This window comes from Nuphar pumila, chromosome 10 (genome assembly GCF_984573655.1).
Source record: "Nuphar pumila chromosome 10, dmNupPumi1.hap1.1, whole genome shotgun sequence".
NCBI classification, from domain to species: domain Eukaryota; kingdom Viridiplantae; phylum Streptophyta; class Magnoliopsida; order Nymphaeales; family Nymphaeaceae; genus Nuphar; species Nuphar pumila.
This window is the reverse complement of record NC_143258.1, coordinates 114,744,821-114,888,999: the sequence shown is the minus strand read 5'-3', so window position 1 is coordinate 114,888,999 and position 144,179 is coordinate 114,744,821. Positions and strand designations below refer to the sequence as shown.

General features: G+C 38.1%; 2 protein-coding genes across 5 annotated transcripts; both read right to left on the bottom strand.

Annotated features, from left to right (window-relative positions):
• Nucleotides 1-777: 777 nt before the first annotated feature.
• On the bottom strand, nt 778-1,385 carry LOC149827994 (zinc finger protein ZAT11-like). Its single transcript, XM_090018312.1, has one exon. The coding sequence runs from the start codon at nt 1,350-1,352 to the stop codon at nt 912-914; it is 441 nt and encodes a 146-aa protein (XP_089874438.1). The 5' UTR covers nt 1,353-1,385; the 3' UTR covers nt 778-911.
• A 57,805-nt stretch (nt 1,386-59,190) lies between these two features.
• Nucleotides 59,191-136,686, bottom strand: EMB2738 (GTP-binding family protein). 4 transcript variants are annotated; one of them, XM_090019785.1, is made up of 12 exons: nt 136,304-136,686; nt 135,947-136,014; nt 134,038-134,121; nt 133,577-133,870; nt 121,780-121,919; nt 121,487-121,574; nt 99,604-99,786; nt 99,148-99,309; nt 92,404-92,597; nt 90,262-90,412; nt 87,293-87,458; nt 59,191-59,557 (listed from the first exon to the last, which is right to left on the bottom strand). In XM_090019785.1, exons 1-12 carry the CDS (start codon nt 136,674-136,676, stop codon nt 59,487-59,489), a joined length of 1,974 nt encoding a protein of 657 aa, XP_089875911.1. In that variant the 5' UTR covers nt 136,677-136,686; the 3' UTR covers nt 59,191-59,486. The 4 variants fall into 4 exon arrangements, 3 of the variants coding, with proteins under 3 accessions (XP_089875911.1, XP_089875912.1, XP_089875913.1); XR_016435007.1 differs by having other exon boundaries at nt 59,289-59,557; nt 87,293-87,489; nt 136,304-136,685; XM_090019786.1 differs by lacking the exon at nt 59,191-59,557 and adding an exon at nt 87,580-87,745 and having other exon boundaries at nt 87,308-87,489; nt 136,304-136,685.
• Nucleotides 136,687-144,179: the final 7,493 nt, after the last annotated feature.

Sequence of the window (144,179 nt, the reverse complement as noted above, 5' to 3'; positions counted from 1 at the left end):
AAATGGAATGGTTTGATAGTTTGAGGCTTGTGCTTGCAAACTTGTTAAGTGCTTAATTATTAAGGCTTGGGATTGCAAACCTGTTAAGTGCTTAATTGTTAAGAATCAACTTAATAATCGGTGTAAGTTACTTGGATGAACTGTCTCATTCAGAATATCACCACGGTAATAAACGGGTTGGAGATTTTTCTTTTTTTTCTTACCATAAATTATCTAAGAACAAAAGGAAACTTGTGTTGCCCCATATACAGTTGCAGGGATTGGAAATTTTCTTCTTACTATAAATTATCTAAGAACAAAAGGAAACTTGTGTTCCACCACATGCAATTGCAGTGGTTGTAAATTTTTCTTCCTTTTCTTACTATGAGTTATCCAGGAACAAAAGAAAACTTTGTGTTGCCCCCATGGGGGTGCATGGTAGGAAAAAATCTCCTCTCTTTCTTACTATAAATTGTCCAAGAATAAAAAAGAACGTGTGTTGCCCAACAAGCAGTTGCACCAGTAGTAATCACCCTGTGTTTGGGGCTAATGACACAAAACTTTGGAAAAATCAACAACTTTTACACCACTCATCCATAACCATGTGAAAAAGAACTAGAAAGAACAACACAATCAAATTTTTTCCATGTTTACAGCCCAATCCAACAAATTGCTACAAAACAGATGCTCACTAGGCAGATTACACTTTTGGAAGACACACGCCTAATAAAATTTGCATCTCGTCCCACAACAATTAATTTCTCTCTCTATAAAGCACCAGAAAAAGAAACAAAGAAGTTTCCAAAATTTTTAATTACACATCCAAAGTCCAAACAACTCGGTTGCTACAAAAGTATATATGAAAAAAAAATGAATATCGAATCCAAGTAGTGTTTCCATTGTGCTAAACAAGGAAAAAGTCCCATATATCTTTAACCACAAGCGCAGGCTGAGTAATCCTCCATAGGTGGCAAGTTAAGGTCCAAGGAGAGGAGCTTCTTATCATGATGTTCTGGTTTCTTAGATGTGGGTGAGTGGTGAACGAGCTCATGGCCGTTCCTGTGGCGCCTCATGTGGCCACCGAGGGCTTGGCCGATGGAGAACTCTAGGCCGCAGACGGCGCACTCGTGGCCTCTGGGCTTGTGAGTCTGCTCGTCCTCTTCGTCCGTGAACCTCAGCCTCTTGTGGCTGGCTCGGTGGCCTCCGAGCGCCTGGAAGGACGGGAAGCGACGGTTGCACGTCTTGCACTCGTAGTCGCGCAGCGTGCTGCTGCTGGTGGTGGCCCTGATGGCGTATGAGAATAAGAGCAAACACTTGGCGGTCTCCTCTACTTGCTCCATCTCTTCCTCTAACTCGTCGGCTGTGCGCTTCATGAGGTTGGTTGGGGAATTCAAAGGAATTGAGAGAATGTGAGGGTGGGGGAGGGCGGTTGTATTTATACAGAAAGGTCAGCTCAGGTATCGTAGAAGTGTCGACACAATACTCCGTGTTTCTCTCTCTCTTTCTTGTCTCTCTTTCTGACAAAAGAGTTTGTTGCCTTTGAGAGAGAGAAGCTGTTTTGGATATTTATTGGATTTAGAAGGAACTTTGACACTAAACAATAACAGTTTAGCATGTAAAACCCGAAAATTTTAGTTACAAAATATTTTAAGATATGCAAATTGGGCCTAGATCCAAATTGCATATCCAGGACCCATAAAGGGGTTTTTCGCATAAATTTACCTCGTAAATTTGGTATGTACATATATGTACAATAATTTTTAATTAATTAAATGATTCGGGGAATAATTATTTAAAAGGGAGTGCGTAGATGGGTTCGGGATCCACATTTCGGATCCATATACCCGTATATATATATATAATCATAATAAAATAAAGAAAACAATAAATAGTGGAGACGGATCCACTCTTTATCCAGCCTGGATCCAAATTGAGATTTGGATCCCGAGTCGTAGAGTTCGGACCCATTACCCGAATCCGTAAATAAACCATAAATGGGGGTTAAATTATATGTATAATGTTAAATTCAAATTAAATAAATAATCAATATTAATTATAAGAAAATAAAATAAAAATAAATAAACAATTGTTGGACCCGCAGTTGGACCCGCAAGGATCCAACTGAGGATCCACTAGCGTTAGGTGATCCGGATCCAGTTGTAAACTGGATTCGGTATCGCGGGTCACGGGTTTGGACCCGGACCAGGGCATGCCTTATAAACCTGTAAAAGAGAATCGTGCCTAGGGCATGATTCTTTCTATTAAGGAAAGGGGCAAGGGGGGGGGGGGGGGTTACGCAGGGCATAACCGATCCCCACCCATCTCGGCATGGAGGGGGGGGACTCAGCCGATAAAAGGGAGTGGAGAGGGGGCCTCTTCCCTTGTTTCTCTCTTCCCTCGTCTCTCTCTCTCTCTCTCTCTCTCTCTCTCTCTCTCTCTCTCTCTCTCTCTCTCTCTCTCTCTCTCTCTCTCTCGTGTGGGCGTGCTTTTGGGGAGGTGGAGGTCGTCGGAAAGCCGCAGCCACGGTAGGTACCCCCGTCACAGCAGTCGCAAGGGGCGATTTCAGCCGGCCCTACCCACGCGACTGCAGCCTTCGATCGCCCGAGAGATCGCCGGAAATTTCTTCAAGAGGTACGGGTTTTCCTCTTGATTTCGAGTGCGAAAGAGGGTTCAAATTTGTTTTCCATGGAATAGTTTAGGGAAATCATTAGAGAGAGGTAGATTTTGGGTTTTGAAGCGCCGGAAACCCCAAATCGAGAGATTTGTGAGATTGAATGTTGTAATAGCCATGTGTATGCTTGGTTTTAACGTTGACATGGAAGGCAAATCTTTAAGTTGTATTTATCCATCCAAAAAGATCTCTTTGGACCGCATTTCTTGCATTTTCATACCATGTTCATTTTAGTTTTGACGATCACATCACTTGGGAGAGTCCTTTTTATTCTAACGTTGTGTGTTAATGAATCTGCCACCTGTTTGTCTTATAAAAATTCAGTATAAGTGGACATCAAAGTATAGTCATATTTGACTTTCGTGGATGGTGTCATATTTCATAAATTTGAGTTTGTCCACTGCTGTAGATATTTGGAAGTTTTTACTCTTTCATTGGCAGCTGATGGTTGAAAATTAAAATGCATACTCTCAATGGTTACAAAGGTGTAAGGGCAATAGTCAATCCATGCATGTCTTTTATTTGATCAGCTGACAGTGGTTCGTGAGACATTGAATGACAGAGAGGGCTCTTTATGAATAATTTAGAAAGATCAGAACCGTTGTTCATTTAATATGCATGAAATCTCCTTTCCCCCATTTATTGAATTTCATCTATTGTTACAAATTGGGGCAACATTGGAGATAAAACAACTCGTTCAAGAAAACTACACGCATGAGATCTGACATGTTCACAAAGATTCTTTGTGAAAGCCATTTGAATTGGGTGTTGTTGGCTTCATGGTTCAGTTTTGTTTGTTGTGGGCCCAGTTTAGCATGAGTGTACTGATTTCTTTTGGTATGGATATATATATATATATATATATATATATATATATATATATATATATATATATATATATATATATATATATATATATATATATATTCATGTGTTAAGAGTCCAGTTGATGGTTCAACAACATGTTTGACTTGTCGATCAACATCATGTTTGGTTTATGTCATACATACCGGGTGATTTCCTTTATGCACAAGGCTATGCAAAGAATGAGATGATCACATGCTTATACTTAGAAGACCATGCTTAGTTCACATGTTATGGCACAACTGCTCCACATACATGTGCATACGTGGAATTTTATACCTGGTAATTTAAATGATTCATTAATGAAAACATGCATTGGACATGAATGTGAGCATTTAATGGAAGCATGCATTTTTAACTTGGATATGTGCGAACTCATGCATATGCTTATAAATTTATTGTTGTATGCACAAAAATTTGCATACACGAATGTGCACTGAAAAGCATGTGAAAAATAATGCATGGAGGCATGCGATTGATGATTTTGCTTATGAATGCATTGATGGTCAATTGGATCATCAGGGGCTGGGTGAGCCTCTAGAACCAGTTGTTCTCTGATTTAGTTATTTTGATGCATTACAACAAATCAAATGTGATATTAATGTTTTACCGCACTGTTTTATGTTGTCATGAGCTGTGGTCCCGTGAAAAGCTTAGCAGGCTGATGTGCAAGCTTATGTTATTAATTCTGCATGTAAATTTGCAAATGTAAAAGAGATGAATTAATAACCAGATAAAAGAAAGTAAAGAACAGTGTAATTCACTTTCTCCTTGATGTCCCTGCTTTAGCGTGGGAATCTTGGATGCTGCGGTTTGGGGAAAACCGTGAGGATACAAAAACTCCGTGCGCGTTGTTGCCCCTGAACCCGATATTGAGGTTCTTCTCCTGGCCACGGTTTTAGGGAGAGTCCGCCACTTTTCCTGGGGGTGGTGTGTTTTGACACAGCTGTTGTTATTTGGTATACCAATAAAGTGGCGTCAGTGGATGTTGTTTTCCATAGTGTCCCCGACTTTGGATGTTGTTTTCCAAGGTTCTGATAGATGGTGTTGTTTCCTGATATCGGTCGAGGGCTAAGTGTGGAACCCGGTAATAAATTACAAATTGTGTGTAAAGCTACCCCGGGAACCCTACTTGACCTCGAAGATTGTACCTGTTTGGTATATCCGCTAGCAATGGTAAATAAAAAAGAGGAATTTAAAGATTGCGTGCATTTAATAGGACATGCATATGGAAAGAGGGGAGCTTAAATGAAAGATAATAAGGGTTCATGCATTGCACATAAATCATGCATATTCTTGCTATGCATTAGTTCATGCATGTTTACCTGTTCACTTGGTTGTTATATATTGATCATTGCATGATATTGATCCCTTTTGCATTTAATTGCTTTATTGATTAAATTATAATCACTGTTACTTACTTAGTGTTCCCTCATGCTTAATGTTTATTTTATTGTTGCATGAATGGTTAATTGCCTTATAATTTGGTTATAATTGTATTCTTCTAAAATATTACATGGATCTTATTTATGTTCTTTTTCTTATTTGATTCATTAGGGAAACCTGTACGCAGAATTCTTCAGATTTCTGACCCTCTTATTTTATTGGTTTTTTCCAGACACAGATGATCAATGAATTCGACTCGCTTCTGAGGGGATACGAGGGTCACGTTTACTTCAGACAGCTTCACTTACGGACAGAGTGGCTCTACTTTTGTTTTCTTTTAGTTTTTCTTATTTCCTGCAAATTGCTATTTTACTTTTGACATTAAATATGACTTTTATTGATTCATTAATAAAAGTGTTCAGTTGGTTGGTTATGAATGATAAATGTAAGTTGGTTTGTGGTGTGTGCTTATCCAACTGAAATTGGAACTGTAGGGACCCCAGGTCTCTGAGAAGTTTTCCGCAACTCTTAGAAAAAAAAAATCATCGCATTTTTCAAAGGTATGAGTTGGGGTCGTTACAGGTTTGGTATCAGAGCGACCACAAAGACTTACACTTTTATCATCTTTCTTGTGTTAAATTTTTAAATTTTGGTATATGAGCCCTGTCCTAAAGCGTCGACAAGTGTGACTCGTCCTCCAGAGCAGTCTTCTTCACTGGTATGGCTATTTAATACTTTTACTTTAAGTATGTGAATTTTGTGTGATTGATTGAAATTATAGTTTAATATTCCTTGTTGTGAATTTAAAAGTCTTGGTGTGATTTCATGAACAATTATTGTTCGTGATCAACCCTAAGAGAGTAGGATCAGTAGGAGTCTAATTTGTAGAAAGGATTTATGTTGTAGATGTCGCATTATACCCGCAGAGGTGCTTCGTCCGCTACTGCTGCTCCCGCGAACTAGCAGGAGCAAAGAAATTTCATGATGGAAGTCATTCATACCTTGACGGAGACCATGACGGCTCAAGCGACACAAACAGCGCAGGCGCTGCAAGCGGCTCAGAACCTCCAGGCGGCACAGGCTGCACAAACGGCCCAAGCGGCACAGGCTGCACAGGCAGCGACTCGTGACCCTCTTGTCAATATTGTTCCAAATGCGGGTAGAGTTTCTTTCGAAAGGTTTCTGAAGTTGGACCCGCCTTCTTTTTCAGGAGAGGCAAACTCAGAGGCAGCGGAGAACTGGGTTGAGGAGTTGGAATGGGTGTTCGACGTCTTGTCTGTTTCTGAGGACAGAAAGACATCTTTTGGCATGTACCGTCTGAAGGGTGATGCCAAGAAATGGTGGGACACCCTGCGAATGATGAAGTTCGCCGATTGGGACAAGATCCCCTGGGAGACGTTCAGGGAAGAGTTTCTGGACACGTATTTCCCCGCATACGCTGAGGAACAGATGCAACGAGAGTTCCTTGATTTGACTCAGGGAACCATGAGTCTGGTAGATTACACTACCAAGTTTCGGAACCTCGAGAGGTACTGTCTGAACCTCTTCAAGAATGAGAAGGCAAGGGCGTCGAAGTTCGTTCATGGACTAAAGAATGGATTATGATCTCACGTACTGTCAGGTCAGCCTCCTACCTTGGCCGATGCGATCGAGTCAGCCACGGTTTTGACCATGGACTGGGAGAGATCTATGAATGTATCACAAAAGGGAGGCATGAATGGAGGGAATGCTTCGAGCGGAAAGAGGAAGGACCTGCCGATAGGCGAAAAGACTCAGATTGGCAAGAGGCAGCGAACCCAGGAAGGACGTCAGCAGGGTGCGCATCAGGAACAACCTCAACAGAGGCAGCAACAGGGAAAAGCCCAATCAATGTGTCGCAGATGTAATGAAAGTCATCCTCGGGGTTTTTGTCCGATGTTCAAGGGAGTTTGCTACCGATGCCAGCAACCTGGGCACATCGCTATCTACTGTCCAAACCCGCCAGCAGCTCAAGGGGGGCAACATCAGCAGCAACAACAACAACAGAGACCTCAGCAACAACAAGGCCAAAGAAAGACCAACGGGAGAGTTTATGCTGTTACGACCTCTACGCAGAAGGATGGGACTGTTTTGATCGAAGGTATCCTCTTGGTTATCGACCATTAGGCCTATGATATATTTAATTTTGGTACTACTCACATTTAGTATATTCTAATTTCGCGGACGAAATTCTTTTAAGGGGGGAGGGATGTAAAACCCGAAAATTTTAGTTATAAAATATTTTAAGATATGCAAATTGGGCCTAGATCCAAATTGCAGATCCAGGACCCATAAAGGGGTTTTCCGCATAAATTTACCTCGTAAATTTGGTATGTACGTATAAGTACAATAATTTTTAATTAATTAAATGATTCGGGGAATAATTATTTAAAAGGGGTGCGTAGATGGGTCCGGGATCCACATTTCGGATCCATATACCCGTATAGATATTTTAATATATATATATATATATATATATATATATATATAATCATAATAAAATAAACAAAACAATAAATAGTGGAGACGGATCCACTCTTTATCCAGCCCGGATCCAAATTGGGATTTGGATCCCGAGTCGTAGAGTTCGGACCCATTACCCGAATCTGTAAATAAACCACAAATGGGGGTTAAATTATATGTATAATATTAAATTCAAATTAAATAAATAATCAATATTAATTATAAGAAAATAAAATAAAAATAAATAAACAACTGTTGGACCCGCAGTTGGACCCGCAAGGATCCACTAGCGTTAGGTGATCCGGATCCAGTTGTAAACTGGATTCGGTATCGCGGGTCACGGGTTTGGACCCGGACCCAAGGCATGCCTTATAAACCTGTAAAAGAGAATCGTGCCTAGGGCACGATTCTTTCTATTAAGGAAAGGGGCAAGGGGGGGGGGGGACTCAGCCGATAAAAGGGAGTGGAGAGGGGGCCTCTTCCCTCATCTCCCTCGTCTCTCTCTCTCTCTCTCTCTCTCTCTCTCTCTCTCTCTCTCTCTCTCTCTCTCTCTCTCTCTCTCTCTCTCTCGTGTGGGCGTGCTTTGGGGAGGTGGAGGTCGTCGGAAAGCCGCAGCCACCGCAGCCACAGTAGGTACCCCTATCACAGCAGCCGCAAGGGGCGATTTCAGCCGGCCCTACCCACGCGACTGTAGCCTTCGATCGCCCGAGAGATCGCCGGAAATTTCTTCAAGAGGTACGGGTTTTCCTCTTGATTTCGAGTGAGAAAGAGGGTGCAAATTTGTTTTTCATGGAATAGTTTAGAGAAATCATTAGAGAGAGGCAGATTTGGGGGTTTGAGGCGCCGGAAACCCCAAATCGACAAATTTGTGAGATTGAATGCTGTAATAGCCATGTGTATGCTTGGTTTTAACGTTGACATGGAAGGCAAATCTTTAAGTTGTATTTATCCATCCAAAAAGATCTCTCTGGACCACATTTCTTGCATTTTCCTACCATGTTCATTTTAGTTCTGACGATCACATCACTTGGGAGAGTCCTTTTTATTCTAACGTTGTGTGTTAATGAATCTGCCACTTGTTTGTCTTATAAAAATTCAGTATCAGTGGACATCAAAGTATAGTCATATTTGACTTTCGTGGATGGTGTCATATTTCATAAATTTGAGTTTGTCCACTGCTGTAGATATTTGGAAGTTTTTACTCTTTCATTGGCAGCTGATCGTTGAAAATTAAAATGCATACTCTCAGTGATTACAAAGGTGTAAGGGCAATAGTCAATCCATGCCTGTCTTTTATTTGATCAGCTGACAGTGGTTCGTGAGACATTGAATGACAGAGAGGGCTCTTTATGAATAATTTAGAAAGATCAAAACCTTTGTTCATTTAATATGCATGAAATCTCTTTTCCCACATTTATTGAATTTCATCTATTGTTACAAATTGGGGCAACATTGGAGATAAAACAACTCGTTCAAGAAAACTACACGCATGAGATCTGACATGTTCACAAAGATTCTTTGTGAAAGCCATTTGAATTGGGTGTTGTTGGCTTCATGGTTCAGTTTTGTTTGTTGTGGGCCCAGCTTAGCATGAGTATACTGATTTCTTTTGGTATGGATATATATATATTCATGTGTTAAGAGTCCAGTTGATGGTTCAACAGCATGTTTGACTTGTCGATCAACATCATGTTTGGTTTATGTCATACATACCGAGTGATTTCCTTTATGCACAAGGCTATGCAAAGAATGAGATGATCACATGCTTATACTTAGAAGACCATGCTTAGTTCACATGTTATGGCACAACTGCTCCACATACATGTGCATACGTGGAATTTTATACCTGGTAATTTAAATGATTCATTAATGAAAACATGCATTGGACATGAATGTGAGCATTTAATGGAAGCATGCATTTTTAACTTGGATATGTGTGAACTCATGCATATGCTTATAAATGTATTGTTGTATGCACAAAAAATTGCATACAGGAATGTGCACTGAAAAGCATGTGAAAAATGATGCATGGAAGCATGCGATTGATGATTTTTGCTTATGAATGCATTGATGGTCAATTGGATCATCAGGGGATGGGTGAGCCTCTAGAACCAGTTGTTCTCCGATTTAGTTATTTTGATGCATTACAACAAATCAAATGTGATATTAATGTTTTACCGCACTGTTCTATGTTGTCATGAGCTGTGGTCCCGTGAAAAGCTTAGCAGGCTGATGTGCAAGTTTATGTTATTAATTCTGCATGTAAATTTGCAAATGTAAAAGAGATGAATTAATAACCAGATAAAAGAAAGTAAAGAACAGTGTAATTCACTTTCTCCTTGATGTCCCTCCTTTAGCGTGGGAATCTTGGATGTTGCGGTTTGGGGAAAATCGTGAGGATACAAAAACTCCATGTGCATTGTTGCCCCTGAACCCGATATTGAGGTTCTTCTCCTGGCCACGGTTTTAGGGAGAGTCCGCCACTTTTCCTAGGGGTGGTGTGTTTTGACACAGGTGTTGTTATTTGGTATACCAATAAAGTGGCGTCAGTGGATGCTGTTTTTGATAGTGTCCCCGACTTAGAATGTTGTTTTCCAAGGTTCCGATAGATGGTATTGTTTCCTGATATCGGTCGAGGGCTAAGTGTGGAACCCGGTAATAAAATACAAATTATGTGTTAAGCTACCCCGGGAACCCTACTTGACCTCGGGGACTGTACCCGTTTGGTGTATCCGCGAGCAATGGTAAATAAAAAAGAGGAATTTAAAGATTGTGCATTTAATAGGACATGCGTATGGAAAGAGGGGAGCTTAAATGAAAGATAATAAGGGTTCATGAATTGCACATAAATCATGCATATTCTTGCTATGCATTAGTTCATGCATGTTTACATGTTCACTTGGTTGTTATATATTGATCATTGCATGATATTGATCTCTTTTGCATTTAATTGCTTTATTGATTAAATTATAATTATTGTTACTTACTTAGTGTTCCCTCATGCTTAATGTTTATTTTATCGTTGCATGAATGGTTAATTGCCTTATAATTTGGTTATAATTATATCCTTCTAAAATATTACATGGATCTTATTTATGTTCTTTTTCTTATTTGATTCATTAGGGAAACCTGTACGCAGAATTCTTCAGATTTCTGACCCTATCATTTTATTGGTTTTTCCCAGACATAGATGATCAGTGAAATCGTCTCGCTTCTGAGGGGATACGAGGGTCACGTTTACTTCAGACGGCTTCACTTATGGACAGAGTGGCTCTATTTTTGTTTTCTTTTAGTTTTTCTTATTTCCTGCAAATTGTTATTTCACTTTTGACATTAAATATGACTTTTATTGATTCATTAATAAAAGTGTTATGTTGGTTGGTTATGAATGATAAATGTAAGTTGGTTTGTGGTGTGTGGTTATCCAACTGAAATTGGAACTGTAGGGACCCCAGGTCTTTGGGGAGTTTTCCGCAACTCTTAGAAAAAAAAATTCACCGCATTTTTCAAAGGTATGAGTTGGGGTTGTTACATAGCAGCAGCTTCCTTATCTCTCTCACTCAGAAGATATGTTAATGTTAAAGTTTGTTTTTTTTTTTATAACCTGAAACTGAACCCAGCACCATGACCGGGTGAGAGGGTGGTGTATGTTCCCCCCGGATGATTCACTGAATCCCATGTCTATGTTCGGGGCTTTGAAAAAGCACCACGTATACAAGCACATGGGGCTCGTATTCCCATGTATATTGACATCACTAAGCATTGGAATCTGTTGTGGTTGCAAAGACTTCAGCACCCTTTCTTACTATTCTTCTCATAAAGTGATGGTTTGAGAAAATGACAAAAATGCCCTTCATTCAAAAAAGAAAAAACAAACAGTTCAAAAAAAGGACAAACATGTCCTCCATCCAGAAATTCGAGGATGATGTTGACTCTTCAAAGTCTTCTTCTTCTTTCTCCGTAAAACACTGTAAAACCCTCTCTCTCTCTAGAGAAGAAATCAAGGGAGGCAAAGAGTTCTCCCTGGAGAAGGCCATGAATATCAACCCTCTCACTCTCTCTCCCTTCTTTCTCTACTTCTGTGCACATCCAACAGATGATCCTATATTGTTCCATCAAACACTGACTAACCTGCACACTGACTGTAGCATCGTTCAACTTGATGAGTTGTGGAGCTTGATTCATAGTTTTTGCCCTTATAGGAGGAGGGTTTGGGGGCTCCTCCCAACGTGGATAGCATCGTTCAACTTGATTCGTTGTAGAGCCTGATTTAGAGTTTTTGCCTGATAACACTACAATTTTTTTTTTAGCCTTCCAACAGCGATTTGTAGTGTTATCGGGCTTTCCTACAATGATTTGTAGTGTTTTGGGGTCTCCAACGAGCACGCAAATCGCTATAGTGATTTATAGTATTTTTGGATCTCACTATAGTGATTTATAGTGTTTTCTGCAAATCGCTATAGCGATTTATTGTGTTTTTGAATATCACTATAGCGATTTATAGTGTCTTCCGCAAATCACTATAGTGATTTGTAGCGTTACTCAGTAAGCAAATCGCTGTAAATAGCTACCCGAATTAGAACCAACTTGTCAGGGTCATATCTCCCTAACCGGAGGTCATATTCCAAATCCGTAAAACGTGGTGTGTTTGTTACTGAGTCTAATTTATTTTTGTAAATTTTCAGCGATTTCTATTGTCATTTCATTCTCCATTTTAACTAAAAATCAGACCCCTATTATTTTGTGTTATTTGAGTTGCACAACATCATTCTCACATCCACATCTTGATTCTGGCATGCTCCTTGCTGAATTTTCCATTGATTTCTTCCAACCTTGCTTAGAACAAAAATATGTCTTTCTCACCATGATACCTTGTGCATTTTTTAACCATTACACCCGGGACCCATGTCGGGGGAGCCCCCGGACCCCCCTCCTGTAAGGGCAAAAACTCTAAATCAGGTTCCACAACGAATCAAGTTGAGTGATGCTACCCGCGCTAGAAGGAGCCCCCAAACCCTCCTCCTATAAGGGCAAAAACTCTAAATCAAGCTCAACAACGAATCAAGTTGAACAATGTTATCCACGCTGGGAGGAGCCCTCAAACCCTTCTTCTATAAGGGCAAAAACTCTGAATCAGACTCCACAACTCATCAAGTTGAATGATGCTACCCACGCTGGGAGGAGCCCTCAGACCCCCTTCTGTAAGGGTAAAAACTCTGAATCAGACTCCACAACTCTTCAAGTTAAATGATGCTACCCACGCTGGGAGGAGCCCTCAGACCCCCCTTTCTGTAAGGGTAAAAACTCTGAATCAGACTCCACAACTCTTCAAGTTGAATGATGCTACCCACGTTGGGAGGAGCTCACAGACCCCTCTTCTGTAAGGGTAAAAACTCTGAATTAGGATCTACAACTCATTTAGTTGAATGATGCTACCCACGCTAGGAGGCGCCCCCAAACCCTCCTCCTGTAAGGGTAAAAACTCTGAATCAGGCTCCACAACAGTCAATGTGCAGGTCAGTCGGTGCTTGATGGAGCAATGTATGATCTTCTGCTGGATGTGCACAGAAGCAGAAAGAGAAGGGAGAGAGAGAGAGAGTGAGAGGGTTGATGTTCATGGCCTCCTCCAGGGGAGATTTCTTTCTCGGATAATCTTGCAGTGCAGAGACTGGGTCTTAAATAATCATCTTCGGGGCACTTAAGTCTTTACAACCACTCCTTTTCAAGAATCGTCATTTTTTTTGCACCAATGGAGGAAAGGGTACTTAAGTCTTTGCAATCGCATCAAACTCCAACGCTAATTAATGCTGACAAACATGGGGATACGAGACGCACATGCTTACATACGTGGTGCTCTTTGGGACCCCCGAACATGAGATGTAGCTAACTCCCCTGTTCGGGGGGGAACATATAACCTGCTTCGTGATCGGGTCGTGCCCGTTCAGCCTGCCATACCTACGATCGTTGTGTTGACAGTATAAAACTCTCTGAGGCTAACTAGGACCCCTGCCCTAGACGAAGCAGGTTATGCCCCCCCCCCCCAAGACAGTTGTTAGCCACAGTACGTGTTCAGGGTCCCAATGAGCACCACATATATAAGCACATGGAGCTCGTATCCCCATGTTTGTCAGCATCAGTTAGTGTCGGAGTCTGGTGTGGTTGCAAAGACTTAAGTACCCTTTTCGCACCTGCACTGCAGGATTATCCGAGAAAGGAATCCCCCTGAATAAGGTCATGAACATCAACCCTCTCTCTCCCTTCTCTTTCTACCTATGTGCACATCCAATTGACGATCCTACACTGCTCCATCAAGCACCGACTGACCTGCACACTGATTGTAGCATGGTTCAACTTGATGAGTTGTAGAGCCTGATTCAAAGTTTTTGCCCTTACAGGAGGGGGAGTCCAGGGGCTCCACTCAGTGCGAGTCTTGCTGGGAGGGGGGCGGAGCCCCTGGTGGGGGGCAGCTCCCCTCGAAAGATTTTTTTTGTGCCTTGTATAAATTCTTTCTTTTCTTTCCTTCTTATAACTGTCGAAAAATAGCACTAGAGTGTTTTGTTTGATCATTCTTATTTATTGTTTCCTTTGGTTGTTTCTTGCTCGCAGTTTTTGTAACACCCTTTCTCGTGATTTTCTGTTTTTTTTTTTTCGCTACGCGATTTTCGTAAATTGCTACTCGATTTAGAGATTTGCCATTTTTTTCGCTACGCGATTTTCGTAAATTGCTACTCATTATAGCTATTTATGAAAATCGCATAGCGATTAGCCATTTATTTTTTTCTCACTACGCGATTTTCATAAATCGCTACTCGATTTAGAGATTTGCCATTTTTTTTCTGCTACGTGATTTTCATAAATCACTATTATGTGTAAATTATAAATCATGATGTCGAACTCTGCCCCCTTGAGCATGATTTTCACCGTGATCAGGCTATAGTTGTCAGTCGTCCCGATGGCAGTCTTGAGGTCCGTGATGGGGAAGCTGGAGAGGAACGTATCATTCTCGACGTTGGTGGGGAGGTGGGTCCTGCCGAAGAGCACGACACCGGAGTTCGAGATGAGGACCTCGCGGTGCCAAAACCCGATGAATGTCTGCCAAGACTTGAGGGTGCGAACACCCGTGTTGAGCAGCGTCAGGGTGGCCTGGAAGGCATAGCCCTGGTCGAAAGTATTGCCGACGTAGGGGTAGACGGATTGTACTTTGAAAGACTTCATTGTAGGTGTACTGGAGGAAGATTCCATTGTAGGTATCCCTCGAAGGCGGTGGAGGGGCCCCAGCAGTCGGTTGCCCATTGGACGAGGGCAGCATTTCAGCCACTATTAGCAGAAAGAGGACGACGATCACCATTGGATCGCTGGCTCTTCGCCTCTCTTAATTTCTTGTTTAGAGAGAGAGGGTTTTACTGTGTTTCACGGAGAAGGAAGAAGGAGAAAATGATGACGAAAAGTTCAAACGGAAAAGAAAGAGAGAGTGTTTCGTTGTTTGAACTTTGAAGAGTTAACATCATCCTTGACTTTTTGGATGGAGGATATTTTTGTCCTTTTTTTTGAACCGTCATTTCTCTTTTTTTAAATGGAAGACATTTTTGTTATTTTCTCGAACCGTCGTTTCATGACAAGAATAGCAAGAAAAGGTACTTAAGTTTTTGCAACTGCACCGGACTTCGATGCTAAGTGATGCCGACACACACAGAAATACGAGCCCCATGTGCTTATATACATGACGCTCATTCGGACCCCCGAACATGCACCGTAGCAAACATTGCATCTTCGGGGGAGAACACACAAACAGCCTCCCTGCCCTAGAGGCTTATGTCACTGATTAGTTTGTTGAAAGGGGACCTTGACTGCCCGTCTAGCATTTAAGGCCCCCACCCCACTACGCCAACTCCCATTGAGGCTGCAAGTTTATGTCTTAACATATTATTTTGAGAAATTTTTCTCTCTCTCAAAAGATATGTTAGGGTACTTTTAGTTGTGTTTTTCGGAAAATGAAAATACTGTTCAAATGAGATTCACTTTCTAAATCTCACTGTACCTTCACTTTTATTAAGCTTGTGTTAAGGATTATGTGCCAAAAAAAAAATATATTTAATTGTGTTTGAGTACATGAGATGCAACCAAGCGTAATGTGGAAAGTTTGTGTCTTGCTTATTGTTTTGTTAAATTGTGGTTGACGTCATGACTGGGTTAGTATGGAGAATTGACAAATACATACCAACTTAAGAATATGGGAAAAGCTACTAAAACTACCATTTTATACTATAATACTATAACTACCATTGTATACTATAGCTATGCCTGCTTTGATTAAAATAAAAATAAATTGGTATTTTTTTTTCCTGCTTTCTTTTATGGATGAGTATTTCCTACATATTTTTTTTTATAAGTATTCTTGCTTTCTTGGTCAAAAAGTAAGTATAGAACTATAGAGGTCTATAAACGCGTAGAAGAGAAGAGGGGGAGGCTTGCTTCCGGGCAGGTGGAAACGCGCCGACCCCCATTGTGAGCTTTGGCCATCTTGGTGTCGTGTACGGCTGCTGTTTTCTGCCTAAGCGCGGTTTGGTGGAGAAAGGATTCTATCCTACGAGATGTGATGTCATAAGATCCTATGATGATCCTATCCATTGATGCGTTTGGATGGTCACGATTAGTCTACATAAAAGCAGAATATAAACTAATGCAGCTAAAATTATTTGGCATGCATACGAGAATATGTAGACCAATCCTAACCGGTGATTGGACAGCTAGATCAACATAAGATGGATCCTATCACATGACACCTTCCCGTGGGGCTTTGGATAGTCTTTAATCTGTTGAGTTTCTCCTTTTTTTTTATGATAAATTGTTTAATGCAATAACCATTGTTGTCGAGGACCAACTGCAGGCTACGTGGACACGAGGACCCGTGACACGGATTTGGGGTGTAAGTTAAAACAAAAAATTGAAAAACAGGATACGAGGACACATAGTTTTTTAATTTTTTAATCAATAAAAACTAATTTTTAATACTTAAATAGAAAAAATGGCATTTTTAAAATAATACTTAAAATCATTAAAAATATTAACAGTATGTGTCACTGTTAGTGTCTACGTGTCAGATCGTGTCCACTTGTGTTATGGGGACACACCGCCAAAATGGTGTGTCCCTGTGACATAGATTGCAAGGGTCGCACTCTTATCCTTCTTCAGTGGGGAAGTTTATATGGGTCTCGGTTAGATCCTAGCTAATTGGGGCATGTGGGTTAATCGATATACTCTTTTGGACTGGATATGCCCGGATAGTAGGGTTTCAAATGGATCGAGTTAGATTGACCCAGTGCTGGATCTAACTTTCATTGAGCATGTCCAGATCCGGATCCAGATTCAACTTGAAACACATGTTAGCATTTTGAATCCAAAGATTTGACCCCCTTTGATACTGGATCCATATAGAAAATAGGTCAAGTATATTAGTAATTTTTATGTGATTTAAATAAAAATGGATGGATATATCAGGCCCGGTTTCAACCTATTTATTTATTCTATTCCAATCCAGATCAGGCTTAAACCAGACATTAATTGTTATGAATTCAACCCTCAATCAGATATGGTGAAACGGATCTGGCAATATGGGTCAGATGAAGTTCAGAACCAGGTCAGAGCTGCAACCGGTCGTTTGCGCCCCTACTTGATAAGATGGTGCCATGTAGATATGAGCACATTAGATTCGGTATGCATGTAAGGATTACGGACTCCAGCCTAATTGGACATTGCCTAACCAGATTCAGACTCAGATTGAAAATCCCATACTGAAACCAGATCCAAACGAGCTTAAATAACTAACAGGATGAGTAATCAGATTGGGATAGCCATCACATTCAGATTTTGTTATGGATTCAGATGTAATGCTCTATACCAAATCCAAATCCAAATCCAGTTACTATTCTGATGTTGCTTACGCTACCGAATCGAACTAAATGGAATCCTATTCGGTCAAATATCCAACTCTAACCCGGACCGTTGACATCCCTAGTGCTATGTCGGCAGAAATAGACGCGGTAAACAAGTTAGAATTGGATATATATACATCAGGTTCTTGTTACTTAAAATAAAAGCAACGCCACTGAGGTAAGCTCTGTTCCGGACCCAGTTCACTTACGCCAGAACCAGAAGAGCTTATCTATTATGGTCCCATATCACTAAATTGTCTAACCAAACGGGTCCCATATTGTGGCCCAAACCCAAAAATATGCTTTCCAGATTGGGCTAAAGTTTGTGTCTGATCTCCAATCCATGGACAGTCGGAGATCTTAGCTTACCAACAAAGCAAGTCCGAAAGATCAGCTCTTCCTTATAGTGACCCCACACTTCACCTATTAACAGTCAGGCTTGCGCTATTTGTGAATTTATATGGTTCCGGCGATTTTAACCGGAAAATAATGGCCTTTCAAGATACCGCGATTGATCTTAAAACAATTTCAAAATGTCGGCTATATTTTTTAGTATGATCCTACAAATTATATACAGATCAAATGTGGTAAATACCGTCTTTTATTCCTGTTGATGCACCCTAGAATATGAAACTACGCTTGGTATGATATATTTTAAATTATTATGCCTTAAAATTTAAAGTAATCGCAGTAATTTGGCGCATCGTTTGATGGGCAAAGAGAACTTAGGGTTTTTACACCAATAAGCTCCCGGGTGAGCAAAGTGGTTTTCTGAAATTGTCCAAAGAAAAAAAGAATATTTTTTTCCCTAACGCCTTAGAAATCGTCCTTCAATTAAGGGTGGCAAAACCTGACACGACCCGCCAACCCGCCTCTTAGGCAGGTTCGGGTTTGGCTTAAACTAACCCGTTTATTAAACGGGTCGGGTTCGTGTTAGGGGTATGCCAACCCGGCTGACCCGTTTAATAAACGGGTTGGGGTCGGGTTCACCTTTTTACCCTAATTCAAGTCCTTCACTTCGCTCTTCTTTTTGCCCTAATTCACACCCTAATCCTCTACCCCTCTCTCTTTCTTCTCTGTGTGCAGGACTTGCCTCTCTTCGTAGGCCATGGCCAGTGGCCACCATCCCGTTCGCCTCCTCTTCCGCCGCTTTGGCGCCGTTCGAAGGCCTGAGGCCCTCGCGGATTAGGGTTTCGTCCCTCAGCCACGGTGGTCTAGCACTAGAAAAGCCGACCTCCGAGAGACTCTCCGTGAGGGCAGCAACCGCCTCTCTTCGTAGGCCATAGCCACCGTCCTGTTTGCCTCCTCTTTCGTTGCTCTGGCGCCATTCAAAGGCCTGAGGCCCTCGTGGGTTAGGGTTTCGTCCCTCAGCCACGGCGGTCTAGCGCTGGAGAAGCTGACATCCGGGAGACTCCTCGTGAGGGCAGGAACCGTCATCGCGCCCAAGGTATTTGGAGTGCTCTCCCCAACCTGTTTACCCGACCCGACCCGTTTATTAAACGGGTTAGGCGGGTCGTGTTGGGTTAACCGTTTAATAAACGGGTCGGGTTCGTGTTGAGGTATGCTGACCCGCCAGCCACCCCTACCTTCAATCTCATTTTGCTTCTCTCATGCAAATATCACCAAAGCAAGTGGCTTTTATATATAGCATTAAAATATATTAGATAGATTCAACCTTACTAAAAATAACTAAGATACCCTTTAAAAAAATGACATTTTTTTAAAACTCATGGGTGTCGCCCCTTTTGTGCAAGCCAATGCACATTATAAGCCCCGAGGGCATGGGTCCTAGCCTCAGAGTTTTATGTTGTTGGCACGATGACCATATATATGGCAGGCTGAAACCATGGCATGGTGCTGGGTGCAGTTTCTTTGGGTTATAAATTTAAAAAAAAAAAAGTAACTTTGATAGTTTCATAAAATTACTTTTTTGATAAAGGTGTTCAACTTTTCATTTTCCTCCAAGTTGCTTACAAAAGTAATAATGCATTTTCAAAAATTCCATTATTTTAAGGGTATTTTAATTATTTTAATATAATTGAATATAGCTAATGTTAAACACAACTAGTTTAATGTTAGATAAACCCTTATGTAAATGATAGATTTTTTATTTGCGGGACTCAAACTAGTCCTCCAACCCAATGATTTTTAAATTAGCAGATGGCATATGCAATGCTGTAATCGCAAATTGACACTGAGGCTATAATCATGTAAGTTAATTGCAATTAAATTAGTCTAATTGAAGCATATATAATCTAGATATTCTAAGTAAACCAGTTGTTAATTACACCATTGACTCTTAAGGAAGCCGGTTTTTTATGTGGAGATTAGAACAAACACCTCTGACTATAAAGCAACTAAGAATTTTCAGCTTATAACAAGAGGCATATAAAAAACTAATTTCAAAATGGCCACCACAATTGCATAGTGAATGCTTGGTGCAAACTTGTTCAAAAAATTAGAAGTTAGCCTTTTGCTTTACACAAGAGATTTGTGAATCTATATTATATATCATAATCAAAAAGTTCTAAGTCAACCATATGAGTGTGAATGATAAAGAAAGATTGCATAGAAGAATCATAAAAACAGCAAGGAGATAGTGATAAACCTTCCTCTATAGGAAATGCTTATTGTCCAATTCAATACTACTAATCTTTCATTCTTTAAAGAGAGTAGCTTCAAACAAGGTTTTTTTTTTCAAGTCAATGAGACAACCAACCTATGAATGAGTAGTTCAATGCGTAATCACTTAGCTCACAACTTCTAGAGGTCAATTGATCATTGAGCCTCTCAAGAGAGCAAAACTTACCATGCCTAGTGGAACTATTCATGCATTCAACAACATAGTCACAAATCTCATTATCGGGATTTTCTCGGCAACGGAAATTATCATGATAAAATTTGAAAATTAATTTTGTTTTTTTTTTTAAAGCAAGTGCCTAATCAATATACCAAAAGGCCCTAATGTGATTAAAGTGCATAAAGTCAAAACAATCCATCATGCTCCGCAGCTGATGCCCTCAGCAGCCCATTCTATGATAGCTCTCGCTTTGGCTTAACTTTAAGTAGCCCTTATTTTTAAAGTAGGCGATGTTTTGAATACTTGTTTTTTCAGATTATGTCAGTTGTTTGTTCAAAAAATGGCTGTTATTTGTGACTATGCTCTGAAGCTTGAGACAAAAAAATGCAAGGCCTAGACTTCTTGGACCTTTTTTTCATTTTTTACTCTCCAAAGTAGGGATGGCAGTGGGACGGGACGGGGGACAAGGTCTCCACCCCCGCCCCGCCTCAGAATTAGAACCTCCATCCCCGCCGGGGATGGATTTTAACCTCCACCCCCACCTTCATCCCCGTTTCATGTCCTCCATCCCTAGTTCAAACGGGGATGAGGCAGGAAAAAGTGGCAGGGACGGGACGGGGTGGGGCGGGGAAAAGGGTACGTCCATCCCCGCCTCCATCCTCATTTCATACCCTTCGTCCCCGGTCCAAACGGGGTGAGGCGGGGCGGGGCCCCGCCGGTCCACTGCCATCCCTACTCCAAAGGAGTCGCCAAGCTTTAGCTTATTGCAGGGGGTGTCACCCATGAGAATTGAACCTAGACCTCATCCCACTACACCAAACCCCTTGGGTTTAACTTGGTAGACCTGATTGAATGTAGATATGGTACCAGTTGATCCATGTTTCTAATCAACTCTTGATTAAGATGCAACCAACACTGCCCCCACATGTAAATTTTGGAAAGTCTTTTGGTTCTTTCCCTCAGCAAAACTCCGTAATACTTTTGGTCATACTCTTCACATTAAACATAAGTAGGGGAGCATTTGTTAGTTGCTTACCTTTTGTACCTTTCAGAAGCTGATGGGTTATGTCCTGAGGTGTTAACGGGTCCCTTTTGGTTAGGACTTAGGTGAAACCACTTGAATCAGATTTTTGGGTATGGTATCGGGTCTATTATAAGAAAAAACATACCTGAACCTGATAAGAACTACATGAATCAAACCCCAAACATACCCAGTAAAACCATGTGTTTTTTTATCATTTTTATATTGAAAATTTGTGGGTCTTAATCGGAACTCAGATCAGGTTCGGATCTGGTATAAAATTTCACAAACTACACCTGGGTCCATGTATTAATCAGGCCTTCACGTTCGGACCTGGGTCTTAATCGGGTCTTCTTATTTATCACCATACCAGGACCCTATAGGGTTTGGGTCAGTTTAGGTCTGGGTCCGGGTAAACCAGGGCCATTGACAACCCTAGCTATGTCACAAGACATTTGCTTGAGGCATTTCCTCTTTTCTTTTTAATTTTTTACTAACAAAATATTTTTAGATTTTAATATACAAAAATATATTTTTATTAAAAGTTACTAAAAATATTTAAATTACGGATGTACATGTTTGGTCATCTTAATGTGGCATAGCGTGTCCAACCTGGTCACCAAGGACAAGCGACGTGTCCATGTGACCCAGCTGTTGGGTCACACGGGGTGCACTGGCTCAGCTTGCCGTACTTGGGGTTGTTGCCCTGTCGTGTAAAACTCCTAGGGATTATCGCTCGATCCCAGGGGTCACCAAGCTTTGGCTTACGCAGAGAGTGATGCATGGGATTGGAACCTAGGTACCGCGTATCAGTGTGACAAATATGGCAAGATTTACGAAAATCTTGCAATAATATCGCGAGAAATTGCCTGAAAGTTTAAAACGCCAATTTCTCGCAAGATTTTCAAAATATCAAGAGATTTATGAAAAAAACATAAATACTGTGATTTAAACGCGATATTTATGTTTTAAATGGCTATTTATTGCAAAAAAATCATGTATTTTTATTTTTAAATGTTTTTATTAATATTTTCTTATAAAAAATAATTTTTATATTTTTTAATTTAATTTTTTTATTGCCGAGATTTTGCCAAAAAAAAATGTGAGATTTATGGAATTTTTTCAATTTCTCACGAGTTTTTGAAAAACTAGAAATTGCTCATAAAAACGTTTGTCACTATGCCGCATATTCCATTATGTTGATATAGTCCAAACAAAGAGGGGTCTAAAAGGATTGGTAGTGACGAGACAGAGAAAATGGGACATGATGTTCTTTGACAAGGAAACGCATTTTCCATTATGTTAATTAAAATAATTGGTTAGTTGAGAAGCTCAAGTGGATTGAGAATGGACTTGGCTAAGTCAGCCATAAAAAGGCATGCATTCTCATTCTCTAGATCATGGACTCAGTTGAGTCAACATAAATACAACCATAGTGCTATATGGCCTTTGCTTGGTTCAACCAAGTCCAGCTCCCCCCCAACCTAGTCTTTGGAAGTCCATTGACTTGTCAGGTCAAGCCAGGGACAGCTGGGGTTTAAGCTAACAAAATCCTTGTCCGATAGAAAAGTTCACTACTCAATGAGGGCTGTAGTGACTAATAGAAAATTTCTGCTAGAAGTAATGTAGAATAAATTTAATTAGAAAAAAAACTGACTTTTATGCTATCTTTATCTCTATCACAGAATTCTGCCGTTAACATCACCATTTCATCATAGTAAACGTCATATCATCATCATATAGCATCACTATTGTCCCCACTTCAGGGCATGGCTGTAAAGTTAAAAACCAATTCATTTTCTTATAAAAAAATGAACATTTTCTCATGTAACAACGAATTCAAACCAAAACACGGGATATATTGTCCGAAGCCAATGGGAAAATACATCTGGTGAAGAGGATTTTCATATCCAACCTTCTCTCTCTCTCTCTCTCTCTCTCTCTCTCTCTCTCTCTCTCTCTCTCTCTCTCTCTCTCTCTCTGGTTTGTTTCATTTTCATGGAAGTGAAAGGCCTTTCATGGGAAGGGACACGGATTTTTAAAAAATCTTACCAGCTCAGCCTGCCTATGAGAATGCTTTCATACTTCATATAAGGGGAGGTAAGAAAGGTTTTACACATGGAAAGCTGTAGGTGGTGGGAAAATTGGGGCCTACTTGCACCAACATGGCATTTTTCTGCCAATGATGATTTGATAATTGTTTCATTCAATGTGGGAAAGGAAAAGAAAAGAATTGCCAGCTCAACAGTTTTTCATGAAAGTTGCATGAAACAAATGGGCCCATAGGCAAGGGCTCTTCATGGGAAAGGACAAGATTTTTTTTAAAAATCCTCTTTTCTCAGCCTTTCCATTAGAATACGTTCATATGGGAGGAGGTATGGAAGGATTTATACATGACAAATTGTAAGTGGTGGGAAAAAACTGAGGCACTATTGTTCTAGCATGGCACTTTCCCACCATAATGATTTGATGTTGGTTTCCCTTTTTGACCTTGTTTGTTTCATGCAACTTACATGGGAAAGGAATGAGCTGAAAACCCTGATGTAATCTTTTCCCACCATGAATGAAACAAACATCAAGCCATCATGGTCAGAAAGTGGCACAAGTGGGGCCCTAGTTTTTTCCACCACCATTCATTTTTTTATACCTTAATCCATTCCTACATTTCTTATGAAAGCTTTCACATGGACTGAGCTGGGAGCACTTTTTAGAAATATGTGTCCATGCTCATGTAAAGCCTTTCCTTTACATGGGAACTAAACAAACGAGGCCTTTGTCAAAAAGCTCTACAATTTCCACGGAAATTGCAAGATGTTAAAGAGGTTGGATATGAAAATGATCAAATTCAAATTTCAACTTAATTGGTTTTAAGTTGGAATTGGGATTTGGATTTGGATTCAACACTTGATCTAATAGTTACCATTCAGAAACATTTAAATTCAGATTTTATCTTAAATTATAACTAATGATAGCTGATCCAACATATTGGATCTAAAAACAAATCTGATTTTAAAAGGTATACGATTGATAAAAATCCAACTTATAGTATAAAAGTAAATATGAGAAACTAAATCTTGTCACATTTCATATAGCGCAAAGCAAACATATTCGGGGTTCGGATGACAAGGGTCCAGACTTGGTTTTTGGCAAGCCAGGCTTTACCCAAAACTCAAGTTTTTGGCAAACTTGGCTTGCCAAAAACCAGCCTTAAAGGCTGTTTGGGTGACAAAAACTTGGTTTTTAGGTTTTTGGTCACTCAAAATAAAAATAAATTACAAAAATTAAGGCCGATCATTTTCATGCTATCCAAATGGTATTAAAGTTAATTCATATGATTGTAATAATATGATTCATTTTCACTTGTGACGCTTTCATGTGTGAAGATCAACATGACCCCGAGCTTGTTTTACCTGTAGAGGACCCTGAATCCATCATTAGGAGAGCCCGCAGATCTGGCCGCATGCTTGAAGATCATCAAATCACCCATCATTTAAGGGAGTATTTCATCTCAAATTAAGATATTCCTTCCTCCTGCATCACAAGACCTGATGTAAGAGTAGACCAGTTCGAGATTAAAACCAGCGTTATACAAATACTTTCATCCTTTTATGGCCTTAGTAACGAGGATCCTTATCGTCATCTCAGTGAATTTTTAGAGATATGCGCCACAGTGCGGATCAATAACTTTAGAGATGACGCTTTAAGGCTAACCCTCTTTCTGTTCTCCCTAAAGGACAAAAGTGAAACGTTGGCTTAAGTCTTTAGATATAGTATGGATTGCCAACGGAGAACAAATGCAAAAAGAATTTCTAAAAAATTATTTTCCATTGGCAAGACGAACCAATATCGAAAGACAATAACCAGTTTCCTTCAGATTGAGGGAGAACAGTTTCACGAGACCTGGGATAGGTTGAAAGACCTATTCAAGAAGTGCCCCCACAACCAAATGCCCAAATGGTAGTTGGTGTAGTATTTTTACGATGGCCTGACTGAGAAAGATATGCAAATGATTGATTTGTCATGTAGGGGCATATTCATGCTCAAAAGTGAAGACGAGGTATGGACCTTATTCGAAACCTTGAGTGAAAACTCGATGCATCATGCCTTGTCTTCGAGATTCGATAGGACCACATCTGCTCCTAGTGGTCCTAAAAAAGAAAGAATTTTTGAAGTTAGGACCAATCAAGAACTACAAATCAAAGTGGATCAGTTGGCTAAAAAATGGACCAACTGTTAGCCAACCTAACTTCAATAAATCAAGTGAGTAAAGTGTGCAAGCTATGCGCTAGCTCTGCACACTATGTTTCTGATTGTCCGATAGCACCACTCTATCCTAAGTTCGTTCAGGAGGAGATGAATGTTGCCCAAGGTTTGGCCAGACCGGTGCATGATCCTTATGCACCTACCTATAATCCGGGTTGGTAAAACCACCTCAATTTTGTGTGAATAAATCTACACGACCTACCTCCTATGCCTTCCCAGACACAAGCCAAACCGGGTAACTTCCAACAAAGTTACCCAAGGACCACATTCCTACATGCTCCTCCCTGGTATAACCAGTCTTCTCCTCAAAAACCCACATCGAGCCAGTCCTTTAAGGAGAAGCTCCTTGAAGTCTTCTCTGATATAAAGGCCAACATCAACTCTCATACACGGTCAATAGCGAAGTTAGAGAATCATATGTGATAGTTGGTTGAGGCCTTGAGCAGATACAATGAGGAAAGCCTGCCTAGTAAATTTGTTCACAACCCGAGGGGTAAGGAACACATGCATCATGACCTGCACATTACAGAGTCTCATCAAGAGCAACCCTTTGGAATAGGAAGGAGTTTCACTCTGTGCAGGAGAAGACTGAAGAACCCAAAAAAAAACTTAAAAACCAATCGACTTCTCCTGTCAGGCCCAAGGAAAGTGGTCAGGGCCCATGGCCTACGCATTCTCCTTCATATATACCTAGAACCACATTTCCTCAGTACTTAGAAAAGCTGAATACTTTTAGAAAACAGGATACAAGAATGCAAGAAATGCTTGAGATATTCAAGCATGTTCACATAAATCTTCCCTTGCTAAATGTCATTCAACAAGTGCCCGCATATGCAAAGTTTATTAAAGAATTTTGCACACAGAAGAGAAAATTAAGATCGTTGCCCAAGAAGATCTTCTTGACTGAGTAGGTGAGTTCAGTGCTTCAACACCAAGCTCCACCTAAACTTAAGGATCATGGGGCACCGATCATCTCTTGTGTCATCGGAAACATTACCATCAAGCGTGCCTTGCTTGATCTTGGGACTAGTGTAAACATATTGTCGGGTTTCCTATATAACATTTTTGGGATCGAGGATCTAAAACCCACATCGACCATCTTACAGTTGGCCACTAGGTCTACCAAGCTTCTCTGAAGAATCTTGAAAGATGTGTTAGTTAAGGTCAAGGACTTTTATTTTTCTATTGATTTTATTGTGTTAGATATAGAAGGCATGTATGTCGTTCACCAGACCCCATCATTCTGGGCAGACCATTCTTGGCCACTGTCAATGCTTGTATTAGTTGTCGTACTGAGCAGATGGATGTTTCATTTGGCAACAAACGATTACGACTAAACATATTTGATAATGCCATGAGAACAATAGGAGATGACAAATACTTTCATGTAAAGGACACTAAGCCTCAATGAAAGCAATTTGATCCATTACAATTGGAATCATGCATGAATGAATATTCAGTTTATGGATCACCATCATTTTAGAATCATTCCCATGAGATTCACAAAAAATTTCAATTAGGCATGGAGGCTAAGCTCATTCATATTCAGAAAAAGAGCCATAGCAGGGTCTAAAGGGATAGAGTTGGAGGATATGTAGTGGACAAGGCAAAATATGAAACCATATACCTCAGATATCCCGATTGAGCATGACCTTGAGTCCATTAATCTCATGGATGATGAAGGGTAACCAGAGATCCGTTTGACTGAAGACGTAAAACTTAGCGCTTTTGGGAGGCAACCCATACTAGTGCTGTAATTTTAGTAACTTAGTAGCTTTTCTACTTATTTATTTCTTCTTTCTTTTCATTTGACGATCATGAATGATAGATCATGTATACATCATTGATAGAGTTTATGAGTTACAAGTGATAGAATAGTTTAAAGCTTCTCAACAAGGCATCTTATCAAGCGAGCTCCAGTATATATATCAGGTCATATCTCTCATTTTTTCTCTCTTTCATGTGTTGTCATGCATTCATATAGTTGCACTTAAGCATGGGGGAGTGCCACTGAGGATAGTGACATTCAATCATGGGGAGAAGGTAGCATGCATACGGCAAAAAAAAATTTGTCCATGTATTCATTTTATTAAAACTCATAAAAATTAGGCAATTTTGCAAAATTATAAAAAAATATGATTGTTTTTTCATGTCTTTGACATTTTTAGATGAATTTTTAAGCCCCATGTAGAATTTTTTTCCAAAATGGATTTAGATGGATAGATTATTTATGTGGCTTTTAAAGAAAATACTTATCTATAATTGTTAGATTCTACTTTAATTTATATGAATGTAGATGCACTGATTTTTTTTTAAATGAGTAATGTTAGCAAGAAAAGAAAGAGCATACCAGTAGTATTTTGATGTTTTTAGTTGTATTGTCCTTAATAACGGGGTTCAAGCACAAGTTGAAGTGTTTGTGCTCATGTGAATAAAATTCTTAGTAGCTAGATTTATACACAAGTTGAAGTGTTTCTACTCACGCGAATAAGGCAGCTAAGAATATCAAAACTTTTTGTCTAACCGACACATGAGACCTTTTGAATTCAAGCAATTAAGCCTGAAGGGTGTTCTACACCTGGTGCCCTAAAGCCATCTGGTTTGGGAGCCATCGGCCCAAAGCTTGCTACATGAATCCATTAGAAATCCTGGGAGTAGAGATATTTCAAATGATAGGGAGAAAAACTATAAGAAATTATGAAAATTTAGGATGAAGTGACTCGAGTGATTAAGTATGAGGGACACTCTATATCTAGTGTCCTAAGGTTGTCTGGCCTAAAGCTCGTTACATGGGTCATGAAATTCGAAAATTAGCATAGTGCTCAGTGAAAGAAAAATAGAATAAAAGAGCTTAAAGAAAAGAAAAACATTGCTTTGAAAAGTTTTGCAAAATTGTGCAAAAGCATTCATGTAATGATAGTAGATGGTGACATGAGTAGGCAAGTTGCTTTAAGAATAAAGCATAGATAATCTTGAATTATAAAGAAATAGATAAAAAAATCTATTGTGGAGGCATTTCTAATTCAAAAAAATAAAAAAGAATATAATTGCATGAAATATATTTGTTAAAAATAGCTTTTAATTGCCTAATATTTTTAAAAATTATATAATTATGCATGACAGATATGTTTGTGGGTATCATCACTGGAAACCCTCACGAGAGCTTACTCGTCCACTGGGGTAACCCAGGGGTTTAAAGGGCTTGTTGCATACGTTAAATACAACTATGATTCCCACGAAAGTGAGTTAGGCATTGTACATTAATTTTGCATTTTTATTTTTGGTTAGCATGTAGCTTTATTTTCTTTTAGTTTATGAGTAGCGTTTGCTCGAAGACTAGCAAACAATAAGCATGGGCGAATTTGATGAGGCATGAAAAGGCATTAATAATTATCATTAAATTCATGAATTTGTATATCTTCTACTGTGATAATGCCCATGTTTATGTTGTTTCAGGTGTCACTGAGCCACGATTCGAAATTCATTCAATTTAAAGTTAAAATGACCAAGTTATGGCCGTTTTACGATTTTGAAGCAAACTTCGAGGTGAATCGAATCTCGTTTTGGTCCGAATAGCAGTTGATCGATATTGAATTGGATCCTCACATGATCCACACCTCAATCCACCAAGATCCAATTGAAAAAATCCAAAACCTGCTTTCATTTGGTGCCAACCCCCTTTTTTGTAAAATATAATAAGTTTAAGTAATATTTTGAAATAGCTTTTATGTTTCAGACTAATTTTATAGTTTTTGTTAAAAACCTAGAAAACCACTATAAAAGCTCATGTTGGAGAATGTGTGAATTAGTTTTGGCCTTCATACTGCCTCTCTCTCTTCCATGACACCCTTTCTCCTTCTTCCTCTTTTTTTGATTTTTTTCTTCTTCTTCGTTTCTTCCTCCTCTTCTTCTTCCTATTCTTTTCTATTTCTTTATTTTGCAGGATCACCGTGGGATCAACTTCGAGAGGTTGCTGCATGTTGCACAAGACAAGGATTCATTCTCTTCTCAACCCAAGCCATAGAGAAACGTCGGATCCGCAATCCGGTATTTCTTTCTTCCTCTTTCTCAATTATAGATTTCATTTTTTTTATTTCTATTTTTAATTAGCATTATTTTTTATGGTATAGATTAAATTAGATTTCAATAATTAATTTGCATTAGATCTACGTTTTCTTATATTTATTTTTCTAAAAAAAATATTCAAAACGATCGATTGACGGTTTGGATCGACCATCCTTCATTCCAAACCGTCGATTGGTTTTAGATTTGTGTTTTCTTCTATGCAATTATTTATTTAATTATTTATTTATTTTGCTGATTAATTAGGATTTTTGTAATTTTATTAGATCTGCATTTTTGTCAGTTTTTATTATTATTAAAAACAAAACAAAAATAGTATAGATCGATGGCTCAGATTGGCCATCACCCGAACTGAGTCATCATCTAGACTTAGATTAACGTTTTGCCTTATTTTAATATTATGATTTAATTTCTTTAGTTAACTTTGTCTGATCAATTAGGATTTGCATGTATTTAGTATTCGGTTAAGTGATTAGTCATAATTAATTTTCTTTTCAGAAAACGTTAATTAAAATAGTGATTTAGTTTAGCAAAGGCATTAGTTAATTTTCTATGTTTTCATTATGATTTTCTTTGTTTTTGTTTTAAGTGTATCTGGAGCTTTCGAATTCCGAATTCGAATCCGTAAATTGGGTCAGATCGTTGGACAAATCTATTTGCATTTTGCAAATTTTCGTCAGGTTCTGATTTCAACTGATGGATTGTTGCATCAAAATATGAGAAGCTATTCAGAATGCACGTTTGTCTGCAATATTCTGAATTTTTTCTATTCTTTTAATTATTTCGAGAGTTTCACACAAAATTTTTTAATTCTGTAAATTGTGTTAGATTCTTGATCGTGTCAGGAATGTTCTTGCAAATTTTCAACAGGAATCGGCATAGTTTACTAGATTGTTCTACCGATTTACAAAAACCTGTCCTGACAAGTGATCGTGAAATCGCGTAGGACAAACTTCAAAAAATGTGCTTCATTTGACTTTTGTTTTGTGAACCCCGTGAGTTGTATCATATTTTGAAAGAGAGGACACTCTGTTCCAGATCAGATCCCATTGATTTCTTTGGGATTCGTGTCTAAAAATTATAGTGTTCTTAATTGTTTATTTATTTGGTTTTGTGATTTTCATGAACTAATCGTACAAAGTGTAGTTTGCTTCGTGTCTTGTATTTATGTTTGCAGGTAGCCCCCACGGGCAGGAGGCACATCACTTAATTGGATAAACGAGATTAATTTGCAAGAATTCAGATTCCAGTGCACGAGCAGAGATTGTTTTTTGTTTTCTTTGTTTTTGTTTTTATTTATAGTTAATTAGGGCCTTAGGCCACATTTGGGGTTATATTTAATTTATTTTTTGTTCGCAACTTTATAATAGGTTTTTATGCACTTTTGTGTTGCACATTTAATTGCTTTTCATTTTTATTAAGGCAATAAAGGTATGTTTTGTATGGAATACAACATATTTCATCCCGTTTTCTGAGTTCTACCCGAATTTCACCCTAGTGTGAGCCATTTTTTATTATTTGGTGTCTGGTTTACATGGTTTTAAATTTTATCAAAAATATCTTCAAAAATCTATTTCATAAAAAGTTACACCACATATATTCATTATTCATGGATTCATGCTTAATGCTAATTGAGAAAGAAAAATACATAAAACCCTAAAATCATAATTAAACGTTCATAAAAAATTTAAAAAAAATCAAAACCTTAATTTGTACAAACATCATAAATTATGCATTTATGCTAATTGATAAAAAAACCATAATATTCTTCTAAAAACAAGCATTTATGATTTATAATGGTAGTTTTAAAAAACAGAAAAAACTCATAAACTATAACCAAACATTTATGTTATTACGAAAAAAAACTAAATCAAAACCCTAAATCGTAACAAAAATCATTCATAAATATGTTAATTAAAAAAAATAAGACCCCTAAAATTATAACCAAAATCAAATATGCATTCATGGAATCATGTTTAATGTTGATTGAAAAAAAACATGAAAATACCTAATTAAAAATTCATGTCAATTCAAAAACCAAAATGAAAAACTTAAATCCTAACAAAAGTTATAGATTTAAGGGTTTGATAAGTGATAACTAAAATCAAACATTCCACTAATGGAAGCATACTTAATGATAATTGAAAAGAAAAGAAAAAACACAAAAAAACCTAAACCCTAATAAAATTCTCATGACATTTAAAAAAAATCCAAAATCAATACACTAAATCCTAAAACATTCATAGATTTATGCTAATTGAAAAAGAAAAACATAAAAATCATAATTAAACATTCATGTTATTTAAAAATAAAAACCTAAGCCCTAACAAACATCATGCATTATAATTATTGAAAAAATAAACATAACACCTAAAATCAAAACCATGTGAAGCATTCATTCATAATTTATGGAATAGTTTGAAAAAAAAGGAAAGATGATGATGATGATGATGAGAAAGAAGAAGAAGATGACCCAATGGTCAGCCACTCGGGGCATGCACCGGAGAGGCCAACTGGATGACAATCTCCAGCAAAGTTGTGTGTGTGTGTGTGTGTGTGTGAGAGAGAGAGAGAGAGACCACAAAAAAGAGGTTGGGGTGGGTGGTCCCACCATGACCCGATCTCTCATCAGGGTGGGCACTAACCCAACTTTCACTGGGTCAGGTGGTCAGGGTGGGCAAAGCCCACCCTAACCTTAATCTCCCCTATTAGTGGGGTTTTCTGTTCAGGGTGGGCACTTGCCCACCCTGGCCTCAATGTGGCTCCGCCATCAACTGTTGGGGTGAAAATTTATATGCTTGAAAAAGTATACATGAAGATGGATCAGACTCCTCACATGAAGCATAATTAATCCCACTCCCACCTGGTCCTACCATGGAACAAATTCACAATGTACAATTCACTGTAAATTGCCAACTAGAACTGATTTAACATGATCAACAGCAAATTATCTTGAAAAAAACATTTATTGTTTCCAGCAGGAATTGGTCTAGATTTGACTGGCTTTGATTTTAAAATCTGAACCTACAAGATATCTGCTAAAACATGCTGCACTTCTACTGTGCATAAGAAGATTAACATGTTTGATAAGACCAATGTGCTCAAATTTTGCTGTAGAACGGGACAAACTGAATAGAATCCAATATAACACATTTTCAGTGTTTGCTTCAAATATTTTCCCCAAAAACATGGACCAGAAAATTGGGAATCAAGGCATATGCATCAATTCCCAATACTTCATTGCATTCAATTCATCTTTTAACAATTCACACTGCAGTTGTGAACTGGTTGTGCCAATAATCTCGAAGAATCAGGTAAATCTCCATTCGTTAACTTCTCTACATTGAGAGTCAAGAATCTGTTTAGGTTGAGAGTTCAGGCATCTTTTAATCAACAGATTCCTCAGCTACTTCGACCTTTGTTTTGAGTGCCTCCTTCTGCTCTGGAGTACCAAACTTCTCAATAAAGGCATCTTGCTTCTTAACCCAATTTATATGTGCCTGAAGTAGTTTAGTGAATCAAGTCAGAAGCAATAAAATGACTCAATACACTGGGATGCTTACAAAGTCATTAACATAATCAGTGGAAGCAGATTTAATCTTCCAGATCAAATTCTATGACCAACTTAATTTCACAGCGAGAGCACTTGAAGGGACTTCCAAGTATACTTGAGTTACATATATCAGTTTAACAGGATAACTGGTTCAGTAGTCACATTATTTTAGCTCAGGTGTCCTGGTTTTAAATCTCATTGGTGGCTATCCCAGGTTGCCTCTTTAAAAGATAACAATAAAACACAAAAGTTGATTGCAAATCATATTATTGAAGATTGCTTCAGATTTCAGAGCTCCTAGTGTTGTGTTTCAGGTTGATCGAGATTTCAGTGGTGGTGTGAGAACAATTTCAGATCAATAAACAAGTATGACACCATCAATAGGAAGACCTTGTTGTCAAGTATGACAATGCACCTACCAGTAAAGCAAAATATAAGCTCTTGCTAAATATGATAAGTAAAGCTACATATAATATAACCAACTTAAGAATGTACTAGCTATGTCTCAGTGTGTGGATGCACGCCCATACTTATAAAGTTTTGAGAAGAAAACCCTTTCAGGTAATCAAGCTGGTGAAAGAAACGCACCTGTTAGTATTCGGCTCTTCCGCGTTGCTGGAAGGGAGAGGAGGGAGAACAGCTGCAGCAGATTTTTCAAGCCTCCAGTTATGTCGTGCCCTATTTCTTTACGTGGATTTATAACCACCAGATCGGGTCGGGTCTGAGACTCTTCAGTCCAAACCCGATATTATAAAGATAGAGATATGGGTCCAGATCTGGACCCGTATATGCGTGTGCAGTCCAATCTTAATAGTCACCCTCAAGTTGTGCATGGTTTTGTACCATGGACAACTTGCCTTTTAAAAACCAAAAATGAACGCTAGTAAGTCCCTTAGTAAACAAATCTGCCACTTGATCAGCCGTGGGAACATAGGCTGGTTCAACTTCTCTATCTTCGATCTTTTGCCGAACGAAGTGTTAATCAATTTCTATATGTTTGGTACGACTGTGATGAATGGGGTTGAGGGCAATTTGTATGGTACTCTGATTATCACAAAAGAGATTAGTAGACATAATAGATTCCCCGATCTCAGTCAAAAGATGTCTCAACCATGTAGCTTCTGTTGTAGCAGCCGCCATAGACCGGTACTCAGCTTCTGTGTTGGATCGTGCAACCGCACGCTGCCTGCTACTCCATGCTATCCAGAAACTGATCGTCTGTCACCTGGATCTCCAGCCCAATCGACATCTGTGTAAACATCCACTCAATGTCGCTCCTCTTTGAATTTGGACCGATTATAAACTAGGTTATCTCCAAGAGTTCCTTTTAAATATCGAAGAATTCTCTTAACAACATTCATATGCTTTGTTCGTGGGTCATGCATGAATTGTGACACTTGGTTCACGGCATACACAATGTCTGATCTGGTGAAGGTGAGGTACTGAAGCATACTAACGAGACTACGATACTGCCTGGAGTCTTTATATGGTTCTTCATCTTGAGAACTGAGCTTGTGATTTAATACACTAGGAGTGGATAGTGGTTTACAATCTGTCATGCCTGCTTTTTCAAATATATCCACGGTGTATTTGTGTTGAGTTAATGAAAGAGATCAATTCTGTCTATCCACTTCAACTCCCAAAAAATAATGCAAGACTCCCAAATCTTTCATTTTAAACTGCCGACTCAGTAAGTCCTTGGTGGCTTCTATGTGTTCATCTGAATTTCCAGTAATAATAATGTCATCCACATATATAAGAATCAAGGTACGTACCCGACGATCACGGAAGATAAACAATGAATGATCGAGGTGGGAACAAATGAAACCATATCGCTAAACTTCAAGGGAAAAACTGTCAAACCAAGAACGAGAAGCCTGCTTTAACCCATAAATGGCTCTTTGTAGTTTGCAAACATGTGTTGGGGTTGTATTCTGCGTAACCAGAGGGTTGTTCCATATACACCTCTTCTTTCAGGCTACCATATAAGAATGCATTTTTGACATCAAGTTGACTGAGAGTCCATCTATACTGAACTGACAAAGACAAAATTAATCAAATAGTTTTCATCTTGACCACAGGACTAAAAGTCTCATCGTAATCTTTCCCATATTCTTGGGTGAAACCTTTTGCCATCAATCTTGCCTTGTAGCGCTCAATGGATCCATCAAGTTTGTACTTTATTTTATAGACCCATTTAGACCCTAAAACGTTTTTGTCTGTTGGTCTAGGAACAATCTCCCAAGTTCCACACTCATGTAAGGCTTTTATTTCCTCATTCATGGCTTCAACCCATTTAAGTGACATAGACACTTGTGCAAAGCTAATAGGTTCATCCTGTTTTTCAATCTGGGAGAGGAACAACTGTAACTCCATAGAAAAGTTGTTATAACTAACCCATCTTTCAATAGGATAATGAATCCTTTTAGGTCTTCTAGGTTGCACATCAGTTCGCTGAGCACTATCTTTATTCTGTCGTACATAGACAGCTCCTTGGAACTTGGCAATATCTGAAACGGTAGGCATAGTATCCTGGGTATTTGGTGATTCTTCTCTTTGTAAACACACATTGGTTTTACTCCTGTTCAGACGATATAGAATGGCATGAGGAAGTATCGAGGGTGGCCATTTGATCGAATACCTCAGCAGCAAGCCACGACTGATAACCGTCATCATCTACGTTGTGTTCTTCTATCCTTCCTGAGCTCTCGGTATGAGTCTCATCAAACACAACATTCTGTGAGACTCTGATTCGATGGGCAGTAGGATCGTAGCAATGATAACCTCTATACTGATCATTATAACCAACGAACTTACACTTGCTTGCCTTGTTCTGGAACTTGTCACGTTGGGAACTGTCAATATGAACATAACATACACAACCAAACACTCGTAATTCATTATAATCAGGGTAAGTCCCAAAGAGTGTAAAATAAGGAGATTGGTTCGCAAGCAATTTCATGGGCAGTCGATTTATGACGTACACAGCAGAATGAAAAGCTTCAGTCCATAAGCTTAAAGGGACATGAGTACCATATATCATGCTCAAGGCACTTTCTACAATATGCCGGTGTTTTCTTTCCGCCACACCATTTTGTTGTGGTGTATGTGGACAAGATATTCGGCGACTTATTCCATTATCCTGGAGAAATTCAGTAAATTCCTTTGATAGATACTCGCCCCCCACCATCACATTAAAAATGTTGGATTTGAGATGCAAATTGATTACTAACCAGTGTTGTGAAAAGCGTTGAGGCGTAGTGAGGCGCTCCACCAAAATCTGAGGCGAGGCGTAAGCCTCAAAGTTTTTTTTTTTAAAAAAACTTAAAAAACTATAAAAAAACATTTTAAATTATAAATAAATAAATAAAATCTTTATTGATGAAGCAACAACCAACAGGAAATAAAAAATCTCAAATAAATACTGAAAAAAATATGAGAAAAACAAACGAATTATTTTGCGCATGAACTGTAGAAAAACAAACAAATTTTCATAAAACAATTTTTTGTCAAAAATTATTGTGTTTTCTTTGCCAAGAAAATTATGAGATTTGTGACACTACTTCTTACATATGTTTCTTGTTTTCGTATGAATTTGTGCAATCCATTTCACCAAGCAACTGGGTCCTACAGAACCCATTAAAGTGGACTGCTGCAACCCAGAAATTACTATAATGCCCTACTGAAAAGGGTCGGGGCATCTGCCCCAATCCGACTCCTTCAGCATTCAAGGAATTCCCGTCGGGTCCTGCCTGCCCCGAATACTTGGAGACGTACCAGAAATCGCTGGGAAGGTGTACGTGGAGACATACCGAAGATCGTTCCAGACCAGGAATGTGTCATATGGGGCATCCTTCAGCTCCGCTGTCAGTATTCAGGCAGAATTCCGGATCTGGATCTCATGTTCAACTATGGCGATGTCCCGGTGGTCCCGAGACGGGACTATGGAGATAAAGGGCTCGTGCTGCCGCCCGTGTTTCATTATTGTGGGGACGACGCCACACAAGATATCGTGTTCCCAGATTGGTCCTTCTGGGGTTGGTAAATATATGTGCATCCATTTCGGATATCTCCCATCTCAGCTTCTTTCTCATAAGATATGAGCATGGCATCAATATTCTTAAACTCGCTCATTCTGGGTCAGATCTGGATCTGGATCACTCTGAACTTTCTTGTAGTGAGTGGTTCTCCTCTTAATTTGACCAAGCCCAAACCTAGAATGAGCCAAGCAGATCAAATAGAATTTATTGGCTCAACCTGATTGGAAAGGAGCTTTGATAAGGTCTGCCTAGTTTTTCAATTAGATCCAGATCTGGTCCAGTCCGACTCTCTGGGAACCTGAATACATTATGGCTCAGTAAGGGTCAGACTAAGGATCCAGACACAACAAAGATGGACGGGAATTAGGTGAAATCGAGTTAGACATGGTGGTGATTTCAACATATTATATTTTTTTCACTGTCAAACACGCGTATCAAAATTATCCCCAATGACACCGCCAGCGGTGTCAAGACCGAGAGACAGAGGGGTGACATCGAGAAGAAGCAGGTCCTGCACCTTTTCGTTGCCCTCTCTGCTCAAAATGGCGGCCTGGACAGCAGCACCGTAGGCGACGGCCTCATCAGGGTTGATGCTCTTGCAGAGCTCCTTCCCATCAACTGTTGCACCTTGGGAATCCTAGTCGCCTGAGAGCCCTGAGGTTGCTGGTAATATCTTTCTTATGCTTCCTCTTGAACTCCTGAACAAAGTGGTTCACCATCCGGTTGTTGAAGTCCTCCCCACCAAGATGGGTGTCTCCCGCCGTGGACTTGACCTCGAAGATACCCTCTTCAATGGTGAGAAGAGAGACAACGAACGTACCGTCGTCGAGATCGAAGATGAGGACGTTCTTCTCGCCCGCGCTCGTGGCCTTCTTGTTTAGACCGTAGGTGATAGCAGTGGCGATGGGCTCGTTGATGATACGCATCGCGTTCAAGCCAGCAATGACAGCGGCGGTGTGCGCCTCAGGGGTATTGCACTTTATACCTGCGCCTCAAGGCACAAAGGCCCTCACCTTGAGGCAAGGCGCGCTTTTTGCACCTTGAGGCGCGTTTTTAACAACACTATTACTAACTAAGGTATGAAATGCACGAAAAAACTTGAACACTTCAGATTTGTGTTTCATAAAATAGATCCAAGTATACCTAGAATAACTATCAATAAAAGTGACATAATAACGGCTACCCGACAAAGAAGATTGTGGGGCAGGTCCCCAAACATCAGAATAGATAATTTCCAAAGGCACAGAAGCTCTTTGATTTATTGAGTGAAATGGAAGAACATGACTCTTACATAAATGACAGTTGGGATAAAGAGAAATATCAGACTCATTATTCAAACTAGACTGTGGAACAAGTCCACTAGACACAAGTCTTTCAATGAATGAACGATTACAATGACCCAAACGACGATGTCAAATGTCTGGCTTATTACACTGAGACAAACTAAACAATCTTTGAATGACACTGGTTGAACTGTCTGTGACTTTATTGGAGCGGCACGAGCAGTATGAGACTCCTTGAGGACATACATATTTCCCTGTCGTTCTCCTTCAACGAGTGTCTTCTTCGTGAGAAGATCCTTGACACAAACAGAAGGAGTGAATTCGATAGAAAAATTAGTATCATCAAAAAGTTAAGAAACAAAAACAATATTTTTAACAATATTGGGTGAGTGATAAACATTTGATAAAAGAAGTGAAGACTTTGAGAGTGGAAGAGAAACATTTCCAACATGAGAGATAGGATGGAGGGCACCATCTCCAGTTTTAATTTTGAATTTACCATGATAAGGAATGAGTTGAGAAATCTTACCGGCATCACCTGTCACATGTGCAGCAGCCCCAGAGTCAATGTACCAAGTTCCCTGCTCAGTCTGCTTAAAACTTAACTCAGAAAGAGCAGAAATCAAAAGATTCTTCATGTAAAACCCACGTAAAATATATATATATATATATATATATATATATATATATATATCGGACCCGAGCCGGGTCGGATCAGGACCCGATCCGGGCCCGTTATCGGCAGGGTTTTAAAACTCGACACAGAGGGAGGATTTGTTTAAAAACAAATCATCTCCCTTGTGTGCCGCAGCTCACCCGTGCCGCTCCACCCCCTCGGCAGATAAGGGAAACCCTTGAGGGTTTCCCCGAATTTCGCCCCCCCCCCCCCCCACGAGCTCTTTAAAAGCATCGCAGGAGGGCAAAGGGGGCATGCCTCCCTCTCGAGCCTCCTTCTCCTCGCACCGACGCCCATGCGAACCGCGTCGCCACCTCCGTCTCTTGTCTCTCCCCCTCTGCATCTCTTCTCTCCCCGACTCCATCTCTCTCTCGTTGCCGACGCCGACGCCGGTGAGCTCCTCTCTGTCGAGGCAGCCCGACGACCTCCCTCCTCTTCGGCAGCCCCAGGTAAGCCCTCCCACCTCTTCTCTTCCTCCCATTTTGTTTTTTTTTTCCTCTTCTTCTACCTTCTCCTCTCCCGACAGCCGTAGGCAGGGGCCAAAGGCCCCTGCGACTCTCCCTCTCTGCTTACCATCCGGCAGGGGCCATCAGCCCCTGGCCCTCTTCTTTTAAAAGCCAGCAGGGGTCGATGGCCCCTGCCATTTTCTTTCTCAAGCCCGACAGGGGCCTTTGGCCCCTGCCCCCCTCCTTTTTGTAAAGACCAGCAGGGGCCGATGGCCCCTGCCCTTTTTCTCCATGAACGACAGGGGCCATTGGCCCCTGCCTCCTCTTTTGGAAGCCGCAGGGGGCCTTTGCCCCTGCGCTCCCCTCTCTCTGCTCATTTTTTTTCGGCAGGGGCCATTCCTCTTTCTGGAAGGGGCCTATGGCCCATGCCCTTCCTTTAAAGTCAGCAGCAGCCTTCGGCTCCTGCCTCCCTTTTCGGAAACCCAACAGGGGCCGATGGCCCCTGCCCTTCATTAAATATCTGGCAGGGGCCAAAGACCCATGCACCTGTTTCCTTTGGCGGCATGGGTCATTGGACCCTACCCCATTCTGTTTCAGGTCAGCAGGGACCGTTGATCCCTGCCTTGTTTTGCAGAGAAGCCGAGACCCCAGTCCTTTGTTGTCGTTTTCCCTATTCATTTAAATGCATACTAATAACGTACCTTTGCAGCTTACGCAACAGGCCTCGTTCGTGCTCCGCGGCCCGACCCTCGTATTATCCTCACGCGTAGGCGTACGCAGCTACACAACATTCTGAGGTAGGGTAAAGTCGCACAAAGGGCAATAAATGAACCTATTTAAGTTTAAATAATTAAGATGCCCATGCTAGATATGCTTAGATTTATATTGCTTCTGCATTGCATATTTTCTTGTCTGCATATTTATGAGTCGAGGTATGATTTTACTCTTTGAGTATTAATTTGCGTATTTGCTTATGTGGTTGAAGGTGGTTTCGTACTTTTTGCAATACTTATGCCCTTAATTGCTTGCATATATACTTGCCTGTACGTTCCTATGGGTCGATGTACAATTTCATTCTTCGATCATTATTTTGCATAGTTGCTTATGAGTTGAGGTGTGGTTTCATATTTCTTGAAATACATATGCCCTTGTTTGCTTGTATCCATTTTTGCCTGCACGTTTCCTTTGAGTGAGGTACGACTTCGTGTCTCGTGTATTACTTATGACCTTATGTGTTTGCCTATCTAAGTGGTCAAGGTATGGTTTTGGTACCTCGTGTGTTACTTATGTGCTTTTCGCTCGATGTGCGGTATTGCAAGTCAAGAATTGTTTGTTGTCATGTTATAATCTCATATGCTCACACTTATGGTAAATATGTACTTACATAAATGTACTCTTGTGCCTAACTTGATTTCAGTTGTTTTCAAAACACTAGAAGTTGCGCTTGTGCGCTATAGTTCTTTTAAAGAGGATTTCCTTCTGCAAACCCAGTGCTCTTCAAAATGCACAACTTTTGCAAAGTTAAATTTTAAGTCTTGTCGGATTGCGAAGTCGCATTTGGGCCCTCCCAGTTCCACACACTTGGGAGAAATATTTTATAACCCCGATTCGAGTTGCGACCCAATTCGAATAACCCCGATCAGGGGCATGAGCCTATGAATGAGTAGGGTTTTGTTGAAGGACCTATTCTTCATTTATCAATCTAGTGTCGCATGTCGATACTAAGATAAATTTTGGATGCAAGATTGATAGTGTTGTGCCTTGTGTGAATGACTTAATGTGGCATTGTGGCTTTTAAGGATCACTCGTGCCAAATGAGCACTCCTATATTCTTTGGATCGTTATGAAGTTGTGTGTTGGGTATTCCTTTTGAGAAGCCTACGCACCTCCCTTTTTCAGTGTTGCGTACTTTTAGACATGCACGACATGTTAAGTACTTTGTTGATCGGACGAGAGATCCGAGACGACCTTGTATCATGAAATAATCAAAATATTGTTGAAATCAATTCAAGACTTATCTTGTTAAATTGTGTTGTGTTACTTATGCAGATAATATCTATTGGGGTTTCTTTGGTGAAACCATATCCCTTTTATCGTAGTCGTACTTTTGACAAGTACGTCCGTACTTTTTGACAAGTACGTCTTCTTACGTTGCGATGATTGGATGAGTAGGTTGTGGCAACCTTGATGAGTGCAAATAACATAATGCTGAGATCACCTAAATAAGTGATGATTTCCGCCTTCACCGACAAGATACTCGAGTTGGGTCGAAAGACCAGAGTATGTAGAATGGGTCCTCAGTTAACTACCCCTGATGTACTCATTCGAACCGCTGACTCCTGTCAGGAGAGAGGACGGGAAGGTACAAAAACTTCGATGGACAAGCCATTAATGGCAGTTACGAGCAAAAGACTCGGCTTCTCCAGTCATCGGAGTTAGGGGAAAGGGACTACCATAATTATCCTAGGTGGTAGCTCTAAATGTTCGGGATGCATCCATTGTTTATGCTGCTTTGGGGATTTCTCTCTTGGTCACTGATCGTCCCCCTAGGTGCGGACTCAGTCAGCTATCCGGGTTATTTTAAAATACATAGCATAATAAACCCTCGGATCAGTCTAGGTTGTTTCTAAAGTTGTGCCTTGTGCGTACCCACTTGGCCAGTTAATATCGAAACATAATTTAAATCCGATCACACAATTTGTTGAGTTATGCACGTATGAAAGTTATAGCATGCAACGGGTTTCAATACTTATGAAATTGTGTGTGTGGTTGATGTAGCATCGTATTTTACTTGTTTATGCAGTGCTTTGCTTATAATAATTAGCCTACTTGAGCCAGTGAAATGCTTGTAATAGTTTTAGCATTTTACTCACGATAGTTACTCCATGAATCTGTTGAAATTAAATTGCTATAAAATTGTCTGTCTACTTGACATATTAAATTATTCTGCTTAATTATGTTCAATATTGTCCTGTCTGTGCACCTATCAGTTTTTAGTAGAACTGACCCATTTTATGGGCAGGTAATGGATAGGTAATACAGTCTGCGATGGCACGATGGCGTGATGAGATCAAGATAGAGCTTTTTCCCTGACGTTTCGCTCCTGAGGACATGTTGGTAAATTTGGTATAAAGTGTATTTCAAAATTTCTCTTTTTATTAAACCTTGAGTTACTAAAACTGTTTTAGTAAACTTCTTTTTGGTTTCAACAAACAAATTCTCAATCATTGAAATTGCATTTTAAAACCATTTGATTTCAATAGTTGTGCGGAATTCGGTAAAGGAAAGTTTACGCTGTAATGCGCTCAAGGTCCATCGACTTGTTTTAAAAATTATCATTTTTTCGCTGAAGTACTATTTAGACTTTGATCATTGTATGATTTCAAAGCTTTCTAAACTATTCTAAAAGTTACAAGTCATGGATTTTTGGGGTGTTACACTTCACATTCTCCTTTTCATCCCTTGCTTGTCCTCTAGTGGAAGCCCCAGTACCATTAAATTTGCCTTTGTTTTGCGGATTATGCCAGTAATTTGCCTTAATGTACCCACTTTTATTACAGTGAAAACACGTTGGTATATGTCTAGAGGACTGGTTCACTGGAAGTGAGTTAGGTGATATGTTAGGCGTGGGAAGTAATCCACGACCTCCTTGATTACCTCATGATTGTTGTGACGAGAACCTCATGATTGCTATTTTGAATCAGCTCCTCACCTCTAATGGTAACTTCATACTGCAGTAGTTTCGCCCACGTATCATCAAAGTTAGGCAATGAAGGAAGGCATAGAAGAGAGGTGACCAACATGTGATAGTCAGGACCAAGACCATTTAGCGCTTGTGGAACTTTTTCTTTGTCAGGAATTACACAACCCACCATCGCTAATTGATTTGTGATGCTCTTGACTTTGTTCATATATTCTGTAACTGATAAATTGTCTTTCTTTAGGAGTTGAAACTCTCTCTTTAAATGAAGAATCCTAGCCTCTGAAATCTGTGAATAGGTCTGTGCTAGTATCTGCCACAGTTCTCTAGCTGAACATTCATCTGGAATGACCACTAATACCTCTTGAGAAAGAGTAGAGGTAATGTAAGCCACGACAACCTGATCTTTTCTTTTTCATGTTATAAACTCTGGATTGCGAACTAGTTTGTTAGAAACTTCCTCTTTATCATCTCGCTTTTCCTGCAGAATGAACTCAGATGGTGCATGGATGGTTCCATCGAGGTGGCCAGAGAGGTCCAAACTACGAATAAAAGGCAAAATTTGCCTTTTTCAGGTCAAATAATTGGAATTATTCAATTTCTCATATATGAGTTGGCCAAGAAAACTGGACAGAAGTGATAGGGAATCCATGAAGACGAGACGAGTTGACTAAGAAGGAGAATAAGAGAACACGAGTTGAATAAAAAGAATGTAAGAAAAATTGCTCAGCAATGCAATGACCCAGACTTGTTTGGCTTTGTCTTGATATATTTCTTCATAAATGCTTTGCAAAAATCGAGATCAGGAACAATTATGAATATGGCCCAGAAAAAGAAAAAAAAAACTCGTGCTTTGGGTTTATATGCTTTGACTAAAAAAAATATCATGAATGAACGATATATGCAAGGAAGGAACAACCTCTGATTTTTACGCAATCAAAATCAATCTGGAGTCTGAACGTTAAGATCTAATCTGAATGATCAGATCAGCCGTTAGCGTGGCCTGTTTGGAATGATCAAATCTGAACAAATTAGTTAATAAGATTAATGTGGCTGGTAACGATAGAACGAAACTTGTTTAGGAATAAGAAGAAAAGAAGGGAAATAAGGTCGGGCACAAACCCCTTTTTTTGTGTTAACTCTCACAGGATCAAGGGAAAAGGCCACGATTAGGTACGATCTGAAAATCAGAGAAGAAGAGAATCAGAGAAGAAAATGGGATTTTTTTTGTTAACTCTCACAAAAGCAAGGGAAAAGGGCATGATTAGGTCGATTAGGTACGATCAGAAAATCAAAGAAGAAGAAGAGAGGAAGATGGAACTTGAAGAAGAAGAGGAGAGGGAGGAGGAACTAGACCTGGTCGTTAGACTTTGGCCCGCTCTGATACCATGAAAGAAACGCACCAATTAGTATCTGGCTCTTCTACGTTGCTGGAAGGGAGAGGAGGGAGAACCAGAGTTACCGAAAGCGCCTAGGTAAAAGGGGAAGCGCGTTTCAGAAGCGCGAAACGTCGCACTTCTGAAGCGTGAGGGGAAGCGTCCCCCTTTTTTGGGAAGCGTGCTTCCCTTTTATGGGAAGCGAGGAAACGTACTTCCCATTTATGGGAAGCACGCTTCCCCCACGCTTCCCCCATTTTTTCATTTTTTCGCTTCCCCCTCGCTTCCGGTTCGCTTCCTAGGTCGCTTACGAGACGGTTCGGAATTTTCTTCTAAGTGGTCCCACGCTTCCCCGCTTCCTAAATTTTTGAAAGTGCCTTGCTTCCCGCTCCCGCTTCCCGTATCGCTTCCCGCTCCCGCTTCCTCGACTGGTAACTCTGGGGAGAACAGCTGCAGCAGATTTTTCAAGCCTCCGGTTATGTCGTGCCCTATTTCTTTACGTGGACTTATAACCACCAGATCGGGTCGGGTCTGAGACTCTTCAGTCCAGACCCGATATTATAAAGATAGAGATACGGGTCCAGATCTGGATCCGTATATGCGTGTGCAGTCCAATCTTAATAGCTGGGCCAGGAAAGACTTCTAGAAAACAGTAATTAGTTAAAAATAATCATAAGTGATATGGTCCAGTTTGAAGGACTATCTGTCTAACTCCAAGTGGATCTGAAACTTCCTAAGTCAACTAAACTTCTAGGTACATAATTGCAGAATCCACAAAACACTTCATGGTGCAATCCATCAAACAGAGAATGACATCACAAAATGATGATTTATCCCCCACGATCCAATTCTAGAATCTAGGCAATGTCAGAAGAGCAAGAGATAGACTCCAATCAAAGAAAATTTCCCTTCAAAAAGTTTTAGAACTTCTCCATGAGGAGACATCCCAGTACCTAGACTCGTATGAGACTCTTTAACAGTTATGCATTTAGACACATCCACAGTTACCCAACTGCATGCATCATGCTCTCAGGGGTTACCTGCAATCTGCGAGAATCTCATGTTATCTGTATGTGATTCCCTGGGGTTTCATAGGTTCTTAAAGAGGGTTAGAGCTACCTGCGGGTAATGTACATGTTCCACCATGGGCCATAAAACATGCAAGTGATAACATACACAGAATAGCCAATTGCATGTAATATAGGTGGTCCCTATCATGTTTGCTGACTTGAAATGTGCATGTACCAAGGTCAAATCACCAAATTACATGAACAAGAGAATTCTATATTATAAGTTTATAACTAAATCATAATAAGAGTAAAATTATAGTGAAATAATGAAAAGCATATGTGCATTCATTTGCTTTTCGTAGGCCACAAAGCATATTCTTTCCTACATAGAAAACAAGTAGTACTCATTCTAGTCAAACATTCAACAGGTGAACACCATGTAGCATTATGGTGGTTCAACCATAAGGGTGTATCATTTTTCAACAGGATAGTGCTGATTTTAGCTTGTTACTTGATGCAAACATTGGAAAGTTGATGTTTACAAAACAGATAAACTCTGAAAAGAACAGTTGATAGAGATCAATGCCACAGATGGTCTCGACGTACATATGTATTCCATGGACTAGGGCAATAACAAGGTTGAGTAGCCTATTCCCAAATATAGATGAGCTCAATGTAGATGTTTGAAATGTTACTACTTGAAGATATACTTACACATGTTCATAAGCTTAGCTTTAAACAACAACATATAATGACTAATCTAAGAGGATTGCATTTATTTGATTTATTATCATGACAAGCAGTTCATGTCTAGTAAAGGAATCTATCCTGCACAGAAAAAATAGCATATGTATATGATGTGATACATGCACTGTAGGAGTATTTGTTGAACAATTATTCATGCAAAGAGTTTGCATGACTCATAAGTTTGAAAAAGAACATGAAATAATATAGAATTAAATATGCACCTAGACTAGTTATCAAATGATCAGTTCAGCTCATTTGTCGAGTGCAAATATGCATTCTAGTTTCATACGTTTGTATCATGGTTGCTCCAGAATTTCCAATCATGAAGCAAATTGATTAAGTAAATTGACTAAGAAAATTGGATATGCCAAGCTAGATGGACACCAATTTAACAAAGCTGATTCTTTTTTGCAAGCATATTTATCATCATGAGCTAATAGCATGCAGGATCTAGGATCAACAAGTCATTCCCTAAGTCACAGGGACTCTGCAAAGCAAGTGCCGCACCCGCATCGACGCGACGCAACGCGGGTGTGGCACCGGGTGCGATCAATACGTCCCTGAGTGCGGTCAACGCACCCAGGGTCATTTTGGTCTAATTTTTTGAACGTTAAAAAAACCGATGAAAAAAGAGTATTAGGGCAAAAAAAAATTGCCCTAATCTCCTCTCCTCTCCCGCGCAGTTCAGCTAGAGTCCTCCCGACGCCTTTGCCCGACGCCACCTCCTCTCCCTCGTTGCAGGTACCCTCTAGCTCCCTCTCTCTCTCTTCTTGTGTCAGCAATAGAGGGGTTGAGCCCCCCTGCTCCCTCTCGCTCTCATGTTGGGTCGGCAGGAGAGGGGCTGAGCCCCCCCTGCTCTCTCTCGCTCTCTTGTTGGGTCGGCAAGGGAGGGGCCGAGCCCCCCCTCTCGCTCTCTTGTTGGGTCGGCAGGGGAGGGGCTGAGCCCCCCTGCTCCCTCTATTTTCTGCAAGGGAGGGGCCGAGCCCCCTTCTCGCTCTCTTGTTGGGTCGGCAGGGGAGGGGCTGAGCCCCCCCTGCTCCCTCTGTTTTCGGTAGGGGAGGGGGTCGAGCCCCCCCTCTCGCTCTCTTGTTGGGTCGACAGGGGAGGGGTCGAGCCCCCTTCCCTGCTCCCTCTTATTTCAGGGGAGGGGTTGAGTCCCTCCCTGTTTTTGGTAGGGAATATATATAATATATATATTTTTATATCAAGATCATGTTTGTATAATTGATTTAAAATTTTGAATGTATTTTTTTGTGTTTTCAGGATAAAAATGGCGGATAAAGGAAAAGGTCTTGCGTCATCCTCATCCCAACATTTGAGTTCTGTTGTTAGTTTTGTTGATAGTTGTAGTGGGACTGATGAAGTGAGGCCACTATGGGTACATGTAGATAAATTTGCAAAAACTAGAGAAAAAGGTGGTGAAAACAAGAGATTTCGATGCAAGCTCTGTGAAAGAGATTTTGTTGGGTCTTACACAAGAGTGAAGGCTCATTTGTTGAAGATACCAGGATATGACATTTCAGGATATAGAAAAGTTGATGAGGCAATGCGAAGACAATACAAGAAAATACAAGAAGAATATGAGAAGAGAAAGGCAATGACAAATTCTTGTGCAGTTAGTGTGCTATTTGCAAGCCACCAAGAAGATGCTGAAAAAAAAGAAAAGTCAATGTAGGAGGTAGAGGAATGATACAAGCGGCATTCAATACATATGGAAGAGAAGAATTGAATAGAAAAGTTGGGAGGTATTTTTATTCTAGTTCACTCTCATTTAATGCGGCTAGAAATCCGTATTGGAAGGATTTAATAACATCCTTGGCAAATTGTAATTTGAGTAGTTATGTGCCTCCAAACTCAGAAAAAATATGAGCCACACTTCTTGTAGAAGAGAGGGCAAATGTGGAGAGGTTGTTGGAGATTAAAAAAATATTCATGAGAGCAAAATGGAGTTTCTATTGTGTCTGATGGATGGACAGATATTCAAAGGTGTCCACTGATCAATTTCATTGCTTCTTCGCTTAGTGGCCCAGTATTCTTGAAAGCAGTTAACGCATCTGAAGAATATAAAAATGCAAAGTATTTGAAGGAGTTGTTCATAGAAGTCATAAAAGAAGTGGGTGATCAGAATGTTGTACAAATTATTACAGACAACGCTCCAGTTTGTAAAAGTGCAGCGTTGAGTTTGGAGAGTGACTACCCTCATAATTTTTTGGACTCCTTGTGTAGCACACAGCTTAAATCTGACCCTAAAGAGCATATGCAACCCCAAAGAAAGAAAATTCACAAGCATATGTTTTATGTTCATGGATTGAAGATTTAGAAAGAAATGTCAAAAGCATTAAAAATTTTGTTGTTAACCACCATCATGCTAATGCTATATTTAATAGGCATTCTGACTTGAAATTGTTGAAGGTCGTTGAAACACGTTTTGCGTCCATCATTGTGATGGTGAAGAGGATTAAAAAAGTGAAGAATGCTTTAGTTAGCATGGTGACTGGTGAAAATTGGACATTTTATCATGCTGATGATGGTGAATGCTCAAGAAATTAAAAAATTCATTGTTGATGATGAGTTTTGGGACAAAGTAGTATACTTTCTTCAATTTACTCAACCTATTTACGAAATGTTGAGAGAAGTTGATAAAAATGAGCTCATGCTTCACAGAATTTATGAAATGTGGGATAATATGATTGAAAAAATACAAGTTGTTTTCAAGCATGAAGAAAAAAATCCTGCATTGGATGATGAAGAAAGGTGTTTCTCTCAAGTACATTAGTATAATTAAAGATATGTATGAAGGAGTAGTAACCAATGTTCGCACTTGTGGAGGGCTGACAACCAATTTTCCGATAACGGTTGGGTTACATCAAGGATCTGCTTTAAGCCCTTTCCTATTTGCGATAGTGATGGATGAGCTTACGAGATCAATTCAAGAAAATGTACCGTGGTGTATGTTGTTTGCTGATGATATTGTTTTGATTGATGAGTCTAGAGCTGGGGTTAATGCTAAGTTAGAATTATGGAGACAGACATTGGAAGCTAGAGGTTTTAAGTTGAGTAAGAGTAAGACTGAATATATGGAATGTCGGTTTAGTAAGCAACGAAGTAGTGATGGGAGTGTAGTGAAGCTCGGTGAGCAAGAAATACCGGTGAATGATTATTTCAAATATTTGGGATCCATCATTCAAAAGTATGGAGAAATTGATGGAGATGTAAATCATTGGATAAAGGTTGGGTGGATGAAATGGAAAAGTGCAACTGGAGTGTTGTGCGATCGTAGAATGCCATTGCGGTTGAAGGGAAAGTTTTATAGGACGACTATTAGACCCGCTTTACTATATGGTACGGAATGTTGGGCTGTCAAGAGACATCATATTCAAAAAATGAGTGTAGCTGAGATGCGGATGCTTAGATGGATGTGTGGAAATACAATAAAAGATAAGATTCGGAACAAGGAGATACGTAAGAAGGTAGGTGTTGCACCCATTGAAAATAAGATGCGAGAGAATCGTTTACGGTGGTTTGGACATATTCAGCGAAGGCCTAATGATGCTCCAGTTAGAAGGTTGGAGAAATGGGAAAATATATTAGTTAAAAGAGGTCGGGGTAGGCCTAGGAAGACTTGGATGAAGATGATAGGAAAGGATATGAATGCTTTGAACCTCACCGAGGACATGGCATTGGATAGAAATGATTGGAGGAAAAGGATTCATGTGGAATATCCAAAATGAATTTCTTTTTTGGTTCATATCGCTGACCCCAATTGTTTTGGGATGAAGGCGTAGTTGTTGTTGTTGTTGTTGTTGTATTCATTCAATTTTAGTCAGAAGATGGGATAAGAGCAACATTCTTTTGCATTACATGGCACATTCTTTTAATCCAAAATATTATGCAAAAAAGTGGCAAGCAAGTGGTATTGGTCGTCTCCCTCCAAATCTAGACCCAGAGCTATCAAAACATAGAAATATGTGTATGATAAGACTTTTTCCTGAAGCATATCTTATAAATCAAGTCACACAAGAGTTTGAAAATTTTTCATCTTCGAGATTATATGGACCAGCATTATTCGCGAGAGAGGATAATATAGATCTTATCACATGGTGGTCAACATTTGGATCAGAAACACCTCTTCTCCAACGTCTTGCATTACGATTGCTATTGCAACCTGCTAGTTCATCTTGTTGTGAAAGAAATTGGAGCACATATTCTCAAATCCACAACGTGAAGAGAAACAAACTCTCAAGCAAGCGTGTAGAGGATTTAGTATATGTTCATTCAAATCTTCAACTATTTTCGCGAACTAATGATGAATACAGGTACTAATTTGCTCTCTTAGTTATTTGATTATTTATTTTTTAATTTTTCATTTAAATATACTTTTATTGTATTTAACATTTTCAAATTGAGTTTGTAACGCAGACAAGGAACATCCAAATTTTGGGATGTAAACCCAGAAGAGTGTGACTTTGAGGAAGACCATGATTTCAACATGACAAACATGGATTTATCTGAACCCAACCTTCCTTCTAATGATGCATTTGATGATGAAGAAGAAAATTATTAAGATCCATTACTTTTGGTATGTAATTTAGTTCTTTTCTGCTTTACTTATTTGATCGATATTTAGGTTGATTTATGTAATTGCTTTACTTATTTGATTGATATTTAGGTTGATATATTGTATGCATGATGAATGATATTATGACAATGTTAACTGTTAAATTATGATAATGTTAATTGTTAAAACTTCAAAATTATATAATATATATATATATATATTTGCCCTGCCGCACCCCCACACCCTAGGTTTTTGAAAGTGCCGCACCCCCGCACCTGCACCCGCACCCATGTGACTTAGGTCATTCCCATATTTGACAAGATGTGTGATGCTTATTAAACACAAGCAATAAATTCTTAAAAATTTAATCAACTCATTTGTTTATTACCCATATTTTTAAGCACAGTTAAATAACAATATCAATCCCAAACAATTCCTTGGAGAACTTGAGCAGCCAAGACTACTATGAAGTTGCAAAGATTTTTCTTGGACCCATGACATATTCACCACTGCATTCTATGACAAATCACACACATATCCACATAAATAAATGCATATAATATGTGCACACACACATGCATATACCCATAAATTTTGAATTAGTGGCATGCCAAAGAATCCTCATTTTTCTCTTTTGATTGGCAAGCTGGGGTTAGGCAGCCCCTACCAGTACATCAGAAGTATATTACAATGAATACAATGATGAAACACTCATTATCTTTATATATATTTGGTACTATTAGCAAGTCCTAATATTTGTGAGGTTCAATAGGCTAAGAAAATTGGATAGGGAATGGCTTTTGCTTTTCTCATACAGGTGATATCACCCATGTTCTTCACCATGCAGGATAAATTGCAAAAACAAAACACCATTTATGATTTCTCTATGCATGGCAACTGGCATATCTTATATTTGGTAAAATATGACACTTCTTTTTTTTCTTTTTTTGATGTGCAAGCTGGAGGTTACCCCTTTGGGATTCGAACCCAAGACTCACATGGTTCAAACTCCTTCCAGAATAATGAAGGTACATGAACCCACAGAAATAAGGTCTAATAATACTTGTCATTTATCAAGCTCAACAGGAGCTACGCCAATTCAAAATATTTTTCTTCTACACATACTTGATCTAATACCCAACGACTGAACCCGTACATGTCCACCCAATTCTGAATGTAAACATTCTGTTTGCTTGCCAACGCTCTTAAGTTCACTCAGGAACCTTCGTTTAGCATTATACTGAACGAGGATGATCACAACATGAGAAATAGAAGCAAACTCATGATAAATTTTGAACATGATAAAAGATGTTCCCCTATGGTCTCCCCACTATGGCAACAGAAAGATCTACTCATAGTGTCTGACAATAACTTTTTCCCCAGCCATGTAACTTATATTGCCTTCCTAAACACAATGAAAAACACAGAAAGCCAAATGTGGAAGATTTTCCATTTCTACAGGAAAATATTTAGCATACACCATTAGTGCCTGTGGAGTAGCCATATTAGAAACAGGGAAGAGTACCATATCAATGTATCATCAAGGACAAGGAGAGGGGCCCAGCCATGTTTATTTAAGAGACCATTATGGCCTCTCAACAAAATTTTAATGCATCAAATATGTTATAAAATAGAAGTTGGATTTGAAAGAGGTGAGGATTTGAAAATATCATGATATTATCAGTAGTGTTAAGGCTTGTGAACATATCACGACAATATTGCCATGTTTTCAAAATCCCGGCACGTATTTGTGACAGTGATTAGGGCAAGGGCTAGGTCTCTCTAAATCAAATACCGTTCTCTTTCCACAACGATTTTTAAACAATGCCAGGGATAAAAGATTTAAATTATGAAATGAAGATGAATAGCAACCCTGTCTGGCTGTTCATATGGCTTTCTTTGCTTATCCCTTAATGCTGGCCAAGAAAACCATGAAATCTCACCTTGGTCTCTGATTTAATACAATCATGTTATAATACAAATACATGGGAATCTGTAGTTGGTTGCCTGAACCACATCACCATTTCTACGGCTTCAATGTAGTGCACCCGAGGATACCACAAAGGTATCTCGACATTATAACAATTCCCCCAGTAAATACAGCATCCTCCTACCAAAGAAAACTGTTGGCTAGCACCATAGATATGATCTTGATCACAGAACATGTTTTCCAGCAATTTTTAGCTAGGAATCACTATAAAGAACATCTCCCCATTCAAGTTTGCTACTTGGCAACTCTGTTACCAAGTCTAATCGACTGGAAAAGAAAACAATCTATCAAAGTGAATATCTATAATTTGTTTAAATCCCCACCATTATCACCAACCAGTGGTCACCACTGATTATAATCAATAGAAAAAACAGAAACTAACAAAACAGAACAAACAATTGAACCATTTGGTTTGAATCTTCATTACCAACAATGGGTAGTTCACAAATTCTTCTAATTCGGATCCTACACAGCAACAGAAGAAAAAAAAAGTAAAAAAACAATATCTCTTCCTTCATTACCGTTTATGCAAATTGGACATTGCACGTTATGAAAACACAAAAGATGTACACATTCATTAGAATCAAGAGAAGCAATACATGCTCGGATCAAGAGACTCGATCAAAGGGAACGGGAAACCCAAAAGATAGTGAGAAAATAGAGACACCCAACTTGCCGAATTTCGATCACAACGGGAAGAAGGAGAGAGAGAGCTGCTAACCTGAAGAGCAGCAGCCCAACAGACGAGAAACGAAGCGAACCAAGTCTTCTTATCCCTCAGGATCTCTCTCAGAAGCTTCCTCTTGTCCGTACCATCCATCTCAGAAGAGGACTCGCACTACCAATTCTCTGTCTCCCGAAACGATACATACGCTGTAGTTTTCTGACCACTGCCCTCCACTCCGGATCGGATCCTTCCTGATTCGAATCAGAATGAGATCCGATAATGCGAGATTGAATCCGAATATGAAATATATGTGGTGATACTGGATCCGGTAAAAAAAGACCTAAATCAAAGTCCTTACGTGTAAAATTGTGTGAAAGGATCGGATTGGATTCGAATCCGAGTATAGATCCAACATAAAACATCGGTCTGAAATCTGAAAATGATATGGATGTGTCAATCCGAATCCCATCTTAATACCTTTTTGGATCTTTCTTTCAATGATTCACATCTGCTGATAAAGTGACAGATTCGGATCAGAAGTCCACTAAACCCAATCTATTTGCACCCATACTGGCGAGCTTTTCCTCTTCTACCAATGAGTAATGAAAACTATTGACTGGTTAAGCCAGGGTCCACCACTAGCTCAGGATCTAGATCCAGATTCTAATCCAACATTCTCTAACCCCCTTAGTTAGGGCTGGGAAGCGAGACGTGTTCCGCTCATAAAAAGGTGGCGTGGACCTAGGGGTGGCAAAACCTGACACGACCCGCCAACCTGCCTCTTAGGCGGGTTCGGGTTTGGAAAAAATGAACCCGTTTAATAAACGGGTCGACCCACCTAACCCGTATATTAAACGGGTCGGGTTAGTGTTAGGGGTATGACAACCCGCCAGACCCGTTTAATAAACGGGTTAGGCGGGTGGGTCAACCCACCAACCCCACTCGTCTGCCGACCCGCCAACCTGAGAACCCGTTTACCCGACCCAACCCATTTATTAAATGGGTTGGTGGGTCGTGTCGGGTTACCCGTTTATTAAACGGGCCGGGTTCGTGTTTGCCACAGTCGACCCGTTTAATAAACGGGTCGGGTTCAGGTTGAGGTATGCTGACCCGCCAACACGTCGGGTCGACCCGCCAACCCGACACGATTGCCACCCCTACGTGGACCCATGAAATTGGCTTGGCAAGCTCAATGTCAACAATTAGTGTTCGGGTTAGGCTCAACTTGAATAAGCTCGTTAACTAGAATAAATATATTTTATATCATGGAGTTAGATGGTTGAATCATTTGGCTTGCAAGTAATAAATTTAGAGTTTAAATCTTATTGTTTAGAGCATTAGAACAACAAAAGATGATTGTATTGTATGGATAAAAATGACACTTTTGAAAATGTCTCAAAATTTTTGCTATTCTCCTCATGTGCAAAATCGCAACTACCCAACTTTGTTAGGACATTTCTACCCTTCGCATGTGTTGTAATGCTCCCAAAATTTTAACCTTAATTGTTCAAATATTGAAATTTTGAGACCAATTTTTTTTTACAAGTATTAGTAAATTAAATATTATAATGCATAAATAATTTTAAAAAATGATTAAGACTTTGTGCGGGGTTATACTAAATATAACAATCAAATCAAAATGTATGAGATATACATATTTCAAATCATGTACAATATAAGTCTGAAATATGAAAAGTTTTAATTTCATTTCAAATCAGAGTATAAAAATAATAGTTCAGTCTCTACATGATCAAATACTTAAAACAAAAAGATCATATCTACCAAGATCGCAAGGAAAGAATAGACCCTCGAGGATGCAGCTCGACCAATCCTTCATTCCAACTACTCATCATACTTTACCTGCATTACATGTCCCCATAAAACGGAGTCAGACTTGTTAAATTTGGTAAAGCAACTCAAACTCAAACTTAAAGAAAACATATCAAGCATTTAAAGGTAAAAACATAATATATTATTTATCAATCGTCAAGCGATAGACAAGAAAACAATGTCTTGTGAGTCATTCATTTCAAGCATTTGAACATAAATCATTTAAAAACAATTCATCACTTAATATTTTATTCAACCTTAACTCACATAATAAAATATAATCTATATGCATTTAAGTTATACAAGTCATCGCATATATATATAAGACATTCAGATCATTGCATCATTTTCATATGCATTCATAATTTTTATAAACAATACGTCAAATCACATTTGACCATTCCATCATAAAACACACACATACCTGCTAAGTAATTTAATTAGATATTCATGATACACATCAATCATGATACATAGGTGTGATATATTCACGAAGACAATCATAATGCAATCATTTACAATGAAACTACGTAGACATGATGTATCATTCACCTAATAAGTCAAAAATAGTCATTTATAGGCATGATGTATCATTCACCTATACGCTAACATAAGCATCAATCATAACCTCATATCAAGATCTAAAATCAATAAGGATCAAATTCTCATATATGAGTTCAGTATATAATGATGCTACAACAGAAAAGCTAAATCTATAGATTCATAACTGGCTATCATAATTAACTCAAAAGATTATCACAAATCATAACATTTCATTTATTCATATAAATATTTTTGTAATTTTAAACATCTGGAGAATTAAAAAAAAATATAAGGTTCTTAGATAATCGGGTCAAATTGTCCACAAAGTACTATCATTTTTCGTTATTACTAAGTAGCCTTAGTTTTTTATTAGGAAACCTTTAAAATTTCCATTGATTTTAGATTCAATGAGCTTCTTCTTAAAAAAAATTAGATTTTTCAATGTAGGAAGGTGCCACTTAAGATGGGCCCACATAGAGGGTTGCCCCACTCTATTGGGTTGTGATTTCATAAAATTTGGTTAAGTTCCAATTTTTCATTCCACTAAATTGCTTAATTGAATTTTTCTATGAATTTTCATTTTGGATTTCAGATCCAATTAAGATCTAATCCAAATTAGGTAAATCCACACCAAATTCCATATTCACACTTAATTAAAACTAAATTAACTTCTAGATGTAATTCACTCTAATTGAGTTAAATTCTAGGTATAATTTAAATCCAATTTAATTTTGAATTTAAATTCAATATCAACCCTTAATTAAATTTTGATTCTTTTCAGTACTTAAATTCAGTCTTAGCAATAATTAGATTTCTAATTTTTCACCTAATTTAAATACAAGTTCACATTTTTAACATTTAATAATTCTCAAAAAAGAGCAGGTGTTACAGATCGAGTCGCACGAGGCACGATAAAGGATGTTGTTTTCGTAGACGATCTCCTGCTGGTATGTTTGTCCCCTTTCAATTTCGATCTCCACTTCCGGCGCCGGGTGAAAGGGTGAAAGTCCAGCAAAACCTCAATTTCGATCCTTGCAAATTGCCTTTGCTCTTTTGTTTTTGTGTAAGAATCGACACCTACAAAAGACCCTCCGCTAAGACATCCTCCGATCAAAGTTTGAGGGATAGTTCGGGGGAGTCGTATCCATATAGGAATGGTCGTGTTAACTTTGAGCCGAATGGAGGCGTCGGGTTTTCACCGATTTGTGACCAGAGTCTTTCCCGCCACGCGCCATGCCCCTTTGTGTGTAACGATCTGAAATTGATCCTCGCAATGCATCGTTATTAAGAAAATACCGTCTTTGAGGATGAAAAACGAGAGGCCTGGCATGGAGGGCCATTGTGCAGTTAGCGAATCGAACATGAAGCGGTACTGCATCCGCCCATCTTGAAGGCCATCGGGAATCCCGCAATCACCATCCAGCGCAGGGATTCTAGCAGTTCTTCTCAGCGACTCTCTGGGGTCACGATTCGTAGGCTCTGGTGGTCAATGTGCCTCTGCAAGTCTTATAAGGCTGGCCTCCTCCTTCCTCGGTCCCCCAGCCACCTGTGCCCAGGACTGCAAGGTGGGGATAATGAAGAAGGTTGCTGCAAGGAGTTAATGCTGCTGATATTATTTGTCACGGGGTCGGGTGGCGCAGAGGACCCGTAGTTCCCTGAAGAGGGCGGAGGCCATCCGGTATCGGGCTTCCACCAAGCTCCCTCTTCTTCTCCTGTTTCCATCTCTATATCGTTGTTTTTTTTTTGTATCAACTTAAAATGTCTAGTGTGGATATATTCCTTTTATATGCATATTGACATTATTTAAAATAGTTTATTAATTTTTTGTTTTGCTAGCATATAATCTTCTTAATAAACAGTTGATTTCATTAATTTATATATTTTCTATTGGCAAGTAATTAGGTCTAGAATACTGATCATATATCAAACCTGAGCTGAAATCCAAACCCATTTAGACTAGGGATGGCAGTGGACCGGGGGAAAGTGGGGGCCCGCCTCGCCCCATTTGGACCGGGGATGAAGGGTATGAAACGGGGATGGAGGCGGAGATGAAGGTTAAAATCCATCCCCGTTCGGGGATGGACTTACACTTTTTCCCGCCCCATCCCCGCTCTGCCCCATCCCCAGTCCTTCTAAAGGATGGCAATAGACTACGGGGAAACGGGCCCCGCCCCGCCTCATCCCCGTCTGAACCGGGGATGGAGGACATGAAATGGGGATGAAGGCAGGGGTGGAGGTTAAAATCCATCCCACGGGGATGGATGGAGGCGGGGATGGAGGTTCTAATCTTGAGACGGGGCGGGGGTGGAGACCCTGTCCCCCGCCCCGCCCCAGTCCATTGCCATCCCTAATTTAGACCCGAACTGTTAATACCCAGACCTGTTAACCTATATGGGGCTACCTTTTCAGCCATACCCAGACCCAAACCCAATCCAAATCAAAACAGGTCTAATAAAAACCCAACCTGATGTATACCCGAACCCATTAGTCCTATGGGTCCACTACTCCCAGATTGAGTTGGGTTTGGGTCTTACTTTTAGACTCTATTTAGAACCCAACCCGTTACACCCCTACTCAAAATGTAGGTAGATGGGTCCCTACTCCCTACGTGAAAATTTCTCCTTAAAATTTTAAATTTAAAAAAGCAAAATAAATGAGATACTCGCTTTTCCTACAGCGTTTCTTTATTGTTTGGTATTGCCATTCACTTGCAAATGCCATTTGCTTCTGTCAATGCTAAAGCACCCAAATGAAGGAATTTGAGACGTGAGGATTTGCATTTTGTGGTCCTGTAAAGCTATTTTAGGGATTAACTTTGTCAGTTACTCTCTCTCTCTCCCTCCCTCTAACACGGTAAGAACATTATAATAACAAAGAAGCAAATTGTTCATTTATCAACCTAAATAAAATGAAAAACCGTTTTCTTTTTTCCACCCATAAGGTATTTATCTGTTCCAAGGTAATAAATAAAAAAATACAAGAAATATGAGACCACCACTTTTTAAAAATTCAGACTTAATTATGAATTTATTTTACGTTAGATTTTTAAGTAGCTCTCTGTTTCGCTCCTAGCTCTTTCCGTCACCTGTTTCCACGCTTGTGGAAAGAAGCGATGCTCAAATCATAAATTTGGTACTGGATGTAGCTTTTTCCCTGAGCGAGATGCTTAATATTTACATGCATGGCATGGTGGTTGTGGGGAACCACCTGAGGTTTTTCCTTATTCAGCAAGGGTTCATCGTCATCAAAAAAGCGCGCATGCACACACAGTAGCCAGCAGAAAAAAAACTAGAAACAAAAACTATGACACATTTGGCTGGCTTTGTAAAGAGTACCTACGTCACAGGTGAAGCACATTAAACATATCCACGGTAACAATGCAGACATGCACATATGGCCACTTATCATAGAGACAACAAAATTTCCACAAGATTTTGGTCTCTGATTGACTAGAAAATTAGGGGACATTGCCGGGCCAGAAAAGTTCACACGATAAGCACATTAAACATATTTACAGGAAAGAGAATGCTACAAGTACTCGCACACAATTGCTCTTGTTTTCTATCAAAACTTTTGGCACTGTGGAGTCACTTTGCCATTTCCAATGTTGCAGCATTTGTCCTTGATGATGCTCGACTGATGGTTCCCGTAACTTTTCCTGCAAAAGGAACAAAATGAGCACATCTAAAAAGTTCGATGTTTGAATGCACAATAATATAAACAAAAGCAAACAATATTTCATGTACATTGACAATGAGAAACACCCACCTATAATGAGAAATATCACCCAGAGAACAAATATTAGATACAAAGCAACAATATTGTACTTCGTCCTGTTTCAAAACCTATAAGACTGAACACCACCTGATACGCTTTTTCTTCCAAAAGTGCCCATAGATATTGCTACTTGAAACAGTAAGGGGCCAACTGAAATTTGATTTTCTAGTGAATCTTCAGTCATTCCTCGAGTTGTGGAATGCCTCCAGGTTCCACAATCCTGCTATTTTCATCTGATCTAACCATATTAGTCCAAGCAATTGCAAAGATCACTTGTTTGCTGCCATAAGATAAGTGCTATAAGAAATTTTAATGATCTCAGTCAACTTCATTTAGAATCGAAAGTAAGATACTTGACAGACTGTAAGGATAATGCCATCAGTAAGGCAAAGACAACTTTGTGTATATCCTGTATCTCCTTTGGCACTTATGAAGGTTTGATCTATCACTACATGCTGATTCACTTTTATGACATGGGACCACCTGTCAAGCAACCGCAGATGAACCAAATCTCACGTTGAAGAGTCTACTAGTCTCCCCTAAGTCTTTTATGTAAACTGCCAACCTATGTAACATGGACACTTCTAAAAGGAAAACGCACCCATGCAAGTGCGACACTTGACACGGCACTGAGGTCCATTTCTGTCTGAAAGTGGATCCAGTTAACCCTAAGTATAGTTTTATCCATATTGTATACATAAGGGGGTGTTTGATTGCAGGACGGTGGTGTTCGCCATCCTTGCAAGACATGGGGACCACGTGCCCACGCAAACGCAAGACATGCTGGACCTGCGGGACACCGCTTCCCGCATATCACGTGTGAGTTTAGTTGTTATAGGCGTTAGGCGGTGAGCGCCCTAAAAAGCCTAGGCAAGGCCTAGGCAGTGTAGGCATTACCCCAAATAAAAAAAAAGCAAACAAATATGTAAACAAACTACTAAAATTAATAACAAACATGTATACAACATAAAATCAATCAACAATACAAAATAGCAAAACAAAATATGTCGTTGAACACTGTAAGACAATTATATATATATATATATATATATATATATATATATGAGTAATACTAAACTTACCCAGTGAAAAAAAATCATAAAAAATACAAAATTTAGAGAAAAAAAAGCAAAGAAACATAAACATATTACATGGATATTAATAAGTAATAACAGTTCAACACACAATCACAAAATCAGCCGCAGCAAAAAATCATTTCAACTAAAAATGAGTGAGCCAGCGAGAGAGAGAGAGCCCAAGAGAGCCAGCGAGCCAACGAGAGAGAGCCCGAGCGAGCGAGTGACAAAGAGAGAGAGAGACAGCCCGAGCAAGTGATAGAGAGAGAGAGACCGAGTGAGTGAGAGAGAGAGCCCAAGCGAGTGATAGAGAGAAAGAGAGATCGAGCGAGTAACAGAGAGAGACAGAGATTGAGCGAGTGACAAAGAGAGAGAGAGAGTACCTTTTTTTCTTGAAATTCTTCTTCTTCATGCCCTAACGGGAAAGAGTCAGAATGAAAATGAAAAGAAAAGGAGGAAAATTCATTTTCTCCCTTTTTATAGTCATTGACACTTGGTCAACGGTTTTTTTCCGTCTAGGCATGCTATGCGGAGCCTAGGCGGAAAAGTAGGGCCCCACCACCAAAACTGCATCGCTCAGGTAGTGGGGCTACTGTAATGAAATGGTGATCTTCCACAAAAGCACAAAAGCACAAAAGCTTACAATAGGTGTCTATTGGAGACACTACAATCACAACCCACAAAAGGGTATAAATGGAAGAACACAAGATAAAAATAATAAACTTTATTTCATATGAAAATGCTTAAGAAGCATTGATTACAAAGGAGAGGGGATCACCCCTATATATAGGGAAGAGAGTGGGGGGAGAAGAGCTCTTAATGAGCTCTTCTCAAAGAGTCGTTGGACTAGCTCCAACGACTATAAATCTAGTCAAGATCTAAGTAGATACTAGATAAAAAGTCTAGTTCAAACTGAACTAGACAAAAAATAAAAAGGAAAAAAAAGAAAAAATAAAATAATAAATAAATAATTATATTATATTACATGTTTATATTTTTAACACCCCCTCAAACTTACGGTATAAAGAGCGAAAGTTTATTAAAGAGAAAATGGTATCTAAGAGCAGCGAGAGGTTTGGTGAAGAAATTTGCTAATTGATATTCTGATGTAACATATGGCAGATCAATGGTTCTATGAAGATACTCCTCTCTGACATAGTGACAGTCAATTTCAATAGGTTTGGTGCGTTTATAAAATGTTCGGTTACTGGCAATATAGATCGCACTCTTGTTGTTACAGTACATGCGTGAAGCTTGTGTCACTTCAACTCACATGTCAGCTAGTAGACGTCTGAGCCAAACTACTACCATTATCGTGGTGGTCATAGCTCGGTATTCAGCTTCGGTGGACGAAAGAGAGACCTTCTGTTGCTTTTTAAACCGTCACGAAATCAATGATTCACCTAAGAAAACACAAAAAACAGTAGTTGAGTATCTGTTATTGGGATCACCTCCTCGGTCAGCATCAATATAAGTAATTAAATTTAAACAAGATGAAGCAAACAAGAGGCCTCATGAAAGAAAGGACTTAATGTATCTAATAATACGCAAAACTACTCCCATGTGAACAGAAGTGTGAGCGTGCTAAAACTGGCTAGTTGTGTGTACGTGTGTTATATTAGGTCTAGTAATGGAAAGATAGGAAAGTGCTCCAATAAGTTGTCTGTAGGAGCGGGATCATCAAGAGGTTCTCCATCATCGATTTTCATTTTGATGTTGACAACTTCTGGAGTATCCACTTTCTTATCATCTATAATTTCATACCTTAAAACAATATCAAAAGCAAATTTATATTGAGATAATAAATAGTCACGAGGACAATAAGCAACTTCAATTCCTAAGAAATATCTCAATAAGCTTAAATCAGCCATTTTAAAATGAATTTTAAGAAGTTTTTAAATGTTTTCAACTCTCTGTTTGTCGCTTCCGGTGATGATCATGTCCACATAGAAAAGAAGAAGAAGAATCTTTGCATCAAAAATCTTAATAAATAAAGCAGTGTTAGTCAAACAAGATTTAAATTTAATATCAAGCATAACATGACTAAACCTGTCATACCAGGCTTTTGGTGCTTGTTTAAGACCGTAAAGAGCCTTTTCTAAATGAAGAGTTTTACCCTTAGGGATATTAATACCAAGTGGTGGTTCCATATAAACTTCTTTAACTAGATTTTCATTGAGAAAAGCATTCTTGATATCCACTTGAAAAATGAATCATTTTCTAATAGAGGCTAAGGCTATTAGTGTTCTGACGATGGTCATTAGGGCAACTAGAGCAAAAGTTTCTTCGTAATCGATATCATACTCTTGGGCATACCCCTTGGTCACTAATCTAGCTTTATACCTTTCAAGAGTTTCATCACTCTTGATTTTAACTATGTAAACCCACCGGCAACCTATAGGCTTCTTGCTCAGAGGAATATCTTGAATAGTTCAAGTGTTAGCCTTTTCTAATGCTTTCAATTTTACCTTCATGACTTTTACCCACTGTGTATGGCTTTTGGCTTGAATATAGGATGACGACTCTACATATGACTGTATTAATGCAATAAATGTCTTATACGTGGGTGAAAAAGATTTGTAGGACATAAATTATCTTGGAGGTCTACAAATTTTGGATGACCTTCTGGTTTACATTTCGGAGTATTTTTTTCAATACACATGGAAGATTGGATTCTCTACGTCTTGAATATTGTAAACTAGTGTCCCTATGGGTTTGCTCTCCATTAGCAACATTATGTTCAAAATCAATAGTACCTTGTCCCTTGTCTAAATTGTATTCATGGTCACAATCATCAGATTTCAAAGTCAAATCTATCAAAAAAGAATATTCAGTTACTTTGTTTTTTTTTAAATCGAAAAAACTTTTCTTTTTCAAGAAGGATATATTTCTTTATACATATAATTTTTCATTTTTAAAACCAAAACACCTATAGCCTTTTTTATTATTATCTGCATAACCTAAAAAGGCACAAGGAATAGCATGGGGAGAGAGTTTATCATTCCTGTTGGTAAAAACAAAACATTTGCATCCAAAGACTCTTAATCTAGAGCAATCAGGAGATAATTTGACAAGTTTCTGAATTGGAGTTATATTTTCAAAAAAGATGGCATTTGGTTGATGAGATAGGTAGCAATTAAGGCAGCTTCTGCCAAAACTCTTTTGGAACTTGATTTGCTATTAATAAGGTCCTAATAGTTTATATAATATGTCGATATTTTCATTCGGCCAGACCATTTTGTTGCAGTGCGTGTGGACAAGATCTTTAATGTGTGATGCCACATAAATTGAGATAGTTTTTAAATTCTTTTGACATAAATTTTCTCTTAGATTTATGCTTAAGTAAATCCAAGTATGCCTAGAGAAGTCATTGACAAAAATTACATAATATGCATATCTGTCTTTTGATATGACCGGTGTAGGACCCCAAACATCCGAATGTATTAACTTAAGTGGTCTAGATGAAACAAAAGTTCTATCATGAAATGATAATCTTTTCATTTTGCCAAGAAAACAATCTTTATAAGAAAAATTTTCAGAATTACAATCTTTTTCGAAACTTGAAAAGTGTTGAATTTTAGATATATGAGGATGACCAAGCCTTTTGTGCCATAGATCCAACTGTAGTTTCTGAACATTATAACAGAAGGCATTCTTGGATAATTCCAAAAAATCTATATAATAGAGTCCTCCTTCTCTATGGCCTTCCCCAATAAGCTTTCCTGATTGGCGATCATATACCTAACATCCATGAGAAGAGAATGAGACATTATACCCATGATCAGATATTTGAGAAACAGATAAAAGGTTTAGATTTATTTTAGGAATATATCTAACTTTTGGAATAAAGAATTTTTTGGATTTTTTAAGATTTTCAAAATTTTCTATTCCTTTTTTTCAAGAGATGTACCATCAGCTGTGAAAACTTGACACACTTGAGTTATTGGCAAGATATTCGAACAAACTATTGATATTTAGAGTCATATGAAAGGAAGCACCAGAATCAAGAAGCCAAGGAAAGTTATTGGAATCGGAGAAGGATGAGACAGCTGCTTCAGTTGAGGCTTCAGTTGAGGAAGATGCTCCTTGAGAAGAGGCTGAAGGATCTCCATTAATTGTGTCATAGATACAGGTGCATTTTGATCTTTTGATTCCGAACTAACAGATGCAACTTTCTTTTCTTTTCTTTTCTTTTCTTTTCTTTTCTTTTCTTTTCTTTTCTTTTCTTCTTTTTTCTTTAACTTAAGACACTGAGGCCTTTACCCCGATTGATGGCAATGGTGGCAAATGACTTTTCGTTTGTCAAAATCACTATTTTTTCAACCAAAGTGAGGCGGCTAACGGAATCTTCTTAATGCTTTGGAGAATTCTTCTTGAGTCTATTTTCCTCCATAGTTAGTTTCTCTATAGTGTCAACGATAAAGGGAACCTTTCTTCGACGTAAAAGAGACGATTTGATTGTTTTAAATTTCGACCTTTAACCATTTATACATTGATAAAAGTGTTCCATACGAGTTCTTTTTTGTGAAGCTCGATATCTTTAGAACAATGCCATTTTGGCTCAAGAAGAGTCGACTCTTCTCAAAGTTCGCATAACTCGTTATAATATTCTATAATACTTTTATCTTTTTTAGTCAAAGTCCGAACTTTGTATTGCAAATTACACACATATGCAATATCTCTAAGGGAATACATATTTCTAAGATATTCTCAGGCTTTATTGGCATGCTCAAATTTGGCTAGACTAGAGCATTTCTTGATGTCAACGCTATGAATTATCCATGACATAATTTTGGCGTGCCCTATCCCCAATTCTTTCCATTTTTTTCATAAGTAACCAAAACCATACTTTTCTCTCCTTCCGTGAGAAGTATTTTTTCATTCTCAATTTTTGTGAGAATTAGTTTTGGTTCCAGATCAGAACCATCAACTATACCCCACAACCTTTTTCCCAAATGTGGTGCTTCATGATTGAAGCTCATATCACATAATTGGTGTTATTTAACTTCATGAGCATGACGGTGACTTTATCATTGTCATCCATCTTTACAAGGGTGAGAAAAGAAAGAAAGATAGATGGAAAGAAAAGAAAAAAAATAAAAGAAAGAAAGAGAGGAAGGGAAAGAGCACAATCACGAATTTGCGTAGCCAATCTTTCCTCCATAGATCTTTTTTCTTCAATGAGGGTTGCACAAAAATCACTTGAATCACGAACAAGAGGATGAATCACCCTTTGTTAAGGAGGCACAAAAAACGAGGTGAAAACTCTCCAAGATCTAGAAGCTTCCAAGCTTTGATACCATGTAATGAAATGGTGATCTACAAAAGCACAAAAGCTTAGAATAGGTGCCTATTGGAGACACTACAATCACAACCCACAAAAGGGTATAAATGGAAGAACACAAGATAAAAATAATAAACTTTATTTCATATGACAATGCTTAAGAAGCATTGATTACAAAGGAGAGGGGATCACCCCTATATATATATATATATATATATATATATATATATATATATATATATATATATATATATATAAGAAGAGAGTGAATGAGCTCTTCTCAAAGAGTCGTTGGACTAGCTCCAATTACTATAAATCTATTCAAGATATAAGTAGATCTTGACTAGATAAAAAGTCTAGTTCAAACTGAACTAGACAAAAAAGAAAAGAAATAATAAAATAATAAATAAATATATTATATTATATTACATATTTATACTTTTAACAGCTACGCCCAGGCTGCCTAGGTGCTAGGTGTCGCCTTTGACAACCAAGCACGTGGGAGTGTCCAGCACCATTCTATTCCCCCCTGGAACGTGTCAGAAATATCCACCTGCAAGGGTTAGAGATGAGGTAAAGAGAGAAGAGAGAGAAAAAAGGGGCTGGCGGCAAAATAGGGTTTTCCCTCTTTTACTTAATATTTATAAGTGTTGTACATAGTATGACATTACACAAGAAGTAAAAACTAATTACAAACATGCCACCGCCCACGCATCCCAAGATGGAACCTTGGAATGTGGTGTGGGTCGAATCCATGATCCAAAACTAACAGCCTCCCTCAAGTTGAGTATGGTCTTTGATCATGCTCAACTTGCCTTTGAGTGCCCAAAACTGATGAGTGGATAATCCCTTGGTAAAGATGTCAGCAACTTGCATATCTGACCAAACATATGCAGGTTCAATTTCTTTTTCTTCCACCTTTTGCCTAACAAAATGTTGATCGATCTCGATATGCTTCTTGCAACAATGAAGGATGGGATTGAAGGCAATATTAATAGCACTTTGATTATCGCAAAGAAGCATAGAGGACGAGATTGGTTCTTGTAATTCTTGCAGTAGATGTCTCACCCATGTAACATCGGTTGTTCCTGCTGCCATTGCACGATATTCTGCTTCAGTACTAGATCGCGCCACTGCCTTTTGCTTCTTGCTACTCCATGTTACAATATTATTGCCGATAAGAATGCAATACCCCGAAACTGATCTTTGCTCGTCAGGATCACCTGCCCAGTCCGCGTCTGTGTAGGTGAATAGTCGATGCCCTGACATATAAGTTGTGTCCTTGGTGTACATCAAGCCATCTCCAATCGTACCCTTTAAATACTGAAGGATCCTTTTTACTCCTTCCATATGTACATCTGTAGGAGCATGCATAAACTGTGAAGCCTGATTGACAGAGTATGCTATGTCAGGCCTATTGAATGTTAAGTATTGTAACATCCCTACAACTCGACGATACAAAGTAGGATCATGATAAGTAGTGCCTTTTTTTGCACTTAGCTTATGATTTAGAAGGCAAGGTGTGCTAATTGGTTTACAATTCTCCATCCCTGTAGCAAGTAAAATATCAATGGTGTACTTATGTTGGCTCAATGTAATAGTCTCATGTCGACTATCAACTTTCACACCCAAAAAATATCGCAAGGGACCCACGTCTTTCATCTTGAATTTAGCCATCAGCATAGACTTAACCCAAGATATGTGAACCTCATCACTCCCGGTAATAATGATGTCATCAACATATATAAGCACCCAAACAATAGCGGAATCACTTTTGAATATAAACAATGAATGATCTAGGACACTTTTAGTGAACCCATGATGCTGGATCTCCGTGAAAAAACTCTCAAACCAAGATCGAGAAGCTTATTTCAAGCCATAAAGAGAGCGTCGAAGTTTACATACCCAATTGGATGAATCATGCATACTATAACCAGGTGGTTGCTCCATGTAAACTTCTTCCTTTAGTTCACCATGCAAAAAGGCATTTTTAACATCAAGTTGACTGAGTGACCATCCATGTTGTAATGCCAATGCAATGATAATCCTGACAGTGCCCAATTTTACGACTGGGCTGAACGTTTCTGTTGAGACTTAGATGTTTTTAGTAAATAAGTTTTTTTCTCACGATCACGAAAGCCTCCACGATCGACTGTGCTTTGATCACACTCGATCACGCTCCCACGATCGGCTATGGCTCTGATACCACGTTGAAGATGCACCGAGCCCTAAATCACGAGAGAAGAGAGAGAGAGAAAGAGATAGAGAGAGAGAGAGAAAGAGAGAGACGGCTGCACTAGAAAAGAGTGAACATATAACCTTCAATTAGGGCTAATCTCTATATTAAATAGAGATAGTCCAAAGAACAAAATTACACCCATGTCCCTCATTAAAGAATAAGATTCAAATAACCTCTAGTTTAGAAAAACTTATTTACTAAAAACATCTAAGTCTCAACAGTTTCATCGTAGTCCTGCCCATACTGCTGTGTGAAGCCTCGTGCGACCAGACGAGCTTTATAGCGCTCAACACTGTCATCCGGTTTGTGCTTGATCTTGTACACCCATTTGGACCCTACAACATTCTTGTTATCTGGCCTTGGTACAATTTCCCATGTATTTCATTCATACAATGCTTCCATTTCCTCATTCATCGCCTCTACCCAGGCACGGGAATGTACAACATCATGAAAAGAGGAAGGTTCTGTTTCTTTGGACACTCTGGTTAGAAATGTTTGAAAATCCAAAGAGAAATTGTTATAACTTACCCAACGATCTATAGGATGTCTAATCCGAGTGGAACGTCGTAGAGGAGTCTCATCATTGACTGGATGGGCTCTACGAGAATAAACAAGACCAGAAAAACGTGAGGATGTTGTTGTAGGAGGAATGTCTTCCATATGCGGTTCCACATCGAAAGCATAGGGTTCATTGTCTGTCAATAAAGATGAACCCTCATAAGGCAAAGAGTCATATAAAAGTGAGTCACTGAGCCAAGGATCATAAATGTAAAACCCGCTAAAAAAAAAAATGGACCTGGGCCGGGTCGGGTCCAGACCCGACCCGGGCCCCTCTTCATTAGGGTTTTAATAACCCGACTCAGGAAGAGGATTTTAAATCCTCTTCCCGAGCGCCGCCCCCCTTCCACCTTCGATTTCGGGGAGATTAGGGGAAACCCATCGGGGTTTCCCCATTCATCGCCCCCCCTGAGGCTTTTAAAAGCCCTGCAGGGGGGCGGGGGAGGGCACACAGCCCTTCGCTCCCAGCACGCCGCCCTCGATTGACGCCTCCAGAGTCGCCAGCCACTCGCCTCCTCCCCTTCCAGGTACGCCCTCTATCTCAGTCTCCTCCTCCCTCTTCTCCCCCTCCCATCTCCCTCTCTGTCACCTCGCCAGGACGCCGGCAGGCGGCGCACGGCCCCTGTCGCGCCCTCCCACCTTCCTCCTTGCCTTTGGAGACCCGACAGGGGGCCTATAGGGCCCCTGTCGTCCCCTTCCCTCTTTTGGGGGTTCGCCGGAGTGCCGGCAGGGGGCCAAGGGCCCCTGCGACACCCCTTCGCCCCGATCTCTCTCTCTCTCTCTCTCTCTCTCTCTCTCTCTCTCTCTCTCTCTCTCTCTCTCTCTCTCTCTCTCTCTCTCTCTCTCTCTCTCTCTTCGGCAGGGGTTTGTCCCCCTGCCATCATCCTTTCGCCGGACGGCAGGGGCTCGGCCCCTGCCGATTCGCTGTCGTCGGCAGGGGTGCGACCCCCTGCCGTCTCGGTGTTGTCGGCAGGGGAGCGACCCTTGCCGACTCGTTGCTGTCGGCAGGGGCTAGCCCCCTGCCGATTCGCAGTCGTCGGCAGGGGTGCGACCCCCTACCGTTTCAGTGTGGTCGGCAGGGGAGCGACCCCTGCCGATTCATTTCTGTCAGCAGGGGCTAGCCCCCTGCCGATTCGCAGTCGTCGGCAGGGGTGCGACCCCCTGCCGTTTCAGTGTGGTCGGCAGGGGTGCGACCCCCTGCCGATTCGTTTCTGTCAGCAGGGGCTAGCCCCCTGCCGATTCGCTGTCGTCGGCAGGGGTGCGACCCCCTGCCGTTTCAGTGTGGTCGGCAGGGGAGCGACCCCTGCCGATTCGTTGCTGTCGGCAGGGGCTAGCCCCCTGCCGATTCGCTGTCGTCGGCAAGGGTGCGACCCCCTGCCGTTTCAGTGTGGTCGGCAGGGGAGCGACCCCTGCCGATTCGTTTCTGTCAGCAGGGGCTAGCCCCCTGCCGTTTCAGTGTGGTCGGCAGGGGAGCGACCCCTACCGTTTCGTTGTTGTCGGCAGGGGCGCGACCCCCTGCCGTTTCAGTGTGGTCGGCAGGGGAGCGACCCCTGTCGTTTCGTTGCTGTCGGCAGGGGCTAGCCCCCTGCCGCTTCGCTGCCGTCGGCAGGGGTGCGACCCCTGTCGCTTTAGTGTGGTCGGTAGGGGCTAGCCCCCTGCCGATTCGTTGTTGTCGGCAGTGGCTAGCCCCTGGCACTTCGCTGCTGTCGGCAAGGGTGCGACCCCTGCCGCTTCAGTGCTGTCTGCAGGGGCTCGCCCCCCTGCCGCCTCGCTATGTTTGGCAATGGCTGTTTCTCTGCCACCTTGCTATTTTCGGTAGTGGCTCGTCCCTGCCGCCTAAACCTACCCATGTCCTCGTCGCACCATTAATTATATTAGCAAAATTTGAATATTTAACACTCTTGCCTATTTACGCAACAGGTCCCGATCGTGCTCCACGGCTCAACCCTCGTATTATCCTCTCGCGTAGGCGTACGCAGCTGCACGACATCCCAAGGTAGGGTAAAGTCGCACAAAAGGGCAATTGATGAACCTACAACAACAACAACAACTACGCCTTCATCCCAAAACAATTGGGGTCAGCGATATGAACCAAAAAAGAAATTCATTTTGGGTCTTCCACATGAATCCTTTTCCTCCAATCATTTCTATCCAACGCCATGTCCTCGGTGAGGTTCAAAGCATTCATATCCTTTCCTATCATCTCCATCCAAGTCTTCCTAGGCCTACCCCGACCTCTTTTAACTAATATATTTTCCCATTTCTCCAACCTTCTAACTGGAGCATCATTAGGCCTTCGCCGAATATGTCCAAACCACCGTAAACGATTCTCTCGCATCTTATTTTCAATGGGTGCAACACCTACCTTCTTACGTATCTCTTCGTTCCGAATCTTAGCTTTTATTGTATTTCCACACATCCATCTAAGCATCCGCATCTCAGCTACACTCATTTTTTGAATATGATGTCTCTTGGCTGCCCAACATTCCGTACCATATAGTAAAGCGGGTCTAATAGTCGTCCTATAAAACTTTCCCTTCAACCGCAATGGCATTCTACGATCGCACAGCACTCCAGTAGCACTTTTCCATTTCATCCACCCAACCTTTATCCTATGATTTACATCTCCATCAATTTCTCCATACTTTTGAATGATGGATCCCAAATATTTGAAATAATCATTCACCGGTATATCTTGCTCACCAAGCTTCACTACACTCCCATCACTACTTCGTTGCTTACTAAACCGACATTCCATATATTCAGTCTTACTCTTACTCAACTTAAAACCTCTAGCTTCCAATGTCTGTCTCCATAATTCTAGCTTAGCATTAACCCCAGCTCTAGACTCATCAATCAAAACAATATCATCAGCAAACAACATACACCACGGTACATTTTCTTGAATTGATCTCGTAAGCTCATCCATCACTATCGCAAATAGGAAAGGGCTTAAAGCAGATCCTTGATGTAACCCAACCGTTATCGGAAAATTGGTTGACACCCCTCCACAAGTGCGGACATTGGTTACTACTCCTTCATACATATCTTTAATTATACTAATGTACTTGAGAGAAACACCTTTCTTCATCATTGTCCACCAGAGAACGTCCCTAGGTACTCTATCGTATGCCTTCTCTAAATCAATAAAAACCATATGCAAATCTTTGTTCCTCTCTCTATATCTTTCAATAAGTTGTCTAAGAAGATGTATAGCTTCCATAGTTGATCTTCCAGGCATAAAACCAAATTGATTCTCCGATATCATGACAACCTTCCTCAACCTAGACTCAATCACCCTCTCCCAAAGTTTCATAGTATGACTCATGAGTTTTATACCACGATAGTTTGTGCAATCTTGTATATCACCCTTATTCTTATATAAAGGCACCAAAGTACTCTTCCTCCACTCATTAGGCATCTTATTTGTTCGCCAAATCAAGTTAAAAAGATTTGTCAACCATTCTAAACCTTTCTCTCCCAAGCATTTCCAAGCCTCGATAGGTATACCATCTGGGCCAACTGCCCTTCTTGATTTCATTTTCTTCAAAGCCTCTGCAATTTCTTTCTTTTGAATCTTGCGCATGAAGTCACGATTTATCTCATGAAAAGGAATGGAGAAGTCTCCAAGATCTTGAGCATGACTATCATTAAATAGCTTATCAAAATAATCTTTCCATCTCTCCTTAATCTCCTCATCTTTGACTAAAACCCTTTGCGTTTCATCTTTGATACATCTAACCATACCCAACTCCTTCGATTTCCTATCTCTCATCTTTGCAAGCCTATAAATATCTTTCTCGCCTTCTTTGGTATCCAACTTGTCATAAACCTCCTTATATACCTTAGCCCTCGCGTTTCGAACAACTTTTTTAGCTTCCTTCTTTGCTATCATATACTTCTCCAAATTCTCATTATCACGACTCTTACTTAGATTTCTATAACACTCTCTTTTAACCTTAATAGCTAATTTGACATCCTCGTTCCACCATGATGAACCTAATTAAGTTAAAATAGTTAAGATGTCCATGCTGGATATACTTAAATTTATATTGCTTCTGCATTGCATATTTTCTTGTCTGCATATTTATGAGTTCGGGTACGGTTGTACTCTTCGAGTATTAATTTGCGTATTTGCTTATGTGGTTGAAGGTGGTTTCGTACTTTTTGCAATACTTATGCTCTTAATTGCTTGCATATATGCTTGCTTGTTCGTTCCTATGGGTCGATGTACAATTTCATTCTTTGATCATTATTTTGCATAAGTTGATTATGAGTTGAGGTGTGGGTTCGTATTTCTTGAAATACATATGCCCTTGTTTGCTTGCATCCATTTGTGCCTGCACGTTTTCCTTTGAGTGACGTACGACTTTGTGTCTCGTGTATTACTTATGACCTTATGTGGTTGCCTGTCTAAGTGGTCAATGTATGGTTTTGGTACCTCGTGTATTACTTATGTGTTTTTCCCTCGATGTGCGGCATCGCAAGTCGAGAGTTGATTGTTGACATGTTACAACCGGCATATGCTCACACTCATGGTAAATATGTACTTACATAAATGTAGTCTTGTGCCAATCCTGATTTCACTTGTTTTCAAAACACTAGAAGTTGTGCTTGTGCATTTCAGTTCTCTAAAAACAAGTTTCCTTCTACGAATACGGTGCTCTTCAAAATGCACAACTTTTGCAAAGTATGATTAAGTCTCGCAGGATTTCGAAGTCACATTTGGCCCCTCCCAAATCCACACACTTGGGAGAAATGTTTTATAACCCTGATTCAAGTTGCGGCTCATTTTGAATAACCCCGATCAGGGGCATGAGCATATGAATGAGTGGGGTTCTGTTGAAGGACCCATTCTTTATGTATCAACCTAGTATCACATGTCGATACTAAGATAAATTTTGGATGCGAGTTTGATAGTGTTGTGCCTTGCGTGAATGACTTAATGTGACATTATGACTTTTAAGGATGAATCGTGTCAAATGAGCACTCCTATATTCTTTGAATTGTTATGAAGTTGCGTGTTGGGTATTCCTTTTGAGAAGCCCACAGACCTCCCTGGTTCAGTATAGCGTACTTTTAGACATGCACAATACTTTGTTGATCGGACAAGAGATCCGAGATGACCTTGCATCACGAAATATAAAAAAATTGTTGAATTGAATTCAAGACTTATCTTGCCAGGATGTGTTGTATTAATCCTTTGGCAGATAATATCTGTTGGGGTTTCTTTTGTGGAACCATATCCCTTTCATCGTAGTCGTACTTATGACATGTACGACCGTACTTTTTGACAAGTACGTCTTCTTACGTTGCGATGATTAGATGAGTAGGTTGTGGCAACCTTGATGAGTGCAAATAACATAATGCTGAGATCACCTAAATAAGTGATGATTTCCGCCTTCACCGACAAGATACTCGAGTTGGGTCGAAAGACCAGAGTATGTAGAATGGGTCCTCAGTTAACTACCCCTGATGTACTCATTCGAACCGCTGACTCCTGTCAGGAGAGAGGACGGGAAGGTACAAAAACTTCGATGGACAAGCCATTAATGGCAGTTACGAGCAAAAGACTCGGCTTCTCCAGTCATCGGAGTTAGGGGAAAGGGACTACCATAATTATCCTAGGTGGTAGCTCTCCTAGTTTGGGATGCATCCATTGTTTATGCTGCTTTGGGGATTTCTCTCTTGGTCACCGACCATCCCCTTAGGTGCGGACTCAGTCAGCTATCCGGGTTATCATAAAATACATAGCATAATAAACCCCCGGATCAGTCTAGGCTGTTTCTAGAGTCGTGCCTTGTGCGTACCCGCTTGGCAGTTAATATCGAAACATAATTTAAATTCGATCACGAAATGTGTTCAGTTATGCACGTATGAAAGTTATAGGGTATAACAGGTTCAATACTTATGGAATTGTGTGTGTGGTTGATGAAGCATTGTATTTTGCTAGTTAACTTTCTTGTGCAGTGCTTTGCTTGTAATAGTTAGCCTAATTGTGCCAGTAAAATAATTATAATAATTTTAACATTGTGTTCATGATAGTTGCTCTGTGAATCTGTTGAAATTAAATTGCTATATAATTGCCTGTCTACTTGACATATTAAATTATTCTGCTTAATTATGTTCAATATTGTCATGTCTGTGCACCTACCAGTTTTTAGTGAAACTGACCCACTTTATGGGCAGGTTTTGGATAGGTAATACAGTCTGCGATGGCACGATGGCGTGATGAGGTCAAGATAGAGCTCTTTCCCTGACGTTTCGCTCCTGAGGACATGTTGGTAAATTTGGTATAAAGTGTGTTTCAAAATTTCTCTTTTATTAAACTGAGTTAATAAAATTGTTTTAGTAAGCTTCTTCTTGGTTTCAACAAACGAATTCTCAATTATTGAAACTCCGTTTCTAAACCATTTGATTTCAATTGTTGTGCGGGATTTGACAAAAGGAAAGTTTACGCTGTAATACGCTCAAGGTCCATTGACTTGTGGTTTTAAAAATATCATTTTCCGCTGAAGTATTATTTAAACTCTGATTATTGTATGATTTCAAAGTTTTCTAAACTTTTCTAAAAAGTTACAAGTCCTGGATTTTTGGGGCGTTACAATAACTGTCCTGTGTATCTGTGGAAGACGAACCCAAAGTGTCAAAATTTTTATCATCAAAAACAACATTTCTAGATACCCGAATTTTGCCTGTATGAGGATCATAACACATGTATCCCTTATATTCATCTGCATACCCAAGAAACTTGCACTGTACAGCTCTGTCTTGAAACTTATTTCTCAATGAATGATCAATGTGAACATAACATACACAACCAAAAGGATGTAGTTCTTCATATGATGGATGACAATTATAAAGAACAAAGTATGGAGAATTATCTTCAAGGATGGTCATGGGCAACCTGTTGATAACATAAACAGCTGTATGGAAAGCCTCGGTCCAAAGAGAGAAGGGAATACCCACAGTGTGCATCATGCTCAAGGTTGTCTCAACAATATGCATGTGTTTTCTCTCAGCTACTCCATTTTGTTGAGGGGTATGAGGGCAAAAAATGTTACGTGTAATGCCATGCTCCTTCAAATATTCACTAAAATCATGGGATATGTATTCTCCCCCCCCCCATCACACTGAAAATATACAACATTGGTATTGAATTGGCTTTGGACTAGTGCATGAAACTGTTTGAACAACTTGAAAACTTCATGTTTGTTTTTCATGAAGTAAATCCAACTAAAACGAGTGTAAGAATCAAGAAAGAGTACATAGTATCGAGATCCAGAAAAAGAGGCAGTGGGCGCAGGACCCTAAACATCTGAGCATATAATCTCAAAAGGTTTTGTTGCTCTTTTATTGATACTATGAAAAGGAAGTACATGACCTTTGCATAAATGACAACTTGGACATTTTGACTCTAAACTGACTGCGGGTATTAGACCTTTAGCAGACAACTTGTCAAGAAAAACTTGACTACAATGACCCAAACGAAGATGCCATAAGTCTGGCTTATTAAGTTTCAAGACTCTAGATGAAGAACTATGATCGGTGGATCGACTCAAAAATGTTGGAAAGGAAGGAGCTGAAGAAGCCACGCTTACGGAAGACGACGTCTTCAAAGGCACATTAGATTCTTCAAAGACGTACATGTTCTCGCGTCGTTCAACTTTAGCGAGCGTCTTCTTGGTGTGAAGATCCTTAAGATAAACAGAAGGAGTAAATTCAACAGAAGAATTTGTTTCATCAACTAATTTAGACACAGATAGAATATTCTTTTGAATAGCAGGTGTGAGTAAGACATTTGACAAGGGTAATTGAGATTCAGGCAAAGAAAGAGAGACATTTCCAGTGTGAGAGATGGGGTGGTGAGATCCATCTCCTATCACTATAGTGCCATTTCCAGTGTAAGGAGTCAAGTGAGAAAATTTACCTGCATCAGAAGTAACATGTGTTGCTGCCCCTGAATCAATATACCATATACCATCATCATTTTGACGCAAGTTCATCTGATTGAAAGTAGTCATAAGGATATTTTGTACGTCATGTGGAAGAACCTGTCCCTGAGGAGTGTGTGCAAACGTCTGAGTTGCCCTCTGCCCTGGCCTCCCTGTTTTGTTCCGGTTTTGAAGATTGTACCAGCAATTTGCTTTAACATGTCCCCGCTTGTTGCATAGAAAACAAGTAGGAACACGTCCCCCTCGTGGTACACTGCCTGAGCCAAGGCCTCCTCCAGCTGGTGTAGGTAGTAATCCTCCTTTGTTTATAGTTGTTCCATTTGGACGAGGAGGAGTAAATAAGGCTCCTGTTTGAATAGGCGTATGTGCCATCATCACAGGATGAGTATCATCTGACGCATGTTCCTGATTTAAACTGACCTCATATTGCAAAAGCTTAGATTGAAGATCATCAAAACATGGAAGAACTGAGACAACCTGGAGTGTTGTGCAAGACATGCGATATTCAGGTCCAAGGCTACCTAATACCTGTTGTACCATGTCCTTATCTGATACAGGACTTCCAATGGCAGCTAACCGATCTATAATAACCCTGACATCCCCCATGAACTCTGTAATAGATTTGTTTCTTTTCGCATGGATTGGAATTTTCACTTGAGTTGCAAAGCCCGAGATTCATAAACCTGAGAAAATGAATGAGCTAGTCCATTCCACAACTCGGCAGCAGATTGATCATCAGAAATAGTTTGTAAAACACGATCAGAAAGTGTGGAAGTTATGTAAACAACTAATGTCTGATCCCGTTGTACCCATATGTCATAAGCAGGATTGGTGGTTCGAAGTTGACTCACCTTCCTATCTTCACCTGTTATTTCTTGCATGATATGTGTAGGTGGGGCGGGTGATCGCCCATCTAGATGCTCATAAAGACCATGACTGCGAATAAAGGGCACAATCTGACGTTTCCAAAGTAAGTAGTTATCATGAGATAACTTGTGGGTCATGAGGTGAGTAACAAAACTAGGGTTCAACTTGGAATCCATGGATTATATGAAGAATGAGAAGCCAAAACTGTTCTAACAGTGTATTGAAGAGAAGACAACAATATTGTGTGCTGAAAATAATATCAGCACACACGTTATTCAGAGAAAGAGGAAAACAGCAATGCTGCTGTGTGCTGAAAATGATACCAGCACACACGTTACACAGAGAAAAAGAAACAGCAATGTTGTTGTGTGCTGAAAATGATATCAGCACACACGTTACTCAGAGAAAAGGAAGCAGCAATGTTGTTGTGTGCTGAAAAAGATATCAGCACACACGTTACACAGAGAATAGTAACGTGCGAACCAGAAAAAGGGAAAGAAACAGAAATATTTTGGGGAGAAAACAAAAAACTCGGCAGACTGAAACAAGATGTTAAGACATGCGTGCCAGAAATATTGAGAATGAGAAGAACCAAAAAAAGAAAAACTGGAATGACGTGAAAGATTTATAAGAAAAAGGAGGAAAGAAGCAAAACTGATTAAGGAAGAAGGGACAGAAATAAACCTACGTTCTTTATCAGCACGTGTTGGTCTTTAGAGGCCTTCTAGATGATTGATTTTCACGCATGTGCTTTGATACCATGTCAGAAATATCCACCTACAAGGGTTAGAGACGAGGTAAAGAGAGAAGAGAGGGGTTGGCGGCAAAATAGGGTTTTCCCTCTTTTACTTAATATTTATAAGTGTTGTACATAGTATGACATTACACAAGTAAAAACTAATTACAAACATGCCACCGCCCACGCATCCCAAGATGGAACCTTGGAATGTGGTGCGGGTCGGATCCATGATCCAAAACTAACAGAACGGTGGTGAATTTAAAACAAAAAACAAAAACAAAAACTAAACCTGACGCTCTCCGTCCCACCCCTACTTCTTCCCCACTTTGATTCTCTGCCCCACCGCTACCTCTCTCCAGCATCCACTCCTGCTCTCTCTCTCTCTCTCTCTCTCTCGAGAGAGAGAGAGAGAGAGAGAGAGAGAGAGAGAGAGAGACCCATCTTTTTTTCTCTTCCCCCACTTCTCATTTTCTTTCTTTGCTTCCCTCACGAGCCTGCACCCGTAATTTTTCCCTTCCCTCCCCTCCTCGTGCTTCCCCATGCCCTTCCCTTTCTCCCTTTCCCTGCCCACCAATTAAGTAAAACAAAATTAACCCCAAAAATAGCAAGAAATTACCAAGAAAAACCATTACTCTCTTCCCTTCCCTTCCCTTCCCTTCCCTTCCCTTTCCTCTGCAAATCTATTGTGAGGGGGAAACCCTAACCCCAATACCAAATTTTAGGGGTTTTGGGGGGGATTTGGTTCGAGAGGAAAACTCTAACCCTAATTCGTTTCTAGTTTTCTTTTGACTGTTCTGTCTTTTGCTGAAATGTGAAATTGGGTTCTTTTTTTTATTTTGGGTTTTGGGGTTTCTTTTGATTTTTTTGTTTTTGTGTTTTGTTTTGCTTTGGCTTTTTTTTGGGGGGGGGGGGGGCGGTCAGCTGTGCAATTTTGTGTAGATATGGGGAATTCGATGAGGTTTTCAATTTGTTGCAACCAGTGTTATCAAAAACGTGCCTTGAGGCGCAAAAGGTGTGCCTCGCCTTGAGGTGCGGCCCTCTATGCCTCAAGGCGCAAGCCTGAGGCGCAAAAAAAAGGAAACTTTTTTTTTACAACAAGATTTCTGAGGCATAATCAACAAGATTTTTGTAGGTTAATCTCATATATTTTCCAGTTATTTTAGTTATGTAATCAGTTTCGTAGTATATTACTATATTTTAACTTTTGTTGGTTAATCTCGTATATTTTCCAGTTATGTAATTAGTTTCTTAATATATTTTAACTTTTGTTGGTCAATCTCATATATTTTTCAGTTATGTAATCAGTTTTTTAGTTACTTTTATATGTTAATCTCATATTTTTTAGAATAATCTCATATACTTTAACTTTTGTAGGTTAATCTCATATATTTTCCAGTTATTTCAGTTATATAATCAGTTTCTTAGTATATTTTATCTTTTGTTGGTTAATCTCATATATTTTCCAGTTATGTAATCAGTTTTTAGTTACTTTTATATGTTAATCTCATATTTTTTAGAGTAATCTCATATATTTTAACTTTTGTAGGTTATTTCAGTTATGTAATCAGTTTCTTAGTATATTTTAACTTTTGTTGGTTAATCTCATAGATTTTTCAGTTATGTAATCAGTTTTTTAGTTACTTTTATATGTTAATCTCATGTTTTTTAGAATAATCTCATATATTTTAACTTTTGTTGGCTATGTCACAGGGATTCGGCGAGCAGGGTGCCGCACCCGCGTCGACGCGACTCGACGTGGGTGCGGGTGCAGCACCAGGTGCGGTCAACCCGACCATGGGTGAGGTCAACACACCCAAGGTCATTTTGGTCCAATTCTCGAACTTAAAAAAAATTGCCAAGAAAATTTGTTTTGCCCTATATGTCATAGGGATTCTCTAACTAGGTGCCGCACCTGTGTCGCACCCGCACCCGATGCGGTCAACCTGACCCTGAGTGCAGTCAATGCACCCAAGGTCATTTATGTCCAACTTTTGGACTTTATATATATATATATATATATATATATATATATATATATATATATATATATATATATATATATATAATTTTTTATATTTTTGCCGCACCCCTGCACCCAGGTTTTTTGAAAGTGTTTCACCCCCGCACCCGCACCCATGTGACATAGTTTGTTGGTTAATCTCATATATTTTCTAGTTATGTAATCGGTTTCTTATTTTATTTTATCTTTTGTTGGTTAATCTCATATATTTTTCAGTTATATCATTTTTTTAGTTACTTTTATATGTTAATCTCATATTTTTTAGAATAATCTCATATATTTTAACTTTTGTAGGTTATTCTCATATATTTTCCAGTTATTTCAGTTATGTAATCAGTTTCTTAGTATATTTTAACTTTTTGGGTTAATCTCATATATTTTCCAGTTATGTAATCAGTTTTTAGTTACTTTTATATGTTAATCTCATATTTTTTAGTACTTATTTGAGATTTTCTATTTCTTATTGGTTGTTATTTCATCAATAAAGCATTTCTTTATTTATTTGTATTTTTTTATAATTTTTTTAAAGTTTTCAAAAAAATTTGAGGCTTACACTTTACGCCTCGCCTCGGTTTTTGGTGGAGCGCCTCGCTAGGCCTCAACGCTTTTCACAACACTGGTTGCACCTCTACGGCTGAGAGATGGCAGCTTGAGTATTGTAATGAAAGGTGGCATTTTCACTGAGGATTTGGCTTCTCTGGCTGTTGGTTAGGTCGTTCTTGAATAACGTTAAGAATTCTAGGATTTGTTTGAGTTGGGATTGTTTGGTGAGATTGTTGGTGGTTTTTTTCGAAAATTTTAGGTTCCATAGATGGAAAACCACCCAAACTTGTCTGCGATGATGAATCAAACACGGGACACATGAACAGCAGTGTTCTAACGTGGTCGATGCAAGACAAAGACACCATGTAACTGCCCTGGACAGGGTCAGAACAAGACTGGACCGAACTGTGAGAATAGCCCAGAATTGATGAACAAGAAGCTGCAAAGGAGAAAGTGAATGGGCTGCAACTAATCACGTTTTTCCATTGTGGAAAAATCGTGACCTCTTCAATACTTATAATGTAAAGCATAATACATGACCTAATACATGGCTATATGACACAAATAGCCCTAATAAGTTACAGTATTTACAAGTTTGTCTAATATCAATTAGACATATAACATAAGGGGAGTTTGGATCCGGGTCCGGATCCAAACCTTAAGTACAAACACAAACACAAGTATACCCAGTCTAATAGCCTCCCTCAAGTTGTGCATGATTTTGAATCATGGACAACTTGCCTTTTAGAAACCAAAACCGGCACTTTGTGAGTCCTTTGGTGAACAAATCGGCCACTTGGTCTTCTGTTCTAATATAATGAGGCTCCATCTCTTTCTCCTCAATCTTCTGTCTGATAAAATGTTGATCAATCTCAATGTGCTTGGTCTTGCTGTGATGAATAGGATTAAGAGATATTTGAATAGCACTTTGATTGTCACACAAAAGAAAGCAACCAGCAATTTGCTCCTTTAATTCTGTTAACAAATGTCTAGTCCATGTCACTTCTGTCGTAGCAGCAACCATCGCTCTATATTCTGCTTCCGTGCTAGATCTAGCCACGGCCTTCTGTTTTCTGCTACTCCAAGAAACAAGATTGGCACCAATGAAAACACAATACCCTGAAACTGACTTTCGATCATCAGGATCCCCGGCCCAGTCCGCATCTGAATAAGCAATGATGTCATGAGCAGTATTCATGGATCTGCTTTTGGTGTACAAGAGTCCATCTCCAACAGTACTCTTTAAGTACCTCAGTATCCTTTTTACTGCATCCATATGTCTCGTCCTTGGCTCATGCATGAATTGGGAAACTTGATTGACTGAATATGTAATATCGGGCCTGGTAAAAGTAAGATATTGAAGCATTCCCACTAGACTCCGATATTTGGTGGGATCATGATACAAGTCTCCGTCTTGCACACTTAGTTTCTGGTTAAGTGCACTAGGAGTAGCAAGAGGCTTGCAATCTTGCATTTCACCCTTTTCTAGCAGATCTAGGGTGTATTTATGTTGGGTCAAAGTAAGTTTATTTCCTTGATTATCCACCTCTACTCCAAGAAAGTATCGAAGGTTTCCAAGATCCTTCATTTGAACCTTTGACTCAGAAGATCTTTAGTTTCTTGAACATGATTCTCACTGCTTCCTGTAATAATTATATCATCAACATATATCAACAAGAAGGTAGTAAACTCCTTGCCTCGAAGAATAAAAAGGGAGTGATCCAATTGTGATCGATAAAAACCATATTTTTGAATTTCTAGGGAGAAACTCTCAAACCAAGATCGAGATGCTTGTTTCAATCCAGAGAGTGCTCGATTTAGTCTACATACATACTCCTTTGAATCTCCTTCTGTATAGCCTGGCGGTTGTTCCATGTGTACTTCTTCCTTCAAATCTCCATGAAGAAAAGCATTCTTCACGTCTAGCTGACTTATTCTCTAACCATAATCTACCGCCAATGAAAGAACAATGCGAATTGTGCCCATTTTGACAACTGGACTGAAAGTTTCATCATAGTCTTGTCCAAACTCTTGGGTGAATCCCTTTGCTACAAGACGAGCTTTGTATCGTTCAACACTCCCATCCGGTTTGTATTTGATTTTGTAGACCCATCGTGACCCAACAACATTCTTATCTGGAGGTCGGGGGACAACTGTCCATGTTTGACATTGGTACAAGGCTTCCATCTCTTCATTCATAGCTTGAATCCATTTTTTGGATTTAATGGCTTGATGAAAGTGTCTAGGCTCAGTCTCTTTCTCAATCTGTGACGAAAACAATTGAAAATCCATGGTGAAATTCTCATAACTGACCCACCTTTCAATGGGATGCCGAGCTCTTTCAGGTCGTCTGATCGGAATGGCTACTGGATTAGAAATTGAAGAAGTAATGTCATTGGATGACATAGGCTCTTCTTGTTCAATATCATCCGGAGTCAAGGGTGAGTCCCTTTCTCTTCTCCTATAAACTTGCCCAGCAAACTTGTGAATCTCTGGAGGATGTTCTACTTCAAGTTCTTGTATGCTACTATTTCCATCTTGACAGGATGTTCCTTGAGCACAGGAAGAAGAACACTCATTGTTGGTTGCAGGAAATAGCTTTGCACTGAGCCATGGATCATAAAATAGCGCATTCATATTGGTTTGGGCAGAAACATATTCTCCTTCTCCAAAATCATTTTCATCAAAAACTACATTCCTAGATATCTTGATTCGTCTGCTGTCAGGATCATAACACATGTACCCTTTGTGATGATCTGCATATCCAACAAACCTACACTTTGATGCCTTAACCTGAAACTTGTTTCGCAAAGAAGAGTCAATATGAACATAACACATGCAGCCAAAAATTTTTAATTCATCATAATCAGGATGTTTCCCAAATAGGATGAAATAAGGGGATGTATTTTCTAAAAGCTTCATGGGCAAACGATTAATAAGGTGAACAGCAGAGTGAAAAGCCTCTGTCCAGAGTCCTATGGGAGTACGGCTGCCGTGCATCATGCTCATAGCGCTTTCCACAATGTGACGGTGTTTCCGTTCTGCAATTCCATTCTGTTGGGGCGTATGCGGGCAAGATACTCTACGAGTTATCCCATTATCTTGGAGGTAATTGATAAAATCCCTGGAGGAGTATTCCCCCCCACCATCACTTTGGAAATGTAAAATATTGCAAGAAAAGTGAGTTTTGACAAATGCATGAAAACAACGAAAAATAGAGAAGACTTCGGATTTATTCTTCATGAAATATATCCAAGTGAAGCGGGATAAATGATCAATAAAAATAACATAATATCTGCTACCAGAATTAGAGGGATTAGGAGCCGGTCCCCATACATCGGAACAGACGATTTCAAAAGGCCTTGAAGCTCTCTCATTTATTGGATGAAAATGAAGAACATGACTCTTACACATTTGACAACTTGAACACATTTTATTATCTGGTCTAGAAATCAAGCTAGACTCAGGAATAAGACCATCAGACACTAGTCGCTCAACAAAGACTCGACCACAATGACCAAGACGCAGATGCCAAAAATCAGGCTTATTACATTTATTTGAAGATTGCAAACTGAACACATGAATATTCTTTGACGACATAGACTTAGGAGATGTCTTCAAGGTAGGTTGAACAGAAGTAGAAGGATCCTCCTGGAAGACATACATATTTCCTCGGCGTTCCCCTCTAGCGAACGTCTCCTTCGTTTGTAGATCCTTGACATAAACAGAAGATGGAGTAAATTCAACAGAAGAATTGGTATGATCAACAAGCTTAGAAACAGAAACAATATTTTTTGTAATATCTGGGGCATGAAGAACATTGGACAGATGAAGTGAGGATTTAGGCAAGGGGATAAAAACATTTCCAATGTGGGTGATGGGGTGGTGGGACCCGTCTCCAGTAACGATGTTACTTTTTCCAAAATAGGGAGTTGAAGTAGAGAATTTACCCGCGTTACCTGTGACATGAGTAGCTGCTCCAGAATCAATATACCACACTCCTTTATCATCACGCTTCAGATCAAGTTCAGACAGCGTTGCCAAGAGAAGCTCTTTCACATCGCCACCGAATTTTGAAGAGTTTTCCTTTCGTCCTGACGAGCTCTCACCCTTTTGGAACTTTCCTTTGTTCTGCGGATTGTGCCAACAATTGGCTTTAATGTGGCCTCGCTTGTTGCAAAGATAACAGGTGGGTACGTTTTTTACATTATAGAGAGGTGAAGCATTTGGGGTAGGTAATAGCCCACGTCCCCCTGGAGTACCTCGACCTCGTCCTCTGCCACCACCAAAATTATTATCACCACATCCCGGGCCAAAAGAAACCCCAGTAGCAAGAACCTGTCCACCAGTCTTATGAGACATCCCTTTCAGAGTCATCTCATATTGAAGTAATTTGGCTTGCAAGTCTTCAAATGATGGTAGATCAGGCAAGCATAACAAGGAAGTCGAGAGAACATGAAATTCCGGTCCCAATCCATTCAAGGTTTGTCTGACCATGTCTTTATCTGCCACTTCATACCCAACAACTGCAAGTTGATCACTGATGATCTTAACCTTATTCAAGTACTCCATGATGGACAAGGAACCCTTAGTCAGGAGTTGAAATTCACGCTGAAGAAAGGAGATTCTAGCTTCTGATATCTGAGAGTACGTCTTCACTAGTCTGTCCCATAATTCTTTTGCTGAGCATTCATCTGGAATCCCCACCAATACTTCTTGAGAGATAGTGGAGATGATAAAGGCAACTGCAGCTTGATCACGCTTCATCCAAATCTCATATTGAGGATTTGGAATTTGTGGTATGAGATCAGCCTCATTTACATTCTTAGCTTCTTGTATGATAAATTCTGGAGGAGCTGGGATTGATCCAGTGAGATGTCCAGAGAGACCTTGACTTTTAATAAAAGGAAGAACTTGTCTTTTCCAAATCAGGAAATTGGAATTGGTAAGTTTTTCAGAAATGAGTTGACCAAGAAAATTAGATGAGAGAAATGACTGAGAAGAAGCATCCATGGCTAAAATAATTTTTTTTTTTTTTTGAAAAGTGCAATCAGTAGAACAGAATGAGAGTATCTATAGACAGATCACGATGCAACAAGTCTCGTTTTTTTTTTTTTTTAACTTGAGTACTTAACTTGAACGAGAAATAATAGATCTGGTGTACAGATCCAATCTGATTTCAAAGTTGCATACGTAAGATTGCACACAGCAGTAACAAATGTAAAGAGGCAGCAGGCTAAATCAAGGATTAAGGAAGATAGATAGAGAAAGGTAAATCTAAAAGGGAACTTTAGATTTGATTCTAGCCAGTTATCGGATCTGATGCACAGATCTGGGAAAACAAAACCCGATCCAACAAACCTGATATGCAAGAGTAACGTGAGAAGAATCAAACAAAGCAACACAGAGAAAGAGAAACTGATTTGGGGCAAGAATAAATCAGTTTCAGGAAATAGGGACAAGAATAAAACCTTTTTGAAAACGTGAAACTGATTTGACGCTGTCGTGAAATGGATTTGACGCAAACCCAAAGAAGACGTGAAACTGATTTGGGGCAAGAAATAGGGTTGTCGTGAAATTAGGGTTGTCGTGAAATCAATTCAGCACAAACCCAACTCAGTTACAGATCTGAAGAGCAAAATCGTAATCCAGAGAAAACTGGAGAAGAATAGAAGGGAACAGCAAATGAATAGAAGAGAGATAAGAAGGAGAGTTAGGTCTCTTAGGTACGTACCTGCTGGAAAAACCTTCAGCCCTTGGATCAGAGTTGCTCTGATACCATGTGAGAATAGCCCAGAATTGATGAACAAGAAGCTGCAAAGGAGAAAGTGAATGGGCTGCAACTAATCACGTTTTTCCATTGTGGAAAAATCGTGACCTCTTCAATACTTATAATGTAAAGCATAATACATGACCTAATACATGGCTATATGACACAAATAGCCCTAATAAGTTACAGTATTTACAAGTTTGTCTGATATCAATTAGACATATAACATAAGGGGAGTTTGGATCCGGGTCCGGATCCAAACCTTAAGTACAAACACAAACACAAGTATACCCAGTCTAATACGAACATGGTGTCTTTGTCCAGTGCTGTTCACGAATCAAATGCCCCTAAATGCGCACACACACACGCGCACACACACACAAGTTTTTTGAAATTGCCGTGTTGCACCATCCGCACCCACACCTATGTGACATAGTTGCCAACAGAACATTTTTGTAATTGTAAGACAATTTTCTGTCCAGTGTAGGGAGCAATCTGGAAGATGGAATAAAAGGCTAAACAGTACAAAAGCATGAAATCCAAATCCAAGTTATAGTCTTCTCACCTTCAACTTTTTCCATTTTCTTTTTGCTACGCCAAAGCAGGCGGATGGGAGTACCAGGAAATCCTGCATCTGAACGTAGTTGCTTTTCCATGTAGCGACGATATGTCTCAGAGAAAAGTTTTGCATCATTCACAAAGAAGACAAACGTAGGAGGACGGATGGCAGCCTGCAATAATGAGAATTTGTAGAAGGTGCCACTATCAAAAAAATAAATCAACAGCCAATGTCAATACAAATGGCATGACAAGAATTTATAAAATGGCATATGAGAAATCTCAGCTCCCAACCTTATAGACATAATGGCCAAAAGTATCACTTGAAACCAGTGACTTCACAGCAGAATTGAAAATGTAAACTGACAGTAAATGACCTTATCAGGGAAACAGAAGAGACCAGCTGCAATTGCCCATACTTCACATGCATATATAGAGTGTATTCTGATCGCTTCATATCCTGAGAAGTAAGATGTTCTTCAATTGCATCTAGGATAATATTGTGTTTTATCCTTTTAACTAAGTTCGAAAATAAAGGGAACCTATCTTGATCCTTTTATCTATAAAAAAGATTGAATATGATTCAGTTCCAACTTCAAACCTGAATATATGAACCCTTTTTTTAAACAAAAAACAAAATAGTTTAAATAGGCCAAATCTATTGCCAAACCCAACCCTATATGTAATACCCGTGAATTTTATCCGATAAATAAACTTGAAATTTATGTTCTTGAACTGAATATCAGATAATTTTTATTATTGTATGTGTTAATTGTATTTAGATATCGGATATTCTATTTGGATCTTCAATGTTGGAACCTTTATACCCTGTTCAGAACTTCGATTTTCCATTTGAATCTTAGTTAACGGATCTCAAACATTTTAAGTGGATAACCAATAAGGAATTTTAAGCAAATGGATTGGATCTTTGATATTGGATCCTCCATATCAGGGTCATATTGGATATTGGATCCAAGACAAATGGAGTTGATCCACGATGTTAAAACCGGATTTTAGTGAGGAAAATTTCAATATCGGATCTATAACACTTTCATGGGATCCGTAGTAGCTTATGCGAAGTTTAGACCCACAATATTTCTTTTTGATCCTGGACATCGGAGAGGTAAAAAGGGTAGGGAACCAATTAAAATTTACTTGGATCCGTTATAAGTCACGTGGAAACCACGATAGTGTAATTTGGATCCACAGTTCCAAATCATATGATCAAAATTTTGGATCCATGGATCCAGATTTAGTAAGGGGACTTGCGAAGCCGAATGGACTTTGGATCCATAATAAGTTGGTAGGGATCCATAATAATGTAACTGAATCCACTGAATTTTATTAGGGTTACATTTTAAAAACTTAAATATCTAATAAGTTAAACGTTTTAAAACGGGTCCGGATCCTCTGGTGGATCCGGACATGCCCAAACCTGGACCTCGCTGTGATGGGTCGCGGGTCACGGGTTCGGTCAAACCAAACCCGCAACAATAGTGCGTCAAAAAGGTAAACATGAAAAAAAAAGGGGCTTTAAGTTAAAAATGGTTGGGGCTGCTATAAGCCCTGGCCGATAAGAAGGGGTGTTAGGGTTCTCTCAGAACCTAACGCAGGTTGTATCATGTAGAGGAGGAGGCTGAGATGGTGCGCAGCTGCCAGTGTGGGGGGTAACAGCCCTTCCATTTCGCAGGCCACCCTCTTATAAATCCCTCTTCTCTCGCTCTCCCACCCACTCATCTCTTCCTTCTCCTCCTGCACTCTCTACCTCCCTATTTCTTTCTTTTCTCTCTGTCTACCTGCGTGCAGCAACCTCGACCATCGCCGACGCTGGTCAATGTTGCCGGCGACCTTGCACGATAGCCGAACCTGCCTCTCCTCTCGTCTCCATGTTCCTCTCGATCGTGCTCGATAGTGGAGTCGTGAACGCCGGCGAAACCTCCATCTCGCAGCATCAACCACCATCACTCTGGAAAAAGGTAGGTCTTACTGATATTTTTACTTGTTTTGGGTATTGGGTGTGTTCGAGCAGTCGATGTGGGTTTGCCGAAAATCCCAGACCTTCAATTTGGGGATTTCAGACTTCGATTAGTAGGGTTTTTACAGTTTGCAGGGTACCTTGTGTAAAGCTTGCAGTATGCACTCTGTCCAACTTTTCCTTCTCCCTTTTTGATTGCTCTGGGGTTCGTTCGTTGCTTATGTTGTTTACTTGGATGTAGGGAGGACAAATCAGCTGAACTGGCCTATCTAGGACACAGCCATATTCTTCAGGTTTAGCCTGGGTATCCAAAAATATGGACCCAATTAAGTTTTGCGTTGTTATTGGACGTAGCAGTTCTATTCCATTCCAAAAATCAATTGACCTTGCCGAGGGCTGTGGTAATGCAGCTACTTAATGTGTCAATTCTGAAAACTGGAAAAAAAAATATGTATGTTAGGGTTAACTTGTGAAATAGCTGGCGATAATGATGTTTGAAAAAAAAAATCCTCTTAAATTTGGGTTAAAATTTTGGGGCGTTACACTATACAAGAAGAAACAAACCAGATTTGAGTGCCAAATTTTCTAGATCCACCTGACCTGAATCTGTAAGACCATCAATGGCACTTAGCAAATATGACAAGATGATGGTGGAGGACAAGAAATAGTATATTACCATTTGCATTATATAGTTAATATTAAAGAACTTGGTGCTTGTGTGAACTCAACTGATGAACATGCCTTTTACATGTAGATAAAAGAAGCACTAGTAGAGCAAGATAAATGACCAAAATAGACCCAACGATGTTATAAAATATAATGCAAGTGTTAAAAAATAAAAGGACTACAAAGAAAAATATAGCATAAACAATAACATATGTTGCTGAATAGTACTGCCATTTGCACTAAAATAGAATAAGCTGATTGCTGTGGGTAATAACAGCACGCAGCAAATCAAGACTTTTCAATGGCCTAACAGGAACTTGGGACATTGTGGATACCTGAGTTGTATAGTAAATTCTTCCTCTCTTTCCTCCCCTAGTTCTAGGAGGTGGTTTAAAAGCCAATGCTTCCTGCACAACTTGATTCAGAATGGAAGTACTAAGACGCCTTGACCTCTCTTTCTCAACCATGCTTGTGGCAGCAATGATCCTGAATGGAAATTTCCCAAATCAATTGAATAAGTTGCACTCTTGCTTTTGAAAAGCTTATTCTATATATATATATATATATATATATATATATATATATATATATATATATATATATATATATATATATATATATATATATATATATATATATATATATATATATATATATATATATATATCAAGGCCATAGATTCTTAACCAAAAAGTATATCATGATAAAGAAGGCTGACACTCATTTGACAATATCGAAAATATCAGAAAAAAAAAATGTTAAAGCACCCAAGGCTTGATCTCTGTCCATGCAATTAAGGTATGATGAGCTTCAGACTGTGATAGTGTCTTTTGAAACTATATTCTCATCATTTTCTTCTTAAAGAACATATTCTTTTTGCATATCATTAGTGTTAAAAAGTGTATATATATATATAATATGTATATTTATATATATATATTTTTTTCTTTATTTTTATTTTTCTTTTTTAGTTCATCTAGTTCATTTTGAACTAGACTCAAACTAGTCAGCACTTTGTTGTTGACTAGTTTAAGAGCCGTTGGACTAGCTCCAACGACTCTCTTTGAGTCCCTTCAAGGCCCATTCACAGCCTCTCTCTTCCTCTCTCTATTGTGTATAAATAGTGCTAACTCCCCTCTTTGTATCAATGCTTTTTAAGCATTTTATGTAATTGAATAAAGATTACTATTTTTACACTTGAGCCTTCTCATTTGTGCCCTTTTGTGGGTTTTGGTTAATGTAACTTTAATAGACACTTGTTGTGAGCATTTGTGCTTTTGTTGAAGGTCTTCATTTCATTACAATTAGATATGTCCAGGTGGGCAATAAGATCATGACTCCTAACACAGGAAGCACTTTAACTTTTCCTGGTAAAAAAATTGCAGCATTCAAGTTTTATATAGGTCGCATGGACACACCCAAAAAAAAACAATTGGAGTTTCCTATCTAGTATATAAGGGTCATGACACGAGTAAATTGGAATACTCTGTAGCTTAGATTTTTATATACAAGTAAAGATATAAGAGGTTAGTATTTATTTAGGTAAAAGAAGAGTTAGAGAGAGAGAAGGCATGATAATCCAATTCTCATTTTTCCTCTTCATATATACAACCTTTAAAAAAGAGGTTAAGACAAAATTTCCCTCATAACAAAACATGTATGACCATTACGTAAAAAAACGGCTTCCGTAGTCAAAAGATTTCTTCTAAAGTGCCATTGACATAACTCATGATTTGAAGGGTCTACCCATTTCTCAAACACTGTATGCACTCATTCATGATAGTATTAAGTGATTTTGAAAAAAACCTTGAACAGAATGGACATTAAATTTCATGTTTCAATGTGATTCATTATGTTGTGCAAGTAGGATTTGAATATTTAATTTGCTCACAAGGTTTGTTATATATGCACGAAAACATGATCTGACACAAGGTAATAAACATGAGGAATCCAAGAATTTCATCTACATGGTTTTATAGTGATTATTGCATCCAATCAAATTATTTCATAACACAAGAACCTGTCACCATAGGAAGTCCCAGACACATTCAAGAAAAAGAAATAAAAACAAAGGTCAAGATTAAAACTCTAACAATGGCACTTCATGAAACTGACATATCAAAGAGTACTGAGTCACCATAAATATTTTATTGCACATTTATAGATGATATAAAGCATGGAGAAGGTTCATAAACCATAAAAGAATGTCCATCACAAATTATACCAATATAAAATTGGATAGCCTTAAAATCCATAATTAACATACCAAAGCTTATGCATTGTGTGATTTACATTTCTAGTGTTATGACAGGTGCATGTTTGTAAGAACCACAAAGACATGATTCATCTGCTTTTGTGGATTTTGAATTTCTTTCTTAAAATCATAGAGCTCCAGATAAAACACACCAGCCAGAAAAATATGAAGCTCGGAAATCAAGTCAAATTCACTGAGCAACACATTGTTGAGCTAAACATACGTGTCCACACTCTGACCAGTTGTTGCAGTTGAATAAACAATTGGTGCCCAATCAAGAATGCGAAGCTTCTCCCTGACATCTTGTTCATAGTGAGTGGTTGTCTGGTGGTTTTTATTAGGTATCGTGTCCCATTTGTTCACAACAATAACACAACCCTTTCCTTCTCTTTCAATTCTTTCCGCTATCCTGCAATCCTAACGCAATCGAAAATAAAGAAGTCAAACAGAATAATCTAAGATTTCTGAGAATAGTTTCAAGCAACAATAGCATCATTATGCCAAGATGCATGATAGAAAAAGATTATTATCAAACAAATAACAAATCCATGCTTCATAAACCATAGCTAAAGTTTGTTATGCCGAAAATCAGAGGCCACTAGAGTACATTTAGTATTCCTCTATTCAAGTTTTCTCCCTTTTCTTTGTTATTAGGAGTGTAAATTCTAATTCCAACAGAAGTATGAATAGTGTCATTACCACAAACAGGTCCTTGAAGAGAATTATACTTTTCTATCAAGGCATCTAATCCAGAGAACAACCTGATTGTCCCTCAATATTCTGGTAAGAGCTTCATCTTATCCAATCTCTAGCCATGGCAGCATCATAACTTGTGTCCGAAAAGAAACTTGAACAGATTAACAACCAAAATTTTGAACTAAAATTAACTAAGAAGCACATTGTACATTTAGAGTGTAATGAAACAAGCAAAATAATACAAGAGAGTGCCTCTGATGGGCTTACTAGAATACAATAGCAAAGAACACAAAGACTACTTATGGGTCAATACAAGATCACATACATCTAGGCCACTTAGGGGCCAAGAACACAAGTGAATATATATAATTTATTGACAGTAAAATGCTTGAGAAAGCATTAACTTTACAAGAAGGGGAACACACCTATATATATATGTGTATATATTTTTTATATATTTTATCTTGTATGTAAACTGAAATACCCATCAGGGGTATTTCAGCCATTTTCTTTTGTAATAGGGGTTAGCCCATTAGAGGCTGACTTTATATTTTCTGTTTTATTTTTTTTATTTATTTTTTTTATTTATTTTTATTGTTGTGACTGTTGGGGACAGCCCAACTAGACGTCGGGGGCTAGCCCAACCTCTAGTTGGGCTGCCCCCTTTGCTCTCCTTTGTTGCTTATAAATACGGATCTTCCATATTATGTACCCTATGCTTTTCTAAGCATTTTGTTAATAAGAACTCTTATATTTTTTTACTTGTGACTCTCTTTGTGAGTTGTTAGTATGTATCTCCATTGTGTGGGTGCATTTAGTCCATAAGTGACCACATTCTTTTTTTAGTATCCCATTGTAGCCTGTGAGGCACTCCTTTGAGTTTTTGTTGGTTTCATTATATGGTATCAGAGCCATCGGTATTGAGATCCATGTGAAGCTTGTTTGTTTGGATGCGAAATTGTGGATCGTGTGATCATGGGCTCGTGTCCAAAAGAACTTCACTTTCATTCTTTCCTCTTCTCTCTCTATCTCCTTCTCTGTAAAACCTGTAAATTTTGGATATTATTAATAAATAAATAATTCATCTTTAGCTTTGAGTTAGAAATGTGTTTCTATCATTTAAATCTCATTTATTGGTGTTTAAATGCTCAATTACTCATTTTTGGCTAACAAGGGTAAAATTAGTATTTTTAAAACTAACTCAGATATTTAACAATAAATTATATTACTTCTAATCAAAAACATGTTTTTAAGAGTTTTATAAAATATTGATGTGATATCATTGAATTTTGGAATTTACTAGATGAATTTAGCAAGTTAAAAATATTAATTTTTAACCAAGAGGCATTTTGGTCATTTTAATCAAAAGTACTATTTAAAATATTTAATTTATGTTTTGCAGTAACCAAATTTGGTGATATGGAGATGTTGGTGTATGCAGCATTTTCTGCTCAGCACTTAATATTTATTGGTGGTTCACTCTATCTTTCTGGATTTTTTGGGATTTTATATTTTTAGAACTTTTAGCATTTTCGACCGCCCACCAAGTGTTTGTTGCATCGTTGCTTGAGCGGTCTTTGCGGATTTCGAAACCCCTTAATCTTTTGGGTTTCGATTTGTTGTTCTTCATATTATTAAAGTAAGTTTCCTTAACTGAACTTGTAGAGAGCATGTTTAGGCACTAATTGCGTAAGCATGATGTGCTAAATACTTCATTGAATTGCAAATACAAGTTATGTGCATATACCGCACATAGTTGTGGATATCTAGGGGTGCTATGGTTGCCTATTTGTTTAACTTATTTGAGTGCAAGATATACCAAAAATGTGATACTTATGTTAAGTATCAAAACAGCTATATGCCAGTGTGCATTGAATGCAATGCAATGCGAAATGCAAATCGGATAAATGCCCGTAGTAAGTATACGTGATGCAAATGCATCATACAATAATTTATTTTATTGTATGAGACACCTTCATGCTCACACACTTCACTCAGATGTGGATATCTAGGACTCTTGTGATTGTAGTTCGGAGATCATGTTTGTCATGATTGTAGTTAGCGGAATATGGAGTGTTTGTTGTAGGTACACCTGTGTGCGGGTTTGAATGTTTGTTCACTTATGAATGTATAATATGTACGTAACGTATGTCATTATACATTGGTTTGCGCGTACAACGTTGTTTTGTATATTTACATGAATCTGACACATGGTGAACATATAACTTCTATGAATGCCTGTAAGTTATGTTCGATGCATATTGTGAGTATTATATATATTGCCTTGTAATATGATTGACTCATTTATTCTTATGGAAGAATGCATGCGAATGTTATAAATTGTTTTGGACTCGTATGTCTTGGTTGCTTGAGAAACATGTTTGTATAATGTATATTGAAATGGTCAATAAGATTTTGACGTATCTTTCTTATGTAATTATATCTACAGTGATATATTGACTTGTGATATATTGACTTACGTGGTGAAACAATATATATGGCATTCATCATGTGTGCATAACTCAAACTACATAAAAGTTATGTATGTTGAGGTTTAGTTACTTCGTATTATGAATTGGGCATGTTCATGTATGTATGCATAGAACTCATGTTTTGTTTATGCATGCTTCGATGTTCAATTTACAAAATGCAATGTTCTTTGTGGTGATGATATGATGCATAGGATAATATGTTTTTGTATGACATGATTTATATGTCATGTGATATGAAATTACGTGTGGTTATTCCCCCCGCAACCATTGTTGCAGTTCGTTCCCTAAGACTTATATCGTTGATGTTTGTCGTGTCACCACCCTAGTCAAGTTGTTCAATGAGTCCAGAAGATCGTCACACCTAGCTTCCCAAGTTATTTAGTCGAGCAAACATTCTATCATAAGTTTCTCCATCTAACTTGATCACAACGTAAATTTAATAGTGTTCCTAGCAATATATCTAGGGTTTCGATATTCATGCAACCAAACAATTTGTTCAAGCAAAAAAAATTAATTTAATTCAAATTCTATTTACTTACAAAGCTCTTACAGGGTCACTGGAAGGTCGTGAACCATATATTATTATCTTGCTCTGATACCATAATTGTAACGCCCCAAATATTTAACTTGAAAATTTTGGAATAAAATTTTTTTTTTCTAAACAACAGCGAAAAAAAATTATTAAATCCTTAGTCAAATTATTTGGGCGGGTTACAAGTAATAGCACAGACTCAAGGCATTTAAGTAAAATAAATTCTTGCATTGAAATACTACAAGTTATCATTCACAACTTGGAGATTTATTACAAGTCAGAAATCCTCAGGACATCCGAAGAAGATATGGTCACATGGCACTGTCCGCAGCGACGACCGCAATTGCTCGTCATACTGTTTTCCTGAAAATATTAATTCAGAAGGGGTCAGACTCCCCTGTCTGAGTAAGAAGCAAAATATTTATATGAATGTGCTCAGTGTCATGTGTACAAGTATATGTGCAACACATGAATATAAGATCTAACAGTAATTAAACAAGCTTTGAATGTATAGTTCACTAACTACAAGTTTTTCATGATTTACTATATAAAGAAGGGACCTCCATGAATGACATATCATATTAATGAATCACATTTAGATTTTCATAATACCCATTGAGGAACTGTTCCCAAAAGATTCTCTGTGAGGGTGTGCATGACCAGATCAAGTAATCCGATTAGAGCGGTAAGTCTCTATGAGAAAGTGCATTGTCCAATAGCGGGTACCTCGCAAAGATGGTATATTCTTATAAGGAAGTGCATTGTCCAAGATCAGACAGACCATCCGTCTAGGGCGGTAACTCCGTCTGAGGTTGTACATTTTTCAGACCGAGCGATCTAGCGTGGATCTTGTGAATATTTATATAGTTAAATGAAATGTTATGATAAATTATGACTATCTTCAAAGTTGATTGAGATAGACAGTTATGCATCTATAGATTTGGCTTTTTTGTTGTAGCATGATTATATACTGAACTCAGATGTGAGAAGCAGATCCTTATTAATTTTAAATCTTGATATGAGGTTATGATTGTGATGCTTATGTTAGCATCTATGTCACATGGGTGCGGGTGCGGGGATTCGGCACTTCCAAAAAACCCGGGTGCGGGGGTGCGGCAGGGGCAAAAATGAAATATATATATATATATATATATATATATATATATATATATATATATATATATATATATATATATATATATATATAAAGGGGTCCGAGGGTTCCCCGATGCGGGTTTTTTCAAATTTCATTTTATATACAAGTGCACGATAGTGCACCCATCTCGTCAGGAGAACACTGAATACTAATAGCCAGCAAGGCTACCAGCCTACCACCATCATTATCATTTATTATGGAGAGAGAAAATCCTTTACGAAAAAGAAGGATCAGCAAGGCTACCACCATCATTATCATTTATTATGGAGAGAGAAAATCCTTTACGAAAAAGAACGATCAACAAGGCTACCATCATTTATTATGGAGAGAGAAAATCCTTTACGAAAAAGAAGGATCAGGATTGAAAAGGCAGGAGCAGCAGCAGCTGTCAGCAGAATTTTTTTTTTTTTAAATTCTACAGCCCATTTCAAAGGGCAATTTTTTTTAAAAAAAAAATCCAAAAAAAAAATAGAACTAAATGATCCTGGGTGCGGTCAACGCACCCAGGATCGAGTTGACCGCACCCAGTGCCGCACCTGCACTCGCGTCGACGCGGGTGCGGCAACCTGCTAGCCGAATCCCTGTGACATAGGTTAGCATATAAGTAAATGACGCATCACGCCTACAAATGACTAGTTTTGTCTTATTAGGTGAATAATACATCACGCCTAAATAGTTTCATTATAAATGATTGCATTATGATTGTCTAAGTGAATATATCACACTTATGTATCATGATTGATATGTATCATAAATATCTAATTAAATTACTTAAAAGGTATGTGTGTGTTTCACGCAGGGATGTTCAAATGTGATTGGACTTATTGTTTATAAGAATTATAAATGCATATAAAACTGATGCAATGATCTGAATGTCTTTATATATATATATATATATATATATATATATATATATATATATATATATATATATATATATATATATATGTATATTTTATTTATTTATTTATATGATAACTTATATGACTTGAATGCATATAGATTATGCTTTATTGTGTGAGTTAAGTTGAATAGAATACTAAGTGATGAAATATTTTTAAATACTTTATGTTCAAATAAGATGAGAGAGAATCGTTTACGGTGGTTTGGACATATTCGACGAAGGCCTAATGATGCTCCAGTTAGAAGGATGGAGAAATGAGAAAATATATTAGTTAAAAGAGGTCGGGGTAGGCCTAGGAAGACATGGATGGAGGTGATAGGAAAGGATATGAATGCTTCGAACCTCACCGAGGACATGGCATTGGATAGAAATGAATGGAGGAGAAGGATTCATGTGGAAGACCCAGAATGATTTTCTTTGTTGGTTCATATCGCCGACCCAAATTGTTTTGAGATGAAGGCGTAGTTGTTGTTGTTGTTGTTATGTTCAAATGCTTGCAATTTGCTCCTATCCTCATTCATTAGCAGGCCAGACATCAGTTGAAAACACCTAAACAGCAGTCAGTTCCTCCATATTCGGTCCTCTTCACTGATGCCAAAAGTGATCAAGTAATCCGCGAAAAGAGTATGGGTAACTGTTAGAATTTCAGGTACATCAGTACCTTTTAAGAAGGCACTCTGTGTTGCTTTACTGAAATGACTGAAACCCTTGCAAGCAATATTGAACAAAATGGAACATAAAGAGTAAATACGAACTGTTCTTGTTGTTTATAGTAACTGAATGGAATCATGGATGTGAATGCTAGAATGTTTCTGACTGTAACTAATGTATAGAAGCCATAAAGTAACAAAAGGCTGCTCCAACAATAACAAAAGCAGCAGCAGTCCAAGTTGGACTTTCGACAGTGAACTAGAGACAGAACTATTCTATAGGGATGAATAGTACAATTTAAGAGTCAAATGTTAAACAATGGTGGCAAAAACAATTATTTTGCTAAAAAGTGCACGTTGACATCCAAACATAGAGTCAACATGCCTCCAAGTCGGTAATGATTAATGATTCATCATCAACAATTTTGAACAAAATAAAAGCCATTTTAATGTTTTCAGAGACCAATTTTACATACATATACTCTCTCTCTTCACACACATATTCCAGAAATGAACTAAAAGGACAGAAAAAAGCACCTGCTCTGTAATGCATGCCATGGCTTCAATAACAAGAGCTACAACATCTGCACGACGTACGGCACGGAATGCTCGATTCACTGAGAGGGTTTCTGTCATGCTACCAGCTGAAGCAACTACAGCTCTTCTTCTTATCCCTGCTGTATCAATAAGCCGGTACTTCTGCAAACAGATTGGGTTAGTAGAAGCAGCGACTTCAAGAAACTAAGAAGCGACCACTAATGATTCAGAAGTGTCAATCAGTTAGCCTTGATACAATTTGCATGTATTCAGCAACAAAGGACACACGATAAAGGCTTCAAGACAGTTCTCTAAAGGAAACTAAAACATGGTAATCAGATATACATAACAATGACCGACTTGTCTGATAGCCAATAATAACATAGAACTGAAAATTACACTCGAAATCGAAACAAGCATGACAACGGATTACTATTCCTTTAAGATGCCACAAACCTGCCCATCCAATGCAGTAAATTCAGTATCGATTGCATCACGCGTAGTCCCACTGATTGGACTAACAATTGTTCTGTCTTCTCTAACTAATGCATTCAAAATACTGCTCTTGCCAACATTAGGTCGGCCAACAATAGCAACAGCAGGGATTCGCTCCTCCACTTCATCGAAACTTTCAGAAGCCTGCATTCATCCAACACATTATCAACTTGGCAATATTTAACATATAAAATTTTACTAGTAGCAAGCCATTATCATCAAGAATATGGACACACTACACATGCACTATGAACCCAAGATTAATCAATATCACCGACTTCAATTAATTACAAGCAAGTCTTGATCATCAAGAATATGGATATATTATACATGCACCATAGACCCAAGATTCATTAATATGACTAAGAAACATGTAACTGACACTTCACAACCAGCTTAAAATGCTTGCCATTTAACAAATCAATACCTACATGATCATAATATCTTCACATCTCAGACAATCTGGGTTAACAGACACCAAAAAATATGTATTTGAAAGTCTAGAAGTGTTCTTACAACAAATCTTGGAGATAGGCCTGAGTTTTTCCACTACATTGTATTCCATCCACAGGTATTTGGATTTCAAACTAATTGACAATATTCATGGTCAACTGCACATAAGGACATCCTATCCTAAATATTCTATATAACATTTCCAAAATGATATTTTTTATGTGTTTTGAAGATGTAATTATAAATTTGTTTGGGCATGTGTATATTTTATTTCAAAAATAAAAAAGTGTTCTCTCTCTAACTATAACTACTTTACCTTTCCAAGATATTTAGGAAGGTATACTTTACCAATTTTAACTTGAAAGTTGAAACCACTTAAATTTCATAATCATTCCTTATCTATGCAATCTTTCTACCTTTTTGTTTTACCGAACAGTGTGAGAGTAATACTCAGCAATTTTTAGTATTTTATGAATTAGATCCATTATAAAAACAATGGATAGCCATTCTTTATAGTCAGTTGTCTTTTAAGTGTACAAGAAAATCAGACATTTTTGCTATCAATTTTGGTTTAGGTAATTGTTTTTGCAAATGCATTTTTTATTGAAAATAAGTTATCTCATATGATCTTACATGTATACGTAATTTCATGTCTTTATTTATTGTATTTTTTGTCATACCCAAAATTTCAATTTAAACTAAGGGCTACTTTTCAGGTAAGTATTTCCTTTCTGGGTAATTTTTAAACACTCCTAATAAATATAACCACCTAATTCTCAATTTTCCACCAAAACTTTATGTTAGGTTAACAAATACTCAAAGGATGGTTATTGTGAAATTTGTTGTTAATAATTTGCATAAAAGACTATTTTATCCCTGCAAATGACTAACATAGATTAATGTAATCATCATTCTCATCTTCATTACCGCCTCATTCACAAAAAACCTAACCAATACCATCCCATCTCAACATCTTTTTATGCAACCTCTCATTTGGCCGGTTACAAGCACCCAACCTTAACATACTGCTCTCTCTCTCTCTCTCTCTCTCTCTCTCTCTCTCTCTCTCTCTCTCTCTGTTTTAACAAAAAATGAACTAACATGTACAACATCCACTAAAGACGCAACCCACTTTGTACAAGGCACAAAATAAAAACCATGCTCAACAAATATGAAAATGGGTCAAGTCAAGATTGATCCAGTAGTGGATCCGATTTTGAATAGTGGATTCATTTTGGCTTTGGTTTTGCCAATTCAAAGCATCAGTTATGACATGAATTCATTTGGTATTGTATCCATTGAGAGAAGGTAAAATATATTGATTTTTATTTGGAAAAGATAAAATGGGCTAAGATTAATATTTGACTTCAACTCGGATCAACCATATTTTGTTTGTGTGATTCTTACCCGAATCAAGTGAAATCTAACCATATCTTTACCAATCAAGCACGGATATAGATATATTGTATCTGAATCTTACCAATGTTATCAGTATTGTATTGTATGATATGATACGCAGTATCAGTGTGTGGTGGGTAATTGATACGACATAACCCATATATCTATTTATTACGATTATCGAACCGAGACGGTATGTATCATATGATACATGGGTGTATTGTACCGTATCGTACGATACACCCTGTATCGTACAAGTCGACAAATGATTTTTTACTTTTTTTGCATCGAAAAAGTGGCGAACAACCACTTATGGGGGCCATTTTTAAGCACCCATTTTTTTGTGTTCTCAATTCCAAACCCTCATTTCTAAGGCATCCCATCCATTTTTTAGATCAAATTCACCCTAAAGTTTGGGGTTTTTGCTAGATTGACACAAGCCACACAAGCCCCAAAACAAGATGTAATTTTTCATTATGACCGAGAAATGTTTGATAATGAAGACGATTGATGAGTCTCGTTGTAGTGAATTATGCAGTTGCTATGTCACAGGGACTCGCCTAACAAGGTGTTGCACCCGTGTTGATGTGACGTGACGTGGGTGCGGGTGCGGCACCTGGTGAGGTCAACATAAGCTTGGGTGTTGTTGACTGCACTCAGGGTTATATTTATCCAAAATGGACTCGGTCAATTCTGACCAAGTCCATTTTGGACCATTAAAAAAATTAAGAGGGGGGTTTAGGGCACGACACTTTCTCCCCCCCCCCACACCCCCCCGACCCCGACTCCTCCCCATCCCTGACCCCTCCTCTCCTCCTCCTCTTCCGACAACCCTTCCCGACCCCTCCCATCTCCTTCTGCTCTTCCGATGATGGCGACAGCCACGAAGGCACCTCTCTCTCTCTCTCCCCCCCCCCCCTTCTATTTTGCTTCTCCTTTTCCATCGCCTCCTCTTCTTCCTTTGTTGTGATGTCGAGACTCTCTCTCCTTTTCTCCACTTTCACCCCCTTTTTCCCTTTTGTTTTTTTTATTTTTTATAATTTTACAACACTTAACTCCGCTTGTGTAGTTATACACTGCCGGTCCCAAGCCCAGATAAAGGAGGAGGGTTGCGGTAGGCCTGTGACAGCCAGCATAAAAACTTTGTCATATCCTATGAAAATGAACCAATATGAGAATTTCGTTGGGGCGTTCCCTACTGAGCGACGCGCTGTACTCTCTAGGCCCGGAGGCAGTGATAAATGTGCAAGGGTTGCTAGGTCGTCGCCCAGAAGCGACGCGTCACACCGGCGCCCGGGTGTGGTGTCAAATAGGCAAGGGTTCCCTCACTTTGTTGGACGGGTGGGGGTAAAGAAGTTAGTCCAAGACCATAAAATTAGGTTAGCCACTTGGAACATAGGGTCTTTAACTGGTAAGTTGGTAGAGTTAGTAGATGTTATGTGTAGGAGAAAGATTGATATTTTATGTCTTCAGAAGACCAAATGGGTAGGTGAGAAAGCTAAAGTGATAGAACCTTGGGGATATAAGATTTGGTATACAGGAATAAATAGGAATAGGAATGGAGTAGGGATTGTTATGAGTCGTCAGTTTATAGATAATGTAGTTGAGGTCCGTAGGAAGGGTGATAGAATTTTACTTATTAAATTAGTATTAGGTACGGATATTATTAATATTATTAGTGTTTATGCACCTCAAGTAGGTTTAGATGATTCCATTAAGCATCAATTTTGGGAAGATTTAGATGGAGTAGTACAAGAGACATCTTATGGAGAAAAGCTTTTCATCGGCGGTGACCTTAATGGACATGTAGGCATTAGTAGGGATGGATTTGAGAATATCCATAGAGGCTATGGTATAGGAGAAAGAAATGAAAGTGGAGAAAGGATTTTAGATTTTTGTTTGTCCTATGATATGATCTTAGCAAACACCTGGTTTAGGAAGAGGGAGTCTCACCTAGTAACATTTAAAAGTGGGGTTAATACGAGTCAGATAGATTTTTTCCTACTTAGAAAGAGAGATAGGGGTTGTTGCATCGATTGTAAGGTTATACCAGGAGAAAGTGTAGCTACACAACATAGAGTCTTAATTTTAGATCTTAGAATTAGACAATGCCGCAAAAGGGATAGACATAGGATAGATCCTAGAATTAAGTGGTGGGCACTGAAAGGAGCTAAACAAGGAATGTTTGTAGAGCAGGTAGTTAAGGAAGTTGATTGGTGTCTCGAGGAGGATTCAAAATCAATGTGGAATAAGATAGCGGGTGGTATGAGAAAAGTAGCTAAGGAGGTATTGGGTGAGTCTAAAGGCGGTGCACCACTAGGTAAGGATACATCATGGTGGAATGAGGATGTCAAATTAGCTATTAAGGTTAAAAGAGAGTGTTATAGAAATCTAAGTAAGAGTCGTGATAATGAGAATTTGGAGAAGTATATGATAGCAAAGAAGGAAGCTAAAAAAGTTGTTCGAAACGCGAGGGCTAAGGTATATAAGGAGGTTTATGACAAGTTGGATACCAAAGAAGGCGAGAAGGATATTTATAGGCTTGCAAAGATGAGAGATAGGAAATCGAAGGATTTGGGTATGGTTAGATGTATCAAAGATGAAACGCAAAGGGTTTTAGTCAAAGATGAGGAGATTAAGGAGAGATAGAAAGATTATTTTGATAAGCTATTTAATGATAGTCATGCTCAAGATCTTGGAGACTTCTCCATTCCTTTTCATGAGATAAATCGTGACTTCATGCGCAAGATTCAAAAGAAAGAAATTGCAGAGGCTTTGAAGAAAATGAAATCAAGAAGGGCAGTTGGCCCAGATGGTATACCTATCGAGGCTTGGAAATGCTTGGGAGAGAAAGGTTAAGAATGGTTGACAAATCTTTTTAACTTGATTTGGCGAACAAATAAGATGCCTAATGAGTGGAGGAAGAGTACTTTGGTGCCTTTATATCAGAATAAGGGTGATATACAAGATTGCACAAACTATCGTGGTATAAAACTCATGAGTCATACTATGAAACTTTGGGAGAGGGTGATTGAGTCTAGGTTGAGGAAGGTTGTCATGATATCGGAGAATCAATTTGGTTTTATGCCTGGAAGATCAACTATGGAAGCTATACATCTTCTTAGACAACTTATTGAAAGATATAGAGAGAGGAACAAAGATTTGCATATGGTTTTTATTGATTTAGAGAAGGCATACGATAGAGTACCTAGGGACGTTCTCTGGTGGACAATGATGAAGAAAGGTGTTTCTCTCAAGTACATTAGTATAATTAAAGATATGTATGAAGGAGTAGTAACCAATGTCCGCACTTGTGGAGGGGTGTCAACCAATTTTCCGATAACGGTTGGGTTACATCAAGGATCTGCTTTAAGCCCTTTCCTATTTGCGATAGTGATGGATGAGCTTACGAGATCAATTCAAGAAAATGTACCGTGGTGTATGTTGTTTGCTGATGATATTGTTTTGATTGATGAGTCTAGAGCTGGGGTTAATGCTAAGTTAGAATTATGGAGACAGACATTGGAAGCTAGAGGTTTTAAGTTGAGTAAGAGTAAGACTGAATATATGGAATGTCGGTTTAGTAAGCAACGAAGTAGTGATGGGAGTGTAGTGAAGCTTGGTGAGCAAGATATACCGGTGAATGATTATTTCAAATATTTGGGATCCATCATTCAAAAGTATGGAGAAATTGATGGAGATGTAAATCATAGGATAAAGGTTGGGTGGATGAAATGGAAAAGTGCTACTGGAGTGCTGTGCGATCGTAGAATGCCATTGCGGTTGAAGGGAAAGTTTTATAGGACGACTATTAGACCCGCTTTACTATATGGTACGGAATGTTGGGCTGCCAAGAGACATCATATTCAAAAAATGAGTGTAGCTGAGATGCGGATGCTTAGATGGATGTGTGGAAATACAATAAAAGATAAGATTCGGAACGAAGAGATACGTAAGAAGGTAGGTGTTGCACCCATTGAAAATAAGATGCGAGAGAATCGTTTACGGTGGTTTGGACATATTCGGCGAAGGCCTAATGATGCTCCAGTTAGAAGGTTGGAGAAATGGGAAAATATATTAGTTAAAAGAGGTCGGGGTAGGCCTAGGAAGACTTGGATGGAGATGATAGGAAAGGATATGAAAGCTTTGAACCTCACCGAGGACATGGCGTTGGATAGAAATGATTGGAGGAAAAGGATTCATGTGGAAGACCCAAAATGAATTTCTTTTTTGGTTCATATCGCTGACCCCAATTGTTTTGGGATGAAGGCGTAGTTGTTGTTGTTGTTGTATAATTTTACAACACTTGGCGCAAGCAAGTAGCTAGGTGTTAATTAGGTCAAACTCAGGCTTGATCCAGGTTTGATTGACCTGGATCGTTTAGACTCAAGTCTGATCTAGACTTTCAAAGCAACCCATATCTGAACCCCTGGACCTATTCTGACCCAATCAAACTTTGTCTTGCATCAAAGAAGAACCAAGTCTGAATTAGACTTGGGTCTGTTGGGTCTGCCTTAACTTAGCTTGATTCAGACCTGGGTCAAAGCAAACCTAGGTTTGAATCAGTTTGGGTCTATTTTGAGTCTTTTGACTTAAGTAAGATTCAGACCTGGGTCTGCCGGGTTTGCCTTGACTTAGCCTGATTCGGACATGAGTCAAAGCAAACCCAGGTGTGAATCAATCTGAGATTGTTTTTTAGTCTTTTGAAAGTGTATATATATACCCTCCCGCACCCACGCACCCAAGTTTTTTTAAAGTGCCGCATGGCCGCATCCGCACCTATGTGACATAGTGTAGTAGTAGTGAACTTTTGAGTCTTTTCAGTTTTTTCTACTTTTATGTTATTGACTTTATCTAATGAATTACCGAACTCTATTTCATGTAAACGACGAGTCAATAATCTATGTTTATTTTTATCCTATTACTTGTTTTTAATTCTTGTACTCATTCTTAAATTTATTTATTTTTGTATTTTAGTTTTTTATTTTTTTCTTAATTTTTTATGTTTTTTAATTATTTGCAAAATTTAAATGTCTTTTCCTTGTATCTTACGATACAATACGATATGATACACCCGTATCCTGAGACTTTTCTGTTAAATTGTATATAACTGTACATATTTTGTATATATAAAATATATGTGTGTGTATTTATAATGTATTATATATATACATATGTATATATATGCATTATATATATGTATATATATATATATTCCTATTTATTGTTGTAAGTGTAACTATTTTCTTTTTTACCTTTTCTTTTTCTTTTAGTTTGGTTCTTTTTGAACTAGCAATCAACATAAAGTTGACTAATCAATAAAGTTGTTGGAACCGTTCCAACAACCCTAAATAGAGCTGTTGGAGCTGGTCCAACAGCTCTAAATAGAGCTGGCTCTATCGAGCTCCCTTGTTGTATATAAATACGGGTGAACCCCCTCTCTCTACCGAATATGCACCATAATAAATTATTATTATTTTTATGCTCTTGTGCACCCTTGTGTGGGTTTTGTGAATGTGCCCCTTTGTGGGTTTGTGAGTGAACTCCATAGTGGGCGTCTTTTTTAGTGATTGTCCATATTTGTATCAACTTGGTGAACTTTGTTGGTAATATTTGAAGACTTTCATAACTTAACATGGTATCAGAGATTAGTGGAACCTAGCTCCTTTTTTATGTTCATGGGATCGTGGTCGTGCATTTGAAGATTAAAAATCAAGTGTTTGTGTGATCCATTGATAGTGCTCTTTTTTTTCCAAGACTTTGATGGAGTGCTCGTGTTCTTGTGAAAATGGATGACAAAGAAAGTGTCACCATTAGGCCCATGAAACTAAATAATACAAATTGTGTAACATGGTCTTCTATTATGAAGCACCATATTTGGAGAAAGGGGTTATGGGGACTAGTGGATGGATCCGATCTGAATCCTAGACTAGTTATAAGGTAGAGAACAAGAAAGAAGTTTCACTTACGAAGGGTGAGAAAACTAAAGACCTATCTACTTATGAGAAAAAGTGAAAAAAATGGAAGATAAGACATGCTAAGATCATGTCTTGGCTTATAAATAGTGTAGATATTAAAAAATGCTAAGTTTTGCTAAGTTTAAACATGCAAACAAAGCATAGTAATACCTCAAAAATATATATTCCCTTAAGGATATTGCGCATATGCAATTTGCAAGACAAAATTCGAACTATGACCCAAGAAGATAGAAGTATTAGAGAATATTACAACGATTTGTCCAAACTTTGTGAAGAAGTAGCCATTTTAGAGTCAAGATGGCATTGTGCCAAAGATATAGAATTTCACCAAAAACAAATGGTTGCATAACATTTATACCAATTTGTGAATAGTCTAATAATACCGGAATTTGAGTCCACAAAATCGGCCTCTTTTATAGAGGAAAGGTTTATATATATATATATATATATATTATTCTGTGTATTTATATATCAAAATACCTGATAGGGGTATTTTGGTCAATTCACTATGTAACTCATATATTTTAGGCTTTTCTATTTTTTATTTTTTTTATTTTTTTTATTTTTTTTATTTTTATTTGAGTCATCAAGGGACCATTGGGGGCCCCACTCTAATAGACGTTGGGGCTCCCCATCGTCTATTAGGGGGAGCCCCAATGGCCCCCCTTTTTCAGCCCAATCTTTTTGTATATAAAGGGGTCTTCCCCCCTCATGTACAGTATTGTTCTCTCTCACTTTTTCTTATTAATAATATTTCTCCTTGCCTTTTGGCATTTTCCCCATAGTGGGTTTGTGTGTTATGCACATTGTGTGCTTGTAATTTTCGGTTCTTTATTGAACTCCTTAGTGTTATCTTTTGAATTCGCATTTTCGCATTTCTCATTACATTGTATGAGAGCCATTGGGTTCCTTGTCATCTTGGAAGATATTTAAAGCTCTCTTCCCTTATCTACCTTCTTCTTCACTATGGAGCACGACTCAAGAGTGGAGCTCTCATTCATGCTCAACGGGTCGAACTATTTGATGTGGGCATCGGCTATAAAGAATCATCTACGTGGAAAGAAGCTTTGGGGCTTCATGATGGGGACCACTCTTGAACCAACATTGAAGCTCACCAAAATTGAAAGTGGTATTGAAAAGGCTCTTGATGGTGAAAATCGTTTGAAACCTTTTAATGAGCATCAAACAAAGGTAGAGGATTGGAAAAGTAGCCATGACAAAATTTTGGCGTGGTTCATGAACAATGTTTGACATTAAGATTTGTGCCAACATTGCTAAGTTTAGAAGAGCCAATAAAGCTTGGTTCTTCCTTAAGGGTATGTATACCCAAAAGGATCTAGCTAGACAATTATTTTGTCAAAAAAAAAATTAAATCCACTAAACAAGGGCACATGAGTGTTCGAGACTATTTTAGTGTCTTGTCTCCACTTTGGGATGAGCATGCTCTTCTTGAGCCCAAGTGGGTGGCTCCGAAAGACATTGAAATGAGAAGAGAACAAGTTGAAAAAAAACACTTTTTTCAATTTTTTCACGATCTTAGACCGGAATTTGAACAAGAGTATCCCTTCTTAGTAGAAGCAAGGCCTTACCTATTGAAGATGCCCTTGCCGAAGTATGCCAAGAAGAAACTCGTCTTGACATGACTTCCAAAAGTGATGAAATCTTGGTCGTTAATAGGCCAGGATCCAATGTTAAAGTCTATAGGCCTTCCCACTTTGCCAAAAACAATGAGTTTAGAAAGGGTGTTATTTGTCACTATTGTAATGAACCGGGTCATATTAAACCGGTTTGTCCTAAGCTTAAAGGAAATGTTCCAAAGAAAGAAGAAGTAAACAATAATGAATGCGACATTAAAGATACTCTAAATCAAATTTCAGAGGCTCTCCAACATCTTCTTAAGTCTTCTTCAACTTCGGGTGTCGCCATTGCATCTTCATCGTCTCCTCCAAGTATGTGGATTCATGACTCTGGTGCTTCTTTCCATATGACACCACATAAAAATATCCTTTCTAATATCTACTCTAACTCCACATCGTCTTATGTTTCAACGACAGATGGGACCCCTTTAAAATTGAAAGCCTTGGAACACTTGATTTAAAATATTCTGAAGATTTTTTTGTTCCAAAAATTAATTTGAATTTATTTTTGGTCTGCCAAATCGCTGATCATGGTTGCAAAGTCTCTTTCTCACCTAAAGATTGCACCGTGCAGAATCTCCAGCCAGGGAAGCTGATTGGGCAAGGCCATAGGAGGGGCGATCTATATTTTATGAATTTTTTGTCTCTATCATCCAAGTCATTCTGTAATTTTGTAAATGTCAAAAGTATTGAAGTTTGGCATAAGAGACTTGGCCACCCGAATTGTTCAAAGATGTCTTTTTTTTCATTTTTGGAAAATACTTGTAAGGAGAGAACTATGACTTGTAAAGGGTGCATCTTTGGTAAATCAAAATCTATTCTATTTCCTCAAAGAAGTTTTGTCTCCATACAGCCGTTTGAATTATTTCACTCTGATGTATGGGGTCCCTCACCCGTCTTTTCCAAGGAAGGTTTTTCATACTATGTAATTTGTGTTGATGATTTCACTAGATACACATGGATTTACTTTCTAAATCAAAAATTCGAAGTATTTTTGTTCTTTAAAAAATTTTATGCAATAGTTAAAAATCAATTTTTAAGTAATCTATCTATCCTAAGATCGGATTCGGGAGGAGAATATATGTCAAATGAATTTGAAAATTATTTACGACAAAATGAGATTTGTCATCAAAGATCTTGTCCTAACACTCCACAACCTATGCCACATGGGTGCAGGTGCGACACGGGTGCGGCACGATTTTAAAATTTTTGGACACAGGGACTCTGCTATATATATATATATATATATATATATATATATATATATATATATATATATATATATTAAAAAAAGTGCAAAGACACAGCACAATCATAGTTTGTGACTGTGCAGAGCCCCCCCCCCCACAAGAATTTCTTTTTTTAATTCTATAGCCCAGAAAAATTTAAAAAAAAAATCCAAAAAATAGACCAAAATGACCCTGGGTGCGTTGACCACACCCAGGGTCGGGTTGACCGAGTCCGAGCCGCACTCGTGTCGGTGCGTGTCGACGCGGGTGCATCGACCTTGGAGCCGAGTCCGTGTGACATAGTCCACAACAAAATGGCCTAGCGGAAAGAAAACATAGACATATAATAGAGACAACTAAAACTTTTTTAATTTTCAAAATCATTTTGAGTCGAAGCCGTTTTGACTTCAACATATTTAATTAATAGAACACCTTCATCACCGTTAAACAAAATTTCTCCTTTTGAAAAACTTTACAATATTGTCTCCGGATTTAAAAAGACTAAGAGTTTTTTATTGTAAATGTTATGTTATTACTCACAAAAAAGGATAAGCTTTCCCCAAAGGCTATTGAGTGTGTCTTCTTAGGATATTGGGAAAAACAAAAAGGATACCAATGTTTTGACTTATCAAATAATGAACTTTATATTTCAAAAGAAGTTACCTTTCTTAAAGAAGAAAATGGTTTTACACATAATGATCCAAAAGAAGACGTTGACTACTCTTTCTTATTTGATTTACTACCTCGAGAACATTAATTTAATTCTATTGAGATCCTTGAGTCTCTCAATGATGATGAAAATCATATTGTACAATCTTCTAATAATGAAGGAAATGATTTGCATGAAAATGTAGATGAACATGTAACGAGTAATATACAAGTTTATACTAGAAGAAATGAAAGTAGTCATCCATGTGCCTTTGACAAATTTTCTCAAAATAAATCTTTAGAAGAATCTTCACAAAGTCTATCAAATTGTATTTCTAAAGCACCAAATAGATTTGGATCTTATTATTCTTTTTCGCCAAACTTTAAAGCTTGCTTAATAGTTCTTCACTCCTTTTATAAACCATCTCATTATAATGATGCCAAACAATATGCACATTGGAATGAAGCAATGGAACATGAACTTAATGCACTCAAACTTGGGAAATAGTTAATCCTCCACAAGGGAAGAAACCCACAGGATGTAGATCTGTTTTTAAGGTAAAAACTAAAAGTGATGGCTCTTTGGAAAGATATAAAGTTAAATTGGTAATCAAAGGATATGCTCAAGAGTATGGGGTAGATTATGATGAGATATTTTACCCGGTTGCTCGAATGACTAGTGTTCGAGCTCTTATTGCAATTGCATCTATTAAGAAATGGCATATTTTTCAACTCGACGTTAAAAATGTTTTTTTTAAATGGAGATCTTAGTGAAGAAGTTTATATGGATCCTCCACTTGGCATGAATTTAAATGAAAAAATTTTGAAATTAAAAAAAGCATTATATGGTCTTAAGCAAGCCCCTAAGGCTTGGTATGATAAATTTAGTAATATATTAATTAATTTGGGTTTTGTCTCTTGTTATACTGACACTACTCTCTTTGTTAAGAAAAGAGGTGATTCTATTATAATTCTTCTTCTTTATGTTGATCATATGATTATCACGAGTAATGACAAAGAATGAGTAAATGACATTAAGTCTATATTAAAGAAACATTTGATATGTCTGACCTGGGTTTTCTGAGGTATTTTTTAGGCATTGAGGTGGCTTATTCACAAAGAGGAGATACACTCTATCTCAAATGAAGTTGGTTGCGGACATTTGTGCTAAGTCAGGGATTTAAGATGAAAAGAAAGTAGAAACTCCTGAAGTCATAAATGTTAAATTGAGACTTGAAGATGGTGTTCTGTAATGAAATATGCGAAAATAAAAACAATGTCCTGCAATGGACATTCACATATAGAAAGCAAAGAACAAGTCCAAAAAGGACATACACAAAAGCCAACAATGGCTTGCAAACATAAATTCTTATAAATGCAAGGGCTTTAAGAAGCCAATACTTTACAAAGGGGGAGACCCCACTTATTTATAGGCAAGGAGGAGTGAGAGAGAGAGGGAGAAAAGTAAGAGAGAGAGACCACATTGGGAGGCCCAACAAGGTGTCGTTGGGCTCCCAACGATCACAATTGTGACTGTTGGGGGCCCAACGACTCTTAGTTGGGACCCCAATGTGAATGCATTAAATGCATTTTAGGAAAAAGAAAACAAAAAAATAAAAGAAAGAAAATGGAAAATAAGAAAAAGAAAAAAGAAAAAAGACTACAATGCCCCTATTGGGCAGGGTTACAGGAATACCCTTATCGGGTATGATTGAATATATATATATATATATATATATTACATGTATTTTAACACCCTCCCTCATTCTTCACAGGGATATAACCGAAAGCTTGTTGAGAAGAAACATAAAATGAGGGGCAGCAAGGGCTTTAGTGAAGAAGTTCGCCAACTGGTACTCGGATGTAACGTAAAGCAGTGCTATGGTTCCTCTTAGGTATTCATCATGAACGTAGTGGCAGTCCATCTCGATGTCTTTAGCACGCTCATGGAAGGTGTGATTGCTTGCGATATAGATTGCGCTTTTGTTGTCACAGCACATCTTCGAAGGAGTAGAGATGACTATGCCCATATCACTGAGGAGACTTCTAAGCCATACAAGCTCCATGGTTGTAGTGGTCATTGCACGATACTCTACTTCTGTTGAGGACAATGATACTTTGTGTTGTTTCTTGCATCTCCAAGATATCATAGAGTCACCTAAGAAAACACAAAAACCAGTAGTTGAGACTTTATCATTGGGATTTCCCCCCCAATCAGCATCAGTATAAGTAATTAAATCAAGTGATGACGAAGAGGAAAGAAAAACTCCCTTAGTTATGGTGTTTTTGATGTATCTGACTATCCTTAAGACTGCACTCATGTGCACAGTTGTAGGTGCATGTTGAAACTGACTAACTGAGTGAACTGCGTGAGCTATGTCTGGCCGAGTGATGGATAAGTAGGTCAGAGACCCAACAAGTTGGTGGTAGGGAGTAGGATCCTCGAGGAGTGTTCCATCTTCTAACCTTAACTTTGCATTGATAACTTCAGGGGTTTTTGTCTTCTTATCATCTGAGATGCCAGATTTGGAACAAATGTCAGCAACAAGTTTCATCTGAGAAAGAATGTACCCTCGGGGAGAATAAGCTACTTCAATTCTTAAAAAATATCTTAAGAAACCAAGGCCAGACATGTCAAAATTCTCTTTTAAAACTTTCTTAATATCAATGATTCTTTGTTTATCACTTCTAGTGATGATCATATCATCAATATAAAGTAGTAGAAATGACCCTGCACTTTTCACAAACAAAGCAGTGTCAGTATAGCATGAGCGAAAATTTAAGTTTGTCATTACATTGCTAAATCTATCATGCCAAGCCTTTGGAGCTTGCTTTAAACCATATAATGTCTTTTTAAGTTTGAGAATTTTATTTTCACCAATACATACTCCTGGTAGAGGATTCATGTAAACCTCTTCATTTAATTCATCATTTAGGAATGCATTCTTAACATCTAATTGATAAATAAGCCATTTTTTAACTGACGCAACCGCAATAAGAGTCTAACACTAGTCATCCTAGCTACGGGAAAGAAGGTTTCTTCATAGTCTATACTGTATTCTTGAGCGTATCATTTTGCTACCAATCGGGCTTTATAGTGTTGTAATGACCCATCACTTTTAGTTTTAATTTTGAAGACCAATCTACATCCAATAGATTTCTTTCCAGTGGATAATGAGGTTATTTCCCAAGTTTTTGCCTTTTCAAGAGCACTAAGTTCTAAGTTCATGGCTTTAACCCACTGAGGAATGTTTTTGGCTTCATTATAATGTGAAGGTTCATAAAAAAAGTGTAACGCAATTAGACACGCTCTATACTTTGGTGTTAGAGACTCATAGGAAACAAACCTATTATGAGGATTGGAGATTCGGCCGGATCTCCTTAAAGAGGTTTCTTTTATGTTGGAGCCTTGAGAGTATTTTTCTAAGGCACTCATGGGAACTTGTTAACCACGCCTAACATAGGTTTGGATGGGTCTATCACTTTCATTTTCAACATTGTTAAGGGGAATATCCTCTAGATCATTCAAAAAAATCATTAGAGATTTTCTCTTCTTGAGGAGTCACATCTTCTTGAGAGAGAAGATCAAATAAGAAAGCATATTCGCTTTCGTCAATATCTTTAGTTTTCTCAAAACCATTTTCATTTTCTAAAAAGGTTACATCTTTAGATACATATAGTTTGTTATTTTTAATATCGAAGCATCTAAAACCCTTTTGATTTTCTCTATATCCTAAGAAAATACATTCAATAGCTTTAGGAGATAATTTATCTGTTTTATGTGTAAAGACAAAACATTTACATCCAAAAATTCTTAATCTATTGAAATCGGGTGTTCTTTCAAATAATTTTTCATATGGAGATGTATTTTGTAAGAATGAAGATATTATTCTATTTATCAAGTAAGTGAAAGTTAAAGCGGCTTCAGCCCAATAACTTTTTCGAATTTCTTTGGAAATAAGAAGTATCCTAGTGGTTTCGAAAATGTGTCTATGCTTTCTTTCGGCTAGAACATTTTGTTGAGGAGTCCTAGGACATGATCTTTGATGACAAATTCCATTTGTTTCCAAATAATTTTGAAATCCATTTGATAGATACACTTCACCCGAATCGGATCTAAGAGTAGAGATATTACTTGAAAATTGATTTTTGACTATCATATGAAATTTCTTGAAGAAGTCAAAGACTTCGGGTTTTAAATTGAGAAAATAGATCCACACATATCTAGTGTAGTCATCAATGAAAGTAACATAATAGGAGTATCTTCCTTTCGATATGATCGGAGAAAGGCCCCAAACGTCCGAATGGACTAACTCAAAAGATCTTTTGGACACAAAAGTTCTATTTGGAAAAGGAGTGGATTTCATTTTTTCAAAAATACAATTCTTGCAAACAAAATGTTTCTCATTACAAAATTTCTTTTCAAAAGGAAATGAGTACATTTTTTAGAAACTTGGATGTCCAAGTCTTCGGTGACAAGTTTCAATATTTTTATCTTGAACATGATTACAAAAAAAGTTAGTGGAAAGTTTCAATTTGCTCATGTAATAGAGATCTCCCCTCCTATAGCCTTGCCCAATCTGCTTCTCGGACCAGAGATCATGTATAGAGCAATCCTTAGTTGAGAAGGAGATTTCACACCGGATCCAACTAGAGGTGTTGGAAACAAGACTAAACCTAGGTCTAACTGGACTTATCATAGGAAAAACCATACTCAGGTCCGATGAGGATTAGCTAAACCAGACCCCTGCCATACCTTCTAAAATAATATGTTTTATATTTTTTGCATTGAAAAATTGCATATCTTAATCAGAACAGGGGTTGGACGCGGATCTGGTATGAAATTTCATAAACCATACTCGGTCCGCATATCAATTGAACCCTATAAGTCCAACCCAAACTCTTAATCGGATTTCATTCCTTCATACCAAACCCAGTACGGGTTAGCATCGGGTCATACCCAACCCATTGACACCCCTACTTACATGAATCAAATCTGGTTCGGCTGAGTTGAAATTCCTATAAAAAATAGGCCTAATTAGAATTTTGAACTCCATGCATTTAATCTAATCCAATGTATAACCCATACAAGTTTTAAATTAAAACCATACCAACTGAGCTCGAACTTGATTCATATGGAACAGGTTTTGGTCTAATTTTTTGTAACGCCCCGAAATCTTAACCCAAATTTTGAGGATTTTTTTTTTTTCAATACAGCGGAAACAAGTCATATTGTAGGGCTAAGCATTCCAGAACATTACAGATGGAGCAAGACCAAAACATTCTTTTCATTCCAATATCAATGAAAATTAAGATCAGAGTTCTCACACTATCCTTGGAACAGTAAATCCAAAAATCCCGATCGAAGCCTCATCCCGCAGTCGCTCCTGAATCCAACTCTTCACCTGAGATTTTATAGGAATTAGACTACAACTGTCTAAGTAGGAATTACTGTAATTGTTCTTGCAGGTATATCATGTGTCAAGTATATGGTGTGGGTGCCAAATGTGATTTTCAACTCATACAAGAATAAGTAAAGAACTACGCTACAACAGTCAACAATTTATGAGAAGCAATCTGACAAGTATCATCAAAAGCAATCATTTCAATATCCCATAACCACATATACGAATTCATACAATGATTCAAAGAAATGCAATTATAACAGATCATAATTCAGGAACGCATTCATGCCACAAGGTACATCCATTATGCATAAAGAAACATTAAATCATACTATGATGCATAATTTTATTACAACAAGACATTTAACATACATTGAAAGTTAAACATCATGCATCCACCAAACCTATAACAATTAAGGAAACAGATAACATATGCATGTTCTAATGCATAGTAAGAAAATGCATGACTTATGCGAAATGCATGAATCCTCTTATTATCTTTCCTTAAATTTCTCTTTCATATGCATGCCCTATTAAATGCATACATCTTTAAGTTCCTCTTTTTAATTACCGTGGCCCGCGGATACACCAAACGGGTACAAACCCCGAGGTCAAGTAGGTTCCCAGGGTAGCTTAACACACAATTTGTATTTTATTACTGGGTTCCCACTTAGCCCTCGACCGATATCAGGAAACAGCATCATCCATCGGAACATTAGACCTCCACATCTAATGTCGGGGACACAAGGGACACCCCACGCCCACAAGTGCCACTTCCTTGGTACCATAAACTCACAGCTGTGACTAACACACCACTCCCGGGTAAAGTGGCGGGCTCTCCCTAAAACCGTGGCCAGGAGAAGAACCACAATATCGGGTTCAGGGGCAACAACGTACACGGAGTTTTTGTATCCTCACAGTCTCCCCAAGACCGGATAACTAAGATTCTCATACTCCAGATGAGATATCCCAGAATGTATATTCACTGTTCTTATTTATAATATTTTTAATTAAGTCCATTTCTTTAAGTTTGCCACACATATGCAAAAGTAAAGTGAAAACCCCGCATCCTTCCTTGCAGGGACCCATTCGGGACTCCAGCCCGTACAAACCACTAGAACAGTGTAGTAAAGTGCCAAACGATCTTATGCGGTTTAAGTGATGCTTTTAAAAACATATATAAAAGAAAATCAAACCCACGGCTCTCCAGGCCGGTGATGGTCCCGTAGGCCATCGGTGCATCACATAATAAAACCAAGTAGTGTTTCATTTATAACACTAGGCCAAAATGCCAAAAGCATATATATTCATGCAAATATAAACCCAAACATATGCATGTCATAATTCATTCATATGCATTTTCAATATGTGTGTGTTACCTACATCACATATGGGTCTTAACCGATCCATGGTTTCTTTAAGTGTGTGAGTGTACATGTACAATTTCACATATAAATCAAGTGTACATGTTCTAGAAGACTTACTAATAATTGAATCATGCTCACACTCATGTGTACCATAGTCATAACAGTCAAGTGAAAACATAAATCTCCACGACAAGTGTATCCAAATGCGCATCCATATATGCCAATATAACCATGGACATGAAACAACAACACTCACAAGCATGGTTTCAAAGATTCATGTGCACGCGTACTTGTAAATGCATGTTTTTCATTGAAATAAACGTCAAATGCACATATTCTTTCAAATGTGTGTAACTATCAAGGCCCTGGCTCGGTTTGGAAATGTCATATGCCCATCAACATCAGTTTCTATCAAGCTCCACCTAATTGTCAACTTCAAAATTTCATTAAGTGCATGCCTATCTTCTGCATAATTTGGTCAAGTACAACCATCATGCAAATACCGATTCTTAGCACCTATATTTATATATATTTACAATTATATTTAGAGTACAAAGGTCTCTCTTCATCAAGAGGTTCACCTCCAGCCGACCCAGTCGACTGAGGTACCAACCAGGCTCAGTCGACACCAGTCAACTGGGTCGGGTCTGGCAAACAGACTGGATAACTAAGCCAGCCCAGCCAACCCCATTGGCTGGGGCCTGACAGCACCTGCACTGGCCCAGCCCAGCCTGTGTGTGCTGTCGAGGCTGGACAGTTACCCGCCTATATATATATATATATATATATATATAAGAACAATTACACGGTCATATATCTGATAGGAAGCATGATTATTGAGCAAGTATGCAGCTAAAACATTCCACAATTAAGAAACAGTTACACACCTACACACGAGAAAATTTTACCCATATAAATTAAGGAAACCTGTGAAAGAATTTTAAATCAACATACATGTACACCATGTATCTTGGTGTGGTTACTGATCTCCATGTTTTTCTCTACTAAACCGTCCAGCTCATACTCAGCCGAACACCCGGCTGGGTCTAACAGCATAACACTGTAGGTAGCACTGAATACGCTCCAGCGCCCAAATGCAGATGTACATGCTATGGAAGTTCTTTTCATGTGTGGACAAGAAAGTGGTGAAAGAAAATTCTACAAGTAATATTCCCATGTGTGCATGTAAGTGTACAATAATTGGCATGAACTAGGTATGTAAGTGTGCTGCAGAATTATACAAACTGAAATGTAAATAACTCCAACCGTTGACAGATAAACCTTACTATCACGTAATAGGTGTCAAGGCTGATTAAAGGCATTTAACTCAACTAAAAATTTATGCATATAAACGAATCACAACATTAAGATATTCTAAGCATTAAGTTTTCAGAACTTACATTAATTCGGACAAAAATTAATTTGAACCTGAATTCATTTCAGATAGTTTAATATAGGTTCCATAGTTGTAACACACTGATCAGGTGTCTTATACATATATATATATATATATATATATATATATATATTTTCACACCTTGATATTAACAGAGGTTAATCGACTTTGATTTACAGCCCTCCAACAGTGAAATTAGAATGACGTGCTTCCTCTCATAGGAGTAACATAACATTGTAACTAATAGTGGATAGTTTCAGTGATTTAACAAAATAAAATGGACATTCATGAATCAATTAGGGAAATAAAATTGGGAGGACACGGTTATCAGGGTATATGCCCTTAACAGAAATCTGAAAACTCCTGTAGCATCTATATTTTTCACAGCAGCCGAAACCTAAACCCACACCCAGCGTAATGACTCCTACTATCGATAATCCAAAATCCCCAAATCAGGGATTTGGCATTTCTGGTGGCTTAAAAACCTAAATACCCAAAAAAAAAAAACTTTCGGATTTTGGGGATTCACTACACCCTCATCGTATGCTTGACCCACAGAAAAACCAACAGGAAAACCTACCTTTTTTCCGGCGAGATGGTTGCTGCTACAACGAGAGGAGGTGAAGATCGAGAAGGAGAGAAGGGCTCGGCAGGGGCGGCGGCATCGATCCAGTCACACGTAGCGAGGGTGCCGGCGAGAGAGGCTCCAGCGAACTCCAGGGCAGCGTCGATGGCTTGCGCAGAGGGAGACGAGAGAGAGTGAGAGAAAAAGAGATGAGGGATGAGAGGAACAGGGGTTCGGGGACCCCTTATTGAAGAGGGCGACCCCCGAAAAGGAAGGAGCATCCCTTTTTCGGCGGCTGCGCAAGAGCCCTCCACTGAGCCAAAGCTATTTCCTGTGTTAGGGTTCCGAGAACCCTAATGCACTATCTCATCGGGCAGCTTTGTAGCGCCCTTACGTTTCTTTTTTTTTCACTTTATACAGTGCGGGTCGGGTCCAGTTCTGAGCCCTGCAAATCCGTGACTCGGGATCCAATAGTAAAGTGGATCCGGGTCTGATTTGAATGTGGATCCGACTCCGAAAAAAAGATGTGGATCCAAAATGTTGGATCCGTTTGGGTCCAGTCGTGGATCCAATCCCACGTAACTATTTTTTTATTTTAATTTATTTATTAAACATTATTATTACACTTATGCCTTTAATACCCATATATATTTCTTTTGGATCGAGGAAACGGATTTGGGCCCAAAATGTATAAAACCACTCATGCAATACAGATTATTTAGGGATCTTGGATCCGAAATGCAGTTCTCATGCCCAATTTTTGAAGGAAAACAAAACTTATTATTTTCAAATAAATTTAAACAGCTAAAGCCAACAATCCGGGTTGTTACGTCCTTTTGGATCCGGGTAACGGATCCTAACCTAAAACCTTAAAATTCGTAGATATTACATTTTTTGACCCAATTCAAATCTAAGTTTGATGAGACTTGAGATGGCCCAACCTAGTTAAAACCCTAGAAAATATGATAACAATGGTAATTGTGAAGAAGATGCCAAGCAAAGAAGAATTTTGTTTTAGGGCAAAAAGGCAATCGTGAGCATGAAGATAAGGATTACATACTGCATCTTTTGCAAAGGTAAAATGAGAATTTCAATGCATGAGTTAATGCTAAACCACGGTTCAGCTAACAGTGACTTACAATTAGGGGCATTTGGTGCCAGTACTTTAGAGTGCATTTGAAAAGGTAAAAAGCTTTGGTGTTTATAGTAATTATAGGGAAACTTTAGTGATTAATTGAAATTTACCCTTTCTTTCTGGACAACAATGAAGAGTTAATGTTCATGAAGTGGTACAGACAGTTTGAAACTACCACTGTTCATATTTCAGGTAAAGCTGGTCCGCATAATATACTACCAGTACAGAAGTGGGGTTCAGTGGACACTGTCAACTAAGAACCAACTTGCTAGGCAGAAAACATTGTATCAGTATCACTGTTCTGTATTTAAGTTTGCTCACAGGGACTTGCCATGATTGTTGGGTTTGGATTCTCACACCAATACATACAATCAAAAGTGAGAATAATACCACGAATAGTGTTTCTTGCTTGAGATAGTACACCACGTAGCAAGTAGGTAAACTAACAGCAGAAAATGACCACATGAATTGCCCTGAATCAAATCTAAAAATAATCATATTGAGTATGTGTCTCATATAGTTGGCTTCACCTAAATATATTCCAGAAAAAAATATTCCTCATGATGAGTTTCATTCAATTAAACTTACATTTTCTATCTAAAAAAGAGAGAAAAACATGTATGAGGACATTACCTCAATTACTTTAAGTTCGGAGCAAACAAGATCAAGAAGCTCCCCTGTCCCAGTTCCTGATATGGCAGATATTGGGAGTGGGGAAAACCTAAGGATCCACTAAAACAAATTAGCAAATCATGTCAATGCAAGAACAACTTTTTAGTAGCACTACCAAAATTGAAAAGCCAGCAAATAAGAAACAGGTATTATTCATCCAACTATCAAAATGCATGATCCATACAAACATTCTGATACATCCAATTGCTCATGCATCACGGAAATTGTTGAAAAGGAAAGGGAGAAAAAGGTACCCAAGCGACCAAAACTCAGATGCTTGCATTAGTCCCTTGCGTGGAGATTCACATTTATTCACTGCAAGAATTATCTTCTTATCTGAGTAGTTTTTCCGCAGCCAGTCTGCTATTTCCACATCAGCTGCCGTTAGACCTGCCTGTTAAATATCTGTTAATCTTGAAACTGCGAGTAAAACAAGCTTCAACAATCTAAGCACCAACTAATACTAAAAACATGTGCCTTCAACCCATGGAGCTAATGCTCAAAGAAGGACATTTAATAGGAGCCAAAGTGTGACACATAGCTACACACCGCTTCAACATTATGAAATGATAATGCCTATACTAGCGAACACTTACACGAACATTTTAGTGACATCTACAATAAACATAAAGGGGACATATCCATGATCTATGTCACCTGGGTACTAGTATGGGTGCAGAGGGTACGACTGTTAAAGTATATATATGTATATGTTTTTTTTATTGATGTAATAGGTAATACCCATTAGGGGTATTTTAGTCCTTTCACTTTATGCAATCAGCTGTGTTCATTAGGGGCACTTTAGGGTTTCTAATTTTCTGTATTTTCACACTTTTATCAAGGGCATTATAGACTTTATAATGCCCTTGAAATAGAGCTGTTGGGAGTGCGCCCAACCGCTATATTTCTAGCTGCACTCCCAATGGCTCTTGGTGGTCCCTTTTGGTATAAATAGGGGATAAATCCCCTCTCGTTCGTAATGCTTTTTCAAGCACTCATTGGAATACAACGTCTATATTTCTTATGTTCTTTGTCTTGCCCATTAGTGTCCTTGTGTTTGTGTTTGTATCTTGACGCATAAGTGTTCCTTGGTTGTGCTCATATTTGTATGATTTGTAAGCCCATAAGAGGCATTTCTTTGTGTATTTTGTACGTGAAGAGGAAGCATGTGAGATCGGTGGAGTGTTGGTTCATTAATTCGTTAAGCGCGTCATCAACCTTCTTCAACACGTTTTTGCCATCTTCCTTTTTTCTCTCTCTATTTATTCTCTTCTCTTACTTTTTATTCTCTTGGTACAATGGACGAAAAAGTAATTATGGTTGTTCCCGTCAAGTCCGATGGGAAAAACTATAATATGTGAGCCACCGGTATGAAAAGAATCTTGGTTGGCAAAGACTTGTGGGACTATGTTGATGGTTCCATATTATTCTTAGAAAATCTATTTGTGGAGAAGATGGAGTAACAAAATATAAACTTATTAAAGACAAAGACAGAGAAAATGCTCTTTTAGACTATAAAAGGGTCGTTAAAGAATAGGATGTTGGTCATACCAAGGTTTTATCCCTATTTATGGGAAGTATGTGTGAAGAACCTTGCGAACATATATTAGGATTTGAGAGGGTCGATGAAGCATGGGTTTTATCAAACAAACCTACCCGCAAAATGATGTCGCCCATAAATGAAAATTGCAAGATAAAATTCATAATTGCAAGCAAGGAGATTAAAAGTGTTAGAAAGTACTATAGAACTCTCAACTGACTTTGGGACCAAATGGCTAAAATGGAGCCTATTTGGGATACCTTTGATGCTCGTCGTAGGAAACTTCAAATCCTTAGTGAGCAATTTCTTCAATTTATGAGAGGGCTTAGGCCTGAATTTGAACATGTTTGGGTTTCAACCATCCACCAAAACTGAAAGCAAGACGAGCTTCCTTCTTTGCATGAGATTTTAGCACAAGTATGCATGGAAGAAACAAGGCTACAATTCATAATAGAATCTAAGAAGACCAAGGACAACGTATTGACGGTATCTAGACCTGGTGCCAATACTTATTCATATACGCCTCTTCATTTCAACAAGAATAATTTTGGGAGGACAAGAAACAATGATACAAGATATAGCGGGAGAAATGATAGTAGAAAAGGAAAAATTATTTGTTATAATTATGGAGAACCGGTGCACATCAAACCATATTTCCCTGAATTTAAAAATGATGAGAAAAGAGTAGCTACCTTAGAAGCTCTTCAAGAAGGCAAAGATACCAACAACTCCAGTTACAAAAACTTATCTTTGTCCCAACTCGCAGAAGCTCTACAACCGCTCCTCAAAGGCTCATCCTCCCTAACCAGTGCCGCAGTCTCCTCTTCCTCACGTCCCTTTAAGATTTCTTGGCTGCTAGATTCTAGTGCTTCACTTCACATGAACCCTAATAATACTATACTCTCTCATTGTAGTATTAATTCAAGTAGCTCTAATGTTTTTATTGCTAATGAATCCTCTCTTGAAATTAAAGGAAATGAAAATTTTACAAATTCTTCAAACTTTTTTATTTCAAAAGTCAGAATTGTTCCAAAACTTAATTTAAATCTTCTTTCAATTTCTCAAATTATTTACCATGGTTGTAGTATTTCCTTCACTTTTGACTAACGTTTAATATAAGATATGTAGTCCGGCAAGCAGATTGAGTAAAGACATAGAGAAGGAGAGCTCCACTACATGAACCGGTTGATCATTCTTAAAGATACTTTTTTTTAATACACAAAATTGGATATTTTTTGCGGCATCAAAGACTAAGTCATCCTAGCATTTCTAAGTTATCCAATGTATCTCATTTAAGAAAATTTTGTAATGAAAAAATTCAATGTACTGATTATATCCTTAGGAAAATGACAACCATTCTTATCAAGAGAGAAATTTTTTTGCTTCCAAATCACTTGAATTAATACACTTGCATGTTTGGGGTCCTGCTCTTGTTGCTTCTAAAGAAGGATTTACTTATTATGTGATTTTTGTGGATGATTATTATAGCTTCACTTGGATTTATTTTCTTAGGCACAAATATGAAGTTTTTAAAACTTTCAAAACTTTTATAACCTTGTTAAAGATCTCTTTAAAATAATATTTCTATATTTTGTTCTGATTCAGGGGAAGAATATAGTCAAATGACTTTAAAAATTATTTAAAAAATCATGACATTTTGCATCAAAGATCTTGTGCAAACACACTTCAACAAAATGGTTTGGCAAAAAGGAAACACAGGCATATAGTAGAAACCAACCATTAGAACTTTACAACAACAACAACAACAACTACGCCTTCATCCCAAAACAATTGGGGTCAGCGATATGAACCAAAAAAGAAATTCATTTTGGGTCTTCCACATGAATCCTTTTCCTCCAATCATTTCTATCCAACGCCATGTCCTTGGTGAGGTTCAAAGCATTCATATCCTTTCCTATCATCTCCATCCAAGTCTTCCTAGGCCTACCCCGACCTCTTTTAACTAATATATTTTCCCATTTCTCTAACCTTCTAACTGGAGCATCATTAGGCCTTCGCCGAATATGTCCAAACCACCGTAAACGATTCTCTCGCATCTTATTTTCAATGGGTGCAACACCTACCTTCTTACGTATCTCTTCGTTCTGAATCTTATCTTTTATTGTATTTCCACACATCCATCTAAGCATCCGCATCTCAGCTACACTCATTTTTTGAATATGATGTCTCTTGGCAGCCCAACATTCTGTACCATATAGTAAAGCGGGTCTAATAGTCGTCCTATAAAACTTTCCCTTCAACCGCAATGGCATGGACGCGCTTAGGTAGGTCGAATTCGGGGATTGGAATCACTGTTGGGTCGAATCGAATCGGATGGCATCGAGTACCTTGGAAATGGAAAGACTTCTCCCTACCCCCAAAACCAGGAACTTCCAAAGCCCCCTCTCCTGGTGGTCTTTATCCGCATGAGAATTCCTATCTCCCTCCCTTCGGGGGCCGCCTGATTCGGGTTGGACGATAAAGGAAGGGGGCATGGGGGCAGAGGCGAAGCGTATTTAGGCACACGGACCGAACGGTGCAAGCAATGAACCTAGCTTACCGGGCAGGGAAATCGATGAAGCCAGCTGCTTGAACCATGGGTGATGGAAAACGAATCACGGAATCCCGCCCACGAGGAATGAACCTTTTTCTCACCGATCCGCCCTACAAAGGATGGAACTCCATAGCCCACCCAAACTTTGGAGGGGTGGAGCCACTGCTCGGTGGGCGACATATCCTTAAGGATCAAGTTGTTCAATTCCTACTGCCCCACCAATAACCTGGTTGTTGTTTATATCGGTAGGGGGGGGAAAGACAACTAGTATTCCTCTCATCCCTGGGCCGGGCATTCCCCCTTAACAAAAATAACCATTAGAACTTTGCTTATTTTTAAACATGTTCCAAAACATAATCAGACTTTAGCTGAACTTCAAAATATTTTTTTATAAGAAACTTTCTAAAACTACCTGTGACTATTTTAGACTAAGAACCTTTGGATGTAATGTTTTATTTTTACAAATAAAAATGACAAACTTTCTCCTACAGTCGTTCCTTGTGTTTTCCTTGGTTATGGGAAAAGCCAAAAAGGTTTTAAACGTTATGATCTTAAACATGATAAAGTTATAAACTCTATATCAAGGAATGTTACCTTTATAGAGCAAGAAAGTTTCTTTGGTTTAAATGTGCATATCAAAGAAAATGATGATTATTCTTTTTTGGAATTATTTCTTAAATGTAGTGTTAAAAAACAATGATGTTAATTATGAACTTCAATACAACATCTAGTGTGGTGAGTCTCATGGCATTGACGGTGGACCTTTAATTATCCAGTATAAAAGAAGAATTGGTGATAGACATCCCAATACCTTAAAACAATATTCTAGCATAGAAAATCAAGAACAAAGCACTCTTAGAAAATCAGAAAGAATACATAGGTCTCTAGATAGATTTGTATCCTACAAAAGTTTTACTACTCAATATAGAGCTTGTCTAGCCAAGATATTTTCTTACTTTAAACTTTCCTCATACAATACGGCCAAGAATCATCATGAATGGATGAGTGATATGAATGATAAAATATGAGCCTTAGAAAAATCTAAAACATGGGATATAAAAAATCCTCCTCGTGGAAAGAAGACGATAGGTTGTGGATGGGTACATAAAATTAAAACCAAGAGTGATGGAATTTAAGCGAGACATAAGGCTAGATTAGTGGCCAAGGATTATATACCCAAGAGTATGGAATAGATTATGATGAAACTTTTACTCCAGTAGTTAGGATGACTTCCCTTAGAACCCTTATAGCCATAGTTGCCATTAGAGGTTGGCTCATTTATCAAATGAATGTCCAAATGTCTTCCTCAATGATGAATTGAAAGAAGAAGTTTATATGGATTCACCATCTGGATATGAGGCTCAAGTTGAAACGGTGTTTTACTTAAGGAAAGCCCTTTATGATTTGAAACAGATGCCTAAAGCCTAGTATGATCGTTTTAGTTTTGTTATAGTTAAACTAGGTTTTACTTCTTGTTATATTGACACTGTTATGTTTATTAAGAGATCTGATGCAGGTATTGTTATTCTTCTTCTATATGTTGATGACATGCTCATCACTGGAGGAGACAAATAGGGAGTTAGTTTTATTAAGAATATTTTAAAACAAAGTTTTGAAATAACTAATTTAGTTTTTCTTAAATACTTTTTAGGGATTGAGGTTGCATATTCTGCTCGTGGCTATTTTATAACTCAATCCAAGTTTGCTTTTGATATCATAGACAGGTCTAGAATTACATAAGAGAAAATGGTGGATGCTTCTGAAGTGATAAATGCAAAAATGAAGATAGATGATGACACACGTCTGGACGATCATACTCCTTACCGTTAAACGATTGAGGCTCTCACATATTTGACCATCAACAAACTTGATATCTCAAATGTCGTTCATACAGTCAGTCAATTCCAACGTTCCCCTACCACTGTGCACATGAGTGTCATTATGTGTATCATTAGATATTTACAAAATTTTGTTTTTAAAGAGATTGTTTTGTCTTCATCCTCCCCACTCGAATTAATTGCTTATACCGACTCTAACTGGAGAGAAAATCATAATGATAGACGCTCAACTACAGGTTTATGTGTCTTTGTAAGTCACTCACTAGTGTCCTGGAAATACGAGAAGCAACAGAAGGTGTCATTATCGTCAACCAAAGTTGTAACGCCTGTGAATTTTTACTACATGATTCAACATGAATAACTATGAATTTCGATTTTTAATATGGTCTAGATTTTTTTGTTATGTGTATTTTTACATTTGGATGTGATTTGGATCTGGGTCGGATCTTAAATAATGTTTGACCCGATTGGTGTCTCCAAACTTTGGTCGATCTAATATTGGATCCTTGATATTTCATTCGGATCTTAGAATTGAAATCTCAGAGATTGGATATCTGATATCAGATCTCAGAGATTTGATCTTTGATATCGGATCTCAGACTGATATTTCGTTTGGATCTTAGAATTTGAATCTTATAGATTGGATCTCTGATATCGGATCTCAGAAATTGGAACTCTGATATTAGATCTTTGATATTGGATCTCGGATGTCGAATCTCAGAGATTGGATCTCTAATATTGGATCTTTGATATTGGATCTCTTATATCGGATCTCAGAGATTGGATCCTTGATATTCATTTGGATCTCGGGGTTTGGATCCCTGAGTTCGGATCCTGGGAAATTTGGTTCTTAGTATGGATCAGGATTGTCCCAATATGGATCCAAAAATCTAAATGGATATGGGATCCTTATTAGGTAGACCCAATTAACCACGATGGGTGAATAACCCAAGTAGGGTGGGTTGTCACCCATCTACTTAAAATATATATATTAGATAGGATACTAAGTAAATAGTAAAGAGTAAAGTACTTCCTAACTACAAATGGTAAGTAGGTAGTTAGGTCTGGAAAAGAGAAAAGTAAAAAGGATTTTAAGTAGATAGGGTATCTCTCCACACGATTTTGGAGAGATATCATTTTAAAAATAAAGGCAAAAAGATAGCCTACTAATTAGCAGGTGAATAGGATGAAATATAGGAAAAGGAGGAAACCACTAACCCTCTCTCTCTCTCTATCTATCTATCTATCTATCTATATATATATATATATATATATATATATATATATATATATATATATATATATATATACATTGTTCCTCCCACACGATTGGGAGGGACCTCATTGAAGTAAGGCACTGAGGGTGTTGTCACTGCTGTCAAACTGAAGCTGGATCAGGTGGAAGTCAACCTATTTGCCTACATTAACGAACCTGCAATGGCCTCCAAACTGAATCGAGGTAGGACCCGTAGCGATAGTGTGTGCAAGGTGCCAAGTTGCACCTGCATACAGCCTTATAATAGGCATATGAATGTTGTGACTTCCACTCAGCCATGGGATATGGTGTTGAACATGCAGTATGCATCTCTAAATTTGTGAACCTGAATAAACAACCTGTTGAAAACATGGTTCTGAATTTTTCTGAACATGTGCATCTGAAATCTTTTGAACCTGGTTATGCCTAGATTTATTGTATACCTGCATCTATGGATAAACATGAATAAACCTGTAACTTGTTGAATACATGTTTCTGAATTTTCTGAACATGTGCATCTAAAATTTTTTAACCTGGTTGCACCTAGATGATTGTTATATATATAATATATATATATATATATATGGTTGCACCTAGATGATTGTTATATATATATATGGTTGTACCTAGATGATTGTTATATATATATAATACATATAATATATATATATGCATACCTGAGATTTCTGAACATGAATATGCCCTGCGTACATGCATGCATTTCACTGATTACATGCCTCATTAAGCGTGTATTTTGTTGCGAACGTGCATCTGCATTTCCAGAACTTATTTTTCATGCATCAATAAGCATGAATTAGAATGGGGTTATGCATCTGTACATTTTCCAGCACATGTCCTGTTGGTTTCATGCATTTTTGGCATGTGGTATGCTGGGATTAGGATTTTGCATGAGTGCCTGAACCTGTAACAGTGCATGCCCTGCTGGTTGTATATATCTTCGGCAGGTAGTATGCTGGAAACAGGCATCTGCAATTGCCTGAGTCTGTGCCAGCATATAAATTGTTGATTACATGCACCGGCAGTACTGGATGATGACTGCATGCATCCAGTTTGGATGTTGACTGCATGCATCCAGTCTGTATAATGACTGCATGCATACGAAGTGGATGATACGCGAATGTACATGGTTTAAAACATGCGCTTGTATAGTTTGGCTATTTATATGTGTTGCTTTAGCCACATCCATGTGCAGTTTAGCTAAGTAAATGAGCAGGATGATTATGTATATATATACCTGTGATTTGTAAAGACCTATGGATAAGTAATTTCCTTGTATTTTAAATTTGGATATTAATCATGTTGAGTCGAAATTAGATGTGTAGGTGTGTGTCATGATATGTCCTGGTGTTGCAAAAAGACATGTACACCAGGAGTCGCCCAGGTTTGGGCTTAGGTTTGAAATAGACCCGTAGAGTATTGCAGTTGCACCCATATTAAGAAATTTCAAGTATATGTGCACACATAAATAAATTATATATCCTGATTGGTTTAAAGGTATCGGGGCACACCGAATGGGTTAATTTAATGAGTTGGACCATATCTTATTCACTATTATAAGTGGGTTGTTTAGGGAACCACGCCAAATAGGCAATGCGGTAGGTTACCTGGTGTGGGTGTCGGGGCTATTAAGCTATTGGTGCAATATCAATTGAGCATATGTGAGGTAAGTTAATAAAGTTTTGAAAGACAAGAAAAATATATATATCATAATAATAACAGATAACTTGTTCTGTCTTGAGCCTACCTGAGAGAGGGTAAGTGGTAGAAAACTCCAGGGACATTTAGGTTATGCTCTGAGTGGCAATAGCTCAATCGGTCCTCAGTCCTCGAAGTTAGGGGACCGGACACCGAATTTTGTTCTAGGTGGTAGATCAATGTTCTTCTGCAAAAGTTTAGGATGCATCATGTTTTGGGTTTGGCCTCTAGGGTTCTCTCTCGATATGTGTCGCCCCTTTAAATTTCAGTTTCAGTTAGATTACTTAGGTTATCAAAATATTTAGAATAATAAACTCCCAAATAGTCTCTTTTGTTACAGTTACAGTGGTTTTGCGTGTACCCGCAGGAAAATTAACAAGAGGAACAATTACTAAATTTGTGTAGAATGATTTTATTGAATTAATATTCACTTTGATAATGTGATTCCTGTTTATCAAGTTTATACTTGTCTGGATATTACTAAATGGATGTATCTTGTGAGTTTTCTTAAACTGATTTAGATTTCAAGGTAGAAATGTATTGCATATGACTGGTGTATGAATATATGTTGTTGCATACTTGTTACTGAATAGACACCTATTTCTTCGGTGTTCCTACTGTTCAGACTGGTTGTAGTAAATATTTCAAGGCATAGATGGTGTGAAGCAGTTGCAGAATGTTGTAGGAGCGCCTTGATAAATGAATTCTTGATATTCTTCAGACAACTTTTGGATAGTTTAATCATTTCCATTTAAACTCATTGTAATGAACTTATAATTTTATTTGATGTTAGACTCTAGTCAATATATAAAAAGATATCTTTGGTATGAATGCCTCTGGCATGCCTGAGACGTTTAACCCAAATTGAACTTATTATTTTCGTTGTGTTAAAAAACATTTGTCACATTTTTTGGTTAAAGTTTCGAGGTGTTGCAGAAGCTAAGTACCGAGTCATGGCCACCACAACATATGAATTGTGTGATTGAGAAGATTATTGGGAGACATTGAGGTGCATATGCAATCACCCTCAAGGTTATGCAGTGATAATAAAAGTGTCATAGCTGGCAATCACACATTTCATGAACACACCAAACATATTGAGATGGATTATCACTATGTTCGTGAAGAGTACCGGAAGAAGACCATCATTCTGCCATATGTAGCATCATAATTTCAGTTTGTCGACATCTTTATGAAAGCTCTTCCGTCTCTTCGGTTTTACTTTTTACTAGACAAACTTTTGGTGATTACACCATAAGTTTGAGGGTGAGTGTTAAAGCATATATACATATATATTTATTGATATAATAGGTAATACCCATTAGGGGTGTTTTAGTCTTTTCACTTTATGTAATTAGTTGTATTCATTAGGGGCACTTTAGGGTTTCTATTTTTTTATTTTCACACTTTTATCAAGGGCATTATAAACTTTATAATGCCCTTGAAATAGAGTTATTGGGAGTACTGCCAATGGCTTTTGGTGGTCCCTTTTGTGTATAAATAGGGGATAAATCCCCTCTTGTTTGTAAGGCTTTTTCAAGCATTCATTGGAATACAAATTCTATACTTTTTATATTATTTGTCTTGCCCAATAGCGGCCTTGTACTTGTGTTTGTATCTTGACCAATAAGTGGTCATTGGTTGTGCTCATACTTGTGTGATTTATAAGCCCAAAAGAGGCATTTCTTTGTGTATTTTGTATTTCATTACAACGACACGGCAATTTCAAAAAATGAGGGAACGGGGACACGGCTATATATATATATATATAATATATATATATATATATATAGAGAGAGAGAGAGAGAGAGTTTTAGCTTCATTGAAAAAAACTTGTTTTTTAAAGGTCATTTTTTTAGCTTTGCTGACCAGGTTTGGATTTGTCCAAACCTAGTCAACGAAACCAACTTGGTTTAACCAAGTTATAAAAGGAGAAGGGCGTAGCCTCTCTCTCTCAAATCCAAACCTGACCAACGAAACGAACTTGGTTTAACCAAGTTATAAAAGGGGACGGGTGTAGCCTCTCTCTCTCTCTCTCTCTCTCTCTCTCTCTCTCTCTCTCTCTCTCTCTCTCTCTCTCTCTCTGTGTGTGTGTTTGTTGCAGTGAGACGAAGAAGAATAAGAGAGAGAGGGGGGGGAGGAAGTCAAGACCAGAGGGAGAGAAAGGGAAGACGAGAGTAAGAGGGGGGAGGGAGAGCGAGACCATAGAGAGAGAGAGAGAGAGTTGAGGGTTTCAGGGGGATTGTAAATGTTTTCTGATGTTCGGGTTTGCGTTAGACCCGACCCGACCCAACCTGCGGCGTACCCGATGCGTGTCAACACGGGTATGGCAGCCGAAACGACGTGTCGCGGTTACATAGTGCATGATACTCCCACAAATAAAACACTTAAGTTATTGTGTCATTCAAATACTAGTTCTTTTAAGGAACGACGTCCCTAGCACAGAAAACTTGTGAGTTACAACAAGCTCCGCTAGTTATAATAACATTCTGATCATCTCATCAGTATCTCCAACTTGCAAGGATAACCATTCAGATTCCTGAGGAACCGCAAGAAGACACTTTGGATGCTGCTTGATAGCACCAATTGTCCAATGAGATAATGATTGGCCCTTAAAGAAATAAAAACGCTCAACTTCTATCCTTGATCTCAAGTAGATACCACCTATCATCAAGACCCTTATTTCCTAACAAGATATGAAATGGTGATCATGAAAATGTTCTGTAATACTAGGTTGCATCTTGTAATTCTGCCAAGTAGTTGTATCTTATAGCACTAAAAGATATTTTCTTATGTTCTGAGATGCAATAATTAAGCTAGAATAGTAACAAATGTTTACGTGTGATGCCCTATAGATGTGAGGCCTTCATTCCTCTTATTTTTCCTCTACCATCAATATGTTTGAATATCCAACAGAACAGAAAAGGTTGTTAATCATTCAAGTAAATGAGCACACAGGAATTGCAAAAAAATAAATTATTTGGCAGCCATGCATATCATGACAAACAACCATTTCCTAGGTCAAAAGAAAAAAAAACAAAGAAATGTTGTTCATGTCTTTAGAGCACCAAAAGTGAAGAGAAAATCCGATTTCATACTACAAAAATCACCAGGAAGCTTTTAAAGGTATATATCAATTAAAGATTACCTGGCCGTCAACAAGAAATATAATAACAGATGCTTCTTCAACAGCAGCAGCAGCTTGTTTCTCAATCATGGTGGGCATCCTTGCAACAGCTGCCTCTCTGGAAGCAAGAGGAATGTTATCCATGCCAATGGTAGTTGTAATTGCCAGTTCCTCCATTACAGTAGCTTGTGATTTTGCAACAGTGAGAACACCACCTGTATCAACTACCATGAATTCATGTCCGCCCCAGAAAGACCTACCATACAGCCGATCTCTAGTAACACCAGGTTCATCTACTACTATCGCCAAGTTCCCCTGTCACATTAGATATGGTGCATGTTTTTACAAAATGAGTAAAGAAATAGGCAAAGCTTATGAATTACAAGATGGTCAACAAAAACTGACAGAACATGTGTTTCTTTACTGGAAAAGGAAACAACTATTTTACAGAGAAACATGAAGACGGTGAATATAGATAATACCCCAACAAGACGATTGAAAAGTGCTGATTTGCCAACATTCGGTCTTCCCACAATTGTAACACGTGGAAGAAGATGATCAGGGATCTGAAAATTAGAACTAACAAATTCAGTTAATTTTGACTCGTAACATGCAAGTACTCTTTACATCATGATATTATGTATCCCTAGGTGTTGTCCTCTTGAAGTTTGTATTATGCTCTTTTCACATGAGAGCAAAAAATTGTGCCTAGAATAAGAAGAAACGAAGTTGAGACTATCATCAATGCATATTCAAGTAAGATAGCCCCACGAAAACAAAATTTCAAGGACTAAGCAACAGCAAGCAAGCAAGTGTACAATGGCAACAATTTGAAATATAAGTACGTAACAGTTTCAAATGTTTAAATAACTATAGAATTGCAAGTCTTGCTGAATATGTGCAAGTCCTTTCCAAGAAACATCGTTGTAACAGTTTCAAATGTTTAAATTGACAATAGAATTGCAGGTCTTGCTGTACATGCGGAAGTCCTTTTAAGTAAACATCGTTGTAAGCAATAGATGGATCAAAATTGCAGGACATATGTCGAACAATATCAATCTGTTGGACTTTTTCTATTCATATTGAGCTCATCTAACAACTGAACAATCTTAAGGTGGTGTTTTCATGGTAGAATTTGCGGGAAAAAAATACAATATCAAGGAGTGTGAAATGATGATGAAAAATTAGTTACAATGATAACCTTAAGAGTTCAGTCATTCATCAAACGCACAGGTATTTGTTCCCCAATGAATTGTTAAGAACCTTGCCAATATTATCATAATAAAAGTTTTTTTTCCTTTATTTTCTTTCTTATTTTCATCTCCTTTCTTGCTACTTTAGTCTATGACTTGCATTTCCTTGTCATCACTTGTGTTGGTATTCTGTTGGCTGCTTACCTTCTCCTTTTGGGTGCTTCAGGCATTAGCTCATAGTTTTACACAGTTTGTTGAACCTATTTTTCAGAGGTGTATCCGCCTAATCTGAACACAACTAATGGCTAAGGTATATTTCAGTTTTTGCTGCTTATAGCAGAGATAGGTCATCATTTATATAACACAAGTTTCTCCCTTTAAATGGCATCAGTTATTTGCATATTAGCATCATTTCTTTATCCTTAATATGAAAGTTAGTTTTTTATTTGCATATTAGCATCCTTTCTTTATCCTTAATATGAAAGTTAGTTTTAAGATCATGAACAGTTAAACAATGTGTGATCTTGCCAGAAATATTAAATCATCCTTGTATGCATGAGTAGCTTCTTATCTATATTATTTTTTCTTACTTAAGTGATGTATGTCATGTGTTAGGTACATGCACAATACAAGATTGTTTATCTTTTTACACCAATTATATGGGTACTATACAAACAACTCGGACTCAGTGGCAAAGGCCTAGAGTGTATATTCAAACAACTTGTAGCTTATTAACCTGGCCTTGCACACATCTCCAGTCTTGGGTTTGGGGCGATCCAACATCGAGAGAAACCCAAACCTCTAACCTGTCATAATACCTTCAACGGAAGTCTTATACCTACCACCTCTAAAACCTCAATGGCAATCATGTTCCCTGGGGTTGGGAAAAAGCCACCCTTTGAGCTATAAAATAACCCTTGAGCCATAAAGTACCCCTTACCCTCTCCTTGTAAGCACAAGAGAATTAATTCATATTTCACATTTATTTTGTTAATTCCTTCATCAATTTATGCCTTTTAAGTTAACCCACCCACGGGTTAATAGCCTCCACCTGGGCTTAGACATTGCCTCACTTAGGGCACAACATTGGTTTCAAGTTTTCAACTACCACAAGCTCCCTTACGAGCATTGAGACTTCTTCTGAATAAACGTGATTGAAAATCAAACAATGAATACCCGCATCAAAGCAAATTCTTACATGCTTATCCACACTCTTTTGAATCCCTTTTCGCCTAGAAAATTCCTTCACATCATGTCCATCTTCTTCTAAACGAAATGAAAAAAAAACAAAATCAGTTAAGAAAATACACCATCTGATCGAAAATGAGTCAGAGACACATCCCCTTCAATTTCGTAGAAGTAATGAAAAGATAAATTTTAAAAATCATTCATCATGCAACACATTTTCCCTGATTGCTCCGTTATGCATTTTGTAGCATTCATCAAAGGAAGAACACGGATTAATTCTCCGCAAGAATGCCTTACAACTTTCTAAAAGAACCAATGATTACAAAAGCTCAATAATACTAGAACCCCCCAAGAAGAAGACGAATACCTAGGGCTAGTTCTTGATTCAGTGTGAGGGCGAACTCCCGTACGGCGTTCCTCGCCTCTTCTTCGAGCTCCCCGTAATCAGCGACGGAGAAACCCGCGTCTTCGGAGGCACAGTCCTCGTCATCCCATTCGTCTTCGTCCCCGCTGGTGGCGGAGGCGGCGGAATTGGAGGGTTGGAGAGCGGAAGGCGAGGGAATTTGGGGGGAGTTCGAAGAGAAGCGCGAGCGGGAGGAGAGGGGGAAGGAAAAAGGGCGGAGTCGAAGAGGAATAGGGCGAAGGAGAGGGAACGAAGGGAGAATTGGATCTCTGGGGAAGAAGGAAGAGTTTCGTTGTGGCGATGGAGAGGGTTTGCAGAGAGGAACGACGACGTCCATCTCTCTGTCTGGTTTGAATTGTGGCGTGGCCGCGTGGTGGATAAAAGAGCAGGGTCGATTCGGTTGAAGTGGCTCTCGGATTTCGTATCGAATCGGTTTTTATCTCGGTCGTTTGTCTCGACTAATGTCACAAATCTCTATATCGGGATTTTCTGTCGCCGATAAAATCCTCGATAAAATCAAGTCTTTTTTGTTTTAAATGTCGGCAAATATAAAGTATTATTAACATAAAAAGTATAATTGTTTTGAATGTGAAAATATCATGGTATTTTTCGAGATTATGTCGGTGTTTGAAAATATCATGTGATAAAATCACCCTAGTCTCAAAATAACTGCAGTATTTGTATGTGGGTGCTTCTGGGTAGGGTTGCAAGTCCATCAGATTTAGTTGGAACTTAAAGTAAGATAAGAATGTAAATTAGGATCGGACTTAGGCGCATATTATCGGACATTTTTTTATTTGAGCAATGTTTGATGTATGTTCTAAATAGGGATGGTAAACAAGCCGAATGAGCTAGTTCATTTACAAAATAATAATATTATTATTTTTTCAGAATTAAAAATAATAGAATATGGACCCTAAACCTACCAAGCCCAACTCAAACTAGTTCATTTACAAAATAAATAATTGATTCAAAATTATAAGCAATAGGCTTTGAAATCTAAACTTATTGTTTGTGAGCCAAACACTTCAAGCATGTCCACTCTATAATATAAAATATATATAAAGATACAGTTAATATTAATTAGCGTATCAATTTTCCTGATTCCAACTCAGTACTGACTAAATTCAACCAACTTTTGTTCCAGATTCGGACCAGATTCATGGTTCGGAACTTAGCATCATCAGACCTGCTTGGTCAATATGGATTTATGATCTCAACGTAAAATAATGCAATTTGTTTTGTTTCCAGCGTTCACAGGATTTAAATACTTTCACATACGCATTCAGACGAGATGGAGAAGAGAAGATGTCCAGAGAGATGCCCTAATGAACATTTTGGTAAATTTTAGCAAAATTTATTTGGTTTTAAAATGGATAATTTTGATTAAAGATCCCCTTATGATGTTATGAAAAGCAGTGTCATCCTCCTTGATTATGCTCCTCTGAGTACTTTACCTACAGTATATATATATATAATTTGTAGAGTGGTCGCACTCTTTTTGAAGAGTCTTGACAACTCTTATGCTACTTGGGGTTACGTGATGTATAAAAAAAATGAAAGATGATCATACTATATGGCTACTTGGACGTGTTTATTATTCTCAGATCTGTAACTCTCTGATCAGACATAGTCATTGAAAAGCTGATACACGGCCTTATAACTGTAATATTTTGAGTTAGAATCGAAAACCCCTATAGGGTTCCCCTTTATAAGTTTTAAAACTGTAATAGAAAAATAGACTAGAACAATCGAATAATGGGTAGTTTTAGAGGATGTTTCGACCTAAAAAACTGAAAGATTCTAAAAAAACACAAAAAAAAAACAAAGAAACTAGACAAAATTATATTTTCAAGGACACTTGATTTCCTACAAAACGATGGAGTGTTGGCGTACAACCTCAACAATGTTCCTAAAACTTGAGAAAGTTTGCATAAAATATATGTGAACTTGAAAAAGTCTGCATAAAATACATCTGAACTTTCTCAAGTCTACATAAAATATATGTGAGCTTACGGAAATCCGAATAAAAATATGTGTGAACTTGAGGAAGTCCAAGAAAACATTCTTGGTAGAGCAACGAGGAAGATAAAGTGCAATGTGATTGTATAATTTACTGTGTCGTTGCACCTAATCACCCACCATCTTTAGGTAATGCAGTTTGTCAACTGTGAGACGTATGAGATGTGAGAATAAAACTTTAGAAAATGATCGTACTGTCCTTGTAAAATAGCACGATTTCAGAATGCCTGAGAATTTGCCAAAATCCTTTTTTATGCCCAAAATTTTGAATCCTAACTTTATGATAGTTTTACCCTTGACACATGTAAACTTGTTGATGCTTACGCGATAGATAAGTATGTCATACAAAGCTCACAACATTTCAATAATAATGAGATTCGCATAAGTATTTCATGGACCTCATGAAATCCACATAAAAGAATCGGTGAACCTGATTAAGTTGAATCCCAACAAAGGAGATTTTAATCTCAAATGTGCGCATCTTCTGAAATTTGCAAGCTTTGTGTCAAGCTTTTAAAATTTAAAAGTTTTAGCTCTGCAGGTTTGCTCCATACATTTGTGGTAGTAATGACATTCATGCAAACGTCATGCAAACTTTCTTTAACTACAAATTCGTTTAAAGTCAAGACGTACATACGCAAATATGTGTATGATATTCATAAATATGTGTTGTGAATGTCCTTACCTTCGCATGTTTACTGATTGATTTCAAGTTTGCTTACGAACATATTGACCTTCATGTGGATACCTTGTGAACCTCATTTAATTAATAACATGCATAAAGTTTGCGCGTACGTTCGCAAATGTGTCCCAACTTTCACAAACATATGTTATAAACATCCTTACCTTCATTTTATTCTTATTCATGTATAAAGTCATTAGTTGTTGTTTTTTTGTTATAACCCTAACTATTCTTTCTTCGTAACCATAATCATTTTTCCTCTCTTTTTGTAGTGATTCTTGTGCAATTCTTCTTGCATCATTCTGACGAGGTTGCGACAACTTTTTTGTCAACTTTTCCGTCTTTTGATCCTTAAAAGACAAAAGAGAAGTGTGTTACATATGTTTTCTTGCATTCGTAAGGTTTTTTTATATCTATATAAATTTGTTGGCATTTAAGTATTTGTGTTTGGTTGTTATCATCATTGATTTGTATTTGTTTGCTTGTGTTTTATGTAATACTTGGCACCGAATTGTATATTTAGGGTTGTCTAAGTTTAGGGTTATATATATATATATATATATATATATATGTCTTATAGTAATTGTGTTTTGTAGCTGTCATAAATTATTTATGTTTATATGCTTATCTTTTATTTAATATTTGGTGGTTTTATTTTAAAGTAATGGATTAGGGTTGATTGTGCAAAAGCAGTCAATTGAAGTAATGTGGTTAAGGTTAACACAAAATGATCATACTGTACAGGTAATTTGAAAGGTTTTCCCAAAAAACCTAGAATTTTTTATATTCTCCCCATGTCCAAAATCGTAAATATCAAAATTTAGAAAGACCTTTTTACCCTTTTCACATGTGATTTCCTAAATATATGAGAATTTTTTCTCAAATATATGATTGTTTTTTGCAGAACAATCTTTGTTCTCAAGTTTGTATCTCTTTGCTCTTATATCAAAAACCTACATTTTTATAGTTGTTGGAAAGATGAGACATGGGCCTATAACTTTTTTGTTTTGAGTCTGAGCCAAAAACCCTCTAAAGTTTTTATTTCTTAGCTCCAACATCGGAATAAAAGTATGCTCTACAGACTAGACCAGGCACAACTACATATTTTACATTTGTTTTATGCAATTTTTTAGTCGTATGCACTAAAAATAAAGAAAAATAGAAAAAAATAAAGTTATATCGGGCGTTAGATTTTCATCACCATTAAAATCACTTTGATCTAACGAGCGGTTGGGAAGAAACATCATATGAAAGATAGACTGTTTAATTGTTTCAGTCTCCAAAGCATGCTTCTATTCTGGTTTTGGAGCTAAAAAACAAGAGACTTAGAGAGGTTTTCAGCTCTGACTCAAAACAAGAAAGTTATAGGCCTATATCTCAGTTTTTCAACAATTATAAAAATGCAAGATTTTGACATTAGAGCAAAGAGATACAAACCTGAGATCAAAGACTATTATGTAGAAAATATATATGTGATTTTTACATATATTTTATGTGATTTCCTCTTAAATATATGTGATTTTTTCCTATATATGTGATTTTTGCATATATTTTATGTGATTTTCTCCCATATATGCAATTTTCTCCTAAATTTATGTGATTTTCTATAAAAATATGTGATTTTTCTTCTAAACATGTTATTTCTTCCAAAATATATGTGATTTCCTCTTACATATGTGATTTTTCTTCTAAAACATCTGATTTCTTCTTAAATATATGTGATTTTATCCCTAAACATGTGATTTTTCTTCTTTATATATGATTTTTTTCCTAAATATATGCATTTTTCTCCTAAATATGTGTAGGGTTTCTCCTATATATGCGATTTTATGTTCAATAAAATCATATATATTTAAAAAAAATCATATATTTAGAAGAAAATTGCATATAATAGAGAAAAATTGCACATATTTAAGAGGAAAATCACATATATATGAGAAAATTCACATATGTTAAGGAGGAAATCGCATGTTTAAGAGAAAAATAGCACATACTTAGAAAGAAATTGTATATATAAGAGAAATTCACATATATAGGAGAAAATCGCCTATATTTAAGAAAAATCATAAAAAATACATGCAAAAAATATATATATATTTGAGAAAATTGCATATATAGAATGATGTCACATATATTTAAAAGGAAATCACAAAAAATATATGTGAAAATCCATATATATATTTTTTAGAACTGTCTTTGTTCTTAGGTTTGTTATAATGACCCCAACTCATACCTCTTGAAAACACGGTTTTTTTTTAAACCATTGCGAAAATATTCCCAAAGACCCAGGGACTTTACAATTTCACTCATCATTGGATAACTCAACCAACCACAAGGGATCTTACACTTATCATCCAAACCATAACAAACCAAATTTTATTAATTAAGAAATAATAGTCATAAGACAATTTCATTAGAAATCAGAGTGCATAGACAATTAAATGTAAAAAAATAAAGAAAAGCAGAGCCACGTTGTTCATCTGTGAAGTTGTCTAGTAAATGTGTAGCACTCGTAACTCTCCTAGAAGCGAGTCGCTTCACTGATCCCCTGCGGCTGCGAAAACTACAAATATAGGGGTGTCAGAAATCTGAGGATATTTGTGTATGAATCCCTCTAAAGAAATAAATGGGCATAAAGAATACATATAAGAATTCATGCAATAACTTAGAGGTATGCAATTATGACAATTTCATAATTCGATTAAGCATTCATGCAATAAAGATAATTATTAAGCATGAGGGAACATTTAATAAGTAACAAAGATCACAATTTAAGCAATACAATCATTTAACATGCATTAGGCAACAACGTTATGCATTCACCAATATTTTACAGTTAAGAGAATAGGTAAACATGTTTGATCTAATGGCCTCAGTGCAATGCGTGAGTAAATTATTACCTCTTATTAAAATTGTCTTTTCATATGCATGTCCATATTCAATGCACATAATTTAAATTTCTCTTTTTAAATATCGTTGTTCGCGGATACACCAAACGGGTAAACTCTCTGAGGTCAAGTTAGGTTCTCAGGGTAGCTTAGCACACAATTTGTATTTTATTACTGGGTTTCAAACTTAGCCCTCGACCGAAACAACCTTCGAAACAATATTAGATTACCTATCTAATGTCGAGGACACCAGGAACCACCCATCCACAAGTGTCACTTTTATTGGTATACCAAAACAATAGTTGTGTCTATACACCACCTTCAGGCAAAGTGACGGAAACTCCCTAAAACCATGGTCAGGAGAAAAACCCTCAATATCGGGTTCAGAGGTAATCAATAAAGCACGCAGATTTTTGTATCATCGTAATCCCCCAAAACCGAAACTCTAAGATTCTCATTCTTATGATAGGAGATCTCAGAACATATATTAAATTGTTCTTTTATCTTTATTTGTTTATTAACAATCAATTCTTTTATTTGTAATTCAGCATGCAAACAAAGGCATAAGCTCACATATTTCCCGGCGAGAACTATCATAGGACCACCGCCTGCGGCAAAGCATAGAACAATGCAACAACATCAATGTAATTTTTGTGATGCGTTCGAAATAAATAAAGTAGCAAACCAAAGCTCAAGGCTCTTCAGGCCTGCGATGACTCATTCGATCATCGATGCACCATATGAAAAAACCATAACAATATGCCATATATGAAATAAATCAAATGCTTTCCAAATGCACATTCATATATACCAATTTAACCAATTAACAATGCACATAAAACGTTCATATGCATGCTCATGAGTTCGTATAGTCATGTTAAATGCATGACATCATTTAATTTACATGTTCATATCAAATGCATGCTTCAATTCATAATTCACTTCATATAAAATAGGTGAATATTCCAGTAGGTCCATGCAATAACCTATATGTTTCATGTATACATGTGCATTTGAAACAAGCTTCATATAGTACAATGCTTAAATACGTCACATCAAGTCAAAGCATATAAACATTTCCAACCTTAACATGTATTGAAATCGAGGTACATGTACATAACACATACTTGAAATTTAACATACATCTTGAAATTCAAGTTCCATATTTCAAACGGGCCACGTGCTAAAATATATATTGTTGAAGTTGGCCTATTAAGCCAAACTGACCCCGTCGGTTGGGGTTCAAACCCCACTATGCCATGTACATGCCTTCATTTATCAAGTAAGCATGAGACACACTCTCACATAAGCACATACTGTAACATTCCACATTTGAAGTTGTGTATGCATGTCACAACCAATTTGCATTCAAATCAAAAGCAAGCAGGGCATGTCAAGTAGGCATGTGAAAAGTTTCGTTATCAGCATGCATAAAGATAAACCTACCCTACTCAAAAAAATCTAAAATCTAAATCACATAACTGAACACACTCTTTTTATGTGTGCACGTGCACTTGAAACAAACTTCATAAAGCATAATAACTATGCACGTCACATCAGTTTAAGCATATGAAGATTTTTATTCATAACATGTATTCACATTATGTAAATACCCTAAATTTTCCTCATACATTTTCAGACACCCACTTTCAGCAGATGTCAGTCCCCTTAGGAGTCTAGCCCCAGGTCGATTCCAGTTTAGGTGTCATTTCACCCCTTTTCATTAAGAAATTACCATTTTACCCCTAGATCACCTTAGATCTCAGTCTATCAAAGTCAACCAATATCATTTTTAAGATCAGAACAGTTAGAATGTCAGTTATTTCTAAATCCTCTGAGCTCACGATGAGCAAATCATGTTCATTCCTAACTATTTCAGCTAAAATTGATCCATTTCCTAAAAAATGAGCTAATTTCTAGCCCGAATTTCAGTCAATTATTCCTGAGTCTGTCAATCCCAATTAACCCTGTTCCCCTGAGTCTAACTTGAGCTAACCAGAAGTTCAAGTGGCTCGGTTTTAGTTCAATTTCATTTCCCACAGTCTAGGAACCCATTTTAGCAAATTTCAGCTAAAATTGAGTTAAATCCAATCAGTTGAGCTAGTTTTTGAGCATTGAAATTAGTTCATCTAAGTATTACTAACCTTCATTCTAGCTCAAACACAGTATAGTCTCGTTGTCCATTTCACTCTAGTGGTCATTTCGCACAATTTCTCGGAGAATTGTATCATTTCTCAATCATTCAGTC

Excerpts from the sequence above, each read along its gene's own strand:
- EMB2738 (XM_090019785.1), bottom strand. The coding sequence starts at position 136,676 with ATGGACGTCGTCGTTCCTCTCTGCAAACCCTCTCCATCGCCACAACGA. Across the intron at positions 133,871-134,037 it reads TTTTCAATCGTCTTGTTGGG|GGGAACTTGGCGATAGTAGT; the intron begins GTATTATCTATA and ends CTAATGTGACAG. Across the intron at positions 99,310-99,603 it reads TTACTGCATTGGATGGGCAG|AAGTACCGGCTTATTGATAC; the intron begins GTTTGTGGCATC and ends ATCTGTTTGCAG.
- LOC149827994 (XM_090018312.1), bottom strand. The coding sequence starts at position 1,352 with ATGAAGCGCACAGCCGACGAGTTAGAGGAAGAGATGGAGCAAGTAGAG.